Source organism: Marmota flaviventris, chromosome 4 (assembly GCF_047511675.1).
Source record: "Marmota flaviventris isolate mMarFla1 chromosome 4, mMarFla1.hap1, whole genome shotgun sequence".
Classification (NCBI taxonomy): Eukaryota; Metazoa; Chordata; class Mammalia; order Rodentia; family Sciuridae; genus Marmota; species Marmota flaviventris.
This window is the reverse complement of record NC_092501.1, coordinates 7,671,200-7,813,001: the sequence shown is the minus strand read 5'-3', so window position 1 is coordinate 7,813,001 and position 141,802 is coordinate 7,671,200. Positions and strand designations below refer to the sequence as shown.

General features: G+C 53.1%; 1 protein-coding gene and 2 long non-coding RNA genes across 6 annotated transcripts in view; all 3 read right to left on the bottom strand.

Moving 5' to 3' along the window:
• Positions 1 to 31,557: 31,557 nt before the first annotated feature.
• On the bottom strand, positions 31,558 to 101,759 carry Chst15 (carbohydrate sulfotransferase 15). 4 transcript variants are annotated; one of them, XM_071610829.1, is made up of 8 exons: positions 101,639 to 101,759; positions 59,111 to 60,123; positions 58,050 to 58,389; positions 56,094 to 56,240; positions 52,479 to 52,635; positions 38,861 to 39,017; positions 34,084 to 34,231; positions 31,558 to 32,358 (listed from the first exon to the last, which is right to left on the bottom strand). In XM_071610829.1, the coding sequence occupies exons 2-8, from the start codon at positions 59,654 to 59,656 to the stop codon at positions 32,168 to 32,170; spliced, it is 1,686 nt and encodes a 561-aa protein (XP_071466930.1). In that variant the 5' UTR covers positions 59,657 to 60,123; positions 101,639 to 101,759; the 3' UTR covers positions 31,558 to 32,167. The 4 variants fall into 4 exon arrangements, with proteins under 4 accessions (XP_071466930.1, XP_071466931.1, XP_071466933.1 ...); XM_071610830.1 differs by lacking the exon at positions 101,639 to 101,759 and adding an exon at positions 100,877 to 101,291; XM_071610832.1 differs by lacking the exon at positions 101,639 to 101,759 and adding an exon at positions 71,462 to 71,481.
• Positions 101,760 to 134,691: 32,932 nt separating this feature from the next.
• LOC139705399 (uncharacterized) lies at positions 134,692 to 135,929 on the bottom strand. Its single transcript, XR_011707275.1, has 2 exons — positions 135,834 to 135,929; positions 134,692 to 134,963 (listed from the first exon to the last, which is right to left on the bottom strand). It is a non-coding gene; the product is annotated as an uncharacterized lncRNA (long non-coding RNA).
• A 4,350-nt stretch (positions 135,930 to 140,279) lies between these two features.
• The window catches only part of LOC139705398 (uncharacterized), a 3,870-nt gene continuing 2,347 nt past the window's right edge, over positions 140,280 to 141,802 (bottom strand). The window contains exon 2 of the long non-coding RNA XR_011707274.1: positions 140,280 to 141,802. This exon is cut by the window's right edge and continues 2,006 nt beyond it. This is a non-coding gene — a long non-coding RNA (uncharacterized lncRNA).

Sequence of the window (141,802 nt, the reverse complement as noted above, 5' to 3'; positions counted from 1 at the left end):
TGTTGCAAAGACACTACGATTCTCCCCTGCTGCCTGCTGTTTTCTTTGCTCCCTGCCCTCTCCCCGTCTCTCTGGTATGTGTTTGCCTGTCTTCCTCTTCCCTTGCTGGTCGGCTGCTGCCCACCTGGTCAAAAGGAAAGCACTGCCACGCCCAGGGTTTTGGGACTGTGAGGCCACCTGTCATAACCCTTTCCTTGGGGACCAGGAACAGCTAGCAAGGGGGAGTTGTCCCTGGAGCTGATCGCTGTCCTCACAGAGGCCACCTGCACACCCCTCCAGGAAGAGTCATGCATTCTGAAGGCAGACAGAAAAGAGCAGTCCCCTGGAGGAGTGAAGTCCTGCCCTAGTTTCAGGGAGCCCCTTCTCTCTACTGTGCCTGTGTCCCTGAGTCCAAGGTCCCTCTACCCAGTCTTTCCATGGAGCAGAACTCCAGTCTTCAGAGAATTGCAGGGGCAGGTGACTCTCTTCCAAGGCAGCAGGACATCTGGAGCCCAGCTGCTTCCTGGACATGCTCCCACAGTCCTCCTGGTTCTTTCTGCCTGCTGGCCTTGCACTGGGCCCCTGGAAGCTTCCCCTAAGGGCCAGTCATTGACCCTCACTGTTATGGTCTGAATGCACGTGTCCCCCAACATTCACAGGTTGGAACATAATACCCAGGGCCACATTATTAAGAGAAGGGTCTATAGGAGGTGATTAGGTCACAGGGTGGGTCCTTCTGGGGGACCAGTGCACTCAGAAAAGGGGTTTGCTGGAACCCACTTGCCCTTGCACCACATGAGGATACAGTGGGAAAGGGCAATCTGTGAGGCCGGGACCCTCACCAGACACTGGGTCTATTGGTGTCTTGACCTTGGCCTTCTAGATTCCAGAACTGTGAGCTGTGAGTTTCTACTGTCTATGAATAACTCAGTTTATGGCATTTTATTCTAAAAGCTGAGCAAACTGGGACACTCTTCCGTCCAGCTCCCCAAACACCCTTTCTCGTTCCTGTTCTCCTTGTCCTCAAGGGTCTGTGCTCCCTTTAACCCCTTGTTATCTTTTTGGTGAAACTGGGGTGGGAGTCAAGATACACTCACCAATTTGGGCTCCATCATTCCATCTCGTTTCCAAAGTGCACTCCATAATCAGAGTCCACCACACCTGTCCTGCCCTCACTACGTCTCAGAATTCCTGCCCCAAGTGTGAAATGCCAGCCCTCTCCGAACACCTCTAATTTGCAATTTCACATTATCAAGATCCATCCACCCAAACAGGACCTTTAGGGCCTGGGCCAGTGTATGACTCTTGAGGACATAGCCACATGTCTAGATGTCACAGTTACAGGTGAAGCAAACGAGCTGCCGAATACAGACCATCCTCCTACACTGACAAATGTGTCTGTGTAACAACCCGCAAATCCAAGTTCAAATGGAAAATCCTTGGCCTCCTTGGAGTTCTCAGTGGAAAGTCCAGGGCGGCAGCCCCTGGCCCCAGTCTGTTTTCCTTTTCTTTCCTACCTGGCTCACCCTGGACCACCCACCATGCACACCTGGGTCTCCCCCTCCAGCCCCTCATATCCAGGCTCTTCTGCCCACCCCTGAAAATAGCCCACACGGCCTCATTTGGGGCCTAGAGGTACTCGCACAACAGTGTGGCCCACCTGGGACCCATGGGCCCGGGGCGGGGGGCAGAGGGACTGGCACAGGTCCTTGAAGCACCTTGGACCTGGGTTGGTTAATTTTAATGTGTGCCTGGATATTTGGTTAAATGCCGTTCTGGGTTATCTGTGAGGGTGTTTCTGGCGAGATCAACACTTGAATCAGCGGACTCAGTAAACAAATCGCCCTCCCCATGTGGGTGGCCTCGTCGAGGGCATAATAGGACCCCAGGCTGAGGGAGGGAGAATTCACTCCTCCACCTGCCTTCAGCTCAGACATTGGTCTTCTGTTGCCTTTAGATTTGGGCTCGGACTGGAACTCACACCATGCGCTCTCCTGGTTTCTCCCTTGGGATGAAATTGGAACCCTAGCGTGGGCTCTCCTGGCCTCCATCTCACCATCTGCAGATCCTGGCACTTCTCAGCCTCCATGACCACATGAGCCAATTCCTTATAATAATTCTCTATGTATAGAAATCTCTTTTATATAATATGAATCAATCTCTCTTCATGTATGTGGAATTTGTCATAAGTAATTATGTATGGATATGGAATTTATTATAAAGAACTAATACCTGTCTGCCATTGCTTCTGTTTCTCTGGAGAACCCGGAAAATTCGGGGCCATTTGGATGGAAGCTTCCAAGGTTCTAGAAACTGGAGCATTGTCTAGAAGGAAGGCGTATAGGAGATGAGAACATGCCACCCCAAAATATGCCTTTTTGGCATAGGGACTATTTTGAGCTGATTATTTTGAGAAGCAACAAACCCAGGAGAAGCTCTGAATACAGGGTAAAAGTTACCCTTCGGTAAGGGAAATTTCCATCCCAAGGGACATCTCCATTGGTCAGTGTGCCTCCTCTGCACCAGGGAGAGAAGGGTGGTTTACCAATCTGGAAACCTTGCTCTCTGTGGGCCTTTTCCTGGCACCTCCACATACCCAGCCTTCTGCTGGTACCTTGCCTTTGTTCAGGGGACAATGGTATTTAAGCCTGAGTTCCCAGCCACCTCTGTAAGACTCATCTCTCCAGGGATTTTCCATGTGTGCCTGAGGTTGCTGTGTCATTAAGCTTCCATCTCTCCAGGGTCCATTCCAACTGAGAAAGGTAGAGAGATTATTATTTGTCATTCCCTACAGGGGCACCGACTCCAAGTAGGCATGTGGACTTGGCTTTTGGATTCCTTGACCCCAAGGAGAGGACATAGCTAGAGGAAGCTCAGCGGGGGCTGTCAGAGTGAAAGCCAGTCACTGTCTTGGGTGACTTCCTAATCTCGTGTCTGGGACAAAGGAGAAGAGAAGCTTCCACTTCACACCTGGCTCCAAGAAACACATTTCACAACGATTTTATAGCTCCCAACCTTATAGTACCATCCAGCCTTCCCCTAAATCTGCCACCTCCGTCACCGCGGTAACGCACTTCCTCAGGGAACAGAGCCCAGGAGGTAGGAGGGAAGGCTGTGGGCTTGGCTTTGCCTGGGGCCTGGTCCTCTTGTCTTCTGTGTGGACGCACCATGTCCACCTCAGACCCAATGGAGTCCAGCCTGATCTGCCTTCCTGATAGCTAATGGCCATAGGCCACGCCACTTCATAGTGACGTAGAGCAAAGCTATCCGTGTCTAAGTGGTAGTGCCCAGCCGTTAGGATTTTGGAATCAGTGATGTTAATTTTCAGTTAATTCGGGGACAATGTTTCCCATTAAAAGGTGCCAGCTGAACTGTGACAGCATAGGAACAGCCTCACGTCAGTGTGAATTGAATGTCTTTAAGTTGAATCAACTTAGCTTTGAGAAAAACTCGTTACATTTTCTTCCTGTTTCTCATTGTGCCTTAGGCCAGGGGAAACTTGATTCTTTTCCCATTTTTCCCACATAGACCAATATTTGGAAATTACAACTTTAAAGCATGTAATGGGGGAAAAATTAAAAAGTCATTATGTGAACACAAAGGCGTGCCCATCCACAGATGGCTGATGGGGAGTCTGCAGAGAAGGGAAGGGGATTCCAGGCGCCCCCCCACCCTTCAACAGAGCTTCTCCCAGTGCTGTTGACGCTGGGCATCGGAGCTCGGCCCAACCACTGGCTGCCCGCCTTGGAGTCCCAGACCCGTCTTCCTAGGTAGCATCTAGACTGCACCTTCTCTGCAGTGACAGGGTTGGGTTTGGGTTCAGGTCTCTTCTTCCCTCCTCCCTGGCCAGGACCAGGGGATGCTCCTCTCACCTCTCTGACTACCGCAGGCTTGTCCTGCCACGTGCCATTTCCCTCCTGTGCGGCCCTCACTTCCCTGACCTGGATGTTTGCAGCTTAGCTTGTGAGCCTCCCCAGACACTGCCGGATCCTCCCTGTCCCCTGCTACTCAGCCACTTCCAGCCATTCCAGGTGTGTCCACTGGAGAATAGCTAATACTTAATGTCACGCTCTGTCACGGTGCATCAGCTTCTGTCCTCCAGAGGAGCCTGCTGCCCCCAAGTGTGGTGGAGATATCTAGTCCAGACCCCAACTCCCTTCTCCCCTAGGAAGACTGGGGCCAAGGCTGGCCGTGGACTTGCTCTTAGACAAGACCAAGTGTAGCTTCAGATTTTACGCAATGTGGGGTGCATGCAGAAAGCCCCGCTGCCTCTACAGCACTGGCTGGGCTCTGTCTATAAGCATGATACTCCCGGGGCAATGTGGGGATTTTATGTGTCTCTTTGTGAAATAGATTAATATTCAGCACAAAATTCTCTTCCTTTTGAAAACTGCCCTCTTCCCTGCCACCCATCAGTCACACCAGACCTGGCCCCAATGGCTTTGGCTTGTCCTCAAGACTGTCCCCTGTGATTTGCAAGTTAAACCAAATTCTGTCCTTTAGGACAGATGCAATCAGTGCTCTACCTTGCCTTCTGCTGCTACTGTTGGGCTGGGTTCTCCAGTTCACTTTTCTGAGTATTGAGGGAGTTTCTAAATGGTGTGCCCTTCCCTCCCCGAAACAAGCTAGCCTCCAAATATAAGCTCTCCCAGTGAGAGTGCAAGACAGTGACCAATTGGCATGGCTTAGCCCTGAGAGTCCCATGTCTGTGACCCCTGGGTCTTGGGCAGACCTGGATGATTAGTGGCCTAAGGAGAAGAGGTCACTGCTGAATCACCAAATATGAGAGCCACGAGGTCCCCCAGCCCTGGATCCAAATATTTCCAAGTGCTTTCGAGCAGCACCACCCTTTTGACAAATGGAAATTTGTATAAAAAGCATTGAATGGATCCGACTCGAGCTGCCAGGGGCAGAAGGTGAGGGCCTGTGGGAGGAGTGGGCACCTGCCTCACTAGGACTTCTTGATGCCACCTGACCCCCACCCAACCCCCAGGAGAGGGCAGCTCTAATTTACCCCAAACCAAAGCTCCTGCAAAGGACTTTGCAGTGTCTTTGATCAATGATGAAGGCAGATAAGAAGCTGCAGGACCCCCCGGGGGGGTGGTGAGGCACCTCCCCAAATTGGTGACTTTAGGGCTCAAACTAGTCATTTTCCAAAAGGGCCACTGAGATGTGCAGCCGCTGCTGTGGCAGAGCCTCCTTCTCCCTCTTGCGCTCTTGCTTCCTGAATCCAGAGAGATCTCAGGGCCCTGAGCCCAGACTCAGAGCATCGACGCACCGCCCCCCCACCACCACCAGTGGACACTGCCCACCCCTGGCTTTGCTGCCCCAGAGCCACCAGTCCTGTGTGGTTGCAGTGAGGATGGCAACAGAGAAAGGAGAGAGAAAAGGTAAAGGGGTTAGGAGTGGGGGGAGCAGGAGGCAGTGAGGACGTCGGCACCTGGAGCCCTGGCACTGTTCTCCAAGGGCTGTCTCTCGAGGACAGAATCCATAGCCAGGGTCCAGGGTGAGGCTCGCTCTGCTTTAGAGCCAGGGGTGTCCTGGGCTTCCCACCTCGGCGCTCTATCTGCAGCCCAGGGAGAATCACACCCACTGGGCCTGGCCATTAAGGGAGGCTGGTGGCCCCCTAACTAGGGATTCTGACCTTCATGGCTGGATTTGAACAGATGGAAGAAAATGCAGGGAAGTAGCTGTGGTCCCCGAGGCTACACTTGGCCCTGCACCCTGTGTCCCTGAGATTCACCTCGGCCTTCTGGAAAGGCCCAGGGATTTGCAAGGTCTGTTCACACCTGGTACTCAGGTTTCATCATCTCATGAAATACGGCCTCAGCACGGTGGAGGGCTGATCTCCTTCCCCATCAGGAGAGGCCAGGCTCCCAGCTTACCCTGAGTCTGGAAACTTCCGTGTTTACAAACCTGTACTTTGCTCCTGGCCATCCCTGCAGCACTCTGGAAAGGAAACACATGGCCACCGAACCCTCAGCCCTGAAGGTGGCCTAGGATGGGAGGGCTCATCAGCAAGAGCAGGTTTCCATGGAAACGTGAATCCAGAGCCAGAAGGACATCTCAGTCTGCTCTGAGCCACCCGCCCATCTCCACCTGGAGGCCAGTTCTCCCCACCAGGCCAGGCCAGGCCAGGCTGATGGTGGCTCACTGCACAAGGACTCGGTGACATGATCCTTTTGTCCCTCACTCTAACCAACCAGACAGACAGGAACTCTGTCAGAGGACGGATCAGAGTCCCAAATAAAGCTGCTGCCCAAGGTCTGCCTGCTGGCTCCCGGGGACAGGGAAGGAGTGCAGGTCTGACTCCCCCAGGTCAGAGGGCACCTGCAGCGTCTGCTCTGATCTCCACCCTCCCCAGGAAGCAGCACCCTCACCGAACCACTGTCACTGCAACCTGGGCCTCCATGACCAGCCCCGCCCCCACTGTCCCCGCAAGTCCCGCCTTTGGCCTCCTGTGAGCATACATCCTTCTCAGGGGCCACATTTTGTCACTGATCCCCTTCTGCTTGGGCTGGGAGGACAGCTTCTGGTCTGCTCGAGGACCTCAGGTCGTCAATGCCTACGCTTTCCACACCCGGGCTGCGTCACTCTTGCTTCGCTGCTTGTCACTAAAACCACCAGCCACCAGAGCCCTTTCCTTTTCAAATCTGAAGGGAACCCCTGTGGGTTTCAAAACCAGGGTCACCCATTACTCCAGCAGAAAAGGGGCTCTCAGTTCTCCAATCTAGTGAGGGACTTGAGCAGGGGAGGGAGGAGTCAGACTGTGTGCCCTCCCCTTGTTCCACACCAGGGTCAGCCAGTGGCCTCCCCTTACCACCCCCCACCCCACCCCCACCAGTCCTGCTTCCTCTCCAAGGGGCAAGTCTTCAGAGCCTGCCTGCTGTGCGCATGCTTCCTGAGTACAGGGGTCTTCCTCCTGCGCTGCCACCCCCAGGGCATCAGTTGTTTGCCCAGAATTTCCAGAAATGTAAGTTGAGTCAGCAAGAGAGAGGAGAAAGCTGGGAGGACCAGGACTGGGCCCTGCAGGCACCAGTGACCTGGGGCAAGTGTCTCCCTCCGCAGCCCGCTCTCTGCTCTGCTAAACAGACAAACCAAATCACCTCCAGCTCCACTGCCCAGCCATCTTTTTGTAATTAATACATCAGCTGATTTATGCGTCAGAGGAAACCAAACAGAATGAGGAGGATGAAAACCAAAAGGGTTTGGGTTGGAATTCATACAATGCACACGCCCTAGGATGGGGCCAGGATGAAAAGCCTCTTAAAATATGAGCACACAAAGCAGGGACCCAGCTCTGCTGCTGAAGCAGAGAGGGGCCTGAGCGGCTCCCAGGGCCTGTGTAGGAAAGAATGGCCTGCTGGGCTGGGCTGGGCTGGGTGGGGTGGGCTGGGGTGACCAGGCTGCAGGGAACCTCAGGAGCCAACCTGGCCCCAGGGATTAAGCCCAACAAAGGAGCCTTGTGCAGTCGGAGCTCAGTTTCTTTGTGCTGTGACCCAAAGGAAGGCCCTTGTGTCTGCCTCTGGACATCCATTCCTTCTACCCCATCCACGCCCAGCCATCTCCTGGCTAAGTGTCCACTGCCTGTTCTCATCCAAGGTCACCAAGGAGGGCAGCAAGGGAGGCTTTCTGGCTCCTGGGAGCTCTCAGTGAACTTGCATACCTCTGGGGGATTCTGGAATGATCCAGACCTGGGTATAATTTCAGACCTGTGTAACTTTGCCAGAGTCTGGAACAGAAACTCAACCTCTAAGCATTTGCAAGAAACAGCAGGAAAACTCAGCCCTCCCTCCTTCCACAGCACACAGGGAATGAGAGCTCCATACTGAGAATCTTTTTAAAGAAAATGCAGCAGAGCACACTGGCTAGAGTGGCCAACAGGCCCAGGAGGCTCCAGTGGTCACTCTGTGCTCACTTGTGATTGGGGTAGCCAGCTCTTTCCACCAGCCCCACCTGCCCAGCATCTTGAGGTCCATTGGAAATCCCTAGGGGGAAAGAAAGTTTTCCACGGTTTAAGAAAACTGTGTATGTCTATGTCTCTCTCTTGCAGATTTTGTGTGTCAGGCTGTCTAGGCATTTCTCAAATGTTATCTCATTGTCCCATTTTACAGATGAGGAACTAAGGCCAATATGAGAATCTAAGGCACAGGTGTGAAATGAAGGCACGGAGAGATGAGGTCACATGGCTACCACACAACAGAGCTGGGAGCTCAGGTAGTCTGTCTCCGAAAGACCAGGTCCAGGCAGAAGGGGGCCAGCAGGACTGGCTGGAGGCTTCCAGGCCTGGGGCTGGTTCAGAGCCACAGACGCTATAGGGAGCCATGTGAGGGTCCCAATGGGCAGTACAGAGAGGAAGGGTACCAGCTTGTCACAAAACCCCTGCCCAAAGCCCCCAGGACACAGCTCAGCAGGGCCAGTTCCCGCAGGAGGGGAAGGGAAGTCAAGCTGGGGCCGGGAGCCTGAGATCTGTCTTTGGTGGGGAGGAAACTGAGTCCTGGCTAGGCCAGCAGGGAGCAGGGCTTTGAAAGAAGACCGGACTCACATCCTTGGGATCTTCTGGAAGGAAAGGGAGCTGCTGCAGCACATTCCCGGGTCCAGGCTGCCCTCTGCTGGCCTGAGGGGGACCTGAGGCTACTCAGCCTCTGGTGGTCTGGTCTTGGCGGGGGGTGGGGGGCGGTTCTCAGATGACTCTGAGTTCCATGCTTATAAACGGGGAGTGGCAGTTTGGAAAGTCAGTAACCCAGTGTTCTGCGGATTTTTATTGCCCCTTCTGACCCCTTGTTTAAATCAAGAACTTTTAGTTTCTGCAAGTTGAATGAAATATGTGAGTGGAATATTTTTGGTCACGGCTAGGGAGAGGAATGTCTGGGCAGAGAGTAGAAGGATTGGACTCCAGGTCACACGCCCCCAGTATATTGGGGTCCATTCAAGTTCACATGGACACGAGACTGGCTCTGCGTGGGAATTAGATGCCCTTGACCAGGGCTGGCAGAGCCTTCACGTCCAAGGCCTTTGATGTGGGGCAGGGCTCAGGCTACAGAGGCAGAAGCTGGAGCTGACAGTCCAGACCCCAGGACCTGGAAGGCTTGACTCAGTTTCCATCCTGCTGGGAGCACAGTCTCCTGCTGGTTTGACTGAGATGTCTCCCTCTATTAACTTCATTAAGTCAGACGAGGTATTTTTCAAAGCTGTTTCACAGTCACTATGAAACATACTCTGGTCTCAGAGGGCAGTCAGAGGATCTGAGTCCAGCTGATCTGCATCTGTTACTGACTCCCAACTCCACCAATCAGATCCCAGACTGACTTCCGATCTGCTGCTGGAATTTGAGCAATGGTGGCAGAAAGAACAAGGTTGCTTTCCCTTGTCCAGGACCCTGGACTCTCCCCCACCATGGGCTAAAATCTGAGCAAGATTGAATTTCCAAACCACAAGCCTAGAGGAAATTATTTTTCTCTAACTGGTCTTTGGAGTCCAGCCCCCATTTAACTAATGGCCGCCATACCCTCTCATCCCTATTGGGCACACCTTGGAGACTCCAAATCTCTTCTCGTCTTTAGAGACACTGGGTCCTTCCATGGTCTGTCCCCTCCTCAGGATTAAGGATGCTGACCTGCTACAGATGCCTCCTGTATCTCCCCACAGGCCAGACTTTCCCATGAAGGCTGGGTGACAAGTTCAACTTTCCCATGAAGCTAAAAGAGAAATGTCACTCTCATCTGCTGCCCTGACCTACATCTTTGGTGTGGAGCCTCTTCCCACAGCCAAGATTCAAACTTTAAAGTGAAGTTCAAATTGAGTGCTTTAAGCCACAGGCAGCTGTGGCTATTCTGCAGGCCAGCACAGGTGGGGACATACCCATTATCTCAAGAAGTCCAGCTGGACAGCCCTGCTGCAGGCTGGCTCAGGGAACAAGAGGTGCTGTCCATCTCCCCGTACCTACTCCCACCCCAGTACCTTCCTGGCAGGCAAGGGATTCTCTCTGAAGTGTAACTCAGCTCAGATCACACCTGTCTTCAACTCTCCCTTGGCCTGTTCTGGTGACCAGAAAAACTCAGCTTCCTTAGGACCCCAGGATCAGCCAACATTCAGCCAATATCTGTTGAACACAAATCAGGACCCAGAAAATGTGAGCAGAAGTCACAACCAGGGAGCCTAGAGCCCAGATCTCTGCCTCTGAGGAGCTGTGTGTGGTCGGTGGCGTGGGGACCCTGATGATCAATGAATCTAGAGAAGGCAGCAGAGGAGGGCGAGGGGACTGGGAATGCTAGGGGAGGGGAACAGGTGGCCTCACTGCCTGGTGACAGGCGGGCCCTTCATGGAGGCCCAGGCTGGCAGCCTGGGTATTTGAGGAGTCATGGGGCCAGGAAGAAGGCCAAGGAGGGAGGGAGGGCCATGCAGGCTTTGCAGGGCCACCAGAAGGACTTGGACTTTGGTCTGAGCCGGTGGGGGTCATGGCGGGCTCCAGTGCAACCCCGTTTACATTTGCAAGGCTCCCTCGGGCAGCTGGCAGGGCAGGGACTGCTACAGAGGCCTGTGGCCTGGTCACCAGAGAAGGGCAAAGGCCCTGTGGATTTCCATCACAGCAGGGGAGGTAAGAGGGGGTCAGTGGATCCCAGAGGGATGGGGTGGAGTGGGAGGGGAGCAGAGTCCAGGCTGGCTCTGTGCTGGGCCTGAGTAGGGAGAGGCAGCCCGAGGCAGGCGAGTGGTGGGCCTGCAGTGGGCGCCAGCTACAATGCCCAGCGTTCCCTAGACGGCCAGCTCAGGGCAAACAGGCAGACGCTAGAGCCCACAGTGCTGCCTGGCACCTGCCCTGGAGTGCTGGCCACATAGTGCCACATAGGTAGGCCTTTTGGTCCCCTCTCTCCCTTCCCCATCCTTCAATCTGGAGCTCACACCTTCTTTCCCCCAGAAACGCCCAAGCAGCCCCTGCCCCAGCTCCTCTCTCATGCCCAGTGCCCTCAGCACCCCAGAGAAGACCTTGGCTGCTTGTATGCTGCTGTCCAGCATCCGCAAGATGGGCATCCCCAGTGCTGGACAGGGCCTGACCTTCAGGCAGTCAGGATCTATCCTGGCCTCCTTTGGTCCCCTAGGCATTCCACACAGGTGACCATGTGGTGCCTGACAGGGAGGCCAGGGACCCACACGACCCTGGGGAAGAGGAGTCCCCTTCCTTCACCCACAGGACCCAGCCCACACAAGACTACCACACACATCCACACATGACACACCGTCACAAACACAACTCCACACAGCAACACGGCTTGCACACTCGCACAGGACACGCCACACTCCACACTCACGTGCTGGACCCTCTTCCTTCCCTCCGCCCTGCCCACTCCTGCAGGAGGCCTGGAACCCGCCGGGTGCTCCCAACGTGCCCTGGCAGAGCGCAGCGTGGGAAGTACTGATGGCGAGTTTGGTTTATTTGGGAACGGCTTTGAAACTTCTCTCTTGAGCAAGGAAAGAGCAAAGTTCTCTGCCTCTCCCCCAACTCGAGTCAGCCCCCTGCAGCTCTCGACCGCAGCAAAACTGAGTGTGTGACGGCAAGAGCAGAAATGGACATGAACTTGTCACCCAGCCTGCCTCCCTGGAGCCCGAGGGAGGAGAAGGACAGCCCCCCTGGAGGAGGCTCTGTGCTCTGGGTCGCCTGGACCCCTGTCTACGGACGCAGTGTCCCCCAAGCCTGCTGCCTCGGGGGCTGACTGCGTGGGGTGGAGGCCTCCTCTCCTCTGCTGGAGGGAATGGTCAGTTTATTTGTATGCTAATTTAAAAAAAAATACTAAGTGCCCTCTGATTCCCAGCCAGGAAGCAGTACTCTAGAGGTGGGGCCACTGTGCCCCATCTCCCCCGCCCCCCACTGGACACACTGGAGCCACCCTGCTGAGGGCCAGGCCTCAAAGAACCCAACCAGCCTCCACAAGTCGGGCGTCCACACGCCCAGGCCAGCAGTTATGCAGTTCTCCACCATCTGCAGCAACTGAGGAGGTGCCTGCTCATAGACACACCACTTCCTGCCGTTCTCTAGTTACTAGAAGGTTCCATAAAGTTCTCCTCCCTCTGAATACACTCAGAGCCAGATAGACTTAAGTCCAGGTGTGAGGAGGAGAGGTGGTGGGCAACAGGACAGGAAGCGCTCACTCTCTCCTTCTCCAGCCTGTAGACACTGCAGGCCACCTAACCAGGGGCACCTGCCAGACCTCCGCAGAGGCCTGTGGTCCTGGCATCCAGAATCCACAGCTCAGGCAACTGGCCCTCAGCAGAGGCAGGACAGGAGGGGTGGCCACGGCTCCCACTGTGTGGCCTGCAACTGGGTGACCCTGACTGAGACTCTGGTCCCCCTAAGGCCCACCCATCCTCCGGAGTGGACACAGTCAACAACTGTATTAGCCCTCAGACGGCGTGACTCCACGGGGGAGGATCCCTTCACTCTTTCCTTCTCTGAAGACTTCAAGACCATTTATCTTGTTCACTCTTTGTGTGTCTGTATTTGGACTTGGCATGCTCTGCTGGGGCAGGAATTAGCTTTGGATCCTTATAAGCCCAGAGTTGCTTATAAATTCCTAATTTGGGAGCAGCGCTGCTCCGATTCGGCAGCTGGCACCAGCCCACCCAGCTCCTGGAAAGGCGAGATTCTGCAGAGTCTGGGGACAAGGAGGCCTGGCACCCTCCTCCTTAGCTCCTTCCAGTATGTCTCATCTCTCATGGGTGCTTTTCGTTTCCCCTGTTCTTGGCCCCTTTGCTGGGCTCCTGTGGAGTCACAGCCCCACTCCTCTGAGCCCTGCCGTTCCCTGTGCTCCTTCCACCCCTCGCCGGAGGCCATTTCCTGACCTTGTGGTCTCACCTGAGTCAGGGAGGGAAGTGACTGTTGATGAAGAGAAAACCACATTTCTTCCGGAATCCTTGCTTATTCCTGGACTGAGGTTCTTCAAGTTAAAAACTAGGAATTTCCCTCCTATACACTTTATTTGTGGCTCCCGCAGGGGGCAATGTGGTCTCCTAACTCACAACTCAAAGGGCTCTGCAGAGTTAGGAGCCCATCACCCATTTCCCCCATCCAGTGCTGGGCTGGGTGCTGCCAGGCTGCCTGGGGCCCTCGCTGGCTCGCACGTCCTCTCTGCCTGGGAATGGACTGGACATCACGCCTGCTCCTCACCTTCCCCACGCCCACACCCACCCATGAGACACCTGCCCCGTCCCTGACCCCCACGTGGAATGGGATGTCGGCAGACACAGCAGAAGGTCAAGAAAGCACTTGCATCTCCCCTGACTCCAGCTCCAAGCCCTCTGCCACAAGAGCTGCGTGTGTTAGCTTGTCACCGTGACCAAATTACCCGACAAGAGCAACTTAGAGGAGGGAAAGCTTATTTTGGTTCATGGTTTCCGAGGTTCAGTCCGTGGTGGGCTGACTTCGCTGCTCTGGGCCCAAGATGAGGCAGAACATCATGGTGGAAGGGGGTGGAGGAGGAGCACTGCGCCACTCTGGGCGTCCGGAAGCAGCAGCAGAAGGGGCCACAGGGAGGATGAACCCTTTTAGGGCACACACCTAGTGACCTACCTCCTCCAGCCATGCTCCAGCTGCCTAGAGCTACCTCCCAGCCCATTCAAATTAAGATGGGCTGATCAGGTGACAGCGTCATAGTCCAGTCATTTCACCTCCGAACATCCCTGCATTAACACGGGAGTTTTGGGGGAAAACCTCATATTCCAACCAGAACACGGGCACAAGCCATGTGCTACCCATTAACCAGGGCAGTTAACCAGGCTATCTGTTAACTGTGAACAACTGAGTCCAATCTATATCATCCAGCCTGTGGCTACCAGCAGACATGTGCACGATCCCAGACAAGACCAGGAGAACTTCCTGACAAAGCAGCTTGAGTCTGTGACCCACCTACTTGTGGTTCAGGGTCGTATTGCAATGCTGAGGTTTTACGGCTGTCTGATAGAGAGCCTTACTGTGGCAACTGATCACCACCCAGCTGTCAGAGGGAGCTTCAGGTTCTCTGTTGTCCCAGGACCCAGCCCGGTGCTGGGTGCAGCTGGAAGCAAAAGATGCCAATGGAAAGAACCTGGTGTCAGATGGACCCAAATGGACCAGGTCTGCTGCCCATAGCAATGTGTCCTTGGGCAAGCTGGCTAACTCCTCTTACCTCTGACATGAGCTTACAGAAGCTTATTACTATAAGTGTAATAGTTGCCATTTATTGAGCAAGTGTGTCTAGAACAATGTTAAGAAAGTATATATCAATTATTAGATTGATACATACATAGCCCTGCAGAACCCGCATCTGTTTTATAGAGAAAACTGAGGTTCAGAGAGGTTAATAAAACACACAGTACATACTAAATTATTTTATTTTGTGTGTGCTTTTCTTTGAATAGCATATGGAACTGACCATATGACATGATCTCAATGAAGCCAAATTAGAAATGTAGAAACGAAACTGGGAAAAAAAGGATGATGTATGAATAGCACTTTCCTCTATGTACTGGATGTTGGAATTTTTTCTTTATTTTTATATTAACTTAAGTTTTTATAAATATGTATCATCTTTGCAATAAGATGCAGCTCTGTGGTGGAGATCTTGCCTAAAGGTCCAATGCCTTGGGTTCAATCTCCAGCATGGCAAAAAAAAAAAAAAAGCAATAATGTTTTTTAAAATTCCTCTTGACCCGGAATCTGATGGAGCCCCTTGTCTGTGGGTGATGACAACGTCCTGCCTCCACCTTTGTAACTGTGGTCAGTGTAAGGCCTCCACAGCCTGGAGGGCTGGTCACAGTGTCCCTCCTAGAGGGACACTGAAGTGCTATGTGACAGTCAGTGAGGCCCCGCCAGGTTGAGGCAACAGACAGACCTGAAACCTATGTGGCTCAAACACAGAAAGGGACTGCGTCTCCCAGGGCTTGCTGAGGACCACTCCTCTGACCCAGAACAGCCCCAAAGCATGTGTTTGACAGCACCAGAGAGCAGCTGAGGCCCCTGGCTGGGAAGACCAGGATTCCCAAGAGGGCTGAGGCAGGAGAAGTGCTCCTTTCCCCCAGGGAATCCTGGACGGGGCCCCTGAGCTGCCTGAGGGAGCAGGGAAACCAGCCAAGGCCTCAGGGGGCTTCTAGGTCTGGAAACACCAGATTCTTGAAAGTGGGGGAGCCAGAATCCTATAAGATGGGACCGAGACTGAGCCTCAACTCTCAGCCAGTTTTCAAGTTATTCAAAGATTTCTAGAGTTGCGCAAAAGGGAAGGTAGGAAGGTTAACACTGACCCCGAGTGAGGTTTTCTAGAGTTGTGCTGAGGGCACAAGAACCAGAGGTCAGAACGCATCATGGGATGAAGGACCTCATAAACACCCCAGCCTCTCTCCCAGGGAACCCCTAAGCTATGTTCCTGGAGCAGTGTGAGTGGGGAGCAGAGACACCAGGGTGAGGTCTCACAGTCCTGACTGACCCCACAGCATGTCCATCTACCAGAGCAAAGGATGAACACTGTCCAGCAGGCAACGGGCATCTGCAGGCCTCCAGGAGACGGGACCAAACAGTCAAACACAGAGATGTCAGACAGCAGAAAGGGCCCCAGGCGCTTCCCACAGCTGACAAGGGCTGGGAGAAGCAGACCACAGAGGAGGGCTGGTCACTGTGGACCCTCCTAGAGGGGGAAGAAACAGAGATTCATCTGAGACTGAAGAACTATGAAAGGAATCAAGTGGAAAATCTGAAAGCTAAAAAGTGAAAAAAACAGATCAAGAATTCAGTAGATAGACTGAACGCTGATATGTTCTTATCAATGATCTACTATTGATAGATTGAAACTAGCAACAAGGAGGATTAGTGAAGAGGAAGTAAATCAATACAAAAAATGCAGACTGAAACACAGAGAAAAATAGGAAATCAGGAAGAGCATAAAGGACGTGGTGAGGAACGAGGTGCAAAGACCTGATCTACATGTGACTCAGCCCAGAGAAGGGGAGATAGCAGGTAAAAAGATTCTCAAAGAACGAAGAGCTGACCGTTTTCCAAAACCAAGGAAAGACATCAATCCACAGATCAAAATCACTACATGCTTCCAGCAAGATAAATACAGAGTGAATCATACCTCACTGTAGACGAACTGCCGAAAAACCAAAGACAAAAAGAAAATCTTGAAAACAGCCAGAGAGAAAAGAAGCATTTCCTTCCACAGAGCGAACAGACTGTTTGTCTTTCTAATGGAAACGGCATGTGTTAAGTGCTGGAGGAAGGGATGCCACTCTGGAACTCTGCACCCAGTGGAAACAGCCTTCAAAGATGAAGCCGAAATGCTGATATTTAAAGAAGGCAAAACAGACTTTGTCACTAGCAGACCCTGTCTAAAACAAAACAGAGGAAAGGAACCCAGAGGAAAACCTGAACCACATGAAGCAATTAAGAGCTGCAGAAAGAGGGAGTATGTAATTATAAATGAATATGTTGATACCATACACCAAGAATTATATCTTGGGACTGCGATTATAGCTCAGTGGTAGAGCACCTGCTTAGCACGTGTGAGGCACAGGGTTTAATCCTCAGCACCACACAAAAATAAATAAATAAAGAGTTATTTTAAAATTATGTCTTGTGAGATTTAAAAATATGTGTAGAATTAAAATGCATGACAACCGTAAAAAGAAAAGAGTAGGGGCGATAAAGTGTTTTAAAACTTTGTATGGAAGAAATAATAACAGCCCTAAGTTATATTAGACAGTAGTAATCACGGTACAGTAATATTCAAGGTAATTACAAAAATAAAAATAAAAGAATATACAAGTGCCAACTTTGCACAGGGAAACAGAAGAATAAAGCTGTCAGGAGGCTAAGAACCAAGTCACAGAAAAGCAACATGAAACAGGCGCAGCCTGTGGTAAAATGTCAGCTGTGAATCCAAATAGATTGATAATTATTCTAAGAAAATTGGACTGAATACTCCAAGACCCAGATTGTCGGACAGACTCTGGTTTCTTTTGTTTCTTTGTTGTTGTTGTTGCCAGGGCTCAAAACCAGGGCCTCATGACGAGGGCCAGGTGCTCTACCACTGGGCTGCACCCCAGCCCACACAGACTTTTTTAAAACCTAAATGATATGTAGGTTACAAGAGGCCTGCATTAAAAACAAGTTAAAAAAAAAAGATGGAAGTAAAAGTTGGGGAAAAGAACTATCCCAGATAAAAGAAAACTAGATATGCTAGTATCAAAGTAGACTTTGGGCAAAAAAGCGTTTTTAGAGATAAAGGAGATGCTTTATCGTGAGAGCAGTGTCCATCCACCCAGGCTACAAAACAGAGTCAGTGACAGGTCCGCAGCAGTAGGAGCAGCATTCACGCTGCCTGTCCTCTCAAGGACGAGGAAGCAGGAAGGGCGCAGGTAGGCCAGGAATCAGCCTGACCTGCTGGGCACCCAATCCAGCCACGAGGGAACACACATTCTTCTCTTTTTATTATTATTATTCAAATTTATTTTTCAGTGTTGGGGATGGAACTCGGGGGCCTGGCGCCTTCCAGGCAAGCGCCCTACAAGGGAACTCACATTCCTAACCACACACATAACAGGGAGTCAAAGGAGCCAGATGCTGATCATAAAGCAAGCCTTAAATTCCAAGGGATTTAAATCATTCAGAGGTAAATCCTTGGGCCACCGTGAAATTAATCTAGGAATTAATAATGAGAAGTTAATTAGAAAATCTCCTTCCCACCCTTGCCAGCCAGTTCTGCCCCAAACACCTGCCGATCTCTCCGTGATTTATGGGAGAGTTTGAAGGAAGGAAAGGTACAGGAACTGCAGCCAGGGTGGGAAGTAGGAAGCAGAGCCAGGGGGTCACCAGCCAGCAACAGCCCAGGGGAGAGGGAGCTGGGCCTTAGTGCCCAGAGGAGAAAGAAAACGGCTTTGGCCTACAGGGGGCAGAAGTGAGGGCTGGAGAAGGCTGGCCACCTAGAGGAACACCCCTGCTTAGAAGAAAGACCAGAGGAGCAAAGAGAAGTACCCAGAACAAAGCCTGACCCAGAAAGTACAGGGAAAGTCTCCCATTAGAAACGGAGCCCCCAAATTCACCCCACCCTAACAGGAGGTAAAGTTTTAATTTTTACCCACAGCAAAGTAAGGAAATTCCAGACCCCCCCCCAAAAAAAAATTGTCTTTTATAGTAAAATCTTATTTTGTCAGGGAAAATCCTTAGCTGCATGGCTACAGCAAAGACGAGTCCTCTTTGAGGGATGCCACTGTCCTGGCCCCGTGGGACTCCTATGGCAAAATTGGCAAAACCACCAAGAGACATAAAGGAGTTTTACAGTCGTGTTTAAAGCCCCTCACCCCTAAGTGTGAGAAACTGAAGGGCAGAATCCTATGGAAGGCAATCTTACCTTAGTCCATCTCGTCACCCTTTGGGCCTCATTGTCATTGACACATGTCATCCACTTTTGGGGAGACAGTAGAGCTCTAGCCTCCCCATCCTGCCCAGAATGGGCTGGCACCTCCCTTCCCGAATCCAGGGCTTATCATGAGTTAAGCCAATTTTGAGAGAGGAACCCTTGGCTGGACCAGTGGCGGGAATCCTGCTTCATGTTCTGAACATTAACGGAGCCCGTGCTCTGTTCAAGGCAAAGCAGTTGGGCACAGAAGAACAGGCCACAGCTGGGCAAGCATGTGACAGCAGTGACCCGCACCAACCTCCATCTACCCCACAGCACCCCTTCCCCTTAGGATCTTGTCCACTGGCCTCATGCCTCTCCCAGAGTGGAACCGTTTGCTGGAAAGATCCAGAGCTGGGGGAAAGCAGTGGTTTCCTGTGGATGCAGATTGTTTGAGACATGTTTCTTGGGACTCCTGCGACAGCCTCGGCCTTAGCCTCATCAGGGGTCTTTAGAAAATAAGGTGTGTGGGGGCCAGGACCGTGGGCCAGGGCAAAGAGAGCTTGGGACTTGAGACCCACTGGCACCGGGAGGTGAAGAGGACCCAATGTGGACTGCCATGATTTCTATGACACCCTACATTCTGTCCAGCAGGACCTCAAACAACTCGGAGTGACCCAGGAGCACCAGAGGTGTGTCCTCGTTCAGCTGGTGTCGACTCCTGGGACTGAGGGCCAGACGTGGCACCTCCTGCCCTCCGTGCCACAAACTGAGGTGCCTGAATGTCCCGTGGGCTGTCGGCTGTGGCCAGTAACCCTGTGCTCACCTGGATTCACATCGTCTCATCCACTGGCCCCAAATGTCTTACCATATAAGAGGAAAAGGATGAAACAACCCTCTCCCCTCCCACAGCACCACCCAGCAGCAGCTGGAAGATCCAGGTGTGGTCTTCTTTTGCTCAGGATAGAGCAGGACCTTTAGCTAAGCTGCTAAGCTTCATAATAATCCCTCTGCATTATTGAGTCCTTTTATGTTTTATGCATTAGAGAGGATGTGCATTCTCTGTTTTCATCAACATAACCACATATCAAGTGTCCCAAACATCATTAGTGCTAAATATCCATTGGTTTTACGTGGTGAGAGATGAGTTTAGAAAATGCTAATAGTCTAAACAGTGATGTAAATGATAATTCTCCAAGAAAGGAATCCACGTGGTAGAATTTTCCAACCTTACTTAGTCATAAAGCAACTTGAGGTAGCTGGATATTTTAAGGATGGCAAAATTGAAGCTTGAGTGGATGGCATAGGATTGAATCAATAGAAATATGGTGTCCTGTGAGGAGTGGTCTAAGAGGCATTTAGAAACAGGTCGAGTTTAAGCCATCATGGGGGTACTCGTGCCACTGTCCTTGAAAGTAGACACTCGTCATGTACTCAGGATGGCCACTGACTCCTTGGGGAAGCTCTGGTTTATCCTTAGAAGAGAGGCATCTCCTTTACCACTCTCCAGAGAAGGCTGCGATGATTTCCCAGGAGCATGGAGCTTCACCTGCATCTCACTCCAGGCACATGTGCAAGGTAAAAAGATGCTTTTCCCCAGGTTTAAGGCTTAGCTTTGTAACACAAGGGGGCAGGTTTTATGCAGAATGCATTTGCATTTGGTTCTCTGCCCAAACCACACACACATGAAACAATGTGTGTATTTTTTTCTATCTGAGTAAAACAGTATTTCATGGATAGGATTAAAATAGGTCAAATGAGTGGAAATATTTAGACACAGATGTTTCAGTATATAATAATAAGGTACTTATATGCTGTCAGACAACAGAAATATACGGTTACAATTTATTATGTTTCAGGCACTGCGCTAGGCACTTTAGATCCAGAAAGGAAACCTAAAATCTAGTGGCTGCTGAAATGGGGACACTTGCTGCTTCTCTTCTCTGCTGAGGCGTCTGTGGTTCTCTTTTGATAAAAGGGCTCAGAGGCCAGGGTTCCAGAGGGAGAAGGCAGGCAGAGGGGGCTAGGGCTGCCCTGAGGGCAGGCGATGGGTCCTCGGCCTGGGGGGCTGGGACAGGGGGCTAAGAAACTGAGGGTCATACACAGCACTTTCCAAAAACGTCTTTCAGGAGTGACCAGTCTATTGGGGATTTTCTCTGACTGTGGGACAGTGTTTCTTTGAGACTGTTTTCGGTGCCTGGCACGGGGATTTATCTGGGGCAGCTCAGGGAGTCTGCAGACACTCCCGGGCCTCACTGTAAGCAGCGTCTCCGGGTCCTCTGTCCCTCATGGCTAGAGGGGAGAGCAGGCGGATGGGAGGGAAAAGGAGACACAGGTGAGCAAAGCAGCTCAAAGCTGCAGGGGACAGGGACATTGGGTCTGCCCTGTTAGACTAGCACCAAGCAGGCTGACTCCCAGGTGCGCAGGTGGCAGACCTGCAGCAGGTCTGAAATAGGCTGGACGGGCGCTCAGGTGACACAGGCAGTATGGCAAACGGTAGGCGTGGAGTCCCGCAGCCCTGGTGCCTGCTGAGTTCCTCCCTCCCACCAGGAGCAGCTGCATCTGGGCACTGAGGTAGACAGAGCCTGCCTGCACTGGACGAAGAGGCCGCACAAATAAGTCAAGGAAGTGGCCTGGAGACCACGGCCATTCTGCAGGAGGGAAAAGGAGAGGCCAGGGCAGAGAGGATGCTGGGAAGGCGCCTAGAGGGCGGAGCTTGGGCGGGAGGGAGAGGTGGGTGCCTTTCTGGGAGGCAGTGGAACCTGGCCCTGGCCCCAGGCCCTCCCGTCCTACCCACACAGGGTGGGTGACAGTTCCCTCAGCAACCCTCCTCAGCCATCCACAGTCCTGGGAGGGTGCCTGAAGCCACAGCATGACTGACCCAAGACTCAGTGTGCGGGGAGAGAGCGGGAAGGGGAGGGCCCCAGGGAGGGAGGGGGAGGCTGGAGGTCGGACCATTGCCAAGGACACCAAGGGTCTCGCTCAGTCCATTTGTAGCTGTGCTTTGGGGCCTGAGATGGACAGTACTGGACCTCAGAGTCACGCCAGTCTCCTGAAGACCCTCTCCCAGCCTCCCTTTGCTATGGGCACTGTGGTTGGTTTCCCTGGCCCATAGGCTGCTGGGCACTTCTGCTAAGAGGTCATGTGGAGCGGCTCAAGACCAAGATCCATGTGGGGCCACTGCTGTGGGGTAGTCACAATAGCCCCTTCCCCTTCCCACATCTGGGCAGCTCAGAACCACACCCCTCATGAATGGAGACCTTAGTCCTTGCACCCTCAGACACCTTCTCGCTGAGGTTATTCTTAGCCCAGGTCAGAGGTGACTCAGAAATCAGTGGTGGCTCCTATGTGCAGTCCAGATGCCCGAAGAGCCTTGGTGCCCCATCCTGGCCCCAAACCAAGTACCAAAGGCTTCCTGTGTGCAGTTTCTGAATCCACCACAAGAGGACAGCACAGGGCTGCCTTTCCGTGCCTCCTAGTCACTGGGAGGTAGTTTGCAGAAGCCCAGATGGCAGGAGGGGGCTGCCACTCTAGACCCCCATGCTCCTTTCCACACACTCTCTCTCTGAAAAACATGCTAGGAATTTAAGTGAACTGGGGAAATGGCTAGTTTTCAAAAGGCAGTAAAGAGGCAGGTCTGAAGGGGCCTCTTGAATACCTCCATATTTTCACTCCATCAGAAACTGGGGAAACTGAAGCTCAGAGAGGTTAAATCCCTCGCCTGAGGTCGTTCAGCCCTTTCCCTGGCCCCCAGCTTAGTTCTGGCTCTGAGCACCTGCTGTTCCCTCTTAGGAACAGTGTGCACTGCGGGGTGTCAGGGTGGGGATGGGGCAAACCCACACAGCCCACACAGAAGGCGGTGGCCTCGACCTTGGCCTTGGGGTGCAGCAGGAAGCTGACTCCCTTGAACAGGGTGGGGTGGGCGCTCCTGTGGAGTAACAGCTTGGGCACAGGCAGAGGCAGAGAGGGTGAGGGTGGATGAGACGTCTGGGTGTGCCGGATCCCTGCAGGCTGCCTGCTCTCTGCCTTCAGAACCACACTGGCTCACTTGCGAATTTTCCTGAATTCCATTTTATTGAAAGTGCAGAATATGGCAGGAGTCTCTGGATTATCTCATGTGGAGGTGGAAGTAAGCAAGTGGTCACCATGGCCACCGCGCAGGCCAACTGCCCCTTTGCAGGCTGGAGGCCAACTCTGGGGAGGAAAGCAGCCTCACCCCATTCCTGTGGCAGCCAGAGCCACTGACCTCAGGGGCTAGTGCTGACCTCAGGACTGTCTGTCCTCTGGCCGCCTGGGATTCCTCCAAGATGGCCTCATCTGGAGGTATGGGGACCACAGAGCAGCCAGTCCCACACACTCAGGGGCTCCTACCCGGGTCAGCAGCACACAGCTCAGCCTCCTGATGTCTGGGTGGAAGTGGGACATGGGAGGGACTTGAAAGAGACGGTTGAGGACAGAGTGGACTTTCCCTGGCACACAGTGGGGCCAGGGATGAGCGAGGCCCCGCTGCTGCAGTCAGTTCTGAAGATGCCACCCAGCCTGACCTCAGTGTCCACTGCCTGCAAGGGCCTCGCTCACTCTGGCCAGCTCAGTCTGGAAGCCTCCACCTGTCTCCTTGGGAACTTTCCATAGACTCAGATCTGAGAAGCCGAGGTCGGGACTCCAGCCCTGGAGAACAACAAACCTACGCTCAAGGCCCAGCTCAGCCTCTCCCTAGCTCCGGCCTGGGCCACCGAGTCTCAGTTCTCCCACCTTTAACCTCATTCTGGGACCACAGTGAAGGTCAATGAAAGATGTACAAGTGTCCTTTGACGGCCACTTGGTCGACAATAGCTGGCACCGTAGTGACCATCTTCCTCCCTTTTATGGTAGACAGCCCCAGATCTGGCCTCCCTGAGTGACAGACACTTTCATGTCCCCTAAAAATTCTGGCTGATGCTTGGAGCATCCTCAGCTATCCTGGTTTGGGGCCATTCTGCAAAATGCCCTCCAGTCGATTTTGCATTTCCTGAAGTCAATTATGTCTGTCCCCAAGGCTTTCTTAATGCCCCTTGTTCTTAATATTACAAATGCACTATTTAATTAAACACCACATAAATCAGCAGTTTTCAAACTGTTTAGCCCCAAGGCTCCTTTACACCCTGAGCCACACTGAAGATGCCAAGGAGTTTTTCTATACCAGTTCACATCTGTGGATAGTCACCGTATCAGGGCTGAAGCAGAGAGATTGTCAAGCAGAGCTGGACACTGCCCAGTAGTCATCAGAGCAGACCGGGGCTTCTGAAACACTTCACTTGTACATTCATGGGAAATGTAAGGGCAATGACATCTTAGAACGATCTTGAAAATAATCTGAACTTGCAGATTCTCCTCAAGGGTCTCAAGGGTCCCCAGGACCTAGGAGAACCACTGGAGAACTCTCAGTGCAGAAGCTCGGGGAAGCCCCCGCACAGCTGGGGAGACAGCCACACAAACCAGGAAGGGCTCTGCCTCCAGATTGCTGAGCTGGGGCTTCCGGTTCAGATGCTCCTTTAGAGAAATGGAAACCGGAAACCAGTGCTGAGTCAACGTGATGTGGTTTCTGACAAAGTTCACCCAAAAATCCTGTCTGTAGACCCACGCTCAGAGAAAAGGCTTTGGCAATATACCAACAGACAGACAAAACAAGTGTACTTTAAAGATTTTAAGTAAAAACGGAACAGGAAACGTGGCTGTGGTTAAGCAGGGTAGGCCCCCCGCTCAGTGCACTCGACTCAGGGCATCCCCAGATGCTGCAGGGTGACAGTCCATTCCACCCTCAGACTGGACACCAGCCGAATCCCTGTGTTTCATCATTTTAACTTTGACCTTGCCTTTGGCCTCCTTCGAGGCTTGCTGTATTCTTCACTTACTCGCGAGCATGGAACTGGAAGTCGGACTTGCTGGGTTCCCACACCGGTTTCTAGCTGTGTAATCTTAAAGAAGTCCCCCAACCTCTCTGAGCCCCAGCTTCTTTCCCTGTAAGATGGGAAACTACAGATAGGCACTCATGCGTCCTGGCTCTAAGGCCAGCCACCTGTGCAATTGAGGCCAGTGATGAGGGTCTTTGCATTCTATCCTAAGTGAGTGGGAGTTTGGTCAGGGTTTCAGAGGAAAGAGTGACATGGTTGGGGGGATCCCAGGGGGAGAATGGCATTGGGGGCACGAGGGAGGCCCGGGGGGCTCTGGACCTGCGGCTGGGAGGGGTGTCAGGATATTCTGCGGGTGAGTGAGGCCAGCAGGTGGGGGGACTCGTGGCTCTGAGCAGCAGGTCTGTTACCCCCAACCCACCACAGCATGGGGCCTACTGCAGCACACGGGGCCACACAGGAAGCTCAGGGAGGGCCAGAGGCAGAGGCTGCGGTGGCCCCCAACAGGCTCCCGTTGTCATTCTGGGAGAAGCAACGGGCGAGCCCGGGGAGTCACTGAGGGTGGAGGACGGGCTGGTGCTCTATTTTACCAAGCTCCAGGGTTCAGGACCCAGTGGTCTGGCACCAGGCCCTGAGGGGCGAGGGAGGGCCCCACGAGCTACACAGAGATGGTGGGACCTGGCTTCATTCTGGCCGCCTTGTATGTGACCCGTTCACTGGGGTCCCAGCCAGCTCTGGGAGGGACGTCCCTCAGGGGCCCACAGATCCCCAAGACATCAAAGTTCATCAACATGAACAAGAACCAGGGTTAACTTGGGGCGATGGTCGGGATCAGGGGGCAGAGCCAGCAGAATGGGGGTCTCCCAGGTGGGAGGAGAGGAGCCTGGGAGAGGGGTGGGGACAGTGTGGTCAGGCTGGGTGGACACTGGAGCACGAGGTGGGAGGGAGCCGGGTGGGCTGCGGCTCAGAGTGGGGGAGCAGTGCTGGGTGCAGCTCAGGACTTGGGCCGCACCTGTTGCCTGTGGGGGCTGAGGTGGGGCCACGGGTGGCCAGGGGACAGGGACAGACACTGGTTCTGTCACTCCAGCTGGAGAAGCTGCCCCTCACTGCAGGGGGGGACAGCGTGGGGTCCCCAGCCAGAGGCAGCAGAGGCTTGGGAGTGCAGGAGACCCTCCGTGGACAGGCGTTCCTGCAAGAAGGCCAGGGCCTGGACCACGGGCACCTTGACCTTGCAGATGCGGAAAGAAGAGGAGGCCACCACGGAGGCTGGAGGACAAGTCACGTCCTGAGAGGCTCAGATGTGGCGGGGGTGTCCACTGGAGTCCCCAGGGACAAGAGGCTGTGCTAGGCATGGCATCTGCAGTGACACTGCCATCTGACCCGGTGCACTACTGACCGAAGTGAAACCCCCTCAGGGGAATCCCTGTCTTCTTGGGAGCAGACCTGTAACCAACGACTGTGCTCCATTATCATACTTTGAATTTCCTCAGTGACTCTGAGGACATTTCTTGTCCCTGCTGTTAAATTAGTACCTAAGAGCTTCTAGTCTGACCCACCGTCTGGCCCTTCAGGGGAAACCCTCGACCATCTCAAGCCAGGAGAGGGTGATGGAGGCTGAGGGTGGATGAGGGGCCCTGAGGTCCCAGGACACAAAACAACAGTATGGTGACTTCCCTGAGGACCACAGCGTGGGGGACCCGGGGGGCCTAAAGCTGGGGTCAGCCTTGCCCTGCCTGGGGATGGTTGGGCCACAAGCTGCAGCCCTGCCCCTCCTTGGGCTTGGTCCCTGAGGCAGACGGACAGGCAGACTCCAGTGCCTCCTCGTGCCCAGTAGGTGTTCAGGAAATGTTTGATGAGAAAATAAACATTAGTTGTTCGTATGACTCCCAGCTGGTCTGTGTGCCCCGGTGCCTTTGAGGCTGCTGGGCAGGGCTGAGCCCAGAGGGTGGGGCAGTCTGCTTCTGCTGCGACTCCTCGGGTCTCAGGGGACTCAGAAGCAGCCTGCCTGCACAGGAGGCTGAGGCCACTTGCAGGCAGCCCAGGGAAGGGATGGCACCTCTGCCACCTGGATCCAGCGGGGAGCCTTGGAAGAGCAGAGTCATGTTCATTTCCACCTCGGCTGCCTCTAGAAGCCCTGGTCACACCTGGACCCCTGAACGGGCAGAAAGCTTTGGCCCAGGAGAGCACTGGGCACTGCCTGGGGCAAGTCACATTGGGCATTGAAATGGGGGCTGGGGAGTGGGGAGGGAGTCTTGACATTCAAGATGCTGACAGGCTGCTGAGGATGGGGCCCCAGAGGGAGCAAGGTGTATGGAACACCAAGGTTTAAAGCGTTGACTTTGAAATTATAAGTAAAAAGGTCTGAGCTGACATTCTGCTCTTTTATTCTGGACACTTGTTCTGTGGACCTCAGGGAGGTGTGCAACCTCTCTGACCCTCAGTGTTTACCTGTTACCTCTGACACCCCCTCATGAGCACTGTAGACCCATGGGTACAGAAAGGGCCAGTGGTGTGCCCTAGGTTATGGGAAGGCCATACCAGGCCCTGCACTGGGGAACCTGACTCAGCTCACCTGGTACCAGACCCAGGTCTCCCCTTTCCCATGCCGTCCTTCTCAGGGCAGAGTTCAGTGGGTACAAATTGCCTGGCCTTTTAGATGGAAGGGGAGGTGGTGGACACAGCCTACCTCTGCTCTGAGCTGCTGGGGGGTCTCCTTCCTCTGGTTGCCATCTCACCGCGCTGCCTGGGGCAAGTCACGTGTCTGGGGAGGCCCAGGTTCAGCGTTGACACCCACTTCTAAAACTGACGGGGACCTGCGTCTCAAGGGACCTTCTGGAGCACAAACAGCTGGGGGTGCAGCCCAGAAGGTCCCCCAGAGCCCCAGAGCCTCTGCACTCACCAAGGGCCCTGTGGGAGCCTGGGGTCCTGGATGCTGCCCCAGCAAGGGGCTTTCTAACTGGGGAGAGCAGGCCCCTTTCACAGCCTTCTCTGTACCTCAGACACAGCACTGGGCACTCGGGGGCAGCTGGCACGTGCTGCCAGCATGAAATGGAGTCCTCCTCTGCTTCACAGGACCAGCAGCGAGGAGGAGCACAGGGGCAGCTCAGGGCAGGCCAGGCCAGTGGAGGACAGGGGGCACCACTGCTCTGCCACACTCAACTCCCTGGGTGCACGAGTGCCTGCGGGTCTCTGCCTCTGCTCTCCTGCCCAGTCTACACCATGCAGACTCCCCAAGGATGGCGACTCACAGACCCAAGGGCCCAGGCTGCACATAGCTCCCACCCTGGTCTCTGCCAGGGACCTGCCCAACAGCAAGTCTGCTCAGGGAAGGACAGGGAGGAGCAAGGTGCTGGCCAGGCCAGCCTGGGGCCATCAGCAGAACCGACACCAGTGAGCTTGGAGGTCAGCCTCGCAAAGCATGAGGCTGGGCCCAGGCGGTCGCAGGCCCCTGAAGTTCCCCTGGGGACAGGAAAACATTCTAACTATTCTTGTGACTTTCACAACTCAACAGCAGCTTGAGAAACTAGAGACCTCCTGGGAACTGTTGGAACTTCGCAGAAAGTGAGGAACAAGACTGAGCTGCAAGCGCTGGAAATCCTCCTTCCAGAGCTGGGGAGAGTGCCGGGCAGCGCGGGCATCTTGCTCACCGTGCAAACCAGGCAATCTTCTGGGGAGTGGCGTACACCGAAGGCTTATGATGTGAACTTGAGGCTCTCTGATGCCAGTCACGGGACAGAAGGACACACACCCAGGAGCACACCCCTCCAACCTCAGCCACGGCCCCTGGGCACCCCTCCCCACTTGCCCTGCGGCTCACTGTGCTGCCTCCGCCGTGGGCTGCATGGTGGCCTCCGCAGACGTCTAAGCTCAACCCCCAGGGCCCCTAAACACCTCCCCTCACTTGGCAAAAGGGAGTCTGCAGGTTGGATCCTGAGGAGGGGGATGAGCCCAGATTATCCAGGTCCCAGTGTCATCAGCAGCGTCCTCTCAAGAAGCAGAGGGTGAGTCAGGGAGGACCGTGTGGTCCCGAAAGCAGAGGGAGGCAGAGGCGGAGGCGGAGGCGGAGACGGAGGGGGACACAGCAGGAAGACGGGGAAGGGGCAAGAGCCAGGCTGTGGCCTCCAGCGGCTTGGAGAGGCCAGGACACAGAGTCTTCTCAGAGAGGAAGCCCGACTGAGCCCAGGGAGGCTGAGCAGGGACTGTGGCCTCCAGAACCTCAGGTAAGAACCTGCGTGGCTTTAAGCCACTGAGATGGGGGTGACTTGTTACCGCAGCCACGGGCAGCTCTCCAGTTCCAGGCGCTGCTCTCCTGTCCGTGCAGGCAGGACCCACACACTGGCCCCCTGGTGCCCAGCAGGGGAGCTGGCTGAGGAGTTCTGGGAACTCCTCAGAGCCACGTTTTCCTGCCTGTCCACAGAAGTGCCAGCCACACAGCATCTCTCCCCACAGGAGGCCTGCAGCCCATTGCAGGGGAGGTGCATGGTCCTCCTGGGAGTCTTTCCTGAGCTGGTTGGGGGGAGGGGGAGGGGTGACCTCTGAGCACAGAGAGTTTCAGAAGAGCTCCAGTCGAGGAGTCACACACCAGCCCTCAGCCACACACCTGGCCTGCCCTGCTCCCGATTCCCACCGCCCTCCGTCTCATGCAGGTATACAGCAAGCAAAGCCTTCCTGGCCCATGTGGGGGCAGAGCGGGGGGCTTTTCCAGGCCCAACTGCCATTGGCACCCACCTTTAATGTACCACCATGGGATCAGTGCTGGAAAGAGGTGACAATCCTGTTGTCTTCCCAGAACTGGAGAATCACCCAGAGTCCTTTTCGTGCCATGGATGGCCCAGGCTACTGGAGCCCCAAGTGTGGGGCAGATTTGTGTCCCAGATTCATGTGTTGAAGTCCCAACTGATAGCACCTCAGAATATGGCTGTTTGGAGATAAAGCCTTTGAAAAGGTGATTTAGTTAAAATGAGGACACTGAGGTGGCTCTTGATCCGATCTGTGTCCTGCCAAGAGGAGGAGGCCGTGCACGGAGGGAGGACCACGTCCCGAGCCAGCAGGAGAGCAGCCTCACAACTATGGAGAGAAGCCCCCGGAAAAGCCACCTGCTGGCGTCTCCATCTTGAACTTCAGCCTCAGAATGCTGTTCAGGCCACCCAGCTGGCGGTACCTGTCACGCCAGCCCCAGTACACCCTGCCCTCCCTCAGGCCTGCCCACATCTCAGCAGAACACCAAGTGTCTAGTGATAATGACGTGCACCCAGAGACACCAAGGCTCTCAAAGGCACAGCCCTCAAGGGCAAGGAGGGCTAAGGAGTGAAGCCTGTTGTCACCTAACGCAGATTCCAAAGTAGGAAGACAATGGAGGCCCACCCTGGATAGGGCCCACCTCTACCCTGACTTACCCACAGCTGGACCCTGGCAGGAGGCCCTGGAAACACCTGAGTCCTGGTCTCTGCCCCTGAGCGTTCTTCTGATCCTGGGTGTGGCCATGGCCACCTCTCACCCGCCACCCTCCATAAGCCCCTTCACACAGTGAGCAGGCACCTCCGGCCAGTGAGATGCCAACCTTGTCCACCACTTGCTCACCCACACAGGACACTGTGGAAAGAACAGACGGTGTGCTGGAGACGGGGAGGACACGCGCCCTGTAAGCACCAGTCATATGGGTCCATCTTTAATTATGTTAAATATTAATAGAAGCACAACACCACCGTGATTCACACGACACCTCACACAACTAGGGGCTGCGGTGGGCACACCCGTGTGTAGTGTCTTCAGTACCAGGTCGTGAAGAACCTTCCATTTCGCTTTGGTCTGGGGTAATGGGCTAGAAAGCCACTGCCCAAGGATGGCATCTGTGCTGTCAACAGGAGCCAGGCCTCGACGGAGAGAGCAAAGGCAACAGTGTGGCCCCTGGAGAAAGGCCTGGAGGGAAAAACCATGTCTGGATGGCACTGGGCGGCACAGAGAGGGGGCCTGCATATACAAAAGAGATCGGTAATGAACCAAATAATATTGGAAATAATACCTTCGTAATACTTCTGTAAGAAGCAGAGTTACACGACATGTTATTCACATGCATAGGAGTGCATAAGAAAAACCCCTTGTTGAAATCATGGCTGATGTTGAATAGCAAAATATGTATTGGAAATGACAAGTTAATTGGCAGAGAAATTAATCTGTAAAGGCATTGTGTCCAGAGAGGAGGCCTCGTCAGCAACAGGACTGAAGGGAACCCACTCAGCAAATGCGCCCACACACACGCGCACACACACTCTGTATTCCAAATAAATACACACACACACTCCGAAGTGATATCTCCCTAAAGCATCCTGTGCTCAGGCCAGACTTCCCCTCTGGCGGCTGCTGTGAGGGCCTTCTGCAAGAGAAAGGTGGGGATTGTCCCTGCAAGTGGTGATCAGGACACACAGCACCTTCAGTAGCAGAAACAGCCCCGGCCGCAGCAGTGCTCAGAGCAAGCCGCACCCCAGGCAATGGGCGCAGGACAATGAGCTCAGCATCCCTTTTGCAGTGGCAGGAAGACGATAGCAATAGGGTCAGATAGCTGAGCAAGTGCACATCCTGGTGCCACCAAAGCCCAGCTATTTCACACACGAGCGCCAGTTGGGTATGTAGTGTTTGCACTTTCTGACTCAGAAGATGGGACCTCAGTCCGAGAACACGGGTTCACAGGAAGCTTCCCTTGACCACAGGAGTGCAAAGCTTCCTTGTCCCACCTTGGGCTGAATGCCAAGCAGGCCCAAGCATTCTTTTCCCCGTGACTTCCAAGAAGTGACAAGACCTTCAGCCCATCCATTGTAAACCAAAGCTGCCTAGAGTACTGGAAAATTCCATTAAGAACATTGCTCCTGGCAATCTCATTCCAAATTCCAGCATACTACATTAAGCCCAAGTTTAGCCTGTGCATTGTTTCTGAATCAGGATACCAGAATCTTGCAGCTCCTTAATGAGAGAGGAGCTGGAGAACTTGGATAACGAACTCGTTCCAGAGAGGTTCCGCGAGGGGCAGAGCCTGCAGCCAGCAAGGACCCAGCACTTGAGCCCCTTGAGTTCTCTGAGGACCTGCATGCCTCAGGACTTCAGTCACTGAGACCCCACAAAGGGTTCAGCTCCTTGAGGATGCAGGATTCCGGCATGCAGCAAAAATTCCCCTTCCAAATATAAACAGAATTTCTTGAGAAAACATCTAAAGAGGCAGGAGGGAGAGCTAGGGCTAGTCCAATGCAGGAAGTGGTTTGTTAACGCATTCATTTTCTAGTTAAACATGAAGTCTACAAGGGCAGAACGCGAGGCTGGAGATGAACAGCTGCCAAAAACAATTTTTTTCTCTTGGAAACTGTGAACAGGGTTTATTTCTGATGTCACTGGAGAGCTGACTTGGGAGTAAGAAGAAAAGAAAAAGAGATTCCATTCTCAAAAGAGGTTCCGTACTCCACCCAGATGGGGTGAGTGATCCAATCAAGAGTGTTGCAAAACTGCTCGTGAGCATGAGACGTGTACATTCCGGCCAGTCCAAGGCGAGAGCGCTGGTACTTCACAGGACCCCAGGACTGTCAAACCCTGGACTCAGGCTGTCCTGGAGGTGGCTGAGCAGAGTTGGGCTGTGGCCTCCCCAGGCCTCCTCTCTGCACTGCAAGCCCGTCCCTCCCCAGGGCTCCGGGTGCTCACAGAGCAGAACTCAATTCCTGCCCACCTGCAGCTTCCAGTGGCCTCTGGAGGGGCGCTGTGGGGTCAAGGGCTAAGCTACTGAACTTCACAAAGGAAATTCTGGAATGGTTCTAATTAACAGGTGCCTGGGGAGGAAAAGAAGATGGAGTCTCCCGGTTTTCTCCACACTGTGTGTAAAACAGCTCCCCACCGAGGGAGACGGTTCAAGTCATGGCAATGACAGGGTCGCTGAGCCCCATGCCTACAGCCAGGACTAAGGTCTCACTGTGTCTTCCACGCAAACGCTTCATCGGCGAGGATCTGCACCAGCCGAGCATTGAAAGGCCCATAGAAGTCCTGCAAGATCTTCTGTGTGACCGGCCACATGGGCCCCAGGTTCCGGTCCTCTGGACGCCGTGCATTGGATGCAGGGCTCTTGGTCATCAAGGCCTCTTGCTTCTCACTTAGGGGCCCTGGAACGAAAGGCAAAGAATCCCATGAGGCCAGAGGCAGGGCAAGCGGCAAAGGGGACTGTGCAAAAATCCCAGCTCTGCTCTGTGCCGAGAAAGGGATTTCCTTCAAGAGGAATGTGTTTGGGGCTTCAAATTCCTTGGCTGGATCCATTTGGAGGAGATGGGGGAGGGAGGTGGAAATACCATTAAGAAACAGCAAAGGAATTCTGGGCAGTGTGTGAGGCCACCCTCGGGGAGTCCCGCTGGTGCTCAGGACGGGCTCACCTCGGGGACTTGCTCCAGCTCTGCTTAAAGGGCTGCTTTCCCGGGCAGCAGCCTGTTCTGAGCACTGAGAACCCTGCCAGGCACAGTCCAGGGGCTTAGTGTCCTGCTGGCTAGCTGCTGGGATTCTGCCACAGTCATTTCCACGTGGGCTCCTGATGCCAGGGGGTCCCTTTTCACCTGTGTGTCTGGCTGTGAGGTGGCCATGGCGGGGTTGTAGGCCACCTGTGCCCAGAGTCCCCGCTGGCTGCACCTCCACCTACAGCAAGTACATCAGTGAGGAGACGCCTGTGACGAGCTGGCAGGGCTGCCAGCTGAGGCTGCCACATGAGCCCAGGCATGGGACACAGGCTGCTCACTGGCTTCAACCCACCCATCATTGGTCAGGCCTCTGGAGCCCGGGCTCTCGGGATCTGGACAAGGTCCTTAGCAAATCCCAGTGCCCTAAGGTTATGCAAGATAAAAAGTGGGCCTTACTGTCCCTCTTAAGGACGAGACACAAGCTCATTAAGGTTAGGGAGTCTTCAGGTGGCCAAATTTTTAAAAATGAATAATTGGTTCTAGTCCTTAGAAAGAAAAGTGACCACACTCCAACACATTACCAGCTCTCCCAAAAGGAGAAAGAAAATCAAAAGACCCAGTGAGGCAGATATATTTTAAGAAATATTCAATTAACAAAATTCCCAGGCAAGGTCCTTGGGGCCGCAGGAGGCACTCGGGGAAGGAGTCGGCCCGTTCTGACCCTGCCTCAGCTTTGGCCACTATCCTTGGGTGACACCTCCCCATGGACAGCATACCCCCACCTGTATGTGTCCCTGCCAGCCATCGCCATGGGAAGCAGTGTGGTCTGGGGCACAAAGTGCCCTAGGGACTTGGGCTGGTGTCCTCAAGCTCAGGGTAGGCTCACCCTCCCAGAGCTGTGGCCAGTGACCAACAGTCACCAACTCTGGCTCCAGGGATCCCCAGCGACTCTGAGACGGTGCAATGGCCAGTTCCCTCCTCCACACCCCGTGCCTTCTGCAGGGATATTCCAGCCACCAACATTGCCCTGTTGGTCCTTCAAAGCTCCAACCACACACCCTTTCTTCCCACGAAGCTTCCACAATCCTTCAGCAGCTGGGGTCCCCAGTCGTCAGATGGGGACACACCTCCATGACAATAGTAACCTCCCCCCATGTCACGCCACCAGTTACTCAATGAGTACAGCAGTGGCCTTGTCCTCTCCTTGTGCTGGAAGACCACCTCCTCCACCCCAGAGACTCCCTCACCATGCCAGGCACAGTGGCCAAGGGGCTGGTGCTCAATAAACAGACACTGACCTGGCCTCTTTGGAATTCCCTGGGCTTCCCAGCTAGCCCATCCCTGCCCAGCTTGCTGTGACTGTGCTTGACCCAGAGAGTTCCCCAAGAGCCAGCCTCCATGGGGCTCACACTGGGCCCCATCAGTCAGAGCCATGTCACATACCCAGGTTCAGGAACTGAAAGACCCTGTGCATGGTGTACTTGACATTGGATGCGTGGTCTTCCAGGCGCAGAATGAGAAACTGATCCTTATTAAAAACAGTGAGCCAGTCCAGAAGGTACACGGCATACAGCCCCACCTGGAGCCTCACCTAGGACAGAGGAGGAGGGCATTATTTCAGGAGGCATGTTCCTGGCTCTCTAAGGCACTTTTCCAAAAGCATTACGGCCTTCATAATAAAGCAACCCGGGAGAATTAGCCTGGCCAACAGTCGCCTTCAACAGAGGTATCTGAACACAAGGTGCCCTAGAATCGCCACAAAGAGTCTGTACTATGTGGACAGAGAATTTCTACACTCTGGCTGCACTGAATCCTCACCACAGCCCCACAGGAGCGCCATGTCTCCACGTGGCTGGTGAGCACTGGGTGTGGGGAAGAGGTCAAGGCTGCAGCAACCAAGGAAGCATGTGCTCTCTGCATGACATCCCAGCCCTCTCCCTGCTCCCTGAGCAACCTCTATGTCCAGCACACAACAGGCTGTGGAAATCCACCGCAGACGCTCTCAGACAACCCAGGCGCCACAGGGACATCCGTGGCCGTGAGCTGAGCACATGTGGACGTGACTGGTGCAGAAAGAAGCCCACAGGCCCCAGGCCCTTCTCCTGTCCACCTACTCACTTCCTGGTCCTCATCCTTCTGTTCCTTTCTCTTGTGCCAAACTGCAGCAGTGCAGTCAAGAGTTAACCCAGAGAAAGGTCTGGCCTCCGCCCTTGGCTGCTGGGAGGTGATCTCAGGCCCTGCAATGCACTGCCCACCAGGAGTATCTTGGCTTGTCGGAGCTTTGCCATGGACAGGCTAACAAAGTGACTAACGACGGGGCTCTGGGCTACAGGTAGGTGTCACTCCTGACCTCTGGAGAGACTGGAGACCAACAGTCACAAGGCAGTGAGTAAGAGAGTCCCAGTAAGAACTCTGGGCACCAAGGCTTGGTGTGACAATAGTCCACAAGTGCGATCACGCATCCATCATGGCTGGGGGGCAGGAGCACTGCCCACGGCTCCCAGGGGAGAAGAGGACAGGGCTCTGTACCGGCGCCCCTGGCCCTGCCCATGCCCTTCTTCCCTTGGTTGACTTCAATCTGCACCTTTTCCCTGAAATAAATCGTGACCACAGAGATGGCCACCTTCAGTGTGCCCTGTGAGCTTTTCTAGAACATGAGTGAACTTGGTGGTTTGGGGATCTCCTCCAGAACTTGCAGTGGCATCAGAGCGAGGGCAGTGAGGGAAGCCTCCTCCCCACCTCCCTGTCTACACCCCTCTCCCTTTGTCCATGCCCGTTGCTGCCCTCCTGATACACAGCTCCTGTCTGGGCCTACACACACACACCCTTACCTGGCCACCAGCATGTGCTGGCCGAGCAGTGAGCTGGCCACCACCAGCCCTGCTCAGGCCTCCAGAGCCCTCCACACAGAAAGTTCTTGTCCAGTTTGACCTTCTGGCTCACCCCTCCACCTGGAGCACCTCCCAGCGCTGGCTCCTCCTAGAGCTTAAGGCTCACTTAGGCTTCTTGCCCTTGACCTTGAACCCCTTGAGTGCAGGGTCAGTGGCTTCAAGGAAGGCCATCAAGCCTTCCTCTGGAAGACCCTGTGTCAGTGCCCAATATGGTCCCCAGCATAACTGCTGAGCTCAGTTAACAATCAGATGAAGAAACACTTGAAAAGTATGTGCAGATGCTATCAAGTTTCATATCTTGCTATTCTTTTTCCATTTCATTATTTTTCTAACGATGTAGGAAGATGGGGAGGAAGGAAAGCAATTAGAGGGAATAGAGTGTTGTCTCCAAAATTCATTAGCTGCCTCCGGCCCACAATTCCTCTCTACCCATACACCAGCTCATAAAAAAGACCTCAAGCTGGGCCGGAGCTGCGAGGAACGAGCCTGCGTCAGCCTCAGAAACGAGACCGCGTGGCCTCCAACGCCAAGGAGCAGACCTCTCGGAGCTTTTCAAGCCTCTCTCCCTGGCATCTCGCAGGCTTCTCCCTGGGGGGAGAACAGACTAATGAGGTTTATCGCTTCCAGAGAGCCTGGCTTTGCAACTAGAGAACCTTCTGGAAGGAAAGTGGTCAAGTGTTTGTGCAGCATGCTGCCCCTCAAGCGTAGCTGTAGCCTGTCCCTGCACCTGGCCACAGTGACAGGATATTCTCTGAAGGTTCATGCCCACCTGGTCAGAGTCCCTCCAGTGTCCTCAGCGGGCCAGAGTCCTGGGGCCGAGTCCTGCAGTGAGCCCTCCTGATGGACAGGGCTGTCCAGGCAGGGAGCATGCAGGCTTCCTGGGCACTTGGCTGCTCCCCAAGGGACAAGCTCCCCATCTGCCCAGCCCAGCACCCCTCTCTTCCCACTCCAGCCCTGTCCACTTACAGCCAGGGAGGGTTCTAGGCACCCTGGGGACATTTCTGTTCCTATAGCATCACCACTATGACTGGGAAGCACAAGGACACTCGAGACAGCCCCACTCAGAGTTCCAGCTCCCTTGCTTTGCCCAGGTAGGGTTCAAGTCTAAACCACACAGAGAGGGCCCCGGGGCAAGGGCACAGTGCATTTAAAGTGGAAAACACCAGAGCTGAGAGAAGCCTGGAAGTTAGGGGGCAGACTGACCCCATGTCAGAAAGTCAGAGAACCAGAGGGGGAACAAGGTCAGCGGTCAGCACCCATCAGAGCCACTTCAAAGAGCAATACCTCATGCGTGGGGCTTGTTCCACCACAGGGAGCCCCAGGAGCATAGCATGGCAGGAGGCCAAGTCAGGTTGAGCCTGGCCAGGCCCAGCTTCTGCCCAGATGCACTGAGCTCTGTGTCCCCCACTACGATTCAGATGGGACCTCGCACATTCTCTCCACATCTCTCCCAAACTCCCTGCACATTCATTCATTCATTTCTTCAGCTGGTGTATAGGTAGCAAGTTCGCACCATGTGCCAGGGCCCTGCTGCAAGCAACGGAGATTGGATGCTGCTTCACAGATAGCTGTGGCCTTGTGGGGCTCCAGTCTAGTTTGAGGGACACAGCTAACCTGACCAAGGACTAACATTTGAAATCACCAATGGTGCTACAGGCTATGGAGAAAAATTACCAGTGGAGAAAGAACAGGAAGTCAGGCTGGCAAAACACCTGAAGGACAAGAAGCCTCAGCAGGCAGGGGAAGTGCACCCCAGAGAGAAGCAGCCACCAGGGATCCAGGGTCCAGGTGCAGGACACACCCGCAGGCAGGCCTGCTCCATAGATCAAGTCCCCTCGCAAAATTTCTGACTCAGGAGGTCTGAGGGGCGGAGTCTGCACATCTGGCAAGTTTGCAGGGACCATACCTGTGAGCCCTGCTCCAAGGCAGAAGCCCTGGCCAGTCTGCGGATCTAGAAGAAGAGAGTAGGCTGTGGCGGTAACAGAGAAGGAGGTGCCACAGGGAGGCGGTGAACTCACTAAGAGGTAACAGGGTCCCCACAGGTCCTAAAGATCTACCCCTGTCCTGTGGGCTGTGCTGGGATTTGCAGCAGGAGGGGAATTCTCTTCTTATCCCAGAAGTGAGGCTTCCCCAAGATGAGCCAGACCCCCCTTCCAAGTTCTGGGCTCCTCCTCCTGTGTGCGGACTCTCCAGGGACAGAGAAGAAGGGAAAACGAACCCAGGACTTGCTACAGCTACATCCATCCTGTCCACTGTTCTGCACCTGCGAATGTCCCTTTGACCACTGGTGCCTGCTTAATTGTCACCCCAGCAAGACATAAAAGCACAAGGAAGGGGGGACCACCCTGAATTCCTAAGGCCACCAGACCTGGGGCTGAGTACTAACGTAAGGCTAGCTCTGGGTAGGAGGGAAACCATCCGTGAGCCTCAGTACGCCCATCTGTAAAATGGAGAGGAAGTGGACCCACACACCACCTGGCTCCCAAGCCCACCTCTGCCCTCTGGGTCTGGGGTCATCTGAACCAAGTCACATCTTCTTGCCATATTACAGAGCCCCTGTCAAGGCAGCTGGGGTTCAGGCCTGCTATCTCTGTGCCCCACCTTCGGATAAGGCAGTCTGGGTGACAAGGCAGAGGGCAGGAAGCCTCTCCGGTGAGTGCCACCGCCCTCCGCAGCAGTCTATGCCCCATGTGGCTGTGTCAGGCAGAGGCTGGCCCAGCCACACTCTGGGCAGACGGTGGACTGACCTCACCCGGGAAAGCCACCTGCTGAAAACTCCCTGCTGAGGAGCACCTGGCCTCCTGGGACCCAGCTGGAAGGTGCCCAGGTCGCCACCAACAACTGTTAGTGCAGGAGAAAGTCTGGGACCTCCAGGATGGCGCCTTGAGGGAAGGCAGGGAACAGACCAAGGACCAAGAGGAGACCCTGCAAAGAAGGTCAAAGTCACCGGCGGGGAATCCTAAAACCAGAGGGACAATGCACACTGCAGAGAGGCCCTTCAAAACACTCTCTCTGCTGAGTAATTGCTGCCTGTGCTGTCAGGGCCTCCCTAAATGACAATCCTATTCTCTCACACAGGGAGGGGACCGTAGGTGACGGGGTGATGGGCAGGGAGGAAGCAGGGAGCCTGCTGCAAGAGCCCTCATTGTTCATCCAGCCTCTGCATCCAGGATATGGCTCAGCAGCAGCCTCTGATCAGAGATGGCCAAGTGCATTTGCACATTATGACGTTTCTCTCTGGGTTTCTGTCCTAAAATCCCCTCCACAATGTGCCCCACATAACCACAGCCAAGTGGGCGCTCTGCACGGGGTGGGCGGGGCGTACGCACAGGCATGGCGTTGTTGAGGGTGTTGTTGTAGACGCAGGCGCGCAGTGAGTAATCCAGCATGCAATTTTCGAACAGCTGCAGAGCTTCTGTCACTTTCTCATGGAAGTCGTCCGCAGATTTATTCGAACTTGCAAAGTAGAGATAGTCAGAGTACAACCTGTGAATACAATAAATGGATGATGTCACCATCCGCCCATGTGAAATCACGCCTTGCGGGTGACAAAGAAAATCAATGTGCAATTACATTATCTGGTTTTGTTCATTAAGAAACAACCATTTCTCTGCCTTCCCTTGCAAAGGAGCCCCTCCCTGGTTCCCTTCTCACTCCACCCCTCATGTGCCACCCCTCCTCCCCAACCAGAGAGGTCTACGCTGGCCCCAAACCACCACCAGCAGGATTTGCAAGGCTTCCTGCCACCCCAAGCCCCCTCAGGCCAAGGCTCTGATTTTACAACACCCTATTACAGAAATGATCAGTAGCAAAAAGACACCATGAAAATGGTGACACTCCTTCCCATCCTCTCTCCTCTTGGAGGAACACAGGGTGCTTGCAGTATCAAGGGCCCCTCTGAAACTCCTGGCTCTTCTCAAAAGCATTCGAAACAGTTTTCAAAAAGTATTAAATGTGTGCTCCTAGGTTCAAAGGAACCTGTTTTTAACCCAACTGCCAGGCACTTGCACATAGCAGGGGAACACCTGCAGGCTGGGTATCCACGCAGGCCTGCTCTCTCCAGGGACTCCACCCACACCCCTACCCACACTGGCCACCGGAGCTGGTGGTCTTCCTTGACCAGACTCAACTTCTGGCCACCCATCTCTGTCTGGTCACCCTATCTTAGTAAAACTCCTTCTGTGAAGGACAAGACAGGGGAGGCCATTGTTTTGGGCTAAGCTTCTGCCCTAGGCTCAACAAAGACCAAAGCAGAATGCAGTCCTCCAGCCAGCTGCCTGGTGAGCAAACTGGGCTAGAAAAGGCTGGTTTTCCAAAACAGAGTGGACTCCCAGCAACCGATCAAAAGCAAAAGGGGTTCGGTCAACCTGAGCCTGAGCAGAGTCCCCTCTGCTGTAACCATACTACAGAAAGTGACTTTGGAGTAACCGACCCACTTCCCACTTCTGCTGGACACTCTTCTTCTGCCTGTCGTACCCACCCTGGGCTCGGCTTCTCGGGAGCCTGGCTATGGCCAGAACAAACGCTGCTCCATCCATGAATTCCACTCACAGAGCTGATGGGATCCTTAAACCCAAGCTGCTGGAATTTGTTTTTCAGGCACTGCTGAGCTGTTTTAGCCAGAATCTCCCAACCCCCAAACTGAATCACCCTCTTCGTACGATCAGGGTCCTCGCTGCCCGGATGTCTGATCTCCTGGCCTGAGTTCAGCAAGATTCTAACCGGCTACTTCGGGCAGAACCCGGTTCCCTTAAGTTTCCCTAGTGACTTTCCACCCTCCACTCTCTGGCTGTAAAATCACCTTTTCTGACTGCATTCCAGGTTGAACCCCATCTCTCTCTTCCCCTACAGACTTCCAGCCTGGCAGAAGCCCTGGTAGAGCCTCTCTCTCTCCCTTGCTGCAGACGGCCGAGGAGCTGCCTCCAATGGAACTAACTGCAGGTTGTGAGCTTCCTGATCCTTTTCTGTCTCTGGCTCGGCAGCAGCCTCGGCTCAGAGATGGCCGAGTGCAACTGCACATTAAGACGCTTCTCTCTGGGTTTCTGTCCTAAAATCCCCCCCACAGTGTGCCCCGCATAACCACAGCCAAGTGGCCGCTCTCCAGACGTCCCCTCTCCGGCCTTCACCATTCCTGCTGTTCGTTTCCCCAGGGGTTTACCCTCCTCTCTTCTGGCGCACACCTTCCAGTGCCCGGCAGCTCTTCCTGATGCCTTTGGCCCCCACTGTGGCTCCCACCTGGGACAAGTGGCTAGCTGACCTCAGAGTGGCACCAGGGCTGCACACAGGGCTTCCCTCTCCTCAGCTCCCTGCTTTCTATGCCCCAGCCCCTATCCTGGCTCTCCTCTTCCCAGGGCAGGCCAGCCAGCCAGTCTCGCTACGCACATGTGTCTGGGGGTGAACTGCTGCACTGCCAGCCCCCTCTCCACCACTCCCACCTGGACTCACTCACCCCCGCAGAAGCAGAAGCCTCGCTGGCTGGCCACAGGGCTCCTTCTCACCGCCCTTACTTCTCCCCCACTGCCATGTCCTTCTTGGGGGCAGGAGCAGGTCTTTTTCACCTCTGAATCCCCTGAGAGCTCCTCCCCCTCCAGTGTCCACAGAGGAGGCCCCTTTGAGGCCTGGAGATGCTTGGCAGATGCCCACAGGTTGCCTAGAATCCAAGCGCACCCTAGCGGCATCTTGTTGATCTCAGTCTGGTCAGACCCAAACCCCAACAGGATTTGTCTCAAAATGAGTCATTAAACATACTCAGGAACCGGTGAAAAGACTGGCCCACCAGATCCCACAGGCACTGTCCCATGACCAGTCCACTGCCACATCAGCTGTGCTACTGTCCTTCAAAATCATGACACGCAATACCCCTGAAATCCTGCCCAGGACCCTGCAGGGTGGGGCTCAGGTAGAGCCTACAGGCTGACTGACGGAGGCCAAAATCAGATTTGCAAAGACCCCAATCAGTCCTAACTGGGAGCAGCCCAAGCCACGATGTCAGTGAAAGTTCACAGACGCCTCTCAAACCGTTAATGAAACTCCATGTACCAGCCTGAGCCTGGAGCTCTCACCAAGGATGCCACAGAGCTACCCGAATGGTTTGGTGGAACTAGATTTCCATCACTTAAATCCCATCACAAAAATGCAATCACTGGCTCAAGGTTTCCATACTGAGAGGTTTTCCCCTTGTAGTAATAACATTTCTTGTGGACATTTGGCTCATAAATAAAACAAGAGTATGTAAACTGGCCTCAATTTTAGATACAAAATAAATTCATGAAAAAGCTTCTGATTGCATACAATTCCCCAGAGAAACCTGGGACGTGTCTAGCGTCCCAGGCGAGTGTACCCCCAGGTGGGACTGCAGGTTTTCATCTGCCTGGGGGGTGACGAGGTGAACTCATAACCCTGACCAGGCAGGGCCACTACCTCCTCGGCAGGGTGAGAAGCCCTCAGTCCCCTCCAGGTCTACCCACAGCTGGGCCGGGCTTCAAGAGTCCCTGGGCATCACTCTTAGGGCCCACGCTGGGGTCCTCTGCATCCAGCCCCATCGGCAGACACCCAAGCAGATGCGATTCCCCATAACAGATGGCCACTACCTCTCGACCCAGATTCTGTAGCAGGTTCAATATAACTACAGACTCGTCCATGTCCTAATCCGGGTACCTGGGTTTGTGAGCTTATTTGGAAACAGGGTCCTTGCTTGTGTAACTAAGTTGAGGATCTTGAAATGAGATCATAGGGGTTCAGGCGAAACAGAGAGGGAACACCATGGGGGACCTAGGCAGACAGCACGCTGCAGCCAGGAGCCAGGACATCGAGACCACTGGAAGTCACCGGCAGCAAGGGGCCTGGGGGAGATGCTCCCCAGAGCCGCCCCAGGGAACCAACCCTGCAGGCAACTTAATCTCAGACCTCCAGTCTCCTGAACTGGGAGGGGACAAATTTCTGTTGTTTTAAGCCACCAAGGTTGAGGCAATTTATTAAACAGCCCTAGGGAATGAATAGACTCTAAACCCAATCTCAAGGGAAACAAAGGATTGTTGATTCAACAGCACTCTCCCACCCAGGACCTGGGAACAGCGGCCCCAGGTGTGGAGAGGACTCTGGCCAAGTGGCCAGTCTTCCCACCAGGAACCCAAAAGGAGGCAAGCACAGCAAAGGGCCCTTCCTTCAGGGAGCACTCTAGGTCCTCCTGGAGAATTAGGCTGAAGAGCCAGGTGCGGGGTGGTGCGCACCTGTAATCCCAGAGGCTTGGGAGGCTGAGGCAGGAGGATGGTGAGTTCAAAGCCAGCCTCAACAAAAGTGAGGCACTAAGCAACACAGTGAGACCCTGTTTCTAAACAAAATACTAAATAGGGCTGGGATGTGGCTCAGTGGTCGAGTGCCCCTGAGTTCAGTCCCCAGTACATACCCTTCCCCACCAAAAAAAAAAAAGAAAGAAAATGTTGGGAAGGATGGCAAAAAGCTGGAGCAGGCACAGACACAAACAACTAATACAAAGAGACAGATCCACACGTCCACAGTTTAGTCTTTAAAATCAACCGCACAACAATGAAGTAGGGGAAAGAGACCAATGTGGAAAATACATAGGGGTACAGCTGACTCAAGCTCCTGATGAACCACCACGGCATGGCAGGAGCACCCGTGCACTCTTGGGATGCATTAATAGAGACACAGGCGAGGAGAATGTGGGAGGGTGGAGCCAAGTGACAGGCACGAAGGGGCCCAAAAGTACAGGCAAGAGCCTGTGGAGCTGGGTGCCAGATGGTGAAGGACAGAGTGGATTCCCCTGGGGAAGCAGAGACTCGGCAGGAAGGATCCTGACCCCCTCTGTCCTCCTGAAGGTCTGACCAGTGGGTAGAAGATTCAGGAACAAAGATCCGTTTCATAAAAGGGAAAATTTCTTCAGGCAGGGCAGTGGCCCTTGACGGTGGCAGCAGCAGCTGAGGTTGGAGGGGTGAGATCTCTGGGGCAGGGTGGGGCCCAGCGGAGCTGACGTCCGGGCAGCCCTGAGTTTGGGGACTGCCCAGCCCCCTCCTGCCAAGCCACCCCTTTTCCTTCCCCAAGCCACCGGAACAGATGGGTGTTACACTTGGCCAGGACTGTTTCCAACAGCGATTCCAAATATAAGCCCCAACCCATCCCCAGCCTTCTGCGCTGTGGTTATTTTAGAAGCTGTGGCAGGGGCCTGCGCTCAGGCCTGTGTGGCTTGGCCCATTCCTGTGCGGTGCAGGGGTCCTGGGGCCCAGAGGGTCTTGGGGAGGAGAAGCTCCCTTTAAAGGTAACTATGTCTCTCCCCATGGGGACAAAGGAGTGGCAGCAATGACCCCCGCCTCAAGGTCCCACCATAGAAAATCCAGGTGGGTGCCAAAGGCCACTGCTGAACTCACTCAGTGATGTTTAAGGACCACTGCTGTGAGCTGATAGGTCAGCTAGTGATGACCGTTAAAGCAAAGCCAGGGGCTCAGGGGGCAGCTCAGTGGTAAGCACTTTCCTGGATGCGGATGCCCCAGTCCTGTGTCCAGCAACTCCAGGGCTGAGAGCCGTCCAGCTGTGAGGTTGAGCGCCTGCAGCCCTGGGCTTCCAGCCAAGTGGATGCTAGTGGCCCAACGTGATGCCCTAGGCCCGGCACTGGGCACCACGCATGTTCTCACAGCCACCCCAAGATCTGCCAGCCCATCTCTCGCAGGAGACGGACATCTGGAGAGGTTCAGGAGCCCCAGGAGCTCACATGGCCCAGGAGCAGCCCAGGCCGCCCAACCCCAATCCTGACCCTGCAGGCTGTGACCTCGGGCCCTCGTTGTTCAGGGGAGAAGGCAATTCCATGGCTGAAGGGCTCAGGGCCTGTGGTTCTTGGGTTTCACTTGAGGCTTCTGTTGCTCCAGGTACACAATGACTCGGAGGCCAAAGTCGGTTTTCTCACAGAACTTACTCAGAAAGTCCCAGGAGGCTGATAAACAATCACAATGGGTGACAGCGCAGCAAACAAGCGTTCGGTGTGAACGTGAGGACCTCCGTTGCCACGGTCAGGAAAGGCAAATGTGTCTGTGGAACGTCACACTGCGCACCGGGAAAACTGGCAGCAGCCAACAGTGGGTGTTCTGGGGCCTCACAGGGGCCCCCAGCCGACCCTGCATCACTTGGGCGGGCCGGCGGGCACAGGTGACTGTGCAGCTCAGGAGACTCCAGCTCTCGCCCCAATGGATGACGGGTCCTGATGGGCCTTCCCTCTACATGGAGGCTTTGAGGGCCAGCTCGAGGTCACCGGAGCTGGTGAAACCTCTCTGCGGTCAGCCTCTCCCCTGCGGTGTCTCTGGGCACACCCTGCTGAGCTGGGACACACACAACACGCCCCCTCCCCGGGCCAGCAACTCATGACTCCCAGCGCATGGCGGAGCTGGGCAACCCTCGCCATCCAGTCCCCCCAGACAAGCGGCAGTGGTCTTCCCAGGCCACCCCAGAAGGCCCGTAACAAAGTCACTAAGGTCCCACTTCAACTCAGAAAAGCACAGACTCCCCGTGGCCTTGGCCAGGACATGGCCTGCAGTTGCCACCACGTGCTCCCTGGAGAACCACACTTGGACGAAGACTCCACAACGGCTGCTGCCCACCTGGGCTGGCTACCCGCTGTTCCCAGAGCACTCACCTGTGGCTTCTCGGTGACACTCATGGGACTGCCACATCTCCTCACCCATGAGCCCTGACAATAAGGACACACTCATGTCCCCACCTCCCCTCCTCCTACCCCACCGTCTGGGGCAACATGAGGGTCAAAATAAATGTGGTCCCAGGAACGAAAGCCAGAGTCCCTGGCCACACTCTTCCCCTTCTGCCCATCTCCCGCAGGAGACTGACACCTGGCGAGGAGAACTTCGCGACTCTGAGTCGGGGCCATCAATAATGACTATATATTCCTTTTCTACAAGGAAGAAAGGCCCTTTCACATGGCTGAGAAGGGAGCCTTCTGTCCCCTGAATCACAAACCGTGACTATCTCATCACAAGGCACAGTGAGGTAGGACTGGTCAGCCGACTCGCTGGTAGGAAATGTCTACAGCCACTTTGGGCCAAACACGCAGGTGACACTGCTGAGGCTCATTTTCTGCCAGCTAAGAACATCCGTGTTTGGGCCTAAAACACATATAGACAGGTGCGGCGCTCCCGGGCCACTGGGGCCACGGCAGTGTCTTCTCTTCCCACAAGCCAAGGCTCCTACGCACAGCTAGGCTCCTCCCGCACCTTGCCTGCCATCACATCCAGTGGAGACGGAACCTCTCCGGCCATACCAAGCATCCCTGTACCTCTGGGCAGCTCGTGGGTTGCAAAGCACCCCTCATGCTTCACCTGTGATGCTGACGATGTCTCTACAGGTGAGAAAACTAAGGTGCACGGAGGACTAGCATTTCCCCTGGACCCCAAGTCTGGCTGGGACCTCCCAGCCAAGCTGTGGCCACTGCACTGCAGGCACCCCAGGTCGCCCAACTCTCCCTGCTGCCCAGAGTCCCCTGCCCAGCCCTGGCCTGTGGGAACACCTCTCCCAGCTCCGCATCTTCTCAGGTAGAGGAACAGTGTGGCTCTATCCCGGTGTGGCGGGCCTCACACCTTCCCGCAGGGAACCGCCCTTTCCAAACAGTTCCTGTGGGAAGACACAGGGTGGCCCAGGGCTTTGCAAACACATCCCCAAAGGAGCAGTGTTGGACACTGGGGGGCTTCCAGCGTGGTGGCTTCTCTCCCACCAATAACTAGGCAGGGCCCCTCACTAGGTGCCACCCACCCAGAGTGGTCTTCAGAGAAGAGCCTCCTCACAAGGGCCCCGGCTGTCTCTGTGGCCTGGCTGCTGCCGCCCGTAACCCCTGCTCTGTGGACTGAGGCTACCCCCTGGCCCTTGGCAGCTGGACAGTTCAGCCCTATTAAAGTGATTTCAGGCCACTTCTAGGGCCTCTAGAGAGAAGTATTGGTGACACCCAAACAGGCAGTTCCCAGCAGCAAAACACCCGAGCTCACCAGGAACTCAATGGGCAGCGGCTAAGACAGTGCCACGCTCCTTCCAGACGGTGCCCGGTGCCCGGCCGCGGCTGAGGCCCAGGGAGGGAGCACTGGAGGGAGGCAGGGAGGGAGGCCCAGAGTCCGTTGGCCTCCTGTCACCACCTTCCTCTCCCAGGCTGCCCGCCTAACCCTTTGGAGGGACCAGGAGTTAACCGGCAGCCCTGGGAAGAGCCTGCGTTTGAGTCCTCGGCAACTCTGCCACGGAGCGAGGGCTACAGGAGTCGGGGGCGGCTCCCTCTACCAGGACACATCTGCATACTCACTCGGCGTTTCCAGGCCCAGAGAGGCCCCGCTGCTGGAGGAGGGCTTCGGCACAGGCTGCACAGCCAGAGGGTCTCGCCTCAAGTCAGAAGTGTGAGCAGCTCAGAGGCACCGTCTGCCCAGCTCCCTTCCGCCCATGCTGGTTCTTGTCCTGGGGCTGGCTGGCATCTTGCTCCCTGCCATGCGGAGCCCAGCAGATGAGGCTGGTCCTGGTCAGGCATCACAAAGACTGGGTCTTTGCTGCCCACCGAACTTTGCGAAACTGGAAGGTCATCCTGCTGTTGGCTCCCAGCCCAGTCCCCCAGGAACTGCCCTCAGCTGAAAAGACGTGGGGAGCGTCCCAGGCAGCCCGGTCCAGTGGCTGATGGAGAGGAGAAGCCTCAAATGGGAGCATCTCGGAAGTCCATCCTTAGCCCCACAGTGCCACGAGGGTTGACTGTGGTCTCCATTGTGACTGCATCAGAGCCCTACCCAGCTTCTTCTGTCCCCAATGCTGCTAACAGGGACTACCCCAAAAGTGCCCCCAGAAGCCCCCTGTACAGGAACAGTGGAATCAGAGTGTGCATCCTGGCCACCAACACAGCCCCCAGTGAAATGCCTGGGTGATGGAATCCAGCCTCGCTGCACATTAACGGTGCGATTCTGGGGAGGTCACTTAACTCCACTGAGCCCAGGCACCTCACCTCTGGGCACATCGTGACTGCCCTCTCACCTGCTGGCACAGCCCAAATGAGGACATGTCCAAAAGGCAAAGCCAGGCCGCAGCCCAGCTAAATGGGTGCTGGGTCATTTATTTCACAGAGGACTGTCCTGCCCCTGACTGTCGCAGACATCATGAAGGTGGTTGGTATGGATGGCACTGCCCAGGTACCTAAGGGCTCTGGCACATCAAGGGCGCTCAACAAAGACTCAGGGAGCATCCTGTTGGTTATTATTACTAGTATTACTGATGCATAACAGTAGCTAATGATTATATAATATTTCCCATTGGTCAGCACTGTTTAAACACATCACTACATATACTAAGTCATTCCATTCTCAGTCCTAAAGGTAAAACTATGCCTCCCATTTCACTGAGGAGGAAATGAAGCTGGGGAGGTCAAGTAACTTGCCCAGGCCTCAAAGCCAGTGAGCAGGAGAGCCAGGGTTCCAGCGCAGCCCGCCCGGGGAACACGCCCCTCTCATCTGCCGCCCCGCACACCACCCACGCACGCAGGCTCTCTGCATCAGAAGCTGCTCCAGCACACGCCTACGGCTCTCTGCAGACCCCGTGAAATCAATGAAACTGGGATTCCTGTCTAAATACTAGCCCCGTCATTACCGTGTCCCCAAGAACAGTGGCCTATAAAGGGATGCACTTCATTAAACGCCGTCTTCCCCTCCTAGAGTCTTCTCATACGTCGATTAATCATTTAACCAGTCCAGGGAGCTGTCTAAACATCAGTGTTTGTAAGCAGACCAAGAAAAACAGCTACCCGGTTCCCAGGCTCGAGGGACTGGGTGGAAATCAAGTTCTACTTCCTAATGGAGCTGAGTTCTCCTTCCTGGTGGACCCATCACCACGGAACGCAAAGACCAGTCATTCCTGTGGTGGCCCTTGCTGGGCACTGTGCTGAGACTACATGCAGAAGCAAGATGTAGACACCAAAAACCCCCCTAGCAGGTGGGGGTCTCCAGAATGCAAAGGTCTCTGGAATGGAGAGGAATGCACGGAGTTCAGGGGCGGGGTGGGGAGGCAGCATCTCCCAGCCATTTTTTCACATTGCATGGGCTGTACTCCTCCCCCCAGTTAAGCAAAATCTACCACCAGCTCACAAATAAAGAAGCAGGAGGCTAGGAGAGTGCATTTGAAAAGAGCCGTCTTTACCATTTAAGAGAAGAATTAAATGAAGAAAATCTGCTTGTAATTGGTGGCTTCTTTTTAATTAAGTGAGCCAATTTAGCATAGGAATGCATTTTTTTTAGTTCTAAATTGCAGCAATCTCTTATGGAGAGAAGCTTGGAACAAGAATTCTTGGCCGGCCTCTGCCACATGAACCATCCTACCCACTTCCTCCCATCATTCCTCTATTTTCCTGGGGTGGGGTGGGGGAAGGCCTTACCCTTTATATTCTTCTCCAGAAACTTAAATGTGATTCAGCCTGGCTCCCAAGTCCAACAATTTCAAACTCCCTTATCTTTGATCAATGACAGAAATAAAGGCTAAATGTGAATCTAAAACTAGACATAATCTCCTCCCCCACCAAACTGATTTGCAGAAGGAAAAGAACAATCTGGACAGATCCAACTGCCGTCCAGCAGCCCAAGGAATCTCCTACTTGCAGAAGGACAAGGTCACGGGATGACTGAAGTGGGTCAATGGCCCAGGAGCCAGTTAGACTAATGGGAACTCGGCTCTGAGCGTTTGTTTCTTCAAGAGTGACCTAAGCACTGGTATTTATCATCCTTTCTGGCTGGGATGGGGATAGGGCCAGCCACTTCAGATAGCCCTTGGGTCACAGGCTCAAAGGAGAGATTCCTATTGTTGCACATTTTATAAATGTTTAAGAATCCAAGAGACAGCTGCTGCTGTCAGTAACTCACAGGGAAAACATGCACATGAACGTCCAGTCCTGCTGTGGCTGGAAGTCACTCTTCCCTGGGCTGCAAAGCCCTGCACCAGTGTCCTGAGCATTGGGTGGGGAATGCCGAGAGCCAGGTGAGAGGTGACTGACCCCGAGGCATGGAAGTGTGACAGGACAGTGACTTGCATCTGGCCAATGAGATACAGCTACCAGGATGGGCTGTCACACCGTGATCAGGTTGCAAATGACCACCACTTCTGACTGGCCACCTTGTTCCTTGCTTCTCTCATGAAGCCAATGGCCACATTGGAAAGCCTGGTGGCAAGGGCCTGGGAGCAGCCTCCAGTTAACAGCCAGCAAAGAGCAGGGGTTCCTCACACGGGGGCCAGCAAGGACCGCTGGGCATCACCGCTGCCCCATCGCCTGCCCTCCTGGCCTTGGCCCCGTTACAGTGGCCATGCCAGAGTCCATGCCACTCTTCTGCTCCCAGGGGGCAGGCACAGGACCACCATGCAATACTCAGCACCCAGCACAGCGCCCAGCATGAGGCAGGGTTCGATAAGTGCTTAAACTGACCAAGTATTTCTGTCAAGTTGAGGACTAAGGAGTGAGAAGCCTCTGCCTCCCGTTCCTAGAACAGGGTGATTGTTGTTGGTGGTGGGGGGGGGGGGTTTAAGGCTTCTGGAAGGACAGTGTGGGCCCAAGCCTCCTCCAGAGGCCGACTTGGGGCTGGGGCTGGGAGCAAGTCAGTCAGGTCCTGCTTCTGCTGAGCCTGGATAGCATGGCTGCCCTCCCTGCCCAAGGCTCACCGTGTGCCCACTTCCCCCCTGGCTTCCCCGTGGCCCACCTTCCTTCCTGTTCCCATGACAAGCCCTTGCCCATCCTTGAAAGCCCAGCCTGACCTTGGCTCCGCCAGCTCCATGGCCCTCGCCACTCAGGGTTGCTCCCTCTGTCCCCTCCAGCTCCTGTTGAGTCTGCCGGACCACGACAAGCCCTGGCCATGCCTGTCTGCAGGGCCGGCCCCGCCCAGGAGCACCAATCTCCCCAGGCCAGAGCAGGGATGGCACACACTCAGGCCAGGCCAGACTATCCAGAGAGCTACCCACGCCTGCTGCTCTCACTCTGGGGCCACGAGGCTGGGCACAGTCTAACCGTCCCCAGAAGGAACCAGGAGAAGTGGCAGGAAGACATGTGGTGAGCAGAGGCACAGGCCTGAGAATGTCCCACCCTGTGAACTTGAGCAGGGGGCTGGGCCGGGTGGGGGCCAGAGAAGGAGCAGCTGTGAAAACACCTCAGGACCTGTCCTCTGAAGGCCCATGGTCAGGCAGCCCGACTGCAGGACAGCACCACCGCTTGTCAACCGTTCTGGGCCGGGGAGGCCAGCCTGCCCCCTGAGGAGAGGAGCCCAATTCCTGCCTCGGCAGCGTGGGAACTAGCAGGTGGGACATGGCCATCCCAGATCTGGGGCAGACGTGCTCCCAAGGCCGGGAGTTGTGCAGAGAGTGAACTGCCCCGCGGCACGGCCCAGCAGGCTCCCTCCTGCCCAGTGCCAAGGGACGGACAGCCCAGCTCTCCCCTGACAGCCCACTCAGAAGTGTTCTGAGACTCCGCAGGAGGGATGTGGAGGTCTAGAGGATGTGGACGTCCACTCAGCAGGGTGGACTTTCAAGCAAGCCCTCCAGTAGCCCCCACGTGGCCTGCACAGGAAAGAAGTCGGGGCGAGAACACACCAGGATTTAGACGGTAGTTATCTTGGTGGGAGACTATAGGTGTTTTTAATGACAGTTTTTTCTTTAAAGTGCTTCAATGTATTTTCTAGTATTTTCCACAACAAACATGACTCCTGTTAGCATCGGGGCCAGGATGTGAGAACTCAGGTGTGCATGTTTCCAAGGGCCACTGAGCCAGATCGCCACACACAGGGGCACCTAACAACAGGAATCTCCTCCATCATTCAGGGAGCTGGAGTCCGGGGCCAGGTGTTGGCACAGCTGGCTCCTCCTGGGGGTTCCCAGGGAGAATCAGCCGCGCCTGTCTCCCCGCCTGTCTCCCTGCCTCTGCCTTGCCAACCATCCTTGGCATTCCCTGCCTTGAGGCTACAAAACTCCCACCTCTTACCTGGCATGCACCCTGTGCCTTAGGGAGGGACAGCATCCCACCAACACAGTTCAGTATGACCTCATCTTAAGTACATCTGCAAAGACCTTATTTCCAAATAAGGCCACAGCTGTAAACACTGGGGCTCAGGACTTCAGAATGCCTTTTGGGGAGCCCGACTCAACCCATAACAAAATGTGGTTGGCCCAAAGGAAAACAAGACATGAAGGGCTGTGACCCCATCTCCAAACATCTGGCAGGTTCTCCCCATTTGGAAATAATAGGCCTGGACGATGCGGCTGTAAGGAGAAGAAAAGGGACCACAGTGTAGATGGCCCCAAGATGGACTCACTCTCAAAGCCAAAACGCTGAACGGCCTGATGTAGACTGCCATCCCAGGAGGGCAGGCCGGAGGCCCACCTTGTGCCTGATGTGGTAGCATTTAGAGGGAACGCTGGACTAAATACTAAGGTCCAGGCCTCCCAGCAGCAGCCAGGCCATGCCTGGACAGTCTGTCCACTATGGAGTGGGCTCTGCCTCGTCCCAGTGGCCGACCCCTGACTGCAAAGGCAAAGCTGATCTGCTCATCATTTTTCTTCCTTTTGGTGTCAAGGACAGCTGGAGAGCTCACAGTCAGGGCTATCAAGGAAAAGGGCATCAACGGAGTCAGAAGAAGTAAGACCACACAGAGGACACCAATATCTCTGATCCCAAGCTGTACCCAAGCCCTGACAGCAGAAAGCACCCCATGTCCCCAGGTCAAAGTGTCAGGGGCCAAGGCCCACAGACCAGGGTCAGAACTGCTAAGAAAACAATCTATGGTTTGTTTAAAGGCAGGAGGCTCGCCCTGGGAATAACATTTACATAAGAAATAGCAGTGGCATTGCAAGTTAAGCTTGTTTATTTTTTTTAAGAAGCAAAGTCTTGTTTGTGCTGGGGAAATGCTGCTTTCCCAAGTGCCTTTTCACTTCACCCCAAATGCTCACCTCTCCACGGGGTCCCTGAGCATGACAATCAGCTTGGCCTGTGGCTGAAAGGCGTGAATGAAGTCCTGGGTCAGGAATGGCGGCTCCCCGTCTGTGCTGTTGTCGTAGAAGAAGGTCCAGGCATTGTTATCCCACATGGTGGAGGCGCTGGCCTCCCCTGGAAACAGAAAGCCCCGCAACTGAGCAGCTGCCTGCTGGGGGCTGGGGTGCAGGCTCCCACTGCGAGTGAGCCAGAGGCCCAGCCAGGCTCGCCTGCCTCCCTCTTCAATAGCCATGACAGATGAGCCGGTCAGCCATGGCCAGCAGATGGACTCCAGGGAGAGGAGGGCCAGCGCTCCCCCCACCACATGGCTCCCGCCCCCACCCCAAGGACCTCTGTCGGGAGACTCAGGCCATCCACAGAACACCGAGCGTCCTCCGCCCCCAGCCTGTCTTCCAGGGTGAACAGAAATACAACCACCACCAGCACCCAGACCCTGCATTTCACGGTGTTTGGCCGCTGGCAGCGCACAGCTCTATGGCATTTGGAAAGCCCCTGAGAATGTACTAGACAGTTTCCTCTAAGACACATCAGGGAGCAAGGAATAGTCTGGGGACGCCAACCCTCTACAGGGAGTGGGGCACAGCTCGTCTGTCTTCCTGACTCCCCGGTGGCTGGTCGCGGGTACACTCTAGGACCCAGCAAGAGGAAGACCGCCAGAACCTCAGGGGCCTCAGCCTCGCATCTGTCTCTAAAAGACCATCTGTCCCTGCCCACCCCCTCCCCTGTCTGCACACAGCTGGCACCCACTCAGTGCTGGCTGGTGAACAGGCCCCAGCCCGGTTATCACTGTCCACGTGACCAAAGGATGAAAGAGCTGAACGCCCCAGAGAACAGAGGTAAGGCCAAAGCAGGCATTGGACAAGGCTCCCGCCGACACTGAGCCAATCCCGCTTTCTGGTTTGCTTTTTCGCGTTTGTTAGGCCTGTCTTCGGAGATTGAGAAAGAAAGGCAATCAACGCGTTCTACGCTCGCTTTCCTGAATGGTGCAGAGGCTTCTCTGACAACCTCCAAGTCACCTCCTCGGGGAAATCCGAGTCAAGGCACACGGTCTCGGTTCTATTCTGGCCTTTCCCCTCCCTCTCTGGTTTTTAAGTCACAACACCCTCGGATACAGAAAAGACCAGTCCATCGGGAGGCCTCTGAGCGTCTACTCACAATGAAAAAGAGAACGTAAAAGACAAGTGCAGCATCTGAATCTAGACTGGCACCAATTATGTCAGCTCTCCAAGGGAACTGGTCCAGAGCCACAGAGGCATGTATCCCTTGTGTCCCTCTGTCTGTCTGCCATCTGTCCATCATCCATCCCTCACCCACCTGGGAACCATCATTTGATGTCTAATATGCACCCTGCTTCGTGTCAGGTGCTGGGACAGATGAGGGAAATGACACAGGCATGGACCTCCCCTCTTGGCCCTCGTAGTCTAGGGAGACAATTCAAGAAGCCATCAGTATCACTTGAGGGTGCTAAGAAGAGTTAGGGCCAATGCCCCACAAACAGTCAGGGACCTTCCAACATGCCAAAGCCCCCACCCCATGGAATCTAGCCACCTGGGTCCTGAGCCCTGTGTGCCTCTCATTGCAGAGGAAAGAACCCCTCTGACCCGTAGCCATGGTGATGAGACCATCCATCTCTGCTGAGGACCTAACAGGGGAGAAGGGCTAAGGCAGAACTGAATCCTGCATCAGAGTTGGGCAAAGCCTAGAACTGGCCTGGCCCCAACAATCCCATCTTATAGATGTGTCTACTGAGGCCAGGACAGAGGCCTGACTCTTCATGTGGCACAGAGTGGTGTCACGGGTGGTGACAGGCAGGACCAGATGTCCACTCTTCCTCTGCCTCTGCACCTGCTTATCATGCCACAGGCTGCCACAAAACCCACCCAACTCTGCTTGAAGTAACTATCAGTGTGGTATTTTTATTTCTTCTTCTTCTTCTTTCTTTCTTTCTTTTTTTTAAAATCTAGCAATAACTAAAATTAGGAAACCAAACAAAGGCTTTCCTTTTCATTCATTATCTAAGTCTTTGTTTCCTGCCCCTGTGTGAATGTTTGTAGCTCTTTCATAGAACCTGAGACTTCTCCCAGAAGCACATGTCATATGCATTATGGCAAAATATTAATTAGACTTACTGTTTGGGGTGTTCGCCCCTAATTTTGCATTCATAAATAAGTAACGGCCAATTCATACTGCAGGTGGTGTGGGGGGAGGTGGGGGTGGGTAACAATCTCACTGGCTTCCAGAGACTTATTTCTGAGTTTGAAAAAAAATCGATCCTTCAGGTTTGGGGCACACATGCCTGCTCTCTGGACATGGGCATGCAGGGAGGAGTTCTCATTGAGCGGCTGATCTGAATTCATCCTGCTCATTCAGAGGCTCATTTAACCTGGGGAATCAAAATATAATAGATCTAGGAAGACAAAAAATTAGATCACTGCCTCAAGTAACCAGCTTGAGCAATATGTTGTAAGATTAAATGTCCATCTTTCAGAACACATCAGTCTGCCTCATCCAGTTAGATATGTTGGAAAAATAAGTCCAGAGATAGAATGCGACCTGATGACCAGTTAATGACTTGTTTGGGATACTGGAAATTTGCCAAAAAAAAATTTAGGTGCTCTTACAATAAAAAACATACAGGCAACTATACAAGGAGACAAACATGCTAATTTGCTGGCTATGGTGATCATATCAAAATATCATGTATACACCTAAATATATGCAATAATTCTTAGCATAAACATATTGGTTTTTAATAAGACACACTTGCATTTTAAAAAAAAAAAAAAGAAAAGAAAGAATTAATCAAACAACCTCATTTTGAATGCAAAGGGCCCAACTGTAAAAGACCAAGCAGGGTCTTTTAATCAGCAATTAGTCCAAAGATGCTACACAGAGTTCTGTCCATGTCAGGGAATGCATCCTCCAGCCTCATGCAGCCCCAGTGACCCAGTTATCAAAGCCCAGGTATTAAATCAATGACTAATTGGTTACATTTTATTTTTGGGGGGGAGGGGGTTCCAGGGATTGACCTCAAGAACACTCAACCACTGAGCCACATCCCCAGCCTTATTTTGTATTTTATTTAGAGACAGGGTCTCACCGAGTTGCTTAGCACCTCATCATTGCTGAGGCTGGCTTTGAACTTGTCATCATCCTGCCTCAGCCTCCCAAGCTGCTGGGATTACAGGCATGCATGACTCTGCCTGGCTAAATGGTTGCATTTATGATCCCCCAAACTTAAATCAGTAGATTCTACAAGAATCCATGTCACATACACCTACTTAATTTAAGTAAAAACAGACATGGAAACTTAAAAAAAAAAAATGTCATTTCAGCCATATTGAGTCTGCTTGGAGTTACAAAGTGGACTAGGCTTTTCTGCTTTGTAGTGATGTTTCAAATGAGGTGAACATTTTACACAGGCATAAGAGTGATAGCCAGTGGGGAGTTGGAGGCTCAATGGTCACCTGCAGCCATTGGCAAGGGCTCTGCAGGTGAGGCAGAGCTGAGCCAGGACCTCAGAGAAGTCCCCCCAACCCTGCCCAGCCCTGGGGGCCACGCAGACACCGTACCAATAATGATTTTGTTCATCTCGCTCGGCTCCCTTGCTGAGCCGGCCTGCAGGCCCTGATGGATCTGGTGTGCGGCCAAATCAAAGAGGTCCAGGTAATCTTCCACAGGGTAGCGGTCTCGCAGCCCATCTCGAAGGCGGACAATTCCTACAGGAGCCAAGAAGCCAAAGTTACTCAGGACAAACTGTCACTGCTAGGATGGTGGCTTCCTGGAGAATGACCTTAGACGGGGTAAAGGCCCCCAGGGCCCAACTGCAGCAGCAAAAGGCTCAGTCCAGGTACGCATCAGAGGGGGACCTGGGTGGAGGGGGGCTCAGCCAACTGGCTGCCCGGTTCCAAGGCACGCATCCTTCATGGGGTGGAAGGCACCAAAGGATGGGGACCTACTGAAGAGCTACAATGTGTCTAAGTGGTGGGCGAGAGTTCGGGACTGGCTGATGTGTGTACCAGCTGAGATCCTAATGTGTCCCGGCAGCTCCAACACCCAGGACACACACAGGGTAGCCAGTCAGGAGGTGACACCCTGTCCTCTTCCTTTTGGTCACCTACGTGTTCCAGTAGTGTGCCATCGGTCCAAATGTCAAGAGCCATTGATCTTCCCCTGGGTGGACACAGGTTCTGGGATCAGCCAACTTGGCCCTTGCTTTAAAAATGGGAAATTTCACTTGTGAACATTTAAAACACACCCCCAGACACCACAGCCGCCCGGGTTAGCATAAGTGGAAAGAGACGGGTCAAAACAACATGAGCTTCAAGGTGACCGAGCAGCACCAGCGTCCCAGGCACACCCTGTCCTTGCCTCTCCTGCCAGTGGCAAGCTGGTTTGCATTAAGGGGAACAGTGGCCCAGAGGGGAGTGTACCCAACAGCGGGGCGTGGGCTCAGCATGGTGAAGCCTTGGCTGCCACGCAGCACTGTGAAACCACAAAAGAAACACACCTTCACCCGCCCCAGGCTGACAGCCAAAGGGTGAGACCAAACATGGGTCAGGAAGCACTCAGAAGCTGGTCTAAGGAAGACTCTTGAGGTTCTCTCTAGGCAGCCTGGTCCTCACGCAGAGCACGCCCTGGGGCCTCCCAGACTCTGGCAGACAATGGGCCGGGTATCGCCCCTTAGCTCCAGTGACCAAACGTCTCCTGGCAGAAGGGAAAGGTCACCAAGAGGAAAGAGTGACCGCAGGGCCACAGGGTGCTTGGGGCTGGGTCCACAGTCAGCCCTGAGGCAAAGCAGGTAGAAAGCAGGGTCTCAGTTGTCTCAGTGGCACTTGATACTTGTGCGGCAGTCAGGGCAGGCCAGAGGAGCTGAGCCCAGGGCAGCTGCGTCTCCTCCACGTGTGGGGGCTCCAGGAAGCAGCCCAGAGCAGGTGCTGGCTACCACTGCCCAGAGGTCTGCTAGTCCCTGGCCCGGGCCCAGGCCCTCCCTGCTCAGTGCAGGGGTCACCTGCCAGGACTCTTCAGGTTGGGAAGAGCTACCCGATCTGCACTGTTCCCTTGCCCTACCCTCAGCTGGCACGTGGCTGGGGACGGGTTCCAGCCCTTGGTGTGGTGATGTTGGGTGACGGGGCCCTTCAGAGGTGCACAGGTCAGGGAGGCCCTTCCTGGAAGGGATTAGTGTGGGTCTCTCATGAGAGAGTGTTCTTCAGGAAGCCAGGCCATCCCATCGCTTGGCCTCTGCGGCACATGGCCAGTTCCCTTCTATTTCCAAGCTATGTCATCTGCAGCCAAGGGGCTCTCCTCAGCAGACCAGCGCCATGCTGTGTGGACCCTTCAACCCCCAAATCCTGAGCCAAATAAATCTCTTTCCCTGTAAGCGACTCAGCCTCTGGTATTTTGCTACAGTAACACTAAACTGACTGAAGCAACTGTCTAATAAATGGCCCACCTCCTCAACGCCCCGCCCTGCCCACTTCAGGGAAGGAATGAACCAGAGGGCGGCTGGAAGGAGCCACCAAACGCACCAAAGCGCTTCCGGGTCCACCAGTGCGGCTCCTTGATGGCCGAGAACTTCACCTCCGGGTGCAGCCGCAGGCGGTCGTAGAGGTCAGTGGTCCCGCACTTGGGCTGCCCGATGATGTAGAAGTGCGGCAGGCAGCGCAGGCGGAAGTGCTTGCCGTGCGCATGCGACAGGTGGCCCCAGAAAGCCTTGCGCAGCGCATCGAAAGTGGAGCGGAAGCGCTTGGAGTAGAGCACGTAGGAGTTGGTCAGGTAGGGGTCAGTGGTGTTCCTCCCCGAGAACTCCTCGTACCAGCAGGGGCTCTTGCTGTTGGGCAGGAACTTAGAGGGGATGACTGAGAACATCTGCAATGAGAAGGAGAAAAGGGAGAGCGGCCCCCAGGGAGGAAGAGTTAGCAGAAAGATTGCCACCACCATGCCATCACGCCCCAATCCCCGTGTGTGCTCCAATCTGAACTGTGTTTGACAGCGATTAACAGCTAAACTTGGTAGGCAGCCAATGACTATGTTTTCTTTTTCCCAAAATAAAAACCAAAAAAAAAAAAAAAAAAAAGGAGAGAAAAGAAGATTAAATGAAGATAAATGAAGATAAAGATTTAGTTAAAATCCATCCTATCATGATGTATCTCTCCCACACACATAGCAATCTAAATTAAATAGTTGGGATCTTTCTTGTTGGTCGTACATTTAAATAGCATCAAAACATCGATAAGCATAGAATTATTGAAAGTGAAACTGAGCCTAACTTTAAAATTCCAAATGATGGCCACCTACAAAACCAACTGTGGCCACCCCGGCTCGGTTTCAAGCAAGAAGTCCTAGAACACAATCATGAGGGGGGCGGTCCTTAAGTATTTCTAGCTGAGCTGTTCAGGACTTCAAACCCCCTTCCTGATGTTCCAGACGTGAGCAGACAGTGCGCCCTGATCAGCAGCCTGTCAACTCATCCCCACTATCCTCAAGAAATGTTAAGACATTTTCCTTCTACGTTCTCCAAGATGGGGCTGGAAGAGGAAGCAACCCTCTTTTAAAGTCCACCAGTGGAGGTCAGCAAGAGGCTACTCACATGCAGCTCCTGCCTCCTGAGGTCTTGCAGGTCGGGGAGCTGCCTGGTGGTGAACTCGATCCTGGCGGTGATGCTGCTGATGACCAGCTGGATGCTGGGATAGTCCTTGACGTAGGACACGTTATTTACAGGGGGCTGGTGGTGATGCTCCTTCAGGTCGCCTGGGTTTTCACCGTCCAGCAAGCTGGGGTTGCTGGGGAAGCCCCCATAGTGGAAAGGAGACGAGATGAGAAGCTCCTGGTGAGCCCCAGAAAGGATGTAGGAAGCCATCACCAAGGTCATTATGACCAGTCCAAACACCAGGCTGCATCGCTTCCCCTTCTTAAAGCGCAGAAACCCGCCCCAGGCCTCGTTCCCTTCAGTCCTCACTTCGAGAACAGCCAGCAAGTTCATCTGCTTACTGTCCACGCGAAGCAGGATCTTGTTTTCTCCTTTGCATGCGGGGCACGCCTGGTGACTCTGGTGGGGGCCCCCTCGGCAGCTGACCTGCTGTTTGTGTGCGTCGTCGGCTAAGAGCTGTAGGCAGCGGTTGATGCAGGGCCTCATGGTAGTGCCCTTGGACTGAGGCTTAGCCAGCCATGGGTGAGCCCCAGGGAGTACGGGAAGCCTTACGGATGTCCTGCGATTACATCAGATGGTGGGAAGGCAGCAGAGACAGACGGAGACACGGCAGGAACCAACGGGGGAGGAGGGGGAAGCACATGCTTTGGCTTGACTCTGCAAGACAGCAAGGGGAAGTGACCCCGATGGTCATGTTCTACAGGAGCCACGGCATCGGGAAGGCGGGGAGCGCTTCTGCCTGTCCCTCAGGTTTTCCCCATCACACCACGAGCAGTATCGCTGGGGAGCGTGGGGTCACGCCGCACATCAGGAGCGCTCATGATCTTCTCCTGCAGCCACGGACTGGCGCGCCATCCGCAGAGTTGCCCATGAGGGTTTCCACGGTCACATCCTGTGTTCCTTTGGGATGTTTCCTCTTCGTGGGGAGAAAGCTCTTAAAAATGTCCAATTACCTAAACATAAAGAAAGAAGACTGACTGGGTTACATGGTAAGAGCAAGAGCCCGGGACGCTCTTCCAGCCAGGAATAGCTGTTCGTTTCTCTCTTCCTCTTCTCAATTCCAGCCAAGCCTGCTTGGTCTCAACCAAGTCGCAGAATCATACAGGAGAGAGGGAGAGGTTTCGAGTCCCCGCACTTGGCTTTGGAATTCAATCTCTGCCAACAACTGTGGCCCAGCCACCAACACCAGCAGCAGCACGTGGGACGCCTGGTTCTGGGCTGTCCCCCACCCTCCAGTGTCTCCGCCTTCCTACTTCGACTAAGTTAAGGCGTCTCCACCCCAGGGCTCTGGACTATGAACTGGAGGGACAAATTCAGATATTAGTGCCTCCAAGTCAGTGGAAAAAGCTGAAGAACAATCAGGAGAACCGCTAGGATAGGAACACAGAGAAATAGAGCCTTTCCCTCCCAACAGTATCCACGGTCTTTCGCTGGAGCTAACCTTTACTATCAGCTTCAGAAGCAAAAGTTAATGAAAATTTAAAACAATGAAATGATTCTCTCCTTCAGCGGAGTGTATCATATAAAAAACCATTTGGCTTTAAGTTATTAAGCAATTAAGTCCAACGTACAGTGTTCCCCTGAGCAGCGAAACACTTCAGGTCCTGAAATGATTTTCCACTTCCGTCATCCTAGGGAAGACATGATTCTTAAAGATCCATTAACACAGTCCTGTGGTTGTAAAATGTATTGTTGCCCAAAGACATTTCTTTGTAGATGTCTTAAAAGGAGCACCGAGCGAGCAAAACAAAGAGGCCTACTTGGTTTCTCACCATGGTAGATCCCCTTACTGGCTGCGTGGCCTTGAGCGAGACATCCCACCTCTCGGAGTCTTGGCCACTCTCTTATAAGTTTGTAACAAGTACTGAATTAGCTATTATATGTTTGCATAAAGTCTAACACATATTTAGCATCCCATAAAAGGTATGTAACATTGATAACCATATCATCAATGATGATGATAACTATTATGATTTAAAATTGTGATGAACACCAAGGATATTTGAAATGCAATCCCAGAAGGAAGACCCTCTGCCACATGATCTTTCCTTAGTGATTGACAATCCTCTCCTCACACACCCCTCAAACAATCCTGTCCCCAGAGGCGGCATCAATCCTCCCTTCATTAGAGTCTCCTTGTCCTGGCTAGAGGTCGGACCAATCAGAACTTTCCAGAAGAAACCTTCCCTTGCACCGAAAAGCCTGTGTTCTGCGTGCCATCAGTAAGTATTCACGCTCCCATTATTCGGAGAAAAGGTGAAATGGACAAAATGACATGGGATTCGTAAAGCGGGGCTTTACTATGCTAATAATGTCTGTGTCACAAGGAAGAGAATACACAAAATTTGCAAAACAGAATTAACCAAGGAATTTTCATAAAGTCTCAAGGAACCAGCATGAGAAGAGCTGGTGAGCACGGGCTGAGAGGCTGGGGCAGGCGCGTGGGCCGTGAGGTTGCACAGAGGGAAGGTGGGAGGAGCTGCTCCCAGAGCCAGGCCAGAAGGCCCGGGCTCTGGCCTCTTGTGTCCCCCAGGGCAGCTGGAGGGCATGTGGGGAGCCTCAAGCCCAGACCTCTGCTTGAGCTGGCTTAATCACCCCTGACCCATTACTTGGTACAAACAATTCTTCCAAACCAAAGAAACAAAAGGGCAAGATCCCCTACTCGGAAAGTCCATCACTAAAGCCAAGAAAACATTTTCTCACATGCCGAAGTCCAGGCCACAAGTGGGGTCAAAATGAGACTCAACCAGGAGCTCCGCGGGAGGGAGTCTGCACTCTGCAGCCTCTCTCTGCAGAAGGCCTAATTAGATTCTTTTTTAAAACAAACAAACAAACAAACAAACATGGGCTTTGAAGCCTCAGAACAGGAATGTACATAATCTGGACCCCAAAGAATGGGCAAAACATTCTAACCAAGAGCAAAAGTATCTTATTCCAAGCAACATAAATAAACTTGGGAAGTCAGGGGAGGGACAGGCAGGCAGATGAGGGACGAGGCCTGCTGTCTACTGGGCAGCTGCACCTTGCAGCCAGCGGAGCTCCTGCAAGGCTGGCCTCTGACCACAGAGAATGGCCACAACTGGAGGTGTGTGGAAGCCCTGGGAAAACACTCAGATACAATGTACTCTCTGCTCCTGTCATTCATTCATTCATTCATCCCTTCACTCCCTCCTGGAAAAGGTCCTTCTTCAGGCATGCTCAGGGGTGGGGCCTGAAGCCACTGTAGGATGCGGGTGTGTATACATAGAAATACACACTTGGCCTCCTCCCAGCCACAGTTTCTGAATCCTTGGAGTGCTGAGTGTCCAGGAAGCTGGAAGCATGGTTTGCCACTCACCAGCCTCTTCCAACAACACATGAACTTATGCTAATGAGGTGACCCTCAGTGAACATCTAGGTGTCTTCAGGAGAGGGACTGGTCACCAGAAAGACAAGCCTTGGTTAGAAGCTTGGAACTTTCAGCCCAGATCCCCAGGTTCCTGGTGGGAACCTGGGGATTGAGGTCATAGCAGCAGCCAGTGAGGTGATCGTCAACTAATGCTACGATAATGGGACCTCCACAGAAGCCCCTAAAGGACAGGGAGCCACGGGGTTGATCGGGGTCATGGACATGCAGAGGGACAGCAAGGAACCACCTCCTGTGTTGTGAGACAGTCCTCCTGGGCACGCCCTGGTATCTGTCCCACTGTCAGCTCCTGAGCTGCTACCTCTGTGATACACTGTGCATGGCGGGAGGAGCCCTTTCCTGAGGACCCTCAGTCACTCAGGGGAGTTACAAATCCACACAGGCTGCTGTGGGAATCCCTCACCTTTCTGGCCATTTGGACATAAACATGTGCCCTGGGGACCCAGTACTCCTGACTGGTGCCCAAAGTGGGGCGCACTTGAGCCCATGAACTCCAGGAAGTCGTGACCTCCAGCTGCAGTCAGGAGGTACATAATTTGATGGTGTTGGAAACACCCCTGGGTGTCCTCTTTGAGGATAAAAAAAAAAAATCTTAGATTTTACCAGAACACACAGCCACTGTGTAGCACATAAAATATGCCTCCGTGCAGGTGGGTGAACTCCTATCTCACAGCCAGGCCAGTACCTGGCTGGTGCCCGTGGGAGCGAGCGAGAGCCCTGAGTTCAGGCTTCCAGACAAGCCCTCCCGTGAGTGAGCTGGTGCAGAGGTGGCTGAGAGGGGCGCTTTTCCCTGGCTGAGCTCTGTCCCACCTGGGACACGTATAAAGAAGGTGCGTGTGAGGTAGCCTCGGGCACGATACAGGCTGTGAGGACAGACAGGCGGAACCCAGGAAGTCCACAGACCGGGTTCTCACTGCACCCTGCCTGGGCTAGCCGATTCCATGCCCAGGGCACTGTCCCCCGCACTGCAGGACATTGGGCAGCATCCCTGACCTCTACTTATAGATGCCAGGAGCACCCCTCCCCTTAGATGTGACAATCAGAAACGTCTTCAGACGTGGTCACATGTCCCTTGGAGGGCATAGTCAACCCAGGCAAGAATTGCCACTGGAGGGGAAGGAATCCAAACACAGGGTGACCAGAGAACTAACATCAGGGGGGACACCCGAGCTAAAGCCTGAATGACAAGAAGGAGCCAGTCCCAGGGAGACCAGAGGAGGCGGAGCCTATGGAGAGAAGCCGGGGAGTCCAGGCCCCTGGGTACTCCTGGAGGGCAGACCTTTAGGGGCGTGGGCTGGTGGGGCACAGGGACCCGATGGGTGAGGAGGCAGGGGCCAGAGCTCAGCTGCCCTGAGGGCCAGAATGTGGAAGGGAGGCACACTGCATGTTCTTTCAAAGCGATCTGTACAATACGTGTAGCCATTTAATAACTCAGTAAAGAAAAATTAAATCATCAAATTACCACGACTATGCAGGAAGGAAAGCAGATTGCAATCATGATCCGTAACTGGCCTCTTCCACATGCCATGGATTATCCCACGGGCCACTGTTCAGAAGCCTGGCACTCAAGGTGTTCTTCCTTCAAAAGTACGCAGTGCGTACCCCTGCGCGCCACCTGTCTAGAATGTCCACGTTGGTGCCAGCGGACCCACAGTACACAGGGCACTCGGCATTCCCATGCCCACATCAGCCCCCATCCTCAGGTGTGCATTTCAGCTCGATGGCTGCCCAGCTGGGCTCCATTCTGTGCCCTATGGGTGCAGGCCCCTGGTGCAGGAGCCCGGCGCCACTGTGAGATCAGATAGCTACTCCCCAAATAGAAAGCCTCCAATTACTCACCTCTGCTTGGGTGCCCCTGTTAACCTGTGCACCCCAGGCATCATTAGCAAGCCATTTATAACAAACTTGTAATTGAGAGACCCAGAAATACCACTTCAGATGAAGTAATTGAATGCCCCCTCAGTGGAAGATCGATAAAGGGCATCCAATTTCACCCCAGGAAAAACTTATTAAATTATTGTAGCTATAAGCTGATAAAGCAGAAGAAAGGTATATGAAACTTCAAAGGAAATCTGGACAGATTTAAATAAATAGTTTCATTTAGGTAGAACATTTAAATCCGCCCTCCGGGGAAAAGGAACAAAATAGCTAATTATATTGTTTTACTTTTATATTTTAAGGGGGAAAATCTGATGATTCTTAATTAACCTTTACTAAAACACAAAGCCTCCTTCAGATTGGGACGTCTGGATGCTGGCGTCTCTCTTTAGGCTATATATATGGAAACACATTTTTCTTTCAAGGAATATTAATCAAAAAGTAGAGCAAGAAATATTTTTTTACATTTAGCTCGAAGATATCAGAAGGTTGTTGCTGAGACCCAGAAGAAAGCTAACAAAACCAAGGTTCTGCACAAGAATCTCAGCAGTTTCAATCATACACCTGGAGTTTGACAATTTTGAGCATATCATGGTCATTAATCAGAACAAAGCCACACTCCCTGATTGACACTCACCAGCCTCTGCATGGTGGAAAGGACACAGAAATCACCCAGATCTGAATTCCAAACTCCCATCTACCTAGGGACCTCAGACAAGTCACTTAAGCTATCTGGGCCTTTGTACTCCCAGATGGCATCAGGGGTCAGCAACAAATCCCCCACAGTGTCTGAGTTAAGAGCCTGAAGTTTGGAGCCAAGGTGCCCACGTTTGACCTTGAGCAGGACGTTCGACCTCTCTCTCCCTGTCTCCTCAGATGTGATAGGAAATGATCACCAGATCTCTATTGTCTCATTAAATGAACTAATTCATATAAAGTGCTTTAAAAAGTGTCTAGCCCATAGTAAGTATTCAAAAACGTTAGCTAATATTACAGAAGCTTCGTCCTGGCCCACACGTATTTGATAAACAGTAGTTTATAGCTATTTGCATTACGGAGCCCCGTTTATTACTCCATATTGATTCAGGCCCTTTGCCACATGAATGGCTTTGTAGTTCCTTCAGCAAAAGGAGAGAACTAGCCCTTCATCCTCTGGCTTGGCTTGGGCGACTTGCTTTGGCGAACAGAATGAGGTGTAGGAGGCCACGTTGCCAGTTGAAGCCCTTAACATGGGCCCTGTGTGTCCACTTTTGCCCTCTGGCCTCTGTGCTTGGTTGGGCCGAGAGGAGAGTGAGAGGTGAGTGGTGCAGGGCTACCTGGTTGAGACCGACCAAGAGCTGCTGGCCCCCAGCCCACCCCAGCCCACCCCTATGGCCGAGGAGAGAAACTGAAGGACAGCTGTTCAGAGTCACTGAGCTCAGGGGGTGGCTTGTGACACCATCAAAACTACAAGATCTGCTCTCCTCCAGGTTATGGAGACTCTACAAAGTTAACCTGCAATCATTGTAGGTTTATGAGTTCCAGAAAGTGTGTTTGTATGGGTGAAACACAGCAGGAGCAACCCAGGCCAAAGTGATTCACCCACGATGCAGGGACCCCATGGAGCCAGCTCTTGTTCCCTAAGGAAGCCCGCGTAACACAGAAGCAGAGAAAGCTCGGGCGATGCTGGAAACCGCCATGGGAGCCAGTCCCAAATCAGGATGCAGCTGCCCAGACCCTCACACCACATTATCTCCTGACAAGTATGTGTTTATGAAAACCGCAGCTGTTTTGTGTCAGTTATGGGGACAACTGACCCCACTCCCCACCTCCGCCTCTCTTCAGAGTTTCTGTCACTTCCTCCTTGCTCCCTCTCCCTGAGCAAGCCCCTCCCACAGTCCTCTCCATCAGTCACCTTGCCCTAGATCATTCTACCTGACGCCTGGGACACCTTATCTGTGCTTCGTCGGCAGCAAGGATTCTCTAAGCATGGTTGGCGAGATCTTCCCCGCTGGCCCAAAATGAGTGCCAAAAAAAAAACCACAAGCAGATTTTTAGTTATTTTTAAAGCACACTTAACTCTGTAGTGAGTTCATCATCAACCTTATTTTTGTTAATAACAGCTTTCCTGCATGCCCTACAGCACAGGAAGCATGCTCCAGGTGACCATCCCATCCATCACCATTGCTATAAGAAAGAGCCATTCATGGAGTCCAAGTCGCCAGGATCTGCAGCCACCTCCTCCCTGGCTGCCTGCCTACGGAGCCCAGGGAGTCTCAACTGGGCAGAGAGGTGGGGCGCAGCAAAAATGCTTTCCCAGCAGTCAAAGGTCCCCCAGGCTTTGGACCTGCCCTTCAATCCAGCTCAACCTGCAGCTTCATGACCTCTGGCAATAGACTTAATGATCTGTGATCTGGTTTTTTTTGTTTTGTTTTGTTTTTGTTTTTTTTCATCTGTAAAATGGGAATTAAACTATCATGGCCTCCTGGCCTGAACATGAAGAATTAATACACACTCAAGCCGGCACTCAGCACACGGCCAGCCTGCATGGGGCAACGTGTGCTTTGAACAATTACTGGTGAGTCCGTCAGGCCCTGCTCCAAGGCTATGAGCTCTCAATGCATAATCCTGAGCAGAGCTGTCCCACTTTCCTGTCTGCAACTAATCTGAAGTAATGACAGGGAAGAGGCAGGTGGCGGCTCAAGGCAGGCACACACACGCAGGAAGGGGCCCCGAGCTTGGCAGGGGAGAGGAGCCAGTGAGGAGCAGAGGTGATCAAGATCATTTCGTAGCTCTGGAGAGCTCCCAACAGCCCTGGGGACAACTCTGGAAAAGTTCAGCCCTGCAGAGTGACTGTCCCATCCAGTTTCATTGCCAAACAGGAACAATTTTCCAGAAATGTGCCCATCCCCAAAGATCTGGGGGAAAGCCAGCCACTTATAAGATCGAGGAGAGAGGCCGCAGAGGGAAACTCCTGAGGGACCCTGGGATTTAACTGCGAAGCCATTTGCAATACGAAAGCTCTGGAACAGCGTGAAGATGGTGGTGGGAGCAGTCAGAGCCCAGGTCTGGAACAGCGTGAAGATCATGGTGGGAGCAGTCAGAGCCCAGGTCCAACCTGGGCAAGCTCCAGAGAGTCATCCCCTGGCAGTATATGAGCCAGCCAGCACCCGCGCCAGCCCTGCCTCTTACAGGGAGGAATCCAAGGCCCTGCGTGATTCTGCACGTCCCAGTGGCCAGCAGCTCACGGGGACAGAGGGGGCCTGGGTGCTGCGCAGTAACAGAAATGACCATCCTGACCTCTGATCTGACCTCAGGGTCTAGCAGCTCATCCAGGCCACTGCATTCCTCTCCCTCTGGGTCCAGGGTCTCCACAGGAATTCCTTTCTAAAAAAAGACCAGCTGTGTGGTCTCACAGAGAAGGGGAGGAAGGGAGGCCTGCAGAGGCAGAGGCTGGGCTGAAATGGGGCTGCCTCCTCTGGTCTCCTCAGGGACCCCTGTGGCCTGGGCCATTGGTTCCTAACCTGCCTGGATTTGACTCTGCATCACCCAAGCCTGTGTCCTTCAGCTCCCCACGGGGGACGGGCGACAGGTCCAGCCGGGGTGGAGACCCCAGGACTGAGGCTGGCCTGCTGCCAGGCATGAGGAAAGGGAGAAGGAGGGACAGAAAGGACACAGGGACCAGGGGCTGAGGGCAGGGGAGGAGGAGGAAGGGCTAGCCCCATAGGGGCGGAGAGTCGCTGCTGAGACCAAGGAGAGGACTAGAGTGCCTGGTGCAGAGCCAGTCCCAGGGCAGCCCCTGCCCCTGTTTAATTCCTGCACATCAAAGGGACAAGCCTGGGCGGGTCCTGTGCGACTGAACACACTCTGGGGAAGCAGCTGGGTGAGGCACCCTGTGTCAAAGGTGTCCTTGACAGTGTGCTGAAGCTTGAGAGCCTCAAAGGGGCACCTTCCTGGCAAGTCAGGGACCCCTGGGTGTGGCCCCGAGCCCAGCTTCCCCCATGTAGCGATCCAGACGGTATCAATCCTGGCTGGTAACCCTGGGTCAGTCACCTCCTCCCTCTGGGCCTTTTCCCATATGTAAGCAACAGACTTAAAAGTAACCCTTTCAGCCCTAAGACATGCAGGTTTCTGATATGAAGTTAATGTCTCTTTAATAAAAAACCCTCTGTGTGTCTTCCAGGGCTGCTCAGCCACCTGTGGTTTTTAGTGAATGTTGAAAATCACGTGCAGTACTTGCTTTATTAGCTTCCAAAGAAGCTGGCCAGTCCCTCCATGAGGCAGAGCACATTTCCTCCTGATGAGTGGCCCATGCCCTGTGGCACACAGCTGTCAATCACGGGCGATCACTTGGTGCAGGGCCTGCCTTGGCGGGGGCTGTGAACATGAGGGACACAGTCCAGGTCTCAAGAGCATCCCAGCTAACTGCAGAGCAAAGGCTCCAGGGTCTCCAGGAAGGGGGCCACCCTCAGAGTCATACCCCCATCTCAAGGGTAGCCTCCATGCCCACCTGTCCCCGAGAATCTGCAGAAGAACTGTCCCTGCTGAGGGCCAGAGGCATCAGGAGAACAGTGGGGCTGCACTGCTGGGGCAGGAGGGGGTGTGGGTCTCTCCACACCCAGCAGAACAGCCTGCCCCTGCTCCCCGTGCCAGCAGACAGGCCACACAGCTAAACACGGTCTCTCTCAAGTGCACCTCATGACAAGGTTTCCTCTGCAAGGGGCAGGGTAGATAAGAGGCTTCACACATGTTCAGACTGCAGCTGTCACCTAGTGATTTCAATGTGCACAAAAGACTCTAAAGTTCCTTGTGACACAACCAATAATTTTCTTTTTCTGAAACCAATGGGGGAGAAAATGATTTCAGAGCACTCGTTTTATTATTTCCAATGGTCACTCAAAGTGGTGCAGGTACTGGATTTTCCACTCGAGCCTATCTGTCCACCAGCTAAGGTTTTCTGCTAAGGAGGAACTTCCTCAAGACGAGGGTCACAGTGTGCCGGGAAGCCTGCCTAGAAGTGGCCCTGGGTCACAAAGCAACCAAAGCCACACAGCCGGAAAGCATTTCAAGGTTCGTGGACTCAGCTCAGGCTTTTCAAGGACTCCAAAGGCAACAAGAGAGGGAGATGAATGCTACCTCAGTGTCAGAGCCCAGCAGAGCTCCACGTGAGCAGCCTTCATGACAGCAACTCCCCGAGGTCAGCATGGGGATCCCCCAGTTACATATGGGAAACTAAGGCCCAGCAGGGTTAAACACATGCCCAGAGCCACACAGCCAGCCAGACGTGAGGTCAAAGGCAACCACAGGTTGTTGACCACAAAGTCTGTGATCTTTCTCCTGTTCCACACAGATGAAGCTGTCACCAGCAGAAGCTGGCAGAGTGATGTGTGAGCCACCACCAAGCCCACTGCCACCTGCCTCCCAGGTGAGGAGCGAGGCTGGAGTAAGCTCAACAAGAACACAAGCTGGTGACGGGCAGCCCGGAAGAGCACAGGGCCTCACTCAGGGCACACGCTCCAGAGATGGTGTCTAAATTAATGAGTGAAATAACATAACCAGAAAGCACAGAAGTTCCCAGAAACCATGCAGAGCAGGGCTCTGGGTAAGCCTTGCTGATCCTCATGGTTTTAAACACTGTTTTGTTTCTAAAGATAAGCAAAATAAGAGCCTGCTACTCGTAACAAGAATGACACCAGCTAACACTGACAAGGCTTCCTTGTATCCAGGCACCAGGCTGGATTTATAAGGACTATGCTATTTAAGTGTCACAGTAGCCCAAGGGAAAGTGCAATTGTTATCTCCAGTGTACAGAAGAGGAAACTGTGGTCCAGAGAATTTGATGGCATGCACCTTCTTCCCAGATTCCTTACAAATCAAGCAGAGTGCAGGCCTGGGACTGGGCTGGGGAGTCACCACCGGATTAAGTACTGGCCATGCCATTTAACTAGCCACATGACTATAGGCACACCCTTTCCACTGAGACCCCTCATTCTCTTTTTCTCAAAGTGATCTGGAAAGTTCAACATCACCCCAGGAACCAAGGATTTCAGGAACCCAGGACCTTTGAAAAACTTTTTTGGCATGCTCTGGTCCAACGTTTCTACAACCTCAAACCTTAACTACCAGGAAAAAGTGACACATTTTCAGACCAGGAATCATATGCGCTCTCATGCAGCTGGACCACAAAGGTAAGTGGCATATTCTATCACCTTCCAACAGTTCTTCTCTAACACAACAGGGAAATGAATGAGAAGAAGAAGCACACCGAGACCACATAGGAAACCCAAAGGAACAGGGCTGCTCTGTCCACCCTCGTGTCCCCAGACCCCTCTTGCCCACTGTGACCTGACTTCAGGGACAGTGAGAAGACCGCTGAGCAGCAGAAATGACCAGACGTCCTTCAGATGGGTGGAGACAAGGGCTCACATGTTCAAAACCAACTGCGAATAATGATTTTGCAGATGCACGGTGGAGTCCTAGGATGAATATATTCGAGGCAGCACAATTGAGGGGGGCAGCTGCGATCCCCACCAGATGGCCGCTGATGATCTGAATAGTTGGAAACATTGTTTCATTTCTAAAGATGAGCAAAAGAAGAGTCTGTTAACCCTTGAAGGAGAAGAACTGCCTGGAAATACTCGGTTGGACTTTCTTCGTGACGGGCAGCCTGACTGGCTGTCCTCTGACCAAGGGCATGCAGGAGTGAGCACCCGAGGCAGCCCGGCCCATAGCAAGTGTGGCTAGGACAAGCAGATCACCTGAGCACCAGCCCTGGTGGGGACTGGAGACCCCAAAAGCGAGCAGAGATGTCCCAGCCTCCCTCCGCAGGGTTGTAATGTCCCAGCAACTTCCCCCACAGGTGTGCAGGGGGCTGCAAGAACCGGCAGGACAAACCAGAGCGTCTGTGTTTCAGTGATTTAAATATTAATAGTGTCATTTTTAAATTGATACCCAGATTCATTACTAAATGATAGAAAATCTGCAGAGGTCCGGCTCACTCTGCTAGCCGCAGGAACGTCAGAACATACATCTCTTGCACTCAGAGAAGGAGAGCTGGAGAGGCCCGGAGACAGGGTAGGCGAGGCGCAAACACAATCTGAGAGCCTGTCCTGCCTTTACACTGGGGCCTACTGCTTCTCATCCACGCCTGACGGTTGACACCAAGGTAGGTGCAATGACTCCATTGTGCAGACAGGAAAACTGAGGCTCCGGGCAGGCAGCAGCTTGCAAGCAGGAGGCAGAGCTGGGTTGAACACACGCTGAAGCCCCAGCTCCCCGCACTCCCTCCAGGATGGGAACTGGTCAGTTCATAAACCCATCAGTTTCCCAGTGCTGACTGTGGGGTAGAGCTGGTGGCTGTGCCTTCCGCTTACACCAGTCCATGTGACTTCCAGGCTTACTCACCCAGAGCAGGCATTGCTTTGTAACTATAAATATAATGAAGAAGAAACAGTAAATACTGAGCAACAGACATAGCATATACAAGTGGCCTGGGCCCAGGGCCCCACAACATGGACTCACACCTGTGCATTTGTCTCTGGGCCTAGTTTGCCACCTGTGGAAAAGGCTGGCCCTCCCTGCTCCCCGCCAGCCCAAGAGAACAGGAGACGGCAGGGAGGCTGCAGGGCTCCAGGATGACCAGGCGAAAGGCCTGTGAGAAGAGTGCAAATGGGAAGTTCAAGTGCAAATGGGAAGTTCCATCTAAGGCTCACTTTCCCCCCTTATTTCTCAAGTCACCTTTGAATTAATAACATCTTCCCACCCACCACACTCTAATGCACAGGGTCCTCGTCACCATCATCGTCATCATCATAATCATCATAACCCAATTCCATTTAACTCAAAATGATGTACCCAGGAGTAAGCCAAAAGGACACTGTCCCTTGCCTTCTCTGTCAGGATGATGGAGAGCCCAGAGCAGACCACAGAACTCCCCAGAGTGGGCATGCATCTTTATAAACGTGCACAGGCCGAAAAGTACCAAGTACAAGGACAAAAGGGACAATATGACTCTGGAGGACACAATTTTGTATTTGTTGATGCTCAAAGAGAATGTTTAAGAGAGACAGGAATCTGAGACCCAGAAGTATGCAAACACACACACGCACACGCACACACATACACACGCATACACGCATGCACGCACCCACCGGGTGGCATCCACCTCTTCCTGGCTATGTCCTCGGGCCCACTACTTTTCACGTTGGGCCTGTTTGCTCCCCTGACGCATGGAACCGTAGCACCCACTGCACAGAGCTGTGGGCATTGAACAGGACCAGCCATGCCAAATGCCTCTGTGGTGCCCACCAACTCCCAGTGCTCATAACCCCAACCACAGCCATCATCTCCGCCCTGGTATCCCCACGTACCCAGTCTCTGCAAACAGGACCTCAGCCAGCAGCACGGCCTTTGGCCTGGTGTCGAAGCCCCAGCCTAGCCTGCTTCTGCAGCAGAGGACTTCAGGCAGGACAAGGGCAGCGAGGTCTGAAAGAGATGGTGCAGAATTGCCCCCTCCCCGACTGACTGGCCAGGGCTCCAACGACTGCCAGGACACCTGGAGGCAGGAGCTGCCTGGGGTGGAAAGAGGGCCAGGAAGGAACTCTGCTTTTAGACTTCCTCTAGGGTTTGGAACATAGACCCAGTTTCCGAGAACCCCACTCAGATCTGGAATCTCGACTCCTGACCTCTGTAAACTAGGTCAAACACACCTTCATTTAAAGACATGTTACCCGGGACGTGAAACTGAATATGCCTGGTCTATCGAAAAGGGATTCCGTTTTTTCTCTTCTCTTCTTCATTAGTAAAAACAACCTAAATGTGTTTGGTGAGCTACGACTGTTTTAGAAAGATCTCTCAAAGCTTCAATATTTGAAGCAGGAGAGTTGAACATTCAATAAATATTATAACTAAAGAACATTCTCCAAGAATGCCATCGATGTCCATCCTGAGCACAGCTGACATACTGCTGGCACAGGGCTGTGTGTGCCCGTCTTGTCAGGGGCAGCGCTGGCTCTGCAGGGAAGCCCGCCCTCCAGCCAGGGTTAGCAGGGCAAGGAAATCGTCGCAGAGTCAGACGCCGAGCGCTGGGAGCCACTCGATGCTCGCAGTTCTATGTAAACAAGCTAATAAAAGAAAACTTGTTCAAAAATTAATAAATGGGTCTTGGCTCCAGCAAACCAACTCCCACGGAGCAAATGATCTATGATAGGAGAAATTTGTAACCTCTTCAAATTAACTACAGAGGAGTGGAATCTCTTTTGCAAAGATTTGGAAAGTTCAGGGATTCCTTACAAACTTGGGACTGATTCACAGAGAACAGATTCCCTCCTGGGCTAAAAGCAAGTCTCCAAATTAAAAAAAAAAAAAAAGGCCTTGTAGCAGACTTCCTATCCAGAGTTGCTCTGATCTGTTTCAGAAAAATAAACATTTGGCCAACGCACACAGTTGTTCAGACCTCCAGTCGGCACAGGAGGAATTCCTGTTGACACCACCCGAGGGCCTATGGGACGCCACACCCATCCTTCCAAAGGCAGAGCAGAGGCCTCAGAGCAGACTGGAGTTGGAGGCCAGGGCAGCTTGGAGCAAGCAGAGCAGGACCATTCCTGGCTGTGGGGCCCTAACGGCCACACAGGGTAGCACAGCAACCACACCTACTGTGTGACTTCCAGCAATTCGCTCAGCCCCTCCTCCAACCTGGGCTTATAAATGGGGAGGTCCATCTCTCCTTGCAGTACTGCAGGCGTCTGCCTCTGCCCCTCTGGCTGTGTGTCCGTCCCTCTGTCCCCCAGCCTCCTGGCTGTCACTATTTCCCCAGCACCTCTGGCCCTTCTGGACCCGTCACTGCTATCCACCCTCTGGACTCAGCCAATATGCCTCACCCCAAAGCCCAGACCAAGTCAGGCCATGCTGTCCTCAGACCCCACAGCACCTTTGCGGGCGCCTGTCTGACAGCATCCGCCTAAACCACTAGGTGATGAGCCCCGTGAAGCCAGCAGAGCTCCACTCGTGTAAAAAAAAAAAAAAAATGTACAGAAGGAAGATTAAAAAGGGAGGCAATGACACAAAAACACCGCACAGTCGTGGACAGAAAACTCCCAATAAATGGGGGGGGAGGTTGTTGTGTATTTAAAATTCTGCAAGAGAAAGAATCCTGCCCCACTACAATCACTCTGCACTGAACACCCATTTCTTGCTGTCTCTGGGGCCAGAGGCCGTCTACCGTGGGACTGTTGGTGGGGGGTGCCTTCATTGGCCTGGGGAGCTGAGGCTCTTGGAGAGCCACCCCCTCAGCTGGTGCTGCTGGAGCCCTGACAAGGGGGTTGGAGGCCCCGGGGTGCGGGTCACTCACCCACCTCAGGCATGCCCCCCCCCTTTTCTAAATTAGCTTTCACACCCAAGAAAACACCAAAATGACATGTCTCCGTAAATTACATGACTGTGTCTGAGGGCAGAAGTTTTCTTGTCTCCGGTGAGTTTTGTTTTGCCCTTTGCAGTTCTTATAACCCTCTCAGGCCCATTTTCAAATGTACTGAGTCAATGCCAAATTTCACCACGTATTAGAAAAATCCCAGCATTGAGCTCAGGACAAAAGAAGGGAAAAAACATTCCTCCCTCTGGACTGTGTTCATCTTTGCTGTAAAGGAAATTTGGAAGTGTTTCAAAATCGTCAAGCATTCGGAGTCAACCCAAAGCCCAGTCACCTTCCTGCTTTGTGTCCTGTTCTGTTTCCCTCAGCTACAGGCCCCTTCTAGACGTCAGAAGGGATACAACACCACATCATTTAATGAGCTTCTCCAGGCAATGAATTGAGAGGTTTGCTGGGTATCTGGGTGGAAGGATTTGGGGTTCAATAATTGCTCACCTCTCACCAGCAGGAGAGAGGGAGGCCCCCTCCCTTTTAAAAAAAATTAATTTTTTAAAATTTATTCTCAGTCTCTTTAGCTAGCGCAGTGGCTGGGCCTCGAGCCCAAGGCTGTCCTGTCCCTCTCCACCACCAGCTGGATGTGCTCTGTCACTGCCTCTGCTGCCGTTTCTGGGCCTACCCCTCTCCTCTTGTGAGGCTGGTAGAGAGAAACAAGTCCACGCTGTCACTAGACAATTTCTTTTTCCCCCATGTTCGTAAGCTAGGACTATCTGCACCTTCTGGTGATGATAAAATTGATGACATCACTGGATGCTATTTGTTGGAATCTTTTTCTGAGTTTCCACACCCAGACCTTGATCAAAAAAGAATGATCATGAACAAATCCCAAACATGCTTTCCCCTGGGAATGGCCAAAAGTGTTCATTTTGTAACTTAAAAGAAATGAAGACATTTCATCTTGGGGAGGGGGCACCTCCACCTGGGCTGCCAAGCACCTCGCTGCTGGGGGAGAGGGTCCAGCCCAGAGGGTGGCTTGTTCTCTGGGCTGCTGTCTCCTTGTCCCCATCAGCTGAGCCCTAACCCTGCCATAGCTTTCTGAGACGGCGCAGGGACACTTGATGACAGTAGGGCTGTGCTAACACCTACCCCAGGTTCAGCCTCCTCTTTTGTCCCACCCCCCCCCAATCCCATTTGCAATCTGACCTGTCCCCAAAGGGCTTTGCAGCTAGAACAGGGGAGCAGCTGCACATTCCAGAGTAGCTGGCTGGACTTTCAGAGCATCCTGGGGCAGGCAGCCCCCAGCCCAGGTGACGATCTCACCCGTGGCTCCACTTCCTGCACGCATGTCACAGGATGTGATTATTAAAGCACGGCACCTCAAGCCCCCTTCTTAAAGTTTTCTTTGGGGATCATAAAGAGGAGATCAGGAACATTTTCCAGAGGCAACATGAAGCTTTTCCATATTTACCTCCTATGGATTTCTTCTGGCTAGTAATTTATATTCACATCATTCATTGAAATAGCTTGCATCTTTTGTACTTATTCAAGAATATTTGTTCAGTAATCAGTGCTAGTCCTTGAGGAGGGAAGCAGAGAAGGGCATGCTTCTGCCCTGCTTCCTGAGATGCACGAGCCAGGCAGGCATGGAAGTTGCATAGAAGCCCGGATCAGACTGAGGCATCCGGGAGACTGTCTTATTGGAGCCCTCTTTTCCCAGTTAAGGACCAGGGTCAGGCAATCTGCCCAAAAGCAAAGCTGACTTTCTATTCCACTGAACAGGGCCGTTGGACACTTCTGTGGGTTGAGCAATTGAGCTTAAAACTCGAAGCCTAGCCATCCAGTATGTGGGGACAGAGTTAGAAACAGAAGGTGATATCATTTCCCCAAGTAGAGCTGGGTTTTCATATTTCATTAAGAGCTGCGGCTAAGCATGCAAAGTGAAAGTGATGCACAGAGGCAATTATCCAGGTACTTAATGTCAAAACTCCCACAAACTTTGCCTCAATTAGTGAACTAACTGAAGCAAAAAATAAGCATATGGCTAATTCTGGGAATAGCTGGCCCAAGCCCTCTCCTTCTCAGGGACAGAGGCAGAGGCTGGTGATGGCAGAGCTGGTCTCCACCCTGGAGCGGTTCATGTATTGAGCGCTCGGGAGCAAAGTGAAGGTGACAAGGACATGGGTCCTCCAGACGCCTGGGGTTCTCATCCCTAAATGTGCCTCGGCGCCTCGCCCTGAAACAGGAGAGCATGATAACACCTGCCCAACAAAACTGCAGGGAGGCCTGCGCAGGAGCGGCTGCCCCATCATTGCCAGAACAGTTGGCAGCTGTCTCCATGATGATGATGTTCACTGTCACCCTCGTCCCCATAACCACCTGCTCAGGTCTGTGGCTAGTGAGGGGCAGGGTGAGTCTCTGGTCTGTTCTGTGTCATGCAGTTCGGTTTTATTCTGGCTGCTCTTCTAGAAGCCTGGCTTGCTGACAGGCACCAGAAATGAATTACTTTACTGTCTGTTGCAATAAGTGATTCCTCGGATTCTAATCCAGAAAGAGGAGATCAAAACGCATGCATTTGAATATCTTCTAAGGCAGTTGTGAGAAGCATCGCTGTGCTCTTAGAAAACAATTCTTTCATCACCTGTCTTAATATCCCTGCTCTCAAATACAAGAGAAAAAAAAATCAGAAAGACAAAGGAGACCGTTTCTTTTAGAGGGAGACCTTGTCTCGTGAATAACTGCAAAATGTTCAATTTTAGTAAGAGACACAGATTCAAATGATAAAGACAGGATCATTCTTATTAGAATGTTCAGTCTCATGGCATTTGTGGCCATTCTTTCTTACACAAAGAAAGGGTAGCCAGGAGGTCATCCCAGCCATGAAGCCTGTGTCAGAGGGCGCCTGAGCATGTTCTTCTGGGCTCACTGCGGCAGGCAAGGGTGGGAAAGGACCAGGGAGACGAGCCCTTGGCCTCTCAGCAGGGAAGAAGGTGGTTCCTCGTCACCACTCAGGCACCTATGGACTGAGCACCACCCCAGCGCCCTCCCCAAGGAGGCAGTGAGCCCGAGCTTCAGGATTCACTAGGCCAAGTTACCAACTCCCACAAACCAACATCTCATTGAGTTGCAGGTTCTGGAGCATTCCAGAATACAGAGAGCTGTGGTTCAGCTGAATGCTATGGGTTCCGCTCTAGTACAAATCAATACCACATGGCCAGGAAGCACGGGAACCTTCCAGAGCTCAGCTAGCCACTCTTTGGGGGGCTTCTCCCACCCACTCCCATCAGCAGTGTGGCATGAATGATAATGTGCAGAGGCATGGTGACAAAGTAACACTGCAGGGCTCATCAGGGCTGGTCCTGGGGCCTTGGGGAGAGGAAGTCTGGGGTCTCTGGCAAGTCTCAAGGTGTCCCCACCCCACGCTGTGCTGTCACATCAAGGTTACCGAGCATCACAGGTGGCCCAAAGTGGGCAGCATGAACGAGGAGAACACTGTGCCAGGTCTGGGCCAGAGGAAGGCCAAAGCAGGCTGCAGAGTCCAAGTTTAAGGTCGCAGAAATTTGAGTCATGAATTTAAACAGGGGAGATAGAGCAGAGGGTTCATCAACAAGGCTCAGGGCATCTGTATGAGATCCTGATGAGGGACACTGGGAACAGAGGTCTGTCTGAGACCTGGCCTTCCCAGACAGGCAGCTTGTCCTTGCCAGAGCAGACCCTAGTCCTCCTGAGAAGGGACACAGACTCCTCTCTCACTGCCTGACCCCGGCATTTCCTGTCCCCAGGCCTGACCAACCAGGATTTTTATGTTAGGTTGCACTAAATGTGGAATGAAACAAGGGTAAAGAAGTCACCCTGAGAAGGGCGTGCTCCTGAGTCTAAGGCTCAGCTCTGTCCCCCACTAGCTGTAGGACTTTGGACTCGTGGCCCCTGCTCCTGCCTGAGGCATGTGAAAACAGTGATGTGGCCCAGAGTGTTTTAGTAGCAAGGGACACAGGACAGTCAGGGGAGTGGCTTGTAAAGAGAAAAGATTGCCACAAATGAGAAGGTTTCTCTCTGGGGTGGGTACTGGCCACAGTGTGTCCAAGAAAGTCCCTGGACGAAAAAGAAAAACTTGCTCCAGGAGTTTCAGAATAAAGCACCCTGTAGACCCAAGATTCTCGGCCCATCCTAATGAGCTGGGATGTAGCTCAGTGGCAAAGCGTCTGCCTTGCATTCGCAAAGCCCTGGGTTCGACCCCCAGTTCCAAAAAAGACAAAAAAAAAAAAAAGAACCCCACCATCCTAGGCCTCCATCTCTCCCAAGAGAAATGCTCAGTGGGGGTGTGACGTCAGGGAGGTCAGTGGCCCCACTCCTAGGGCCACTTTTGACCCTTAGGTTAAGACAGCATGCTCCAAGGTAACCCATCCCAGGCTGTATTCAGAAGCCAGTCGGGTGGGCTGAAAGTTAGAGGACAGAGCCTGATGACACGCTGGCATGCTTGCTGGCAAGTCCCTGCCTGCCACAGCCTCTGCAGGATGCCCCTGCCCCTCCAGACACAGAAGGCAAAGGCAGTGGCAGAAATAAAACCCAATTCATTTCCCGGGGCCACATTTCTGCTGCTTAGTATTGGGGGCTGCTTTCTACCCCCTGGGGTGGAGAATTAAGTTAATTTGGATTTCAAGGCAGAGCTCTCCCCCTGACCCAGGCTGGTCATGGCCCACCCTGGGGTCCCACCCAATGTCTGGGCATAGCCCGGGTGAGACACGCCCCTTTCTCTCTTTTCTCTTCCTGGTTGTGAGCATTGGGCAACTGGGGTAAGTGGCAGAAGGACAGAGCTTGGACTTGGAGGATTAGTCCTTTTTGACCAAGTACCCCTGGGCCAGCCAGCGCCCAAGGGACCCAACATGGGCAGCCTGGAGGTCCTCTGCACAGCCAGGTGGGTAGTTGGCCCCCAGCTATACTCCCAGGTGAGAGACTTGGTGGGAGGCAGAGGCTCTCCTGCACCTCCTCCAATTCCCTGGTGGAATTCCAGCAGAGAACACTCACAGCACAGCCAGAAACAATGTAAGCCATGCACCTGAGAGGAACGTCCAGGAGAAGTCAACTTTCATGTGTTGATGCAGCCCAGTCTAGCCAAACATTACCACTTCAACATGTATCGACACAAAAGTTATCAATGAAAGTTTTACCTCTTTTCACATGAAGTTCTCAAAATCCAGTATCTTACACTTACAGGCATCTCAATCTGGATGCTAAACTTTCATCAGAAGTACCTAATCTGTATTTAGGTTTCATAAAACTTTGTCAGGAAAGGAGTTACACAACTCCTTTGTGCCCAAATTGCTCCAGTCTTAAATCTTCAAATAACTGAATTGAGAATGTGTGTGTGTGTATTTGTGTGTGTATTTTGTTTTAAGTTAAACACTATATATATATATAGTGTGTGTGTGTGTGTATTAAGTTAAACAAAATATGAGACTCCACTTCCTTTGCTATGCTCATCACATCTGAAGAGCTCCCCGGCCACATGTGGCTGGCGTCTCGGGGAGGATGGTGCAGGTACGTGGCTTTTCCAGCATCACACAAAGTTGTGCTGCTCAGGGGTGCGGGATACAAGAGCTCCTGCTGCCCTCCCAACAGAAGGCACTGGAAAGTCAGCTCCCAAGCTGATGTAAGCATCCCCTGAAGCACTTGCCCAGGCCTGCTGCCCCTGCAAGCAGAGGAAGGGCAGGTGGCGACAGCCCCAGGTGGGACAGTGCAGAGTGCTTTCTCTCTCCATTTCCTGTCTGTAACCAGGTGCCCACGTGGCTGTGCTCAGAGCTGCTGTGGACTGCCAGACACTGAGTAAATGCCAACTACCTCTCCCGCTCTGGACTGCTGGGCACACTGGACAGCCTTGGAGGCAGGAAAAGCACTGAGATGCACGAGCCAGGTAGGCATGGAAGTGGCATGCCGAGAACAGGGGAAGGCCTGCTGGCCAAGCTGCTCAGAAGGGACTGTGCAGAAGAGGTCGCTTCTGACCTGGGATTGATCTGCAAATCAAAAGCTTTCTTGACGGAGCCGTGAAGCATGGTGACAGCTTCCTGCAACATCCTCTCAAGAGAAAGCTCCGCAGGCAGGCCGGCCACGGTCACCGCAAGGATTGGCCTGGAGAATTTTCTTCAATGCAAAAGAGCACAAGGACCAAAGTGCTGCTTCTGGGCTCTTCTCAGAGCCCCATCCAAGGGTGGGACACACTGGTTTTCAGGAAAATGTGACTAGGGTACCACGGGGACCTTCTGTCTACACACTCCCCAGTTTATCCACTCAGCAGCCAACCCTCGGGCTCTTCGCTTTGGCGAAGGATGAAGGGGAGTCCATCTCACCATTCATTTTCCCCATCTCTTATCTCATCTCTCGGGAGAGTTCTGGGCTGCTGCTGGGGACAGTGGCATGACCGCCGGGAAAGCTGGCAGTACCCGCTGAAGCTGGGCACTCCCACCGCAGACCATCCACTACTCCCGGGCCTGTGCCCAGCAGAAACACGTCCTGTGCGTATCAAAAGACGCAAGCTGGACGTCCCTTCAGACTGAATATAGAGCCCCCAAACTGGAATCACACAATATCTACCATGAATCTAGCCTAGTATCCACCATGAACTGGAGTCACACAGTGTCAGCTACGAGAACTGGCAACACCAGGGAGGAGTCTCACCAACACGGGTTGAGCGAAGAAGCCACTGTGAAGGGACAGCCCACGGGGTTCCATGTCCATAAAGGCCGAAAAACAGAGGAACCCGCTAGACCAGGGCAGCCAGGAGAGGGGCATCCTGGGGCAGGGTGGGAAGTGCTTAGTAACCTGAACACACCGGGGCTCCTGGGTGCTGTTTACACGCCTGATCTAGGTGCCGGCTGCACAGGTGACCTTGCCGGTGAAAACCCATCAAGCTGTACACACAGGATGGATACTCTATGCATATTTTATTGAAATTTAAAAACAGTCCAAAAGCAAAGAAAGGTAGATAGTGGTATTAAGTTTCTGCCATATAAGAAACGGAGAGACGGAGGGCCCATGTCAAGTTCACCCCAGATGATGAGCCAACACAGACAATGCACTCAGCCCTGCACCTTGACCATAAGGTGAGTGTTCTTCCCTCGGACCAACGCCCATTTCCTTTCAGAGGTGCCAAACCAAAGCTTCCTCTGTCCACATACTATAAATCAGTTAGCAGAGCTCGTAACTACTTGGGGCTTATTTTACGACCCAGCATGCAGTCAGACAGCTAATGACCTCCAGTTGCCAGGCTTGATGGGTTTCCAGGGTTTCAATGGCTCCTCCATGGATTCCACCAGGAGGCCCCGCGCCGGCTCCACACAGTGGCTGCGGGAGAGGTCCCAGGTGAGGCTTTAAAGGGCTGTATTCTTTCGCACCTCTGTCCATAGGAGGCTTCCTCGGGGTAGACAGGGGTGCAGTCCACAGCCGGCCCAGGCAGGCCTGCTGCGCCCCACAGAGGGCATCTACCATCTCAATCCAGGATTCTCTGTCACTCTTCAGAGTCAGGGACCCCGGGGCCAGGAAGACACTGTTGCCATGGAAAGTTTCCAATCTGCAAGTTGCTTCCAGATAATTTCTTAAATCTCTCAAATTCTCCCCAAAGGAGAAAGAAAATGAGTCAATGCCTGGCGTCTAAATGTGGCTGAGGAGGCCCAGCTCCCGCGCACAGCAGTGGCAGGGGCACTAAAAGTGACATGCCCTCAACTGCTGGGGGCACAACTGTGAGGGCAGTGAGGGGCAGTGCAAGGGATCCGCCAGCTCTAGAAATCAATCCAATATCCAGGAACAAGGATTCTGGCACATTCTGAACCTCAACAAGAGAACCACAGGTCTGGGTGACTCCCCGGTCTGTGAAATCTCCCTGAGGTTCCCCTGATCCACCGCGTAGATCTCACGGTGTCTGTGGGCTCTGTCCCGGGAGGCCTTCCAGTACCCACCACCCACCCTGCCGCTCCCTGGGCTCAGAGCCGCCTAGGTGCCCAGCACTCCACCCACCACAGCACACCCTCCACATCAACAGGACAAGCTCGCTTGCAGACCTGGTCCACCCCATGCCGCTCCTTGGTGACATTCCTCACAACTGAAATGAGGCCATCTCTGAACACAGTGCTGCCACAGGGGCTCCCCCAGGCTCTGAGCTCCATGAGGGCGCGGCCAGGCAAAACGGCTCACCCTGCCTTCCACAGCCGCCGCTATCTAGATCCCTGTCTGCACCCTTATGTGGGTTAGGGCTCAGAGTGGGGGTGCCAAGGCGTCCCAAACACCTAGCTGTCTGTCTGTTAGTCTCTCCCTCCCCAGTACCTCCCATAACATAGAAAGAACAGAGCACAGCATTGGTGCAAATCCTCCAGCCAAACGTTGGTCTAGCCTCCACTCACTGGGTGACCTGCTACCAACCTCTCTGGGCCCCTATCTGCCCCTCTGTAAACAGGTATCATGCAGCCTACCACTCAGGTTTGGAGAGACTGGCAGAGATATGTAAAGCTCAGGACACTGCGTCTCCAATAGGACAGTGTGCTTTTCTTCTGTCTTTACAGTGTCCTCCCATGTGAGGCCACTGTCCCAGAACGCCAACTCACAGGCCCTACTGGGAATCAGCCTCATTCGTTCATAACAGACCCACTGAGTGCTGGACACAGATCAAGTGCGAACAGGACAGATGGGATCCCTTCCCCTGTGTATTGCTGAAGTTTGGACCCTCCCCCCATAATACTCCTTACCCAATAGCCTTAAACTAGACTTATTATTCAACTTGTCTCAGACTCCTACATCAGACGGTAAAAGTATTATGGGGTTTCTGCCTCTTATTTTCTTTTTTTCAAATAAAAACAAGGATTATGAATGTCTCGATAGGGAAGATAAAAGGTAAATAAAACCAGTGTTCTCTTGAGAATCCAGGTGCTCTATTTGTTATACACAGAATAAGTGAAGGGCCGGCTGAGCACTTCATACTGATGAGGACTGTCCCCCACAACCAGGTACAGCACAGGTTTGCCTCCCCCTGCACCACGGGGCCAGGCGGCCCCAGTACCACTGCTTCCTGCCCGGCTCGGGGTCCTGCCCGGCTCTCTCTCCGAAGCCAGGAGGTATAAAGGATGGTTCCCTTTTTTCTTCCACTGTCACAGCCCCATTCAGACCCATCAACTTGTGACAATGAGGGCAGAGCACAGAGTCCTGGCTGCCTCGGAGCTCACATGTCCACTGGCCTCTGTACAAACTGAGGACAAAAGGAAGAAACCCTGTGGCAGCTCACCAGTCCCCACGTGGCTGCTGTGGAGCAGCTGACCCGGGCAGCTCGACCTATGCGTTCCGAGTGAGCGTCCACCCCAGGTCCCACCCCCACCGCCCCAGCATAAAGGTAACTTTGACCTTCATTCAAGATCCCCAGTTCCTATTTAAAACCTGAAAAGTCTGGCTGTCCTTGGCTGGAAACGTCCCTCTCTGGCAGCCAGCCCTGGATGCTACTCTCGCCTTCTCCTGGCTTCCAAGAAGAAAAGGGCACCCACTGGGCTTGGGCAAGTCCGGGCTCCCCACACTGGGTGAGAACAAAGACTCAACACAAAGGAGTCGGGTTCCTTCCAAGCTCTGCAGCCACTTGCCCCGGGGGAGAGATGCCCTGAGCTGGTCTTGCTTCATCTCTAGATGCACTGTGTCCCTCTCCCTGCCTCCCCAGACTTTGCAAGTTGATTTCCATGATCAAGGAACAAGCAGGGTGACCTACGGTGGTTCCTGAAATCCTCAGCCCTCTCCAAGGGCTTCCCTCTCGGCAAAGAAGGGCGGAGGACCACGCAGAAGACATCAAAGAGATCAAGAGCTGAGCGGAGCCGGGCTTCCCCCTCTTGGGACTGAGACACACGTCAGCTATGCTCAGCTCTGGATTGTCACTGACAGTCTTTTCTATTTTGCAGGGAAAAGTCTCACGGCCTTGAGAGTCAGTCTCTCTCTCTCTCTCTCACACACACACACACACACAGTCTGGAAGAGTTTTGTATTCAGGTTTTCTCTTCTCAAAGCAGAACTGTCGAGACAGCAAGTTTCAATAGAGAATTCTGATCCTGTCCATTCTGAACAGCCAGGAGGTCTCTCGCTCCAGATTCCTGAACCTGAGAGCCAGGAGAAGCCCCAGCAGAGACCAGCAGAAGCACTGTATGGGTGGATTCAGCTCCACAAATATCTCCTGAGGGTGCACTTAGCCAGGTGTCCTGCCAGACTCCCAGGGCACAGAACAGGCAGGAGCAGCTGCCTCAGGCCCTGCCTTCAGAGGCTTCCAGTCCCTTCACCAGGTGCTGTGCACCAAGTCACTCCAGGTCAGCATCAGGCAAGGTCCAGAGCCCGCTGCATGGGCATGGACTCTGCAGTCCCAAAGTGACAGCAGTCACACAGTGGGCCTCACACTCAGACCCTCCCTTACTTGGCTTAGTGCCCTGCTGTCCCCATTCTCAAAGTCTTACTTATTTTTAAATAAAGGACTCAACATTATCATGTTGCATTGGGTCCTGATAAGGTCATGGCCCGTCTCGGAGAGCCCAAAGGAGTGAAATAACCAGGCTTAAAGAGAGAGAGAGAGAACACACCCAGGGTGTATGTTACAGCTGCAGAACAAATATTCTGAAACCGGGATCAGGCCTCGGGTTTCTGTCCCCCGTGGTGAGCAGGGACCTCCCCAGGAGCATTTCAGAATGAGAAACAGGAATCTCCACTCCCAGCAAGCCCAGAGGAGGTTAGCGAATGCTGCTTCTGGGAGCCTGTTTATCATAACTCTGATCTCGAACAGCATTTCCTCTAATGCAGCTCAGCCTGATGATCTAAAAACTGCGGGGCCTCCTTGGATTTATCACGCTAATGTGATTACACATTCATCCCCAGGGTCCGGGCCATCTCACAGCACTCAAGCAAGGCCGTAGTCGGGGAAATTTATGAGCCGAGGCTCTTTCGCAGCTCAGCCCCTATAAATGGGAAAACCTTTACCTTCGCAGAGTCCGCAACCTGAAGAGTAAATTAAGCCCTCCAGCCAGCGCCCTGCTCTGTTAGTTTTTACAACTCATCCCCAAGCCTGCGCAGTTTAAACGCCGTTTACAAACAAGCTTCCTCTTAACCTTCCTTGGTGAAGAATGCAATATCAATTAGGTGTACACAGATAAAGCCCTCAGTCCAATTCTGGGGGCCCCTCACAATCAATGCTGCCCGTGAGGCTGGCAGGGAGGGGCATGCACACGTCCTCTACTTGGGACCAGCACCCTGGGCTCTGGAGCTAAGCATGTGGGTGCAGGGTACAGCCTGCTACTCAAGGATTTTGCGACTTGAAGAGATCAGTTTGTAGTTGGTTTAATTAAAATACACCAGAGCACTATTCAATTGGAATTGAGGCTCCCATCAAATCTAATTAGGCTGCAAAAATCTCCCCAACCTTATAAACACCTACAAGGGGTGGGGTAGAAATTTTGCTTGCATCTTTGAGCATCTCCAGCTCCATAGGTGAAAGTGTTTCATCAGGAAATACGCACTGACAGGGAAGGGTTGTGGCAGATGTTCTCAGACAAGCCTCTTGCATCATAGGTGGGACAACAGAGGAGCAGAAAAGTCAGGCACGAAAGCCCAGGACACACAGCAGTCATGAGAACTAGAGCCAGAAGAGTGCAGGCCTGACCCAAGGAGGGAGCCCCATAAGGAAAGCACTGGTGGTCTCTGACTTCAGGCTGCCTCGGCTCAAGCCCTGACTCCACCACCAAGCTGCAGGAACTTGGGCAGGGTGGACCCAGTTTTGCTTCTGTAAAACGGATGTTACGCCAGGCACACCTGTAATCCCAGCTGAGACGGAAGGATCATAAGTTCAAGGTCAGCCTGGCAACTTAGCAAGATCCTGTCTCACAAAAAAAAAAAAAAAGAAAGAAAGAAAAGAAAAAGGGCTGAAGATGTAGCTCAGAGATGGAGTGCTTGCCTAGCAGGCTCAGGGTCCAGAATTCAATCCCCAGTACAAAAAAAAAAAAGAATGTTAATTGTATCCACCTCAAATGTTGCTGAGAGCATTGAACAAAACAAAGTAGGTAAAGCCTAACTCACACTAAGTACTGGATACCCATTGGTTACTGTGATCAGAACCAAGTTGCCCAGGTCCTGGCCTATGTTCTACTACACCAAACTGCTGTCCTCTATCCCTCACCTCCAAGAATCTCTCACATCTAGGCAAGAAGGTTCTCGTGTGCGCACCAAACACAACAAAGCACCATGCAGCCCCATGAAATGCACAGAGCCCTGCTCTCCCAGTATCTGCTGGTCTGATGGAAACTGCAGCCAACTGCCAACTGGAAAGGATCCAGACAGAATCTAAAAGATAAACAATGCAGAAATTTATGAAATTCTCAAATGCTTCCAAACAGCCATGGATCCCCAGATTTAATAAATTAGGAGACAACAGAGTATAGTCTGCAGCTTGGTTGATGGTACTGTGCCAGCATCAATTCCTGGCTGGGATGTCCTAGGAAGATGGCATTCCAGTGGCTGTCACTGATGACAAGGGCACGCAGGAGCTCTGCACTATTCTTGCAGAGCTGTGAGTCTGAAATTATTTCAAAATAAAAAGTCAAAACAAAATTATGAGGTGGTGTTTTGGAGTGCTAAAGGATTAAGGGGACTCCCAGAGAGGTTTTACATGGCAAAACAGTTTGGGGCAGTGGTACAGCCTCATGGACTTGGGAGGTTATGCTAGGTGAACATCTGGAATGATTCTAAATCAAACTATTAGGAAAAAATTATTTCCTTTTATCTCTTGATTTATCTTCTTGATTCTAAAACACAGGAAGATTTATGTTTTGTCCACAGCTTAAAAATTTAATTATAAACCACATAAAACAGAGCTGTGTATTATTGCTATTGACTACAGATAAACATTCATCAGGAAAACTATGCAATGCTCCTGTACCCCCTAGGACGTCCAGGGAGGACTAGAGAGAGCTGGAGTGTATGGAAATAAGATAGGAACAATCTGTTAAGGATGTGCAGAACGTCAGCTTCCAGGATGCTCAAGGAGGGGGCCAAACTTCCATGGTTTCCTATGTGTAGTCCCCATCCAAAGGGTCTCCTCTCCTGGTGCCTAGGTGTGGCCTCCATGCTGGGAAGGCTAATGTGGCATTCATGCGGGCTCAGGGCATTCTGTCTGCAGTGTCCAGGTATGGACAGGGTCCAGAGCATCCCCCAGAGGTCCAGGAGGCCAGAGTGCTATCCCACGGAGACCACAGCTCCCAGGTGATTGAAGGACCTGGGCAGGGAGGGAGCCTGGGAGTCTGCTCCCAAGAAGGCAGGGGCTGACTGCAACATGGACCACCACCCGCAGGACCCTCGAGAGGTTGAGGTCCTTGATGAAGACACCCAGAGACAGCAAGGAGAGGGAACAAGAATTTCCACCCGAGAAAGATCCAGGGCAGGTAAATGATGCTCAAGGACGGGACCCACCAGCCAGGAGTTTCCTAGGTCAAGTCTCTCTCCAAAGGGTCCCACCTCTGGGAACTGTGCTGCTTGAAACGGTCACCAAACTCAAGCTAGCAGCCTGTGCTCACCTCTGGGACCTCACGGCCTTTTTCAGTCCTATTTTGGGGAGTGTGGTTTCAGCTGCCCACCCCAAGATTTCCCCTTCAGGCTTGTGCCTTTGTAAAAATAGCTCCTGCTCACAAGTCAAACCCCACGAGAGAGGACAAGGGCGCCGGGGTTTCCTTTGTTTCTGGCTGTCCCTGTCTTCTGAAAGTGCAGCAGCTGCGGCCAGCCAGGCTCAGACAAGAGCCTTCACTCAGGGGGAACAGTGAGATGGCAGAACTGCAATGACAATTCGGAGGGCATAGAACAGAAGAGAATTGACCCACGTGTGCCACAAGCTAGTCTCTCCCAAACACCAGCCATCGATGGGGAACCCCCTGGGGATCTCAGCTCTGCTGCTCCTCTGGCAGAGACTCAGTTGGTCGCACCTTTTCATCATCCAAGCCCACTTAATCGGCTGAGATGTCACCTCTTTGACGAGGTTGTCCCCAGCCCCCCCAGTCACATGCTTCCTCTCGTGGCACGCAGGACTCTCCGTTCCCCGGTATCTGTGACTTGTGCACCTTCTCTTCCCATGAGCACAGACAGTGTGATCCACCTCTGGGGATCCGAGGATGTGCAATTTGTTCCAAAGGGCTCCCTGGGAGTTCCAAAGCAGCCCCTGACTGACAGCCGCGCGCTTCCTTCTTATTACACTAGGTGTCAACCAGAACTGACACTGACCCCTGAGGATCTTCTTCGGAGACAGGCTTTGATCCACCTTCCTCTTCCTCTTCCACCTTTTCCCAGGTGACACTGGCTGGCCCCTTGACATCGTCAAACTTCCTTTGACCCAGAGTCAGCCACATCTTCCTGGTGCCTCCCCTCAGCTCCGCAGCCTCGGGAGTGCACGCTGCTCCTCACCGTCACTCATGTGACTCCACGTCTCACCCAGCTGCTTTGTCACATCTCCATAGAGATGCCACAGTCTGTGGGTTGATGTCAGGGAGAATTCTGAACAGAGCAGGAAGCATCCACAGGGTGGCCTTTCGGGGGCAGCAGGGTCCTTCTTCCCTCCCTGAGCTGGTCCATTAAGCCTTCCTTCCTCAAATCAAGGAGTACTTTATTCACCTTTTCCATTTCATCAAAGTTAGGCTTTTCCTTCCCAGACACCATCTTCCACCTCTCAGAGCACTTCTTAGGAAATTCCACAAGACTGGCAGGGACCGGGTCTCTCTGCTGTGCTCTTCTCTGCACATCTGCCCCTCTAAGGAGTGAGATGACATCCTGCTTTCCGATTTCCTGTGGCCACGTCAGACTTGCTGTCTTGTTCGGTAGTCTTGGGCACAGGGCACAATGTGTGGGCCAGCTCTCACCCCTCTCCTGCGAGCCACTTCCGAGAGGGCTGCACCTGAACACGTCTCCTGAGCCCAGAGCATCCAGCTACCAACAGGTCACCTACTAGTGAGGGCCGAGTGAGACCTGGAAACAAAGCACTGGGAAGGCTGCTCTGGGGACACAGCCAAGCCCCCAGGACTGTACCCCCAGCTCCTGGAGGCATCCAGCGTGGTCCCCATAGAGTTCTTCCAGTGCTTTTAGCCCAGCACAATTTTTTGAAAAACAACTTCATAATGTACCCTAGAGTCACCATCATAGCCCCTTGTTTATGGGCTTGGCCAGATCAGATAAAATTTCATTCTCTGAATTGGCTCCTGATTTAATTACTCCCCGGATAAGTGGTCGGCCTCCCATCGCTGCAGGGGATGAAGAACTAGAAGATGCTGGCGCCACAAGTTACAGTTCTTGTTGGCAGCTGGTGGCGGATGAGACATTCTCTGGCCTTTGTCAGGTCAGGGAAGGCTGACCAGTGGGCGGGGGCAGGGGGCCACCATCTGTCCCACCCTTGACCTGTGCTCTAGGTCCGTCAAGAAGCAGCCTGGGGGTTTTACTAAGAACTTGAGCAGAACCTTCAGAGTCACTCACTTGTGACTCTAAAAGCCTGGCTGCGTGTGGTCTCTCTGGGCCTCAGTTTCCCCATCCATAAAAGGCCTTGGAGCTATGTTCATCTGAGGTGCTCCCAACTCTAAAACTCCAACTACTCAGTGTCTCAGCCAAGATCTTGATTCCCAGGTGGGAATCAAGAGTTTTCTAGGATCAGGGAAAGAGAAAGAAATCAAAGAATCTTATTTTGAGGAAAAAGGAAAAACTTCTCAAAAATTATAACCCTGGAAACGCGAACATGTTCATACAAACAAAGCCTGAACCCAGATACTCCCCGCAGCCCTGTGGATAAGATCCAAAATGTGAAGACAAACACCAACGTCTACTGCTAATGGACAGCCAGAAAAAGGAAACTGCGGTCTAGCCATATTGTGGAATATCATTTACTCCTCTTACAGCCTCTGCCATAAAAAAGGAGTGGAGTACACCTGTGCCACATGGATAACCAAGTAAAGTAAAAGAAAGGGAGTCACAAAAGACCACATTCTACACGATTCTGTTCCCATGAAGGTCCAGCATGGAGCAACTGGAATTGGCAGAGGCTGTAAGGAGATCTGTGGTTGCCCAGGCCTGGGGAGCAGGGGTGGAGGAATGAGGATTTGGGAGGGTCTGAGCTAAACGATACAGGGTTTCTTTTTTGAGAAGATGAAATGCTCTAAAATTGGCTGTGGTGATATAATGCACATCTCCATGAACATACAAAACCCATTGAATTGCAAGCTTTAAATGAGTCTATTGTCCGGCCCCGTGAATCATATCTCAATAAAGCTGCTTAAGGAAGAACAGGTTGAACGGGCTTAGAAAGTCTCTTGTGTGATTTTTAAAGCAAATCAGAGGAGAGCCTTGCTTTTATACAGAAACTATCCAGTTCCGCAGCTTCCTGGTGGATCCAAAGGTGGTTTTCAGCGGGCGGGTCTTCCTCCTATAAACCAAAAAATCACTGACTCAAAACTGGGCAGACTGGCATTTTTCTATTGATTTGTTTCAGTTTTAACAGCTGAGAGCAAACTTATTTTCTACCACTCAGATGGCAACTGGAGGTGGGTCTGCTTCGAATACATCATTTTTTATTCTGAGCTAAATGGTGCCCGAGGCAAAGGACCCATGGATGCCCACAGGCCCACACACGAGCAAATGATCTTCTTGGCCTGGAAGATGTTTCTGGTGGGGAGATCACAGCCACTCGCTCCTGCCCTCCGCCTCGGCATGGCCTCCCCCATCTCATTTCTCACCCAAACTGCTGTCGAGTGGGTATAAATAGCTTCTTAGAGTTAGGATGACACAAATGTCAGGCTGATGCCATTCTCATTAACGGGCATGTCCTTTTGTCCCTTCATTTATTCTTACTGATAAACAACCGAAGCAGATCTTCCCTCGGACTTTCAGTATAATGCACTTGGTCACTGGCCCAGGGTGACATTGGATGGGCCTTTCTGGAACATATGATCTTTATCAAAATCCGTGACAGACAATAAGGAGGGCCACACCATCGTACATCAGATTAAAGGTGACCACAGGAAAGAAAATGACGTGTTCCCACGGTGAGCAACACCCAGAACACTCAAGAAGGTGGCCCCTCCTCGGGCCCCATTTCCAGGCCTGTGTGATATGTCCTTCAGAGAAGGTGTGTCCACTGGACCAAACAGGAGCCGTTCCATGCTCGACAGAGGATGGCCCAAGGTGACCTCGAATTCAGATCTCATCATTCCTCTCCCCTTGGACCCTTACCCTGCTGCACTTCTTCTTCTGAGTGGAGCTCAGCATCCTGGGACCCCAGCGAGGGAAAGGTTTGCAAGACAAATGCTGGACACTTCTCTACTCAGGACACCATGATGGTCACAAGGTAGTGATGGGGAAGGAAAGATGGGATCCCTGGTCTTAAGTCACCAGCTTTCAGTGGGATGGAGAAGGAACTGTCCCCAGCCAGGCAAAGGGACATGGGCAACTGGGAGGCAAGAACATTGGTGGCCCTTGATTCTAGCCTCTGCCAGGGGCCAGAGCTAGGAGCAGGGGTCCTGGGGATCCCTTGCCAGGATCCTGGCTCTCATTTACCCTTCAGTCTATGATGAGAGGGAGGCTGCAGGTAGAGGGCCAGATCACCCCTCCCCCATCAAGCCAGCTGAACTCCAGTGCCCTCCTTTGAACCTGTGGGCCAGAGGGTTTGGCTTTTGTTTCTATTTTTGCCCAGGCTGGTCTCAAACTCCTAGGATCAAGTGACCCTCCTGCCTCAGCCTCCCAAGTGTCTGGGGCTAAAGGTGCACACCACCATGCCCTGATAGGACAGAGGGTTTTGAGGAATTCAGCAAATAGCACCCAAATATTCCACTTGGTCTGCTGATTCCTTTGAACTGAGGCCACTTGGGGAAGAAGATGCAGGCTGAGGCTTTCTCCAAGCCCTTTATCTGCCTAAAGAGTATCCTCCAACAGAAACTCAATGCCATGAGCCCCCTCCCTGGCTGTCACCAGCCAGGGAAGATTAACTGGGATCAGGAAAGCAGAGGCCAGAGGTTACACAGCACCCTGACACTCTAACCTATTCTCCTGAGGGCCTCTTGGGGACCACTTGGATGACCTGAGAGACTTCATCTGCATAACAAGACAACCATTGTTCACCCTCCCACGACCTGTGTGGCCACCCCCAGCAGCCCTAGCCCCTCCTCCTGGCCGGCTCAGGAACCCCCTGTCACCCCCACTCTTCTTCCACTCTCCTATTCCGCGGGACTCCTGTGTGTGTGTGTGATTGAATATGTTCTTTCTCCTGTTCATCAGTCTTATGTCAATTTAATGTGTGTCCCAGTCAAGGAACCCAGAAGGATGGAGGGAAGCCATTTTTCACCCAGCTATGGTTTCCAGCCAGGGCCTCGCAGAGAGTCTCAGGAATCCCATCCCAGTACAGGGCAGAGGGCAGATCCGGTCTCCCACCCAGAGAGCGGGCAGGCGGGCAAGCCTTTGAGAGGTCTGGGCTATTCTTCACAGGACAATTCAAACTAACTGTCCCTGAGAATCTGACGAAGGAAGACGGCACACAGAGGGCCCCGCAGATCAACACTAGCCCAGCAGGGAGAACACCTCCTGGCCACAGAAAGCGCCCTGACACCTTCTCCTCCGCTTCTTCCAAGAGCAGCAGCAGCAACTCTGAGAAGGAGCATCCGTCACAGGGCACAGAGGTCAGCAGCGGCAGCTAAGCCCCACCTAGATGTCTAAGAAACCGGGCAGAGGAGTCACCTGAGGACCCCCAATCCCCCGCACTGGCGTGACTTAACAGACAGAAGGATCAGCATGGAGGCTGAGAAACACCCCCGCTCGCCCCGATTCCCGGGCACCCTGGAGACCCCTCATGTGCACAAAGCAAACATGGTTTGGTGTGTGTACATTTGGAAGTCTCTTTATATAAACAGGTTCACAAATCAGGAGAAAATAATCCTCTGTAGACCAATAGTCTGATTGGGGGTTTAGAAATTATGGTCATTAAAAATACACACCAGGACATACTTTGTATTTGTAATGCAAATATTTACATTCCAAACAAAGAAGCCTGGAGCATAAAGACAAGCTATTTATACCAGCTATAAGAAATGTGAAGAGCCCCACCTCTGGCCCAAGTAGATGGCTCCTGTTCCTATTCTTGAAACACGAACCAAATTTCCACAGTATTTTTCCCTTAGACTCTCAAGACACAAAAAAGCTGTGGTTACTGCCTTTTAATAGCCCCCAAACCTGACGCCAGGAAGTCCAAGGTCATTACACTAGGCTCCGGCCTCCTCTGGAAGTTTAATGGCAAGTGTTAACTCTCCGTGCAGCTCCCACACCCAGGGCTCCTGTCTTCTGGGTGCACTAGAGACTCTCCAGGAGAACCAGCCTTTGGAAGGACCATTTTTGATGGATGGGTCCAGTCAGTAAATGACACACTTGCACCTAGAAGTGGCCAGCTGTGCAAATACGTGGCGAGCCCGGACACCCTCCTTGGTGCAGGTCCACCAGGCCAGGCGAGCAGGCTGCACCCAGGAAACGGGAACACAGTACCCTGTGGGACAGGCTCAGGGTTGAAAGATATAGCAGAGTGGAACTGCAGAAACCCAGGGAGGAAGGTCACCCTCAGAGCAAGGCAGCGATGTTGGGGTTCACGATGAGGGGACGGGGGACCCAAATGCAGCCAGGTCCAGGCCCAGCTGATCAGAGAACTCACTGCCAACACGGCCCAGTCTAGCAGAAGTACAGGCCAGGTGGGGGGGTGGGGGGAGGCCAAAGGGGCAGTAAAGGTTCCTGGGTGGCAGTCAGCCATTAGCTCCCTCCAGGTAAACTGTAATCAAGTTCGAATGCAGCCTTGAGGGCCACATAATCGGGATTGTTATCTGATTTGACTAATCCATCCAGTCTGCCAAGGAGCGAGAAACAATCTTCTTTAATTTAAAGCCAGATAATTTCCCACAGCAGATGACGACACGGAGTTGACACACTGTGTACGCCCTGGCTGCCCTACCCACGGCACACCTGAGAGATGCCGTTGATCAACGGGCGCCAAGGACCAGGCACCGGGCTCAGCACTTCTTGGCTTCCCAGCAGCGGGAGGGGGCTGCACCTGCAAACTCTCCAGGTGTCTATGCCTGGTGGTGTCTTCACCTTCCCAGGTATGGTGAGGGAGTTCCCAGGCCTGAGCAATGAGCAAGTTCCCCACTACAAGCAAGCCCTTCCCCTGCCGGTTGCCCAGTGGAGAAAGGGGCCTACCCTGGAGAGACTGTGGGAATCCAGCTGCTCCCACGGCTTCCATCAGGAGCGAACATCACACTGGATCTATCTCTGCCTGCCTTCCTCCTCAGCTGGCTCTCTGCAGGTTCAGAACTGGGCCAACACAGTGGGAGGATTTGGAGAGCTCCCCTGAACCCTTAAGCATACCATATCTAGTACTTAACCACCCCACAAAGTAGAGTTCATCCCATTTTATAAATGAGCAAACCAAAGCACAAGATGAAGCCACTTGTCCAGGATTAGACTCAAGCCCAAATCAGCAAGGAGCCCAGGGTCAGCCCATGACCTAGGCGGCCCCTCTGAGTGCACACAGGATCCAACCCTGGTTAGAAGGACATCTGCCCCAAACCTTGCTGAAGGGAAATGCAAAATGCTGGCTGAGCGTACTTCCCTCAGTGTGGGGAGGCTTGCAGGCACCACGAAAGGGCAGACAGGCTGCCATTCCCCTTTCAAAGAGGGCGAGATTAACAGTGCACCTACACTTCTTCATCTTTCCTTCTTTGAAATGCTGGTTCAGATCTCAGGGCAAAGGTGCCAGGGGCCCAGATCCACAGGGCAGCTACATACAAGGACACAAAAACCAGGACAGAGCTCCGTGCTGGCCTGTCTTCCTTCCTGGCAGCCACTCCACTATCTTTTTGACCACAGGGAGCAAAATGGCCCAGCAGGCATACATTCCATTTCAAGAGAAAATGTTGGACCCCCAGGTTCCAACACAGTGTAGGAAAAGCATAATTGGGTCCACCTGCACCTAATTATTTGCTCATGTTGGGGTACTTTCCAGGCACCAGGAATGGGGCTGCCTGATTCAATATTTTCACCACAAGCACAATTCTGGAAAGTGTCCAAGTTTCCATTACAATGACACCTCTGCTTTTGAGGATCTGCCAGCCTTACTTTCCTCACAAACCTAAAAGGCCCAGCCCAGGATGAGATCTAGAAATGAAACACAGGTGTCAGGAGTGCCTGCCCTGGCCAGGAGGCCCCAACACCCCTGCTCAGGACCCTTTTAAGCTTAGAGAGGGACTCAAGATATGACACCCAAGTGAGCCACGCCAGCACATCACCACGAAAAGCTGACTGCTCTCCTCTGCATCAAACAGGAGCTTGGTCAGCCTGACCCCAGCCTCAGACAGCTTCTCATCTTTGTAGAGCTCCAAGGGATGTGGAGGAAAGGGGTGGTGCCCGTCTGTGCTTGCAGCAGCCATCTGCAGGGTGTGCATGTTTCCCTAGGCGCAGCCCTGGGCCAGGAGCACGGGGCGAGAGTCCCAGGTGAGGAAACAGCCCAGAAAGGTAAAGCGACCAGCCTGAGAACCCCAGCTGAATCCAAGGCAGCCAAAAAAAGGCAACAAGCAAAATTCTATGCTGGCCCAAACCAACATCTGGCCTCATGCTTCTTGAGATAGACTATCTCTTTACCTCTCCTCCTGGATGTTGAGACCTGCCAGCTCTCCATCCCCTACAAGAGTTAGATAGATAGATAATTTGGCATGACATTCTTCCATCTCTGGTTATGAGCTCCAGAGCTACAGAATACCACAAGAATCAATGTTTACTGAGCACTTATTGTATACCAGGTACTTTGTCAAGTACCTGGCAGGACTTCACTCTTTTATGGCACACAGGCATGAGAGCCAGAGGGTAGTGAAGCCGTCCCAGAGGACTCCAATCTCCAGGTTGCCAACTAGATCCCACTTTCCTGAGGCCCCTCCAAGGCGCCTGTGAGCAGCATTATATAATTCTGACTTGCACAAGTTCGGCCTCGCCCACTGAGCTGAGTGCTGTGCCACTGCGTGCTGAGTGCTGCCTCTCGGCCCCCGTGCACCAGCCCAGGGCTGCACTGAGGGGGAACACATAACCCTGCAGGTCGCTGCTGCAAACAGCAGCCACCGTTGGGCTCCCTTTCCTCCACATTCCTTGGAATCCTGCAAAGATGAGAAACGGCTTCCCACTCGCCACCTCTCCCCACCTCCCTGCTTGCTGATTCACGCCTGCCTTTTCCTTCTGGAACCATGATCATTATTCTCCTCCCACCCATCCCCATTCCCACCTGCCTCTGCTGTCAGCCCTTGCTCCTTCCTCCTGCACCTCTGGAGGGCCACAGCAGCCTCACAGCCCTCTAAGCTTAGGAGGCAAGGGGATACACCCGTGGGACCTGTCCAGCACAAGGCCAGCTGAGAACTTGAAGGGACACAGTTAGTGACCGCTATTATTATCAACCACCTTCCTTCTCAAATTTCATATTAAAAAAAAAAAAAATTCTATTCTGGCCCGAACCCACACAAGCCCTTTACCTCTCCTCCTGGATGTTGAGACTGGACATGCCATGTAGGGAGCTACCACATTTCTGCCTCTTCGTGTCTGTGGGGACACAGGTCTACACATCCATTACTTTGTCCCTGGCACTTTGTTTTAAAAGGAAAGCCATCTCAGTAGTGAAATCAGACCCTAACACTTGAGAACCATAAAGAAATACATCATGCAAGTCCAAACCCTGTCTGGTACTTAGCCAGCTGCAGGAACATGATCTCTTTATTCACTGCCTGGGAACAAAGTTACCCTTTGAAGTAACAATATCCTACCTGAGCTCCCCAATTACAGAGCAGAGGGGAGAGGGGTTGCAAAGTTCTCACCACTGACTGAACGAGTCACTTCTAAATCATAGTGCTAAAGACATGTCCCTTGGCTGATTGCTCAAAGGAATGACACTCTTCAAGCCAACTATGACTTTTAAAAGTTGTTTCTTTTAGAAATTTAAGACAACTCCTCCCTTCCACAAATGGCCTTCAGGAGGCACCTCTGCCATCCTGTGCCTGCTGAGGCCCTGAGGAAGGGGAGGGGTCAGGAAGTGTGGAGAAGAAGATGGTCAGCTCCCAACTACAGGGAGCATCAGTTCATCTGGGAGCAGTGCTGAGGGGGCAGGTCTAAGAGCGGGACCTGGGGCTGGGGCTGGGGCTGGCTTCTGTTATCAGCTGTGTGAACCTGGGCAAGTCGCTCTGCTGTTCTGAGCCTTCGCTCCTACGTGTGGCAAGAAGAGACCCCTCCACTCAACCCACCTTCTCCTGAACCTTGCTGTGCTTTGTCCTTATCCTTCTTCTCAGCTTTGTCCCTCCAGGTCTAACTGCAACTCAGGGGCCACTCATCTGTCTGATGCTGTCTGATGCTAAGTCCCCCATGGTGTTAAACATGAAAGGTGCATACCCCAGGTGATGGTCATCCCATGCTGAATGCTCCCATGAACACTGGGTCCCTTTTTATCTTACCCTCACAGTATCCTCCCCAGAAGTTTAACCATGGGTTCCATGTGATGGAATGAAATTATATGAGAGGTTTTGTGCAGAGACTTGCTGACCACACAATGGGGTTCGTGGATTAGCTACTGAAGGCCCGACATGCAGGCTTGCCCATGAACCCAATGGGCACCTCCCATCCCACCAGCCACCAGCATGACAGGCAGCCTTCAATTCTCAGTCACCTGGCCCATGGGGGGTAATTCCTCTGTCCTCTAGTGCGTCCTGCCTCTATACCATATGACACCCTCCTGACATATACACAGGGCCCAATGTCAAGCTCTAGACTCTGGGAAGGGCTCTCACCCCTGCCCTTCTCCCATACTTCTTGAATTTGAGACCATACCTCAATATGGAGGCCTGGGAATGGTATTGAAAATTGACAAGACCTGTAAACTCTGCTTTCTCCCAAATGGTTGGAGCTGAGTGGAGGGTGTCCCCTGTGAGTGGACATGCACTGGCCTGTTCAAGATACCTCCCTGCCAGCCTCCCCCAACCCCTTGAACTGTAGCTGCCTCAGCCCAATGATCTATAGATGCCCCTCATGCAGCCCCACTGTCCGGCTCTGGGGCTCAGTTGGGGTTATTTTCCTGCTTCTTCCCAAGTCACCAATAAGCAGAGTCTGCTCCCACCTGCCCGACCTTCCCTGAAACATCCCTTCTTCCCCAGGCAGGGCCTTCTCTCTCTCTCAGACATGGGAAAGCCAAGAGGCTCTTCTGACACCTCACCTTTAGAGGAGAAAGGTGTGGGTGGAAACAGCAGCCATGGTAACCATGCTAGATCTGGTCAGGACAGAGGTCCAGGGGTCACATGCTTTAACCATCAAAGAAGAACAAGGCAGACCAGCCTCCCTACCATGATATCCTGGATGCCACTCACTGGCCCCATCAGTCACTGCCCACAGGGAGAAGGACACCATTCAGTTTGCCTTAAGAGACCCCTGAAACTTCTACCCCAGGAAGGGGGACGTTGGTTGGAGGGAAGACCAGCCCTACAGCTCCTCTTCATGCTCACCTGCGGCCTGATAGAGAAAACAGGCTCCGTTTTCTCATCCAGGAGGTAAGGGGAAAAAAAATTCCTCCCAGTTCTTCATCTGTTTGAGAGGAGAAAAACTTGTTTGGTAAAAAAAAAAAACTACCTAATTAAAAGACATTCTTATTTCATGCTATTTTGAACAAAATCCGATCTGTGTGCCTTCACGTATCAATCAAGAGATCCTGGTTATGCTGCACTTGTGAACATCAGAAAGTGACCTATTCTGAGAGGAAGGGTGCCTTATTTTCCACTGCTGTGGTGGTAGAAGGGGAGTTAAGAAAGCTCTGGGTGGAGAATGGTAAGGGAGGGTCCAAGAGAAACTTTGAGCGAATCTCTAGGCCTGTTTCCTCCTGGGCAACCTCAGGGTGGGCCTTTTCAGGTGGCTACCCTAAGCCAGAGCAGAGGCCACACCATACAGGAATCACAGCTGATAAAGGGGCTGGGGGCAGCTGCCCCCCCCCCCCCGAAATGCTGTCCACATGCCTTAGCGAGATCTCTGGAGCCACAACTTCATTCTGGAAAACTCCATACCATTAACTTACCCACGGAGAACATGGCGATGAAGCCCAGCTGTCACGGGGGACTCGCACCCGGCGGGAGACAGGGAAGCCCCCCTCCCGCAGGCGCCGGTCCCAGCCCCCAGCCTGACTACCTTCTTGGGGAACAGAGACGTCTGGGGCTGGCAGCCGGCAACCGAGCCTTGGGCATCTACACCCGCTGTTCCAGCAACGCCAGCCTCTCCCCGGTAAGCAACGTGGGCACCCAGACAGCGACCCGGCAGTCAAACTGCGGTGCCTGGACCCAGGCGGCTCCGAATCCCAAACACCACACTCTCTCTCGCGCGCGTCGGCCAGTAGGTTCTCCCAGAGTGGGAGTCGGAAGGCGCTTCCCAGCTTCCATTCATTCCCGGGGAGGCCGGACTCCCTCCACCTCGGCGCCTCCCTCCGCGATCCCAGGAGCTCCGCCGGGTCAACTGCGCCACGACCCGCCACCAGGCACCCTCAGTCACCGCGTCCTCTCGCACTGGCAGACACAGCCCAACGGACTAGCTCTCCATCACAATTGCCAGCGTCGCCCCCGCGCCGGGGCCGCTGCCTTCCCGACTCGCCGCCTGCAGCCCCGGCTCCGAGCTGCCGCCCCACAGCGCGGCTCAGACCTCCTCGCTCGGTTCGCCGCGCCCAGACTGGCCGAGGACGGCGGAGAAGCGCCGGCAACTCCCTAGTCACGCCGCCTCCGGAGACGCTGCCGGGCGCGGGAAGAGAACCGGGGACGAAGGGCGGGGGCGGGGAGGAAAGGCGGGAGCAAAAGTTCAGGCCGCGCGGGGCTCAGATGCGCCCTCATCTTCTCAGGCCGGTCCTCGCGGTCCCCTCTCCCAAGAGCGTCGGCGCCAGACACCGTCCGCCTTCCCGCCCGGAGTGGCTGCAGGACGAGCTGAGATTCTGAAGGCGGCTCCGAGCCGGAGCTCCGAGAGAGAGTAGCCCATGCCTACCTACCTGCCCTGGGCCGCGCCGGGAAACTTCCCCGAAGTGTACTGGAAGCGGGATTGGGGGTGAGGAGCGCACGCCCGGGGGAATTCAGTCCCCGACACTATCCAGTGCGCGCTTGCACAGCGAAATCACTCTTCTGTCGGTCCGTCCGTCCGTCCTCTGCAAGTCCCAGACGGTGGCAGCGCAGGGGCGCCCCGATTCCTGCTCCTGGGGAGGGTGGTTCAGCCGGCCAGCCGGCCAGTGCGTGCCCCGCAGCTTGCGCCCTCCACCAGCCTCCAGCTATACACAGCGCCACCACGCCACCGCCAGGTCCCCAGTCCCCTAGCTCCGGCCACATCCTCTCGGGGGTAGGGAGGGGGCGTGTGAGCCCCGGCGCAGCCAACGGGCAGCCCTTCCCGCAGGGTCCCCAAGAGCACTGGGCTCCCGGAGCGCAGCCAACACCAGTGGCGAGGAGACGCCTCCCGCTGGGGATCGCAGAAGCTTCGGGGAGGCCAGGCCAAGCGGCGCGGGGCCCAAATCTGCCTCGGCTCCGCGCGCTCGCAAGTTCATTGTCTGCCTGGGCCGCCGCCGCCTCCGCGCCGGGAGCGCCGAGGAGAGTGAGACTGCGCGCAGCCTCGGCCGCCCGGACTCCGAACGCCCAGCCCAGGCCTCCGCCGGCGCTGCCCAGCCCGAACCCGCAGAGGGGCGCCGGAGCCTTGAGCCCGAAGCCAGACCTTCGCCCGCCGCTCCTTGCCGCCCCCACCCCGGCACCTAGCTCCCAACTTGTACCTGAAAAGCCCGAGGTCCTCCCGGAAGCCTCCTCTGCAGCTCCAGCTCCGCGGGAGCGCGCCCAGCACCGCGCGTGGAGCCCCGCATCCAGGGAGCGTCAACCTGACTCCCAGAGCGCAGGGAGGAAAAGTTTGGGAGTGACGTGCAGATGGCGAATGAAACATCCGATAGAACCCTCCCCCCGCCCCATGTCGCGCTGACACACATCAGCTCGAGTCTGGAATGTGAGATCAAGGCGTGTGCGCCAAGCGGTGGGTTTGGTCTCCGCCCCCTCCCCTTCCAAGTAAACACTGTTGTGTGATGTGGTGGTTGCAAATAGCAAACCGAAAGTCTGGCAGGGACCCCCGCCAGAGACATTTTTAAGGAACTTGGCGGTCTGGAGCCAGCCCATACATTGATATTCAAGGCCATGGCGCTGGTGGGTTCGGCGCCCTCTGTTGTATTTTTGCATCCTGTGAAGGCTGGTCTGGCTCCTTGGCCCAGTGTATTTGCTTCTTGGTGGAGGTAAGGCTCTGCGGGACCTGGAGCGGCACTGCCTGCTGCAGTGACCCCAAGGCGGCTGCTCTAGGGAGCCACCTGGACGGCCCCGGGGCAAAGGATGACTCCAATGGAGGATTTCTCCCAACTCTGGGGGGCAGATAGCATGGTAAATGGAAAGACCCGAAACTGGAAGACTGGCTCGGGGCTCTTAGAACACCAAGCCTAGCCTCCCAGGGAACTGAGGCCGGAAGGACAGAAACGAATCTGTAGTCTTTGGCCTGCCCATGTTCCCATGGCCGGAGGCCAGCACCGTGTTCCTTAAAGCAATCAGAAAAGTGCTTCCTAAACTGTAGAGTGCTGGCCCAGGTGTGAAGGTTGGCTCTTGAGAATGTTTTTCCCCACTTTTCTGTTTACTGCTGAAGGTTTCATCCTTCCCCTCAGAAGCTATTACCACCCTGAGGTGGTAAACTTCTGTTCAGCACCCATGGCAACTAATTCAGAGATCACAATCAGAGGATTATAACTGCAGATGGGAACCCTGGAGGAGAAGGGGTTCTTTAAAACCCTGTCTTGTTCTCCTACAAATAATGCCTCTTACATAAAATCTGTGAAGAAGGATTAATGCAGCAATGAGACCTGCCCTAGAATCTCAGACGAGATTGCTTTTTCCATATAGACTCCACTTGGTGATTTTTGTTCTTTATTATTATTTTTTTTAAACAAAAAGCTTTTTCTGAAAATACAATGAGCTGTTTTTGCAGGGTTCACAATTCCCAATAGATGATGATGCCGTTTTTCTAGGTCTTACACATGTTGTGGCTTTGGGGCTTATTTATTAGCTCCCAAGAAAAGCCTGCCTTTCAGTGAGGTTTATGTACTCGAGTAATTGCATCGGCGGGGACACAGTGCAGGTTGCTGTTAAAGAGGGTGAGTTGTGCAGGCGTCTGCCAGGAAGGCTCTGGGCCACGCATCTGTCAGACCAGAGCGTGCAGCAGGTTTAAGCAAACACAGGGAACGTTCTATGGAAACAGCAAGGAGGAAATCCCCTCCTGTGAGTGCGTGTGGAACCTTGTTCTGTGGCCACACATACAGCCGTCTCTCCTCTGTTCTCTCCAAGCAAACACATGCCCTGTTATGGAGATGGCGTTGGGCCCACCCAGAGGACTTTCAAATTCAGGTGTCAGAAATCACGGCTGACGTGGAGCAAATTGTTTTTAAGTAAAATCTCGGTGCCACTTTGATATGAGTTCCACCAGGGACTTTCCAAAGGTATTTATACATGTGGCTAAGATTAACTGGAGGGTGATTTTTCCCCCCTCAACATTAATTTCAAAAGCTTATCCAAGAATTGCACTTGGACCTGTTATTCTGCAGAGCTGAGAGAAAAACCCAAATGCCAGGCATGTGTGAATGGGTTGAATAGATGGACAGATGGATATGTAACCATGAGAGGGACTGGTGCTGACAGAGCACTGGCAACTTGTGGGGAAAAAAAAAAACAAAACAGACAATTTAAGAAAATAAACATCATTTTCCCCGGGGTATGACTCATAGGTCTCCATTATTATGGAGTTACATTGCCTTGGTTTAGTCCTATTTCTGTCACTTACTGAGTAACCTTGGGCAGGTCACTCTTTTCTGTGCTTCAGTTTAGGACTGACCAGTAGTACCAACCAGTGGCACATTGAATTATTGATCCTAGCTGTTCATTCTCCCATGGTGGTTGCATTAGTCCATTTTGTTACTGTAACAAAATACCTGAAGCTGAGAGCTTCATATAGAAAAGAAGTTTACTTAGCTCACAATTCTAAAGACTCAAGAGTCTGATCTGGTGATGGCCTTCTTGCTGGCTCAGGGTATCCAAAAGAGAGAGGGAGAGAGAGAGAGGTAATGTTGTCTCTCTCCCTCTTTTTATAAAGTCACAAGTATTCAATCAGAGGGGCTCCACCCTAATGACCTTATCTAATTCTAACCACCTCCCAAAGGCCCTGCCTCTAAACATTATAGTAAGAATTAAATTTCTACCCTCTTAATACCTCACATGGGGATTAGATGTCACCACATGAACCTCTGAGGGACACCAGCAAACCGTACCCACACACGGCAGAGACACTATGCATTCACATCCTGTCACATCCCCGTGGCATGGACTGTGAGTCTCTGTCCCTTGACTTTTGTATTGTTGACATAATAAGATATTAAGGAAATATGTTTGAAATATGCTTGCAAGGCTGGGCTTGCTGTCTCATATCCTGGTAGTACATCATGAGAAAAATGCATCCTGAATAACAGCCATCCCTTCCAGCAAGGCTGTAGAATCAGCTCCCATGGAGCAGACCTGAACTCAACTGGTAGCTTGGAACCAAGTCACCCCACCTGGAGCTGGACTCAGAACCACTTCAGCTGGCCTGCAGGCACATAAACAAGGGTGGAAAAAAAAATGCTTCTTGTTGTTAAGTCATTGAATGCCAGCATTTTGTTACACAGCAGTATTGTGGCAGTAGCTGACTGATGCATTACCTCAGTGGGCTGATGTGGAGAATAATGGTAGATATTTGAAAAATACCCCCAAGTGTAATTTTTGAGCCCTCATCAGAGCTTAAAATATTTGTTATTATTAGTAAAATATTAGTATTATGAGTAATCATCATTACTAAAAGTAGTTTTGCCCATAATAGTCACATATTAAATGTTTGTTAATCAGTTGAGTCAGGGAACAAGTATAATGTGAATGGAGATTTTATAAGGTAGTGCAGGGACATCAGAAAATCAGAGGATCCTCAAAACTCATGCTGACTGGTTCATTCCTTCAGCAGATTGTCCCTGAACACCTGCTATATGCCACATGTTGGAGCCACTGGGATGGCGAAGACTCGGTACCCCCGCAAGGAAAGAGCCCTGGGAAGCCCGCGTGTGCCGAGCAAGCTGTGAAGCTCTTTCCCAGGCTGCGCGTCATCACCTTCACAACAGCCTTCTCAAGTCAGTCTTGCTGGGCCCTATTTTTCAGGCCATGAGGCTGAGACTCAGAAACCAAACACTGAGGAAAAGACCAAAGGCCACTCCCGTGCCATCCGAGTGCTCTGATGCCAATGAATCCAAGCAAACAGTGGGTAAACTGAACCGTCAGGGATGTGCGGTGGGGCAGAGGGAAGCATGGACCAGCAGGTCACCCTGCCTCCCAGGCACAGGGGCTCAGTAAACACTAAGGCTCATGAGACCTGGGCTTGCTTCTGCCACCGCATGACCTTGAGGTCATTGCATAGGCTCTCAGATTCATTCTGACAGCCCTGGCTTCGGATTTCTGCCACCTCTGCCACCAACAACGACCTGCCTCCCAGCCCTGTGACTTTGACAAATTTAGACTGCTCGGTAACCTGAAGTGCATTTCAATTTCATAAATTTAGAAATACTCTGGTTAGGCGGATCCCTCCTGCAGTAATGCATCCACTAAGTGCACTTTAAGCCAATTTTGGTATGCTAATCCATCACAAATTGACGTGAAATTTGGGTTCTCGTGAAAATTTCCTACACCCGATCCAAAACCTCTACAGGATCTAGGATAATAAGTAGCAGTCCCTTAAAGTGGTAGACTCGGTCTACTCTGGGTCACACATTCAGAGAGGACAGGATAGGCAGGTTTTAAAAACATCCACACTCATATATTCACAAGAGCTGTCTTCTCCAGTGGGGTGCCTGGGAAGGGTGGTTTGCTTATTTCAACGATGCTGCCAAAACTCTTGGGGGATGAGGGTCATGTTTGTCTCTGCATTCCCAGCCCCTAACTCAGAGCCTGGCGCTGTAGACACGCCCCGGGGTGTCTAGCAAATGTCCCCGTTGGAAGCAGCTAGTTGGATTAGCAACTTGTCCACCCGAGTCAGGTTCCCAGGATTTCCCTAGTTCCTAAAATTGAGTATTCTCCCCACCAGTGAAGACTGGGCGTCCTAACGCAGATGGGGACCTCCAGTGACAGCACAGTGTCTGGCGGGGCCCCTGTCCATCCTAGAGTCTCCGAGTGACGCGCGGCACTAATTGGCAACACAAAGAACCCACAGGTGATGAAAGAGACATAATGTCATTGTTATCACCACCCAGGACTCTGTTGTTACCAGTTGTTGAAGGGCAGCACCTATTAACTGATGTTTTTAGCTGGGTAATGGACATTTTCCCAATAAGATCAAGTTTACAGCCGGCAGCATTTCACTTGCCTGATTCTGTCGTGAGATCTACAACTCACCCAGCAACAAAAATGAGCTGTTGGCTTGATTAATTTAGAGCAGCATCGCCTGTGCTGGATGTGAAACACATGCCCCTTCTAAATAAATGTCACTTACCTGGTGAGGCTTTATGCAGTCAAATGCTACAAATTGGTGCTTAGGAGGACAATGGGAGCGAACACCACAGGCAGATGCTCCGAGTGGCCAGCTGAGATTTGCACTCCTCTCCCTGCCCAGCTCTGCCGCTGGCCAGATGCAGACCTGCTTCACCATGCCGTCCCCCGCCCTGTAATGCCTGCACGTGAGACTGCCCGCTGCCTGTGAAGCATCAATCTTAGCTCCTGGTGCCCCTTTATCTCCACTCCAGCTTTACAATATCCTCTTCCCAAACCTGGCTTGTTGTTCCCTCCTCCTCCTCCTCCTCCTCCTCCTCCTCCTCCTCCTCCTCCTCCTTTTTTGGTACCAGGCATTGAACCCAGGAGCCCTTAAGCACAGAGCCACACCCCTAGCCCTTTTTAATTTTTTCATTCGAGTCAGGGTCTCAATAAGTTGCTTAGGGTCTTGCTAAGTTGCAAAGGCTGGCTTTGAATTTGCAATCCTCCTACCTCAGCCTCCTGAGCTCCTGGGATTACAGGTGTGCCTCCCTGCTCCTAGAAGCCTGGCTCGTCTTGGAAGCACCCGGGAGTGTTAGATGCAGGTTCCTGGGCCCCAGTACCAGAGATTCCACTTCTGACCTCTGGACTGGGACCAGGAATTTGAATGGGCCTCTCTGGGGTGGCACCGGGAGTGTGTCTATTTCAGAAGTGGCTCTGGAACCCACAGCTGGGGACAGCTGGTCTGGACCCATGTCCTCTGCCCCTTGGGACTGACCTGCACTCCCCTGCCTCCTTCCCTGGACCTTCACACTGGCTTCTTTCTGCAAACATAGCCAAGATCTTCCCCCAACACCCATGCAGCCCCCAGCACCTCCACAGCACCACCAAGAGGAGTCGGGTTGGGGCAGCTGGCAGGACCACAGCCCCATGGTGCCCTGCCTCTTCTCTGGGCCCATCTGTCCCTGGATCTCATGTTCCCCTTGGCCCCATCTTCTTGGCTTCCCAAGGTGCCTAGGGATAGCCACACCATAATTCTGGGAGGAGGAGCCTGTGGTGGCATCACCAACTCCAGAGTTCATTTCCAGGGACTGCTGGCTCTTGGAAGGGCATTGACTAGAGAAAGTTTGGCTTCCTCAAATTTGCTTTGAAGAAAGTCAAACCCGGCATGGGTGTGACTGGCAGTGGGTGGATACTGCCTCCACCCCCCCCACCCCCCACCCCTGTGACCTCAATAGGGACCTTGGGAACGTGGGACTTGTCCCAAGGCCCCAGGTTCAGAGCTCAGCTCCCTCCTGTTTGCTGTGACCCCTCTCTGGGCCTCACGTCCCTCCTTGTGACCTGGAAGGTAGAATTCGAGCACCTCTTGGGACTGTCCTCTCTCCAAACATTGACATCCATCAGGACAAGTGGATGCAGGAGGATTTGCTTACTCTCCTGTATCAACCTGCTATTGCTGAATAATAAATAGCCCCAGATGGTTCCCAGACATGACACTGGGGGCAAAATTCAAATAACACCCTTCACCAGGTCACAGCCTGTAGCTCAGAAGTCTGGTGGGTTCTCTGCTCTGAGTCTCACAAAGAATAAAGCCAAGGTGTGGGTCAGGCTGAGCGCTACTCTGCAGGTCCTGGGGAAGAACCCAAGTTCAGGTTGTTGGTGGAATTCTTTCTTTAAGGTCATGAGGCCTCTTTCTTTGCTGGGGTTCACACTCTGTGCTTAGAGGCCACCTTCATTTCTTCTCAAGGGTGCCCTCACCCTGCAAAGCAGCAGTGGCATTCCAAGTCCCCGTCCTTCTGCCTGCCTTCTCTGCCTGCTGGAAAGGCTCCTGGGATTCGGCCACCATGATCCGGGCAGAGGAGCCTCCCTTTCTGAAGGGCAAATGATGACTGGTCTTAGTGCCATGTAACCCAGTATATTCACAGACATGGCATCTGGGTCAAAGAAGATCCAGGTGACAGTGGCAAAGGTCAGAATCCTCCAGAGAAAGAGAAGCGGTAGGAGGTCAGAATGCATTGTAGGCACAGAACCCGCTCCGAGAAATCAGACCCAGGAAGGTGGACGGTGCAAGTCTCAGCCAGGGTCCAGCTCAGAAGGCAGAGGACTGATGTCCCAGGTGGAAGACAGGCAGGGAGACCACTTTCCTCCTGAGCCTTCCATTCTAGCGAGGCCCAGTGGACTGGGCGGGGCCTCCCACATTGGGAGGGCCGTCTGCTTTCCTCCATTTTCACCTCTTCCCGAAACACCCTATAGACACCCCCAGAACAGCATCTGACTAAGCACCTAGGAATCTTGTGGTCCAGCCAACTCAGCAGATAAACTACACCATCGCAAGGGTCAGGGGTTGTCGGAAACCAGGCCTCCTTGCCTCCTGCGTTAGCAATCCGGCCAGCTAGCACACGTCTTCAGCGAGTATCTCCTGGGCAGCCTCCAGGAACACCACTCAGGTGCTCCAGGACCTGCCCTGCCCTCAGAAGGCCCACAGTCAGCTTGTGCCAGGGCAGGGCAGTTGGATGCCACCCTCGGATGCCTATTTCTTGAGCATTCAGAAAGAAACTGGCCTGAAGGAAGGTCCCCAGCCCCAAGCCCCCGGCTCCTCTCAGGAGCTTGCTGCACCCGTGGCCTCCCCGTGCCAGGGCTTGGCTCTGCTCACACGCTTCACACCAGCACAGCCGTGAGCTTAATGGCATCTGGAGCTGCTGCGGTGACAGGGTGTGGGGGACAGTCAGGGTGCAGAGAGAGACAAGACCAGCCGCAGGCGACCGGGGTGAAGCTGGGACCGCATGTCCCCCGTCATCTCTATTTCACCTGTTTGGAAATATCCGTGATGATTGGGGCTTTAAAAACATACTTAGAAACAATTATTTATGCTTTTCATCACAAATAGAAAAGCCACATTTTCTTTAAAATATTGATCACAAAGTACACAGAATTAAAAGAAATCGCAGTGATTATGTCCTGCCGGGTGGGGACGAGGGCCTCCTCCTGACTACAGGGAGCTGAGTGGAGTCAGGGCCTAAGGTCAGGCGCTGGGTTTTCTTTCCTTTTTGTTTTAAATGAGTGAGTTTCTAAGAAGACTTGGTTTTCATTGAATCCTGCTGATTTTAAGAAACCTGGTGAGGATGTCTTTCCAGGGCCTGGTTCCTCTGTCGTCCACAACAGGCTAGAGCACCCCCCGAAGCCCCAGGGTCTGGAGGCCCGGACGCCCCATCCAGCCCTCGGATGCCTCCCCCTGTGACTAGGCCCTGGGCCCGCAGGACAGAGGACCTGAAGGCCGCAGAGGGCGGGGGTGGAGGGCAATGGCTGGAGCAGCCAGGAGACTGCATCTGGGCAAGGACAGCCGGGGCTCGGGGTTAGCCTTGAGGGCCTCCTCGTCCTTGTCACCGACCCTCTCTCTGAGTCCCACTTTCAACCCGTACTCTGAGACAGTATTCACACTCCCCACCCTCCACCCGAGCCTGCCCTGGGAATGGGCCTAAGGGGCCTCCACACCTTGGCTGACCATTCAGCAAAAAGTCCTTCCCCAGATCCTCCCCTCTCACCTTCCCTAAGTCTAAGATGGCACCACAGGTGGCTTTATGGTCTGCTAAGTCCCAGATGTCCTGAGCATCAGAGGAGGCTGAGGTGGGTGTGCTCAGGGGCCTCTCATAGGACCCCGAGGACCCAGGAGGGGCCAGCTTCACAGCCGGTCCATCCTGGCAGGACTAGGCTGTGGTCTTCCGGGTGGTGGTGAGGTCAGGCCTCCAGACCTCCCAGAGGTCTGGCCTCCCACCCACTCCCAGCCTCCAGGGAAGCGGACTAGGTGAGATAGCGACTAGCTGGCTGTGCCAAGACCATGGGAGGGGAGAAGAGGGGACAAGGGGCAGGAGCCAATCAGTCCCCCAGAGCACAAGGGGTGCGGGCCTCACTGCAGAGAAGGAGAAGAGATGCTTGCCCCACACCTGCCTGGGCCGGGCACTGTGCTGGGGGCCCTGCCCCTTACCTCCTGCCAAGATTCTGCCACTGCCCATGGCTCCTCTGGGACCACCCTCAGAAAGTGCGAACCACATTCCCAAAGTGCAGAGCACTTCAGGCCAGGGGGGGTGAAATGAATGGAAAGGACCAGAGGCAGCCAGGGGGGGGCAGGTCTTTGGGGTGCCACAGAGCACACGTGCCTTTCCAGGCAGCAGCTGGTATCAGCTCCCTCTGAATGGAGCACGGGGGCAGATCAGAGTTTTATCATGAAATAGTCTGACTCTTGAAATAGTCTGACTCTTAAAAAAAAAAAAAAAAATCTTGGATTGGCAACTAAATCAGTGCTCTGTGCAGAGTACCACCCAACCCAGAATGGAGCAGCTGAGGGTCCCACCCAGTGGGTTAGAGCCAAACTGGCCAGGCACTCAGGGGTCTCCTGCAGGAGCCCAAGGACCTCAGACACCTCACTCCAGATTTGTGTCACCTGCTCAGTCCCATATGCCAACAAGGAATGTGAACATTTTCTAGATGACAACGTTCTGGTTACAATCCATGGGAAGTTGTTATTTCTAGTTTTCTCCTTTCATCCTCTGACCAGGCCATGATAGAAGCTAGAACAGAACAGAGGTGGTAAGGGGCCAGTGGGGGAGAGACTTGCAGCAGACGCCACCTTCGAATCCCACCGCAGGTGCCCCTGGACTCCAGCCTGTCATCAGGATGACTTCCAGCCCTGTTACACTTTTTGAAGAAGCTCCAGGGTTGGCATTGGAGTTTTTCCTCCGTTGGTCTTGTGGCCTCTCCCGGGCCCCTATCTATAACCCTCTCCATGCCTGATGGTGCTGCAGGGGAGGTGGACGTGGGTTTACCGTGTGCCTCTCCCTGGAAACTTCTTTACCCTGAGAGACATCGTGTGACTCTGGTCCTCCCTGTGTCCACTTCATTCCTAGGAAGACAGGCCTTTCCAGGAGGCCTGACAGGAAGTAGATCATGTTCAGTGTGCAGGCCAGTGAGACAGGGGGCAGGCGAAGCAACCAGCCCTGTGAAGTGACCGGAGGAGCTTCTGTAACGTCCAGATCCCAGAGGGAATATGGCAGCCACTCACAGAGCCAAAGGGAGGAGAGAAGCCACTGGGCACACAGGAGCTTGGACAGCACGGGGGCAGGAGGAGGGCAAGGTGTGCCTGGGGGCCTGAGGCCTTCTGAGCTCCAGAGCATCCCCCAAGCAGGCATCCCCCCCACCCCGGGGAGTTCCAACTGGTGGGTTCAGAGCAACCCAGGGCAAGTACCACGGGGCCATGCTGTGACTGACAGGTACCCCTGGGCCCATTGGCAGAGGGGTGTGGGTGTGAGGGCCAGCGGGTGAGTCTGGGAGGTGTGTCCCCCATCCCATGGGGAAGGGTAACCAGGAGGCCTCTGCGTGGACGGATCTCTGTATGAGGAACTGGAAGCTTGTCAGGAGGCTGAGCCCTGCTCCCGGCATGAGAAGTCAAACCTGTCTGCAAAACAGGTGCCAAGGCATCGGGACGTGACAAGAACTCACTAGGTGGGGATCTTGGCCACTGTTCCCCCTCTCTCTTCAGCACAGACCTGGCCCTGCCCTGGGGGGCAGATTTCTGGAGGTGGGAGTCCAGACTGTGATGTTGAGAAGAGATGTCCTGGGACCCAAAGGTCCCTGCACTCTGCAGCCCACTGGGGCTGGTCTCTCCTCCTAGAGCCAGGAGGACCCCCCATCTTTGTACCAAGATGAGGGCAATGCCTGGTCACCCCTGAGGTGGCTCTCGTCTGCCTTCCATAAGTGTTCCCAGGGTAAGGAGGGCACCGGAAATGACGCCCAGAGCTCTGGCTCCCCCATCTGCCCATCACTTCCCCCGGCCTCTGGCTGTCCTGGGTGCCAGTCACCCACCCCTTCCCACCAGGCCGTGCACCTGGAACCAGCCTCTGAGCAGGACCCCTCCTGCCTCCCAGGGCTGGCAACTCTCAGGTGGGTCCCCCGACCCTCGCCTGCGAAGGACCTGGTAGTGTTTCCCACCCTTCCGGACCCACCAGGGCCATGTGTGCCTCCTGTCCTTGCATCAGCCAAGCTGAGTCATGGCTTCTCAGCCTGGGACGAGGGGTCACAGCTGCCTCCCAGCAGGGGCGGTTGTAAAAACAATTTCTTCTTTGAATGTGGTCAGAGAATTCAGCAGACTGCTGAGCAGCAGAGGAATCAAATTTTCATAGAGCTGCACCCTTTGGGGGAAACATTATTTATGGGAAGGGACTCACCCATCCAGTCCTTTGCTATTAAATCCCAATGAAGGAGCTGCCCCCAGTCTTGTCTAAGGGCCTAAAAGAAATAAACAAGGTCTCCAGCTGCTCGGAACCTGCCCCGGGCAGAGTGCTGCAGTAACAGAAGCACCAAAAATAATAGCGCCTCGAGTTTGTTTAGGGATTTACGGTTTCCAAACACTGCATATTCGTCTGGCCCTTTGGGCTGGGTACTTACTTCTAAAGATTCATGTAGGATAAAAATGAAACCATGGGATGAAGAAGTGGACACCTCTTGCCCAGGGACTTGCAGTGAGTCCTAACAGCAGCAGGAAGGATTCCAATCTAGCATGCACGGGGTCCGGGTTCCACCCCCAGCACTGAACGCCAACAAACAAACAAATCCAAGTCTCGTGTGCTCCTACGAAGCCCCCTGTACTTGGAAAACCTCAAGCTGTGGCAGCCCGAGGAGTGCACATTATCCAACCCGTTTCACAAACGAGGAAAGGAGCTAATGGAGTTTCACTTCAATCCCTTCCCAAGTCCCCTAGAATGTCTGCCCACAGCCCCTTCACCTCCGCGGGCTGTCAGTGCCCAGGGATATGGGACCATGAGGGTGGCAGGTCTGTGCGTGTCCATCAGTCCTCGGGCTCTTCAGCGCTGTGTTTAAAAAACATCAACACACTGGAATCACAGAATGCAAGGTTTTCTGCACCTTGGCTGATTTCCTGCTGACTCAGCCAGGCTGGGAAGCAGCCAAGAGTGCTAACTTCCTGGCCCTGCACGAGGAGTACCCGTTGCTGAGCCGTCTTCTGTTTAATAAAAGGTACTTGGGCCTCGTCTGGAAGAGACTCACCAGAAGCTGTGTCCCCAGCCTGCCACCTTCCAGTGGGCTTGTGCAGTGTGGCCTCCTCCTGCACAGGACCTGCAGGGCTTGTGCAACCAGATGCAACCAGGATACACCTCTGCAGAAACGGGGTATGTGGCTCCTCTTTTCACCCTAACGTGGCTTTGCTTGGTGAACCAGGCCCATGACCTAGCCCTGCACCTCCATTTACCCCTCTGTGAAACGGCTAGAGCAATATGTGGGTAAGGACTGATTCATAAAGAATGCTCCTCTGATTCATCATCTCCAAATAACCCTAATCTTCCCAGAGGAAGGTCAAGGGCTCCAGCTCAGGGCTGAGGGCCCTCCCCACCAAGGCTGAGCAAGTACAGCTGAGGCGAAGTGCCAGAGTTCAGCAGAGGAAGGGCGAAGGTCTTTGGGACACACGAAATCTTCCTCTGCATTCAGTGATGCCCCAGGCATCGAGGACTGGGTTCTAAGTCCAGGCTTATGCTGCACGGCTCACTCCACACACGCAAAGCATGATATTTATGTGACGTGCCAGGGCCTCCGGGTTGAACATACTGCTTCTTGCTGCAGTGAGCGCCTAGGTGTCTGCACCCAGCCCAGCCACTGCCCTGGGGTTGGGTGTGTCCACACTGGGAATGGTCATGGGCTTCAGAACTGCAGTTGCGGGATAACACACGGGGCTTTCTGATTCATCTGCCTTGCCTTTGTTCCCTGGGGACTGCGGTGGGGACTGGCTGATTTCCAGGCTCCTCTAAGAGGTGCCCAGCAGGGATCTGAGGGGAAAGTGGAGGACTGCAGCGTGCACAGGAGGCCGGTGTTCAGAGGCCGGCGACCCTGTAGCCCAGGTCTCTGTCCCAAGTCCTGGAAGGCTGTGCTGTGCCTGCTGCCTGCTGCTCCATGGCTGAGCCCCTCCCCTTCCCCCAAGTGCCCCAGCCTCTTTAATCCCCAGCTCAGGAACGACTGTCACCAGGTGTAGAGTCTGGGAATTGCCCCTGTCACGGTTGACAGATCAAAGGCCTATCTCACTGCTTTGGCCCCCGATGTCCAGACCCCGAGAACAGCCTCCTGAGGGGTCCTTGCCCAGGCTTACCCCAGTTCATGGCCTTCCCTGCAGTCCCTGTGCACTGGCCCACCGTCCAGCCCTGTGCTTCCTGGCTGTCTGCTCGGCAGGTCCCTCAGCTGCTCCCAGCTTCCCAAACACCCTCCAGAAGACCCCTGCCCTACCCTGTGTGGCCATGTCCACTGCTCAGAGTGCCCGCTCTTGTGTTCTCCTGCCTCTCCTGGCCACCCTTGCAGGGAGATGGGCCGTGAGTCGAGTCCTGGGCAACGGATGGCAATAGGATGGCGGGTGTTTCTGGCCGACGCATGGAAGGGCAGAGGGAGCTGCTGCCCGGCAGTGCTGTCTCCCCTCTCATCATGGATGAGCTGATGGACCCAGGACCCAAGGAGCCTCCATTACTAAGGCCCCGCAAGAAGGATGTCTAGATGTTGGGTCAACATGCACGACCTCTGCAGAGACAAGGAGTTTGTGCGTGACGCTGCTGAGAGGTGAGTGTGTTAGTGCCTGCAGCAGAGGCCCTGTCCACCCACATGGCACCCCGAGCACCCCTCCAGCAGCTCCCAGTTAACTCTGGCGCCAACCTGCACTTCTGTAGCACCCAACGGGGGAATGCCGGGTTTCTGTTCTCGCGACTAAAGGCTCAGGGGTCACTCCAGTTGAACTGGGCTAACTGGGCTGCATGAAATAACCACACAAGAGACACAAATACCTTTTTCTTTGGGGTCGCTGTGACGGCTCCTCTGACCTTAAGGGTCCGCAGAAAGAGAGAGAGAGAGCGAGAGCACGTGCTGACCCTTTTATTGAGGAGAAGCTATTCAAATGAGGCAAGGGGTCAGGTTTCAGGGGGCTCAGTATCTTCATGATGTCCACTGTCAGCAGGTTGATGGACACCTGGGTAGGCCACACCCAAGGGCACAGTAAGAGAAGGGGACACACACAAGGCACTTCCATGGAAGATTCTATCCTAAACAGGGCAAGGGGTTATATTACAAAGGAACAGGTGAGCGTAGCTCCACCCATGGGGCTGTAGCAAGACACAGCCATGCACGAGACCCCGACCCTCGCACCCAAGAAGGGTGGGGAAAGCTCTGCCACATTTCTGTGACTGAGCGCCTCAGCACCCAGCCGGGGAGTGTAACCCAGTCACGTGTAAGGTTGGCCTCCCACAGGGGAACTTTTTCATCGTCGTCATGTGATCTGTCATTTCCTAACTACTGCTTAAACGCTTCACACAGACTTTATCTCTTCGGATCCTCGTGATCTGGGCTAGGTACTATTTATCGCTCCTGTCTCACAGACCAGAAACTGAGGCTCAGAGGGAACATACAGCTTGATGCGTCACTCGGTTGCTGAGGGGCAGCCTGTCCGAGCCCATGACTAATGTGCCTTCCCACCGCTAGACCCTCCCTCACCCAGTTCCCCATACCCAGCACCTAGCACAGTTTGCAGCACACAGTAGGTGCTCAGTGAAGTTTGTTGAGTGAACGCCTAACTGATGCTCTGCCCTCTGTCATTTTCCGAAACGGAGTTTGTAGGATGAGTGGGGCTGTGGGCCTGAGCAGGGCTTGCTCAAAATCGAGCAGTCCCCGGCTGCCCCAGCAGGGCCCTGGCTGCTCCCTCGACTTCACTTGTGGAAAACGTCTATGATGGAGCCTGTTTTCTACTTTTGGAATACAACTGAGGCAGGGTGGGTGGACATAAGCTGCTGCAATAGCCTCAGCTGGAGCTCGGGTCCTCTGGGCTCAGGTCCTGGTCAGCAGGGGCAGAGGAGGTATTCCGGGTGGGACCTGAGTCCGCCCAGTCCCAGGCCCCGGGAGTGAGAGTGGAGAGGGGAGCTTCTGGCAGCTCCGGCAGCCCCAGCTTTGGTGTCACGTGTGACCCAAGGTTAGCCCTTATGCTGACTGTCTTCCTTCCCAGGGAAAAGGAAAGGTGAACCCGGGGTAGCCAGGGAGAACACCACTGGGGGACCCGAGGAGGACAGCCTGGGAGGGGCTGCGGTGATGGGAGGAGGGCTGACAGGTCAGCACATGGCTGAGGCCAAGCTCTGGGCGAAGGGCTACTCAGTGCTGTCCTTGTGGTGGGGGCCTGTTGGGCTGAGTGTGTCCCGCTGACTGCTCACTGGGCTCCAGGAAGATGCTGAAAGTGGTTGTTTATCTTTTGCCACTGGCTGGGCCCAACCTGACAGCCGGGTGAGCTTGGAGTCGCATTTCATGATCAGCTCCTAGGACTAGAAAATGCACATCCCAAGCCCATGTGCCACCCCACTGTCACAGGAAGGAGGCAGAGGAAGAGAAGCGCCCTCTTCTTTGGGACAGTGTGTGTCTGTCTCTGGCCGTGGTGTCTCCAGCTTGAGGACGAAGCCCATGAGCAGGAGCAGACAGAATGATGGGATGGGGGACAAGTGAAGCAGGAGCTCTGCCATCCTGGCTGGAGGTCTCTGCTCCACACTTCTGGACGGCGAGATGACAAACATCTTTATGGCCTAAACTCGAGTGATTTGAGGCCTCCTACTGCTGATAGCAGATCATCCTAAATGATCATACCAGAAGTCTGGACCTTACTCTGGAGGGAATGGAGAGTAGATAGTGAATGCTGGTGGGTAGGTGGATGGATGGACTGATGGATGGATGGACTGATGGATGGATGAACAGCCACTGCCCAGTCAGAAGCATGAGGCTTCTGTAGAGAAGATGGGCTCATCGGAAGACGACTTTGAGAGCCAGAGGCAAGAAGGACTAGAAGCAGGTAGGACCTGGGGACATCAGTCCACGCCACCCTGACCCTGGCTAAGAACATTCCCCAGGTACAGGGAGGCCACCCATAGAGCATCCTACCCACCTAGCCACAGAGACTGTGCTGTGACCTAGAAGGACATTGGACATCTGTGTACGTAACATGGCTCCCACCATGTTGTCGCGCTGACACAGGCAATAACTCCCCAGAGGCACAGCCCGCATTGTGTCTCCACCCTCGGGGACCAGCACGTGTCTGCCTGGGTTGACACACAGTCATGAGGACGCATGGCTAATAAGGTCCGTCATCACCTCCTTATTCCCTCATCAGTAAACAAACCAGGAGATGTCAGACCTGGAGCCCAAGAAATGTCCGTGCAGGGACTTTGGAAAACAACAGGTGACAGAATTGGGGTATTTAGCCTCCTGCGTGCTGCCTGAGGTGGCCACCTAAGGTGTCTTGAGTGCTCACTCAGAAGTGTGCTAAAGGGACCACCGGATGCTCACTTGAAGAACTTCCAAAGTCTCTTGGGAAGCCTCTTTGGGAAGGACATGGAGCCACTTAGACCTTGGGCTGTCACTTGGGTGTCATCTCCTGGCTGGAGAAGGTTCAGGCCGTCCATTCACCTCTCTGCACCTCAGTTTCCCCAACCACAACAAGAGGGGGCCATGTTCATGAGGAATGAACGTTTTTTCACATGGTTTTTAGCTTCCTAAGATGTATCCTCTTTCATAGACGAGCTGTCACACCTTGGGTTCTCCTTAAGAGGTCATTCCTCCATCATCCGCAGATGACGCTGAGTTGGAAAAGTCCAAGGAAACACTCAGGTTGGCCCAGGCTCAGTGGCACCCTCCTGAATCTGTTTTTATTTTAGCCCAAAATGATAGTCCTCGATGGCATCCCAGGCTTCCTCCAATGTCACCTGCTTCTCCTGGTCAGCTGGCCAACAGTATGCCCTGACCATCCACATCCTTCCTAAACTTCTGAGGCTCACAATTCCTCCCCCTTCACATGAGGGTTGGGTGAGGCTGGGAGGTGCTCCCTCAGAGAGTGCTCCCCCAGGGAAATGTCCCCTCAGAGGGGTGGCTGACAGCACTTTCCCACCAGCTCTCAGGACTCCCAGGACATTCCCTACACAGCACTGATGTGGCCCACGGTATCAGGGGAACACTCGCTGTGGCGTTTCCACAGGGGATGGTAAAGCCTGAAAGTACAGACAGGATGTTGGCTCCAGGGGGTCCTCACATCCAAGAAGTCTGCAAATGGCATCTTTGTTCTGAACTTTCTCCGCATCTCCCACAACCCGGCTGATGGTGGGGTGGAAGGAGAGGAGAGGGGATTCAACAGAAACCCCTGTTCCACAGGCACCCCCCTAACTCCCACCCGGGAGATGGCTGGCAGGAGCTGTCAGGACATCCGGGACCTTGCCAGACAGGGAGGAAGTGGTGGGATACTGAGACAAAGGCCAACCCTGGGGCTGGACCTGCAGAGCAAAGGGGAGGAAAGAGGCCACCAACAGTTCCGAGTGTCCATGGGAGGCTGCCAGGTGCGTTGGCTCTGGGGACTTCAGGATGTAAACCTGGTGGCAAGATGAAGGGTCTCCTCTCCTTAGGGTATCTCCACAGGCTCAGGGAGGCTCAGGGAAGGCAGGGACCAACATCCCTAAAATGTGACCACCACTCACCTCCATGCCCCTGGGCAGAGTTTTCTATGAGTGCTTCTGGGACCTGCAGCATGACCTGAAGATGGACAGTCTGAGAAAGTCACATGGATTGCTGTGTCTTCTGAAGGATTGTCTGCAAAGGATGCGGGCAGGGGCTTCTGATGAAGATGGAAATGGATGTTCTGCTCTGGTTTTGAAAGTTCCAGAAGTAAACAGCCTGCTGGAGAGAGAGGAATGCTCTGCTGGGTGATATTGATCATCTTTGGGGCCAGAGATTGTGTTGGAGTTGTTGCTGATTGAAAGGTTTTCTATTAATTCCTACTGGCAGTCAGGAAGAGAAATATTGAATATCTAATTGCCTTTGAATTAATTACACCCCCAAATGTAAGATCTTAACCAACCCATCATGCATGCCATCAGTGCTTTGCCCAGTGATGGTGGCTCAGGCAACGGAAGGTCAGCACCAGGGTGACGGGTTAATGCAGGTCACCGCCCACTTGAGTCTTTTATTATGTTGTAAATACGAAGTGTCCCCCAAATAAGCTCAAGTGATAGACAACTCGGGAATGTTGAGGTGAAATGATTGGATATGAAATCTGTGACCTCGTCAGTGGACTGACCCACTTGACGGATTCATAATTTGAATGGGTTACTGGGTGGTATACCTTGTGGGGTGTGGCTGGAGAAAGGTCCCTGGGGGCCCTTGGGGAATATATATCTTGTCCGTGGCTCATCTCTCTCTCTTTGCCTCCAGTCTGCCAGGGGCTGAGCAGCTTCCCTCTGCCTCACCCTTCCTCCATGGTGCCCTGCCTCACCTCGGGCTCAGGACCATGGAGTAGTCAACCAGGGGTTGAACCTCAAACTGTGACCTCAAAATACTTTTCCTGCTCTTACGTTGTTCTTGTAAGGTGTTTTGGTCACAGTGAAGACAAGCTGACTGACACATCTGGGTTCAGTTCTCAGCCATTCTTTATCCATAAACAAAGTTGGTGGCACAGAGTTCTTCCCGGCAGGGACCTAAAAAGATAGAAAGGGGGCCCTTTGATGAGGCAGCTGCTGGGGGAAGGACAGGCATTAGAGACCGAGTCAGAGATGGGATCCTCACTGTTCTGACTCAGTGATCCTGGGGACATTAATCATCTTCCTGTGCCTCCATCCTGTTGCCTGCAAAAGAAGATCATCCAAGACTCACTTCCATTGTGAAAGTCCAGTGAAATAACTTGCTGATGCACATGAGGGCATTTTGTAATCTATGAATGTTTGTTCATTTGTTTAAAAGATATTTATTTAGCCCCTATCTACATCAGCACTGGTCTAAGTACTGAGGTTAGGGCCGTGAATATACCAGATGGAATCCCAGCCCTCAAAGAGATTAGCTTCTAGAAGGGAGGCAGGTGAGAGTAAGATAAAGAAGTCCAGTCAGCCCTCCATATCCACAGTTCTTCATCCAAGGACTCAACCAACCACAAACCAAAAATATTTGGAAAAAATAATTGCGTCTGTGCTGCCATGTGCGGACTTATTTTCCCTGTCACTGTTCCCAAACATCGCTGTGGATCAACTGGTTACAGAGTTTACACTGCATTTGTTACCATAAGTCATCTAGAGATGACTAAGAGCATGTGAGAGGATATGGGTAGGTTTATGGAGATACCACACAGCTTTATGTAAGGGACTTGAGTATCTGTGGCTTTGGTATATAAGGGGGTTCAGTGTCCTGTGGATACTGAGAGCAACTGTAAAACGTGTCGCATACTAGTAACCGGTGTTCGGAAGAAAAATAAATCAGGGAAGGATGAAATAACAGTTGGGAGGAGAAAATGGAAGTCAGCGAGTGTAATAATGTCCTCAAGGAGTTCAGCTGTGATGGGAAGGAGCCGAGCAGGGTGTGGAGGGGAGGGACGCGGATTTGGCAGGGGAGTTTTGTTTGACAAGTAGAAAGCCCTGCATGTTTGGATATTGATGGGTGTGAACCTGTAGAGAAAGAATACCTTAATTCAGGAGAAGAGAGTGGGAACTGTTAGAATGGGGTCTTAGAGCAGGTGAGAGAAGATGGGGTCTGGTGCCTGAGGGATGATCTCAGCTGGATCAGAGAAGGCTAGGAGGGTCGTGATTTGCCAAGAAAGCCTGAAAGATAGGGGGCAGCTGGGTACAGGGAGAGGCTGCGTCTATCATGACAGTACAGGGAGTCCTCTCCCCGGGGAGGAAGGAGGCGGGCACAGTGAGAAGGTGCGGGACCCAAGCACAGAAACTTCTCATGGTCTAGGGTGGTCCAACTAACCAAGGGTGGCAGCCATTCAGATGCCAGCTTCACGCAGCTCTCTGAGTCTTTTTATAAAAAGCACCTTCATTTTGAGATTTTGCCATAGGTGCCATAAGTACCCCTGACAACTCAGAGAGGGTGGTCGGGCGGTCCCTAGGCTCCAGGTTCCGCGGTCCTCGGGAAAAGACACCTGGGCACTTTCCAAATCCACTCGCCTGTCAGGAGAGCATGGCAAGGCGGGCTGCAGGGATCACACCTGTTTACCCTTGCTGGCACTGTTTTAGGGTACAGTGGGAACCCCTTAATTCCAAGACTCGAGAGAGAGAAAGCCATTGCCCTATTCCAGGGATTCTGCAGTAGTGCATGTGGCTTGGGCAGGGAGGTTTGGATGCGCTCTCAGCCACAAAAGGAAGTCTTAGCTGAACTTGTGCCCAGGCCACCTGACGCCAGTGAGGGCTCTGAACTGCTGCCCAGAACCCCTTCCTCAAGGGGGATCCCCACCCCGCTCTGGCAGTGATCCTGCTTACAAACCTCTGGTGTGGCCACCCAACAGACCCATCTTACAGGTAGGAAAGATGAGGCCAGCAGAGGAAGGTTTCCCAGGAGAACATGCCCGAAGCATGGCGAAGGGAAGCCCAGCGGTGGAAAGTCACAAGTCTAGGTTCATGTCCGAGTCTCCCCTTCCCGGCAGCCCACTTGAGTCACTCCAGCTAACAGTCGCAATCTGCAACCGGCAGTCTGGTGCTCAGTCCATGCACCAGGCGGTGTGGGGCTTCTCCCAAGGACAGAGGTGGCTCGCTTCTCTGAGGGACGTCATGACTTCCTCCCCACCTACTGCCAGGGATGTGCCAATAGCGTCTCCGCACTGTTTCCTTGGAGCATCTCCGGCGCTCTCAGGCCGAGGGCACCTTCCTGCCTCTGTGATGCTTTGGTCCCGCCTGGCAGTCAGAGCACCCCCCAGCAAAGCGTCTTTGGGAATCCCACTGGAATGTATGATTCCATCCAAACCAGCCCATCACTTTCAGAGCAAGAACTGAGGGGGATTTTTTGGGGGGAGCCAGTAGTGGGAATTGAACACAGGGGTGCTCCACCACTAAACTAAGTCCCCAGCCCTTTTTATTTATTTTTACGTTTTTGAGACAGGGTCCTCCTAACTTGCCACTGCTGGCCTGGAACTTTCGGTCCTCCTGCCCCAGTCTCCTAGGTTGCTGGAGTCACAGGTGTGTGCCACCACACCACTGCTGAGATGGAATTCTAAAGAGACTGCTGTAATGCAGGGGACTGGATCCACTCCCTGAATACTGAAGGAAAAAAACACCCTAATAGTCATAGAATTTGGAAAAAGAAAATGAAATTGGGCTGGGGATGTGGCTCAAGCGGTAGCGTGCAGCCCGTGTTCGATCCTCAGTACCACATACAAACAAAGATGTTGTGTCCACCAAAAAAAAAAATAAATAAAAAATAAATATTAAGAATTATCTAACGCTCTATCTCTCTCACTCTCTTGTAAAAAAAAATGAAATCATACTTTTTTTCTTCTTTTTATAAAAAGCACCTTCATTTTGAGATTTTGTTTCAGCCTGAAGACAAGGAGGGCTGGGCCAGGCCTGTAGCCAGAGGAGGCTGCCCAGGGAGGATGTTTCCCAGGTGACCTGGGCTTCTGAGCAGCCCAGCCAGACCTCTCTGCAGATGACAGACTTGGCTCCTATCCACACTTGATAAAACCAGCCCTTTTGTAAAGACGCTTCAGAGCGCTCTGTGGCTGAGCACCGGGAACTGCGCAGGGAGATCCATCTTCCTCGGCGTCCCCCGGGGCACCTTCAGAAAGAGCCCCCAAGACTTCAGCCTCGGGTGGGGCTGACTCAGAGGCTCCTTCCCCTCCTGGGACCCCCAGCTCAACTGTGGCAGAGACTGAGTGAGGGGAAAGAGCCCTTCTGAGGACTGGCATGGTACTGCTGTCCTCTGCTGAATGAGGACCCTGGGCATTGTGGTGCAAGTCCTTTGGGACACAGCTAGAACAGAGGCTCCAGAAGGACAGAAATGAAGGCCCGCTCTGGCCCAGGGTCTGAGCAATCAGGACCATGACCCCACCAGCCCTCGGTCCTGAGGCCACGGAGGATGCCCAAGCCCCCATGCACTCCTGGTCCTGGTTTGCCCCTCGGCAGCAGCTGTTATACGGGGCCACCCTCTCTGCCTGGTCTGCCTCCTGCTGCTCCAGCCATTGCCTCTCCTCCTGCCCCGCCCCCCTGCTCTGTCCAGAGCCTCTCCCAGTCTCTCTTCCTTCTCCACACCCAGGCCCCGCAAGACCCCACCCAGCTTCCAGCTCCTCAGAGTCAACACATATTTAAGCACCTGCCACATGCTGGGCGCTGACAGAGGTGGCCAGACATTGAGTTTATGCTGAAGTTGGGGTGCAGACGGGGAGAAAGATAATGCACAGGTCTCCAAGTCCAAACTCTTTTCCCAGCCCCTCCAAAGCGAGGATTCCAACAGGAATGCTGGGATTCTAAGCCACTAAGCTCTGAGGCCACAGAAGCCACTTAGCCTCTTTGGGCCTCTTTCCCCATCTGTAAAATGACCTATAGTCCAGGTCAGCACCATCCAGTGCTGAAGGGGTGTCCTGTCCCTGCGCTGCAGTCAGTGGCCCTAGCCATGTGTTGGTATGGAACCCTTGAGGAACTGGTTTTTTCCTTTGTTTACACTTGACTTTGAACAGTCACGCCTGACTGGTGATCATGGTCCTGGGCAGCACCACTCTAGCTGCCGTAGCCCTCCAGGTCAGGTGCCCCAGAATTCCACAAAAGCACCAGGTGACAGTTCAGTGAACTCACCTGCAAACTCTGAATTGATCTACAAACTAAAGCAGCAGAGGGATAGCAGCCAGGCTGCCTTTCAAACAGCCGGCTGCCCTCCCCAAACCAAGGCCTCGCCCCTCATCTGAGCCCCTGAAGAGAACGGGAGCAGGAGCCCAGCCCTGGGACTCTCCACCTGGCTACAGTCAGAGAGGCTAGGACATTCGTAAGGGCTGGCTCCCACCCCAACAAAAGAAGTCAGAAGTCAGGCTGGAGTTGGGCCTGGCCGTGTATTCCAAGCTCCCCGGGGACTCGAATGCGCAGCTGCTGTCTCAACCAAGGCTCTCTGAACCGGTGGGGAAGCTGAGGCCGAGAGGAGAAAGTGGTTTGTCCAGGTCTGGAGGCAAGTTCAGCTCAGAGCCTGTCCTGGGCCCCAGCTCCCAAAGTGCCTGGGCCAGCTGTTATGCAGAACTGGTTGGACCAGACAGGGAACTCTGAGGTGTCCTGCAGAGGACACCTCCAGACTCCTCTAAATCCAACAGTAGCCCCTGCCAGGGACCCATCTGCGTGTGTCCTTGAGCAGCCCGGCTTCTCCTTGGACGGCACTAAGACCAGCTTGACGGAGCTGACACAGGCGGCTCCCCTGGCCAGGTTGTGAATGCGTGGTCTTCCAAGGACATGGACTGGCACGTAAGTGCTTCCGGTCACTGCTGGACAGACCTGCCGCCTGCTGTCAGGACCTCCTATCGTCCTTTGTTTTCTCCCGGGGGCACAGTGGGTGTTCTGCCATATCAGCTGAAGGGCCCAGAAGAGAGGACCTCGGATCGCCTCCTTCTGTTTCCTACCCAGGAACTAGGATGTGAAGCCACCTTCCAGTCCCTGATAAACCTGGCAAGCACAGGCCACCCTGCAGCCTTCCCCCTTAGACACACAGGCTGCAAACACGTCCCCTCGAACAATAGGAGGAAATGAGGGGAGCTGGGAACGCAGCCTGAAATTGCTGAATTGTTCTGAAGCCTGCGCTTGGGATGCTGGTGGCATCGAGAGGCGGAGATGGGGTGGGTGGCTCTGCACTGAAGGACAACAGGAAATGGTGCGGGGTGCTGGGGGGGGCGTGGGTATGTGGAGGTATGGGTGTGGTGTGCCTGCATGGGTGGTGTGTGCAGAGTGTGTGGTGTATGCGTGTGAATGGCGTGTGTTCCATGGTGTGGTGTGATGTGTTATATGGTATGGCTGTGTATGGTGTATGTGCAGATGTGTTAGTGTGTGTGAGTATTGTGAGGCACGGGGAGAATGTGGCATCATATTTGTGCGTGTGTTGTGGGGGGTATATGGTGTTGTGGAATGAGGTCCATCCGTCCATGGGGACAGACCCAGGCCATTGTGGCCAGGTGTTTCCCGATACCCAGGAGTCTTGCAGTGGAGCACACAGCTTCCAGGTGGGAAGCGGTGTCACCCTGTGAGACACAGATGTTTGGGTCACCACAGAAGGCCCAGAAGCCCAGGATGGAGAACCCTTGCAGGAAAGCAGGTTTCCATGTCCAGCACGGGGGAGCCCAGGAGTTTGGATATGGCCCCTGACGGAGTAAACGAGGTGAAGGTTGACAACCACTGATTGGCAGAGCGGGCCCTGCGGCCGGGCTCTGGAGGCCTGGGCCCTGATCCTTGCCACACCACTGCCTTGGTCAGGCGAGCTCAGAAACAGGGGTTATGCTAAGTAAGGATCCGCAGAACTCAGGGGGAGGTGGGATGTCACTCGGACTCAATCTCTCTGTCTTTATCTCTGGATGCCTCTGCTTCTCTCTGTCCCTGTCTTGTCTCTGTCCATGTACCTCTGTCCCCATTCCTGTATGTCTCCCTCTCTGTCTCTGTATCAGTCTCACTCTATCTCTCTTTGTCCCTGTCTCTGTCTCTGTGCATCTCTCCCTGTCTCTGTGTCTCCAGAGCACACACCCCTCTCTGGTTCTCCGATCCGCTGCAGTGCATCTGACCCTGCAGTGCTGATGTCCCCGCACTGCCTCTTCTCCCTGTCACCCTGGCCAGTCCTCCGTTGGTTGAGCATCTATCAGGTACGGCTGTGAGAGCACAGCAGGCACAGGGGGAGGAAGCAGCTTGATCCTCATGTGCTGACTTAGTTCCCAATTCTCAAGGGAAAGAGAATAATTGGCCACTGGCCAGAGGGCTCTGTCAGCCCTGGTCCAACAGCTGCAGCAAGAGCTGTGTGACACCCAGTGACTCCGTTTGAACTTCAGTGGACTTGTAAGCAGATCAAGGACCTGGCACCTGGTGGCACTGGACCTGCCACCCGCCTTTGTAAATGACTGAGAGGAGCAAGGCTATGGCCGCTCGTCACATGTCGTCTGTGTTTGCTGCCACATGAGACTGGCAGGGTTGTGTGGCATGACAGAGTCTAAATGGTCTGCAAAGCCAAAACTATTTACTCAGGCCATTGAACCCCCAGGTGGGACAACAGATGTGAAAGTGCCACAAAGTACTGTAGAAGTGTAAAGAATCACAGTGACCATTATGTTGTCCCTCCTCCTGCAGGGACTTCAGGAGATTCTGCTGGACCCTTAGATAAAGCATCTAACATTCTAGGTACGGTTCTCCATGGTGCCAGAATCCAGGCCACTTGCAGAGACAATATGATTGGATCTGTCCTGGTCCCGCCGGTTGTGAACACAACCCCTGCCGGGGCTTTGTCAAGACGGTGGAGCCCGTGTGAAGATGGAGGGAGAGCCGACGGCTGGCCCAGATGCTGCACTCAGCACGTCACGGCCGTGGTCTCATTACTCCTTGCAGCAGCCTAACAAGGTGGGTTCTTGTTGCCCAGGCTTCCTGACACCAGGCCAGGGAGGGCTTCACAGTGTGAGCCGGACCAGGATGGGACCTGCGGCTGCAGACGTCAGGCCTCTGTCCTTCTCCCCCAGGAGTTTTATAAAGTCAGGTGTTTAAGCCATTCGCTCAGGAGGCATGTGAGTCCACAATCCGTGCAAATTCGTGGGCTGGGTGCTTTGGGAACAGGAAGTGTGTGAGTGGGACCGGCCCTTGCTCGGAGGCCCCATCTGGGCTGGAGCAGTGCTCGAAGGTGAGGTAGAAGAGCCAGCTCCACACAGTTGCTCCCACTGAGGGCTGTGGAGCCAAACGGGATGAACATTCAGGGTCTTTGCTGCTGGAGAGACTTAGAAGACATTGCATCCGAGCTGCAGCGGACTGCCAGCTGTCACCTGGCCTACCTCTGGTCGGCCTCCTGTGCACTGCCTTTCCCAGGACGCCTTGCAGTCCTCTCCCAGCCTGTTCTTGTCAGAGGACATGAGTGGGACAGAAGTGTGCTGCTCCTGCCTGGCCCATCAAAACCTTCCACTAGCATCTTCCCTGCCCTAGCTCCTCAGAACCCCAATGAGATCACAGAGGTGGGTGACGATGGCCTCGAAGAGGACAGAAGAGAATAGGAGCCAGGGTGACCCGATCATCACCTGGGGGGACATTTGCATTGGTGGTTAAAAGCGTGAGAACAAACTTTGATCCCATTGAACCACTGGATTTTGGGGCATCATTTGTTAAAGGAGCTCGAATATCTGACATGACTTCTTCCCAGCTTTGGCTCGTGGCTGAAACCACACGGGGCACTTATTGGGCTGCCAGGTGCCCTGAGCTCATCCAGGATGATAAGACAGAGGGCCCTGGTCAGTTCCACAGCCACATTCCTGGAAACATTCTTAAACCTCCGAGGGTGCTGTTGGGACATCTGTGAAAGCATCTTTTGTTGATGGCACTTAAATGCATTCAAGTTGCACAGAAACATTTGGAGGAAAATTGTTATCTGACTTTGGGCTCGGAACAGAATGTCCGCTTGCTTATGTCTTTCCACTTACAACTTCACCTTTCCAGCTCAGTCCCATCCTCTGGCCCGGAGCTGAGGCTCCCCTGAGCTGGGCGGTCCTGGCCCCAGGCTGCAGGCCTGGCTGTGGGTCTCTCCCTGGCTCTTCTGTCTGCCGTCTGATGGTTCAGCCTGAGATGACGGCACAGCTGTTGAGGAAGGACCCAGGGCTGCTCTTCCCAAAACCTTCCCTCATAGTCAGTCCCCAGGCCCCGATCTCCAGCCTGCTCCAGGTCCAGGCTTGCCAAAGTCTGGTTTCTGGATTGGTGAAGCACTGGAGTGGGCCTGTGTCGCAGGCTGGCTTATCCTGGTGGTACGCTGCCCTCCCTGGTGTAGACTTGCCATGTGCACAGACTCATGCTCATCACCCAGCGGCCTCCAGCGCGCAGTAGGTATTTTGTAATACCTGTGGGCTGCGCTCTCAGTTCCAGCCTGGGGCAAGCACTGTCAGGGCTTACGTGAGCTTTTTCTGAAAGAATCATTCAAGCTGCAAGTTGGGGAGCAGCCCAAGCACAGTAGTCACCGCTGGGAGCAAAGTCCTCCGTGCGCGAGCGGAGATTCATTAGATTTCTGCATTTACCACAGAAGAAAATTTACCTAGGGGGCCCTGAAGAAAATTCCATTCCATATTTTTAAAGTCACAGCTGAGATTTTTAATGTCCTAATGGATTTATAACAGGAGAAAAATTACCCCTCAGCATGATATTCTTGCCAGACACCAAATCTATTCTCATTATGAATTGAGCTGTGTGACCTGCAAGCTACAGAGCCCTTGCCTTCTTTTGGCCACGGAAATGAGCATGTCCGTGGGACCAGAGCTTGCAGTTGCGTTGCTGAAGAAACGGCCAGCAGCAGCTCCTTCCCAGGGTGAGCTGTCCTTCTTGACAGGAACCCTGTGATGCCCACGGGCCAGACCTTCTAGCCAAGGTTCCCCAGGACACTCTCCAAGCACCCGCGTCTACACCAGCCCACACCTTCTGGGAGGGCAACAGATACCTCTCAGGAGGGTTAGAGCCTGTGAAAGGAGCCTATACGATAATCTTGCTGAACCATCTGGTGCAGGACAAGGAACTGGGGACCCAAGGCAGACTTTGAGGATAGCAAAGCCAAGACTGGATTTGGAAGCTCTCCCACCACCACCTTTCCATCCATCCAGCATTCACTGAGTACCTCCCTGGGTGTAGCAAACTGGTGGCCGTGAGCTCACAGGCTAGCCCTCTGCCTCCTGGCCACAGACCTCTTGTGGTGGTGGAGGAAGAAGGAGCAATGGACAGAGAAGAACAACTCTGCTAGTATTTGCTTGTGTTTGCCAAGGAACTTCTCTAGGGCAACATTGTGCCATAGAGAATCAGCTGTGTCCCCAACCATGTACCTGGAAAAGGCACTTCCCAAAGAAAGGGGGACAGTGCTCTGTTCTAAACAGAGGTGCCTGGTATTTTCCTTTCTAAAATAGGTCATCGAAGATTCTGAGATCAACAAAGGCCAGACATCTGGTATTTTTCTCGGCTTGGGCTGCAATAACTAAACATCAAAACTGAGCGGCTTAAACAGCAGACATTTATTTGTCACAGTTCTGGGGGCTGGAAATCCGAGATCAGGGTGGCAGCATGGTGGATTCTGGTAAGAACTAATCCTGACTTGCAAATGTCCCCTTCTTGATGAGTCTTCATGTGCAGAGGAAAGACAGTAAACTCTCTGGTATCTCTGGTTATGAGGGCACTAATCCCCCCATGGGGCCCCACCCTCACGACTTCATCTGAACCTAGTCACCTCCTCCCAGTGTCCCCATCTCCAAACATCACCACAAAGAGAGTCAGGGCTTCAGTATATGAATTTGGGGGACACACAAGCATTCAGTCCATACCCGCTGGTGGGGGGCAGACCTAGGACCAACTTCCCCTTCCTACAGCTCAGTGGTCCTGCTAGGAAGGTCAAAGGCCACCCAGCTGCCCGAGGATGCCTTCCCTCACCCTCTGCAACTACCCCTGGAAGTCTGTTTCCAGAGATTTCCTTTTTCCTTCCATTCTGAAGGATCTGAGGCTTTTGGTACCAGACCTGGTCGTCTGGCCCTTGAGCTCTTGGACCTTCTATCCCACCGTGGGAGAACCACAGGCACCCAGCAGTGCCCGGGAGGCTGCGTGCTTTCTCTCCCTACACCTGCCAGGTGGCGTTCATGTTGTGACCAACCAGGGAGACAGCATTAAAACAGCTCACACGCCGGACGGAGACCCCGGCAGCTGGGGTAGGGGCAGGCGCAGCTCCTGCTGCCGTCCCTGCCTGGTGGTAAAGGGGTTAAGGAGGCTTTCTTTCTTCTTCTTCTTTTTTTTAATTTAATGTTCATATTTGGCATTTCAAGTTTGGGTCGTTTTATGGGGACCTCCTCCCCTCCTCTGAGCTCTGCCAACAGAAGTCACCTCTGGATCCAAGGAGGCTGAGGGGGCTCCCCTCCTGAGCCCTGGGCCCTGGGGCCTGGTCCTTCACAGAGAGCCCTCCCTCCTGGCCTGGGGGCTGTGGCCTCTGGAACATGAAACCAAATCTGAAGGAAATTTACAGCCTGGACTTCCAAACACAGGGCCCATTTTTCTTACTGGTCCCTCCCTTCTGAGAAGTTCCTCTTGCTGGCTGAAGGTAGATGGGCCTCCTGCTGCATCTCCAGCCCTCGATGAGAAGCCTAAGGCACCGTGGCCCTGGGGAACACAAGTGTCCTTGAATAAGCCCAGGCCACAAGGGCGCTCTCTGAAATAAGTGCAGCCCCGTGGTGGGCGGTAGGGCTGTGGCTTGCCTCCTCCAGCCTGCTTGCCACCAGGAGGCACACTCAACAGCAGAGCTGGCGCTGGAGGAGGTGGCGTGGTGCCTGCAGACCAGATGTAAATGTCAAGCTCTGAATTATTTATCCAATCCGCAGTCTGTACCCCGCAGCCTCAGAGGGCACTGCATTTGGGCACACACCACCCCACCATCCCACCCCTGTCAGCCCACCATTGTGACACCAGCTGCTCTAGCCCTGGAATGGCATCTGTCCTGGTGTCTCAGCACTGTGCACACTGGAAGATTCTACAGACAGCTGCTCAGCACCCCCTCCTCTGAGAACTTACAGTCCCGGCCCCTCTGTGTCCCCGTCTTTGCCTGGGTATGGAAGATAACTTGGATGCCAGGGCTGCAGCCACTGCTCCTGGCCCCCCCCCCCCCCCCCCGGCAGGGCTCTGTTGCCTGGAGCCCTGGCTTCTACCTGGGCCAGCTGGGGGTTGGGGCATCCATGGCCTCCCTGACCCTCAGGATGCCGGCTAGACTGACCTCATGGAGAGCTGGGAGGAATGGCTCTGCAGAGCACCACAGGCGAGGGAGGGCTGGGAGTCTGTGGGCTCCTCCTCTGAGTTGGGTGCTCCTTTATTGAGCTCTGTCCCCAACCCCAGAAAGCTAGAGTGTCAGGTGGGACTACAGAGGGATCGTGCAGGGCACGTCCAGCACAACTTGAGAGGTACTGGAAGGCGACAGATGGACAGGCCTGAAGGCCAGGAGGCGAGGGGTGAGGGCAGAGACGGGGCTCAGGCCAGGCAGCTCTGCAGGCAGCCCCAGGCCACGCTGAGGAAAGCTCTGGTAGGTTTCAGGCAGGAGAGTGGCTTGTTCAAATGACCAGGTGACATATTCCTTCAGGAAGGTTGAGTCCTTTGGCCAGAGTAGCCCCAGTGCCCCACTTCCTCCCCACCATCTTCCTCTCCAAGGCAGCAAGAAGCCCGCTCAGGCCTTCCGAAGCGCTCACATACACAGGCCTCGTGGACCCCATGGCCATGCTTGCTGGAGTACAGCCGGCACCCTCACCCCTTGCATTCGTTGGGGCTGCAGAGTCTCTGGCCCCACAGTACCGGGTGGTTGGCAAGACTGAAGATCACTGTGGTGACAGAAGACCGAGGACAGCAAGAGTGTCCGGCCTCAGCCAAAGGCCCCCAGCTCAGCCTGGGGTTCCCAGGGAAAGACCTGGGATAGAGGACTGGCTTTGAGCCCCAGCCCTGCCGCCCAGCTCCCTCTGACCGGCTGGTCACTGAAGTCTCCAGGCCTGGCCTTCCTCTTCTTGGGGGAAGAAGATGAGGAAGTGGGCCTCCTGAGTGGCTGTGAGATCCGGGTGCTATGGACAGGCCTGGCCTGGAGCCTGCCCAGGTCACCATCCTCCACGCCCCTCACTTCCCTGCAAGAGAACCTCAGCCTCCTCACCACCCTGCCAGTGACACTGAGTAGGTCACCTTCCCTTTCTGCACATCCTCCTTGTAAGTCCAGGGTGTGAACTAGATGCTCTGCAAGGCTCTTCCACATGAGCCCTGTAAACACGCCCCCTCCAGGGTCCAGCACGGGTTCCAGAAACCCACAGAAACAGCTCTTCCTATGCCACATGCACCCCTCTAACCCATCTCCCCGCTATAGTGCCCTTTCCCTTCTAACCTTCACACTCAGGTGACTTTCTGTCACTTCCACATAACGCCTGGGGAAGGCACAGCCAGCAGGGAGACGACTGCCAAGTGGGGCGGCCTGAGAGGTGAGCCTCAGTCCCTCCCTCCCTCAGGGGCCCGAGGTCGGAGCCGCCTGTCAGTGCGGAGCCTCTCAGGGGCGCTGACTCGGCCGCCCGCACGGCCATGTATAATTGACGAGCCTCGTTCTTCTCCAAGCAGAGCTGAGCCGGTCGGGCCATAATGCAGGATGTTAAAAGCTTCCTGGGAAGCCCCTCTCTGGCCTCTGACAGGGTGATTAATGAAACAAAGGGTTTCCCCATTATGATTCTTGCGGCAACTTAGATTCCCCCACAAATCCTCCCGAGAGGTTTCCAGAAGCACCCAGGCTTCTAGGATCTGTTCCCCCTACACTCACATCTGTTCCATTTATCAGTCAGAAACAGACCCTCATGGAGGGGTCCAGGCCTGTACAGTAGGGGCAAGAAGTAAAGGAGACAGACTTGCCCTGAACAAGTCCCCTGAGACATGGGCCACGTTTCTCGTTCCCTGTTCTTTTTATAACAAATTATTCTTGGTCTCCAAAGGGGAACCTAAGAGTTACCAGATGGCCAGGTTCTGAGGTTGGAGGAGCAGGGGTGCAGCTCTGCTGTTGGGGGGCACAGCAGGGATACAGAAGGTTCAGGGGACCCAGCTGCTCCCACCCATGGCTTCCCGCCCTCACAGCAGCCTGGAGTGATCAGCAGCATGGTGCAGGTGTGCACCTGAACCCCAGGAGGCTAGAATCTCACCCACATGCAGGAACAGCAGGGCCAGAGCTCAGAGCCAAGCGCTCCAATGCCATTCTCTTCTCGGAACCCCAAGAACCACAGAATCACTGTGAGAAACCCATCTGTCATTGCTGAGAGCCTGCCTCCCCGCTGAGGCCCTTCCAGAGAACAGAAGAGTGGCAGCTGTCCTCCCCGGCTGGGGAAGGCAGCGCTGCTCGCCCGGAGTAGGACAGATAGCAGGCGGGGGTGGAGGGACCAATAGCCCCGTGTGCACACGCCCACACCCCACACGCACAACAGGCTCCGAGGTGACATGCGCAGAAAACCCTGGACCCCAGACCAGCTTGCTGCAATCCAAGGGACTTTGGGAATTGACTGTGTTATGAGTGCTCCCAGCTTGGGCAGGAGGTACCTGGGCAGGAGAGAGGCCTGCGGAGTCGAGTTTCAGCCCAGGAGATGGCAGCTCAGGATGGGTCTCAGGGCCCAGTTGGGTCTGGTCTACTGAGCAAGGAAGCCAAAGCAGCTCCCCAGGAGTGCAGAGCACCCCACGCTGTGGGATGGTGTGACCGTCTGTGTGACGGCGCAGTCACCAGGACCCACGGCCAGCACAGAGAGACCAGGCTGGGAATGTGCTTCCAGTGCTGCTCCAACAGTGGGTTGGGCTGAGGCAGCAGGAGAGAGGGAAGTGACCTGGGCAGGGCATGGGGTGGGCTGGCAGAGGACACCTCCTCCTGTCCCTCCTCTCACTTGCTCCCTGTTCCTCCTTCACTCTCCTTCCAGGCTTCTTTTCTGTCCTCCAGGTTCCAGGTCACAGCCAGGAAAGTGGCCAATGCAGCTGAATCCCAAGGAGACTGAACTGAATCCAGGAAATAGGAAAATAATGAGGCTGAGAGGAGCCCGGGGTCCTGAGCCACAGGGTGGGAAGAGAAGAAAGGGGCAAAATATCCCTGGAAATGAGCTGAGGAGAAAAGCCAGCAGAGGGGCGGCTGCCAGTGGGGCATCCTGAAGCCATGTCATGGATGGCATTTACTCGGCATCTTGGGATTTCCCTGCAGACCCCCGGGCGGAAGCCATTCCTATGCTGTTCCTCCTGCCATGTTGCCAAAGCTCCCCAGAGTCACTAACCTTCCTAGTTAGCCTCGGGCTGAAACTCAGAGGTTCCTAGGTATTAAAATTTAACATGGTCTTCTGTACTTTTCCTTAAAGGAAGAACAAGCTAAAATAGAGAATGTAAAAAGTCAGCTGCGGTGTGATCACTGTTCCTGACCCACAGTTAAGAATTGGACATTTTTGTTCACTCAGGGCACAGCTGTTTGCTGAGCTCCTACCAGGAGCCTCCTTGGTTTGGAAGGTGTCGGTTCCATTTAAACCTTCCCGGTACTTCTACATAATCCTACCATTTGTGCATTTCCCAAATCACGGGTTCATTGAACCCCATGATTTATTATTTCAAGAGAAAACGCAAAAGCATTGTCCCAGTAAGAAAAACCCAGACACAGGCAGCCTGGGCAGAAGGAGAGAATCACCTACAGTTAGCAACGCTGGACCCCTCGGCCACACGATACCGTGGGAGGAGGGTTTCTGACCCCACAGCAAGCAGTATGCAGCAGATGGAGGTTCCTTTTTAATTTTGTTTTGTTTTGTTTCAGTAGAGAAGAATTTTATTTTGAGTATGATCATGAACTTCATAATGGTAATCCGGTCGTCGATAGGCCACGTAGACAACAGTGGCCTGGTGACGTCACAGCCATCTTGGTCTGTGTGAGCACCTCTGTAACACTCCCTGGGTGATGACACAATCACCCGATGATGCAGTTGTCAGGACGCATCCCTGCTGTGAAGGGGCAGGGCACTGAAAACACAGTCCTTGAAGAGCGTGTTATCTAGAAGAGATTAGCAGGTTCTGAGGTCTGAAAACGCCTACTGACAAGTGCACACAAATATCTAAACAAGACGTCATTACTGTTTAATGTCATTTAAAAGTTTGTTTTTCAGCCCACGCGGGGCCGGCCTCCCTCATGAAGCATTAGCCCCACGTGCAAACGCCCCAGTACGGAAACGCACTGTGATGTCAGAGGAAGGCTGTGTGAGCAAAGTGGCCGAGAACGTCACTGGGACGTGGCTAGGGAATGAGGAAACACGGACCTGCCCAGCCAACTTCAAATGCCATCACTGTTTTGATGACTCATCTCGGAGGACACCCTCCATCTCAGGGTGTAGACCAGCCAGTTAGTGCTGTCAAAGGCTGTGAGCAGGAAGCAAGTGCTCATGCAATCTAAACGGCTTCAGGTGGAGGCCACCCCAGATCTGGAGGAGTTGGAGAGGGTTAGGATGCCCCCGACCTCTGTATGGCTCGGAGCATCGTTGGCTCCTGTCCTGCCCTCAACCCAGGAGCTGCCCTCCAGGGGATCTCAGTCCCTATTTGAATTCCTCTCCAAAGCCCTAGGCCAGGGAGGATCCACACCCGCTCTCTCATCACCCACCTTTCCATCCCAAGGGCAAGGCACTCTGGGTTGGTGCCCTCCCGCACACCACCTCAAGGTGTGCCAGAGCTGCCTGGGGCCTGGACTCTGACTCCCCTCTGGACTGTAACACCTCAAGGGTGGGGTCGACCCAGCAAAGCCAATGCCAGGCACCCTTCGTATTTGCTGAATAGACCACCAATAATTGCATTATAAACGGATTCTTCCAGATAATTAATGGCAATTTTCAAGTGTTTTTCAACTCTTACTGTTGATGTTTTTTCTACCTACCGGTGAAACACACATTTGGTGAACATCTGTGATGTGCCAGGCATGGTGCCCTGCTGGGGACACAGGTGTATTCAAGGGATCTTTCTTCAGGGAGCTCAGAGCTTCCTGGAAAAGCCAAGAGGTGAACACCTCACTTCAAAATGGCGCCCTGATCCAATGGCTTCCTCCTGGATTCCAGCTCCAGCTTCAAGGCCACCCTTTCCAGGATCTTCCCCAAACAGCCTATTTAATCCCAGCTTCCCTGCTATCTCTGTCAAAGCACCTACTGTGGTAGGTGCTTTATCTGTGGCTATCCTATTTGTTTATTTGATCATATACTTATGTGTCCCTTGTCTCCCCACTAGAATACAAACTCGATAAAAGAAAAAAAATTGTCTATTTAGTTCTTCCTTGTAATCCTAGTATCTAGCACCTGGTAAGTATTAATAAATATTTCTTAAATTAAGGGATGTAGACAGTGACCTTTTTGAATATTGTATTAAGATTTGCAGCCCTGGCAATCTTACATAAATTTTTCTGGAGAATAGAAAAGACAAGACCATTTTGTGAAGCTTGATAATAAAACCAGGTAAAGACAGTACAGAAAAGAGAAACCAGGGGCCAGCATCTCTACAGGAATGCATACAAAAATCCTAACAGGACATCAACAATACATGTCTCTCAATGCCTATAAATAATAATACCTCATTATCAAATTGGATTATCCTAGAAATATGATGGTGGTTGGTTAGTAATAAATCATTGATAATTTCACTATTTTAAGAGTTTAGAGAAAAATATAAACAACTCAATAATGGCAAAAAAAAAAAGACATTTTGACTAATCCACAAAGCTACAGCTATCTTATATTTGATAAAGGAGCTAAAAGCATGCAATGGAGGAAGGATAGCATCTTCAACAAATGGTGTTGGGAAAACTGGAAATCCATATGCAACAAAATGAAACTGAATCCCCTCCTCTCGCCATGCACAAAAGTTAACTCAAAGTGGATCAAGGAGCTAGATATCAAATCAGAGACTCTACATCTGATAGAAGAAAAAGTTGGCTCCGATCTACATATTGTGGGGTCGGGCTCCAAATTCCTTAATAGGACACCCATAGCACAAAAGTTAATAACAAGAATCAACAAATGGGACCTACTTAAACTGAAAAGTTTTTTCTCAGCAAGAGAAACAATAAGAGAGGTAAATAGGGAGCCTACATCATGGGAACAAATTTCAGATAGAGCCCTAATATCCAGAGTATACAAAGAACTCAAAAAATTAAACAATAAGAAAACAAATAACCCAATCAACAAATGGGCCAAGGACCTGAACAGACACTTCTCAGAGGAGGACATACAATCAATCAACAAGTACATGAAAAAATGCTCACCATCACTAGCAGTCAGAGAAATGCAAATCAAAACCACCCTAAGATACCATCTCACTCCAGTAAGATTGGCAGCCATTATGAAGTCAAACAACAACAAGTGCTGGAGAGGATGTGGGGAAAAGGGTACTCTTGTACATTGCTGGTGGGACTGCAAACTGGTGCGGCCAATTTGGAAAGCAGTATGGAGATTCCTGGGAAAGCTGGGAATGGAACCACCATTTGACCCAGCTATTGCCCTTCTCGGACTATTCCCTGAAGACCCTAAAAGAGCGTACTACAGGGATACTGCTACATCGATGTTCATAGCAGCACAATTCACAATCGCTAGACTGTGGAACCAACCCAGATGCCCTTCAATAGATGAATGGATAAAAAAATTGTGGCATTTATACACAATGGAGTATTATACAGCACTAAAAAATGACAAAATCATGGAATTTGCAGGGAAATGGATGGCACTAGAGCAGATTATGCTTAGTGAAGCTAGCCAACCCCTAAAAAACAAATACCAAATGTCTTCTTTGATATAATGAGAGCAACTAAGAACAAAGCAGGGAGGAAGAGCAGGAAGAAAAGATTAACATTAAACAGATACATGAGGTGGGAGGGAAAGGGAGAGAAAAGGGAAATTGCATGGTAATGGAGGGAGATCCTCATTGTTATACAAAATTACATATAAGAGGTTGTGAGGGGAATGGGAAAATAAATAAGGAGAGAAATGAATTACAGTAGATGGGGTAGAGAGAGAAGATGGGAGAGGAGGGGAGGGGAGATAGTAGAGGATAGGAAAGGTAGCAGAATACAACAGTTACTAATAGGGCATTATGTAAAAATGTAGATGTGTAACCGATGTGATTCTGCAATCTGTATTTGGGGTAAAATTGGGAGTTCAAAACCCACCTGAATCAAATGTATGAAATATGATATGTCAAGAGCTTTGTAATGTTTTGAACAACCAATAAAAAAAAATAAAATAAAATAAAAAAAAGACATTTTCGTTCATGATAAAAAATGCATAGCTCTCTAGAACTAGATAGTAATTTACTTAATCTGATAGAAAAAATGAATTTAAAAATCTACATAAACATCAATTTGATGTTAAGAAGCATTTTTTAAAGCATTCTTTTTAAAATCATGAGTGAAGCAAAGATGTCTAAGGTCACGTTTCACTCAGCAGAGAAAGTTGACTAACTCTAAGGAAAGGATTGATTACTAACGTGCTGGGAAATTTGGCTTCCGTATGGAACATAAGTTGGATCCCTTCCTCAGATTATTGCAGCAAATGGGGATGAAAAATTAGCCATAAAAGAAAAACTAGAACCCTTTAAGTAATTAAAAAAATATCTGTCAATCAAAGATACCATGACCAGACCAAGGCGAAGCTGGACGGGGAGATTGGAGTGGGAAGGAGCAGAGGCTCCTGGGAGCTGGGGAGGGGTCAAGACCAGAAGCCAGGGGTGCTGAGCCGAAGGGTGGCGAGGGGTGTGAGGAGCTGCCTAAATATCAAGCGTCCACAGGGAGACGACCACGCAGCATGTGGCTGCCTTAAGGTCCAAAACGAAAGGTCCCAGCCTTCCCTATGTTTGCCAGGGGCTACTCAGATCAGCAGGTCCCAGTGAACTTGGCTGAGTCCCTTGGCTGCCTTGGCCTTGGTGACGAGTGTGTTGGTATTTGAAGGGACGTGCAGGCCCCGGTTGTCAGGTCACTGCTGACCATGAGTGATGGCGCCTCTGTTCCCTTTCTTCCTAACCAGCACAGGCACTTGAGCACTTAGTACATGGCCTTCCAGGAGCATGGACACTTGGAGGAGTTGATGATTTCTGACCTTTACTAGCTGAACTGGCAACTCTGAGCAAGGAAATTAGAAATTTTGAGTTATTTCCAATTGGCTGAATCATAATAGTAATTGCAAAGCGGAGTCCCAGAATCCCAGACGTTTGGCTCTCGGTGTTTGACAAGCCCCATTCTTTTTGACCATGAAAATGTAAGATCTTGGGACAAAAACCAACTGATTTCCTAAGGTCACACATTAGATCAGTGGCATCCAATGGCAGTTCCCAAACATTCACGGGACACCAACTCTGCGAAGCACTCAGTTGGTTGCTGGGGACACGGTGGTGAACGAGACAACACGCTTTCCCTGAGGAGTCAGCTTTCACATTGTGAGAAAAAGGTGACGAGTGTGTAAGCAGTTATGTGAAAGCCATCATCCCAGGCAGATTCTCGGCCAGATTTCCCCCTTCCCTGTATGTTTGCCTCCTGTGTCCCCACAGCCAGGTGCAGAGCTGCCCTTGGAGAGCTGGGGACTTGATGAAGGGCGGTTGCAGGGCAGGCAGCCCACACTGCAGTGGCTGAGCCAATTCAGGGCTCATGATCTCACCTCCTCCACTGATGCAGCCAGGAACTGCATGAGAGTTAGGTGACAGTCACCTCGTTTGCTTCTGATGTTACCCTGGGAAAGAAGGTTTGTTCTCCCCACTTGTCAGATGAGGAAAGTGAGGCTCAGATTAATTAAATACCAGGTCAAAGGGACATGGTAAGTGGCAGGACTAGAATTCCTTCCACTCATTCAATCTGTGAATATTTAATAAGTCCTTTTTCAGGACTGGGCTATAGGGATAAAATGGAGGAAAAAAACCAAGCACAGAATATAGCCTTATATGGAAGACAGCTGTTAAACAATGATTATGTTTGTGATGCATCTAGTAAAAATCATTTATGTCAATAAAAACTTTTATAAAGTCCAGAATGCTGTTCATAGATTTCTCAGGTCTACAGTGATTTTGTTTTCTATTTTATCACTCTCAACTCGTATTTATCATTGGGTGGGGGTACTTTCCTAGATGCTTGACTTCAAGCCTTATCTCATAGCTGAGGCTATGCATTGTCCTCTGAGTGCTGCTTTTGCTGTGTCTCACAAGTTTCACTAGACTCTTCTTTTATTCTTGTCTCATTCTAGACACTTCGTAATTCCCATAGTGATTTCCTTTCTTTAACGCAATACGTTATTCAGCAATACTTAAAAGCTTCTATTTTAGTCTGTCTTGACTGCTATCACAAATATCATCTGGGTGATTTATAAACGAGAAATTTATTTTTCACAGTCATGGAGGCTGGGATGTTCAAAAGCATGGTGCAGGTCAATTCAGTGTCTGGGGAGGGCCGCTTTCTGAGTTCCAGATAGCATCTTCTTGCTGTGTGCTCACATTGGTAGAAGGGACAAGGCCACATGAGGACTCCTCTCTCAGGCCTGGTCCCATTCCTGAGGACTTTACCTCCATAAGCCAATCACCTCTCAAAGGTCCTGCCCCTTAAAACCATCACCCTGCAAGCTAAGGTGTCAACATCCTGAATCTGGGGAGACACCAACCATAGCAAACCTCCAAACACACTTTTATCTTTTTACTGTTGATTTTTTTTTTACAGATGCACATAAATACATTTACTCACTTAAAAGAACATTTTGAAATAATTATTCAGAAAATAAAAGCAAAAAACACTTTAGTGACAATTATCTGGATTTTTTCAGGAAAAAAAAATTATTTCAGTGAAATATCCTACCTATGATAATGAACCCCCTACAGGTATAAAATATCTTAGATTTGCATGGTACATCTTACTTTTCAAAGAAAATTCACAAATGTACGTGACTAAAACTTCACAGGGTTTTTTAGTTTTGTTTCATTTTGTTTTACTTTTTCTGGTTATTGTTTTGGCTCCTTTTCTTTTTCTTTCTTTCTTTCTTTCTTTTTTTTTTTTAATTTCCGAATGCATTTTGTGGTAGACACTATCTGTTAGCTCCCAGAACTCTCCCAGTCCTTCTAAGGTCTCACACGACCAGGAGCCAGAAATAAATAAAAGATTGTATTTTTCAGATTCCCCTTTCAGAATTCTGTTTGGAGTCCACCAATAAGAGACATTCTCATGAGATGTGGAAGGTTGAAGAGTTTACTGTTGATTTTTAATGTAATTGCTTGTGCTCAGAGACAGTTAGTATGATCTTAATGCTCTGGTATTTGTTGAGATTTACTTGAATAAAATGAATTTGTTCCCTTAATAAATTATTTACACTGTAGATTTTTATGAACATCCATACGCCCTTAAACTTTTGTAAATACATCTTGGCTACAGTTTGCATATTCCTGTATAAATCAAACTTACTCAATACCTGTGCTGTTTTGCTTGCTGCCTGATTAATAGAGATGTGTTCAACTTGGATTTCTCAAGTTCTGCTTATATTTCTGGGTTTGTCTTAGATGTTTTGAGATCGTTTTAAATTGGCTCTACAGTTCAAGACGCATATTGTACAAAGCCCCTTGTTTAATGATTATGAAGACCTTCAAGACAACTGAACATTAAATCAAACCAGAGGCTCTTGGGCCCTCTGTCCACCCAAGAAGCTGGCCCTGCTTGGGCCACTCGGGTCGGTGTGGCTGATGGAAAGGACCTCCACCCACTTTGTGACCCTTGGAGAAACGTTCCAAGTTCACGTCTGATTGGCAGGTGTCTAACCAGCATCAGATCAGTCAAGGGTTGGGAGGTGGGAGCCCGTCACAGTAACACATCATAAATCTCCAGGCATGCTCTTTGCATTT

Excerpts from the sequence above, each read along its gene's own strand:
- Chst15 (XM_071610829.1), bottom strand. The coding sequence starts at position 59,656 with ATGAGGCCCTGCATCAACCGCTGCCTACAGCTCTTAGCCGACGACGCA. Across the intron at positions 58,390-59,110 it reads TCAGGAGGCAGGAGCTGCAT|ATGTTCTCAGTCATCCCCTC; the intron begins GTGAGTAGCCTC and ends TTCTCATTGCAG. Across the intron at positions 34,232-38,860 it reads CCCTCAACAACGCCATGCCT|GTGAGGCTCCAGGTGGGGCT; the intron begins GTGCGTACGCCC and ends CCTCTGTCCTAG.